This window comes from Mustelus asterias, chromosome 6 (assembly GCF_964213995.1).
Source record: "Mustelus asterias chromosome 6, sMusAst1.hap1.1, whole genome shotgun sequence".
NCBI lineage: Eukaryota > Metazoa > Chordata > Chondrichthyes > Carcharhiniformes > Triakidae > Mustelus > Mustelus asterias.
The window spans coordinates 80,964,153-81,108,331 of record NC_135806.1 but is presented as its reverse complement, the minus strand read 5'-3'; the positions used below and the strand labels follow the sequence as shown (position 1 = coordinate 81,108,331).

General features: G+C 42.2%; 1 protein-coding gene across 1 annotated transcript; it reads right to left on the bottom strand.

The window, feature by feature from the left end:
* Positions 1-28,577: 28,577 nt before the first annotated feature.
* On the bottom strand, positions 28,578-142,604 carry dtwd2 (DTW motif tRNA-uridine aminocarboxypropyltransferase 2). The gene is made up of 6 exons (XM_078214620.1): positions 142,409-142,604; positions 101,731-101,821; positions 87,506-87,600; positions 59,742-59,934; positions 40,654-40,782; positions 28,578-31,487 (listed from the first exon to the last, which is right to left on the bottom strand). The coding sequence occupies exons 1-6, from the start codon at positions 142,564-142,566 to the stop codon at positions 31,317-31,319; spliced, it is 837 nt and encodes a 278-aa protein (XP_078070746.1). The 5' UTR covers positions 142,567-142,604; the 3' UTR covers positions 28,578-31,316.
* Positions 142,605-144,179: the final 1,575 nt, after the last annotated feature.

Here is a 144,179-nt window from a genome sequence, read left to right as displayed (position 1 = left end):
AGGCATTCTGGTTGCCTGGCAACACAAGCAAAATGATGTCAGCTGGTGTGGATGTTAACAATTAAGTGGTGTTGTCCATCACCACATTATTATCAGTGATTTATAGATACCCTGTTGTGTCTTTAGTGTAAATGATAAACTGATTGTTTTCCTTAACTACACCTTTGAGTGAATTTTATCAGATGCATACCTGTGTGAAATTGCCCAGTGTAAATTGGACACACCTCCATCTCTCTTCAGTTCCATGTACAGGTTAATTACTCCAGGTGCCAATGTACAGTTGGCAATGTTAAATTGTTTGTTTGCTTTGTCCATTCACTAATTCTTCATGATGTAGGATAACCAAGTATTTTCAGACTGAAGTAATCTTATTTTCACTTCCTCCCACCCCCCCCCCCCCCCCCCCGCCCCCCCAGCCCCCCAACTTTCTCTGATCACTGCCTGAAAGTCCTGGTTGAGTAGGTCAGTGCCAGGCAGCAAATCTTCATGCCAAGGAATGGGAAGAAAAGGCCGCTCCACCTGACCAATAAAGCCTAGGCAGAGGTCACCGCCCAGGTCAGTGGGCACGATGTGGTACAACACACATGGCTGCAAAAGGTTCAGTGATTTTCTGCAGTGGGCAAAGGTAAATGCCGAGATGCCATGGACTTGTGGAAAGAAGTATAGTCAGGTGCCCGTTCCTCAGGATGATCAGGGCTGTAAGGAGTGTGTGTTAATTGGTACTGAAACTTGCCTGCTGAGGCTGGGATGACAGCACGTTTGGCCTCAGTACATTTCAGGATGAGGTGTGCCACTGTGACATGGCCCACTACTAACTGCTCGGGGTTGGGGGAGGGTGGTGGTTGTGGGTGCAAACTGAAATGGACCTTCAGGGAGATGGAGCACTAAAGATGAATTCTACGTTTTCCTGTTGGGGGAAGAGAAGCCATAATGCTGCAGAGTGTCGAAGAACAAATGGTGGTATTCCCAATCTGTATGTCCGCACCAAACATGAGAGCAATGTCCTGGAGCGAAATGCCACCAGCCAGCTTGCTCCTCAGTTCATGGTGAGGCAGGGTGTAAGATTAATGTAAGAGTACAGATCACAGATGCTTGTCCAGAGGATACTGCAAATATTACCTCTTATTTGAAATGGTAATGTTGCAGTCAGATTGCCCACTGACGCTCCAATATGGCACCATGCTGCAAGTTTCCATTGTCACTACAGCCTGCCGAGCATTCATACTGACTATGATGGTTGAAAGTACTGATATCATCACATCAGCTTCCCTCCACCTTGAAATTGCACACATGTGCGATGATGTTGTGAATCAATGTAATTTGACACAGTTTTACTTTGTCAGGTCAAGTGCACACCAATGGTTACTGGACTGAAAGGTAAGTCTGGGATTTTTGGTTAGGGGAGGAATCAGGGATCATTGCAAGGTGGAGGGGAAGGTGTGGAGCGTCAGGTTCAACTGACCAGTGGGAGGCCAGTGAAGAAATGTCTTCAGGATGGAGGATCCCCCCACCCCCAAAGGAGGTAGCCCCTCCCTTCCTCCTCGCCTTCTACTTAAGTTAGGAAAGTAGCAGGCTGGCCATTTTCCTTCTGCCTTACCCCACCCACTGTATTATGTCAGCGGACGGAAAGAGAAGCCCTTAAATGGCCTTTAATTAGCAACCTTAATAGGCCTAGCGGGGTGAAACCATGATCATGCAGGCGATGAGGCTGGGTTGTGCTGACGCCTGCGATGGTGGTTTGCCCAGGCTCGGCTACAGTAAAGGATCAAGGCAACCAATGAGGTTAAACCAAGGGTTTACCTGATGCAATTTTTCAAAGCCATCTCAGCCATTTGGCTAAGAGGAAGCGTCAGATCAAACCTGGGATAGGGTGCAATGCCTCATCCTGTCAGCTTGGATCTTGTTTGTCCCTCACATGGGTGCCATGATTGGGTTTAATTTGAATTTGGTTTTGTGGATGGAATAAAAATTTGAAAACAAAATAGGCCTAAATGGCTGCAGGTTGGTGCTGTAACTGTCCACTGTAATAACGGGGACAGCTCGGGGATAGGTGGGAAGGCGGTATGTTAGCTACCTATTTTGTTTTACGACACCCCTCCCTCTCCCTTAGATCTATCAATTGGGCAGGCCATTCAACTTATAGGTGTGGACAATGGACAATCTGTTGGTCATGACCAATAAGCATTTTGTTTATAAAAATCAGTTTAAAATTTCACGGATCCTGAGATGATGGTGATCACCACAGGTCAAATATCCAAGCAGAATTTGATTGCTGAAATATTTCTAATATCTTCAAAGTATGAACGATATATTCTAGAGCTTTGTTTGTCCTGGCTTTTCTCCATTTTCCAGCTATCACAGTTTTACAGTGATTGGATTTTGCATTTTCTGTGCTTTCCTTGATGGTAATCAATAATTAGTCAACAGGCGGCAGAGAGGGAACAATACCGCTGCTGCTGTTAATTGAAGTTACAACACTTTCAAATCTCATGCTGTTTTCTTGTCAAATGCAGGATTCTTTGATTGGGGTGTTTCAAAGCAAAAAATAAGAACGTTGTTTGATATTTGATTACGTGCCTAATGCATGCATACATGGCAGTGAGAAAATCTACTGAATATGCATGACACAGACAAGAGTAAAATCAAAGATATTTTTTCCATCCAAGCGAAGCCAAAGCGAGGCTTCCTTCGAAATGTGCGTTTTTGTAATAAACCTTTACAAAAAGGAGATAAAGCTCAGCACCAACGATGGGCTTTCAGAAAGTAATGAAGAAACTCCAGTGATCTAATTAGTTTGTATTATCTTACTTATTGCCATTCACTTATCTCACTCACCTCTCCTGGTTTTATGGTCCTGAAGTGAAAAATAACATAAATTATAAAAGCTGTGGAGGAGATGTCAAGAAAAATCAAATTGCATGTTTCTTAAAAATGTGTCCTTTCACAGGAGTTGGGCATCACTGGCCACACCAGCATTCATTGTTCATCCCTAATTGAGAAGGTGGGGGTGAGCTGCCTTCTTGAACCTTTGCAGTCCAAGTGGTGCAGGTACACCCACACTGCTATTAGAATCATAGAATCCCTACAGTGCAGAAGGAGGCCATTCGGCCCATCAAGTCTGCACTGACCACAATCCCACCCGGGCCCTATTCCCGTAACTTCACATATTTACCTTGCTAATCCCCCCTGACACGAGGGTTAATTTACCATGGACAATCAACCTAACCCGCACATCTTTGAACTGTGGAAAGAAGTTCCAGGATTTTGACCCTGTGGCATTAAGGAACAGTGATATAGTTCCAAATCAGGATGGTGACTGGTTTGGAAGGGAACATGCAGATGGTGGTGTTCCCATGCATCTGCTGCCCTTGTCCTTCTGGATGGTAGACCTGGATGCTGACCATGTGAGATGAATGATCAAGTTTGCTACTTTATCATGATGGAAAGCAAAACTAAGAGACAAAAGAACAATTTTGATTGATCCACTGCTGGTTCAGTTGGTAAACACTGCTGAGTATATTTGCATTGTGCAGGCCAGGAAAGTTTCAGGTTCAGTACAGTGGTATATTATGTTCGCTGATCTCAACAGAATGATGCTAAAATTCATCTCATCAAGCCCAGCTAAGGAAAAAAAAATCAGCCAAAATTCCTATCCTTAATCATTACCTGTTGACCCCTACTGGAAAGTGTGACTGATAAGTAAGGACAAACTAAATGAGACGTTCTCCGAGGAGAATTAGATAATTATCTAATCTCACTCATGAAAAAATGATTACTTAAGCAAGCAATGAGGATAAAGTTTGTATCCTTCAACTGCATTCTAGTATGAAGAAATACCTTTAATAGAGGAGGGGGAAATTAGAAAACAAATGGTTTTGTAAAACACATTGTGGCCTAAACTTTTGCCGACCACATTCTGTGCCTGCCAGGAGAGCATTTGAAAATCAAATTACAGCTGCTTGCAATTTTCACCCATTCATTTTAATGGATGGAAAATCCTGGGGAGTGTTTGACTTAGTTCCCAATAAGCATTCTTAGCAGGTTGTGGTGATTGTCCCTTGAAGGGCAACATAGCAGAGTAAGAGTCACATGGCCTTTGCAACCAATTGGGACTCAGAGTGGGGAATCACCCCATGAGTGAAACCATATACGTGAGAAATGTTGGTAATAGATCCAAGTTGGATCCACAGACTTACTGTCTCTAAGACCAGACCTTTTCATACCAAGTGGATGTGGAGGGATAGATCATTTGTAAATATGTGGACCACTTGAGGAGTAGACGGACGCTCCAGTCGTCACTTTTGCCATCAAGAAATGTTTTTGAACCCATAAACACCATGTATCTGATCCATCTGTTGTCAACATAACTGATGTTCCTGTAGAAGCCAATCATGATGAATTGCCTGTGCCAGAATGGGTACCCGTTCTTACAGTTCCTATTAACGGCAATCCTGTGGAAGCATCTACATTCTACAAGAAACAGAAAACCCTCTCAAACACTCGATTTACAACTGTCCAACTCATATACAAAGTTTGGTTATTATTTAGGATTGAGTGAATTAGTTATTGAAGATTGTGTAAAGGATGTGAAAGGGTGAGGGATGTGGTGATTGTCCCTTTAAGGGCAACACAGCAGAGTAAGGGTCACATGGTCTGTGTGACCAATTGGAAATCACCCCATGGTGGAAGAGGCTCCTAGGCAAAAAGATATTTTTGGAGCTAGCTACAGCCATGAGGCTTTTTTAAAAATTCATTCACGGGACATGGGCGTCGCTGGCTAGCCAGCATTTATTGTCCATACCTAGTTGCCCTTGAGAAGGTGCTGGTGGGCTGCCTTCTTGAATCACTGCAGTCCATGTTCTGTGGCTTAATCCACAATGCCGTTAGGGAGGGAATTCCAGGATTTTGACCCAGCGACTGCAAAGAAACCGCGATATATTTCCAAGTCAGAATGGTGAGTGGCTTGGAGGGGAACTTGCAGGTGGTGATGTTCCCATTTATCTGCTGCCCTTGTCCTTCTAGATGGAAGTGGTCATGGTTTTGGAAGGTGCTGTCTCAGGATCTTTGGTGAATTGCTGCAGTGCATCTTGTAAATAGTACTGACTGTTGCTATTGGGCGTCGGTGATGGAGGGATTGAATGTTTGTAGATGTTTGTCCTGGATGGTGTCAAGCTTCTTGAGTGTTGTTGGAGTATTCCTGACTTATGCCTTGTAGATGGTGGATAGGCTTTGGGGAGTCAGGAGGTGAGTTACTCATCACAGTATTCCAAGCCTCTGACCTGCTTTTGTAGAGATGCCGGCGTTGGACTGGGGTAAACACAGTAAGAAGTTTAACAACACCAGGTTAAAGTCCAACAGGTTTATTTGGTAGCAAAAGCCACACAAGCTTTCAGAGCTCTTAGCCCCTTCTTCAGGTGAGTGGGAATTCTGTTCACAAACAGAGCTTATAAAGACACAGACTCAATTTACATGAATAATGGTTGGAATGCAAATACTTACAACTAATCATGTCTTTAAGAGACGAAACAATGTGAGTGGAGAGAGCATCAAGACAGGCTAAAAAGATGTGTATTGCCTCCAGACAAGACAGCCAGTGAAACTCTGCAGGTCCACGCAACTGTGGGAGTTACAAATAGTGTGACATGAACCCAATATCCCGGTTGAGGCCGTCCTCGTGTGTGCGGAACTTGGCTATCAGTTTCTGCTCAGCGACTCTGCGCTGTCGCTGAGCAGAAACTGATAGCCAAGTTCCGCACACACGAGGACGGCCTCAACCGGGATATTGGGTTCATGTCCCACTATTTGTAACTCCCACAGTTGCGTGGACCTGCAGAGTTTCACTGGCTGTCTTGTCTGGAGACAATACATATCTTTTTAGCCTGTCTTGATGCTCTCTCCACTCACATTGTTTCGTCTCTTAAAGACTTGATTAGTTGTAAGTATTTGCATTCCAACCATTATTCATGTAAATTGAGTCTGTGTCTTTATAAGCTCTGTTTGTGAACAGAATTCCCACTCACCTGAAGAAGGGGCTAAGAGCTCTGAAAGCTTGTGTGGCTTTTGCTACCAAATAAACCTGTTGGACTTTAACCTGGTGTTGTTAAACTTCTTACTGCTTTTGTAGCCATTGTGTTTATGTGGTGAGTCTAGTTGAGTTGCTTCTCAATGGTAACCCCAAGGATGTTGACAGTGGTGGACTCAGTGATGGTTACACCATTGAATGTCAAAGGGCGGTGGTTAGAATGTCTCTTATTGGTGATGGTCATTGCCTGGCATTTGTGTGGCGTGAATGTTACTTGCCACTTATCAGCCCGAGCCTGGATATTGTCCAAATCTTGTTGCATTCGAACATGGACTGCTTCAGTATCTGAGGAGTCGCGAATGGTGCTGAACATTGTGCAATCATAGGCGAATATCCCCACTTCTGACCTTATGATGGAGGGAAGGTCACTGATGAAGCAGCTGAAGATTGTTGGGCCTAGGACACTGCCCTGAGGGACTCCTGCAGAGATGTCGTGGAGTTGAGATGACTGACCCTCCACAACCACAACCATCTTCCTATGTACAGGTATGACTCTAACCAACGGAGAGTTTGCTTTCTGATACCCATTGATTCCAATTTCACTAGGGCTCCTTGATGCCACATTCGGTCAAATGCAGCCTTGATGTCAAGGGTTGTCACACTCACCTCACCTCTGGAATTCAGCTCTTTTGTCCATGTTTGAACTAAGGCTTTAATGAGGTCAGGAGTTGAGTGACCCTGGCGAAACCCAAACTGGGCGTCACTGAGCAGGTTATTGCTGAGCAGGTGCTGCTTGAAAGCACTGTTGATGACTGTACAATTCTTATGAATAAATACCTTTTTTGTCATTAATGGTGTTTGTGAAACTGCATTTTTACACATGTAAAGCTCTATTCTCTGAAACTGAAGGTAAGTCAGGAGATGAGGAAGAATCATCTTTTACGGCCTCAATAATGTTATCACCAATTAAATTCTAAGCTAATTCCTTAGAAAGCAAACCAATAAAGACCTTTATACCTCAATTGGATTGCAGATTATCGTGGATTAATCTGAGTAACCAGGAGGTTTTGTGGTGTAGTGGGTAGTATCCCTGCCTCTGAGCCAGAAGTTCTAGTTTTGAGTTCCACCTCAAGACTTGATGACCAAGGAAGGGCAAACATAATGCAGTCAAACAAGTTGAGTGTTGACCTACAAATTCTTTCAACGTACCAAGCCTGGAAGTAAGAATTGGAGAGATTCCTGGTCAGCCATGCTTGATACGGAGTGGCGTCCCTCAAGCTATAAGATTCTGGCAACAGACTAGCAACCAGGAATAACTAGCTCTGGAAACAGACAAAAGTCTGCCTTAGTGCACCATTAAGTGTGGGAAGAGAACTAGAATTGGAATCTACGTAACTACTGTTCTTCTTCTGGAGGACCCTCCAGCTGAATCAAAGCCATGGCTACTAACAAAGAAAATGTATTCTTAGCTTCTTTTCTTCTATTATAAGCACGGATAAGTAATAAGGAATTGTATAGTTTCTGCATTTTGCTTCTTGGATACAAACAGAAATGATTGAAGCAGACAGCTGAAGATTATCAAAACTGCCAGTGTGCCATTCTCAATTGTAAGTAGCAACCACAAATTAGCTTACTAACAAAAACAGCTCTACAGGAATAAAGTGCTTGGAACGGAATCAGATGATGTGTGTCATTTTCAAGAAAAATGTGTTTCAATGAGATTGGAAGGAGCATTTCTAAACCAAAGTCAGAAAGGTTACAAGTTCCTGATTTCTTTAGAGAATTTGAGGATAGCTAAAATCCATTTATTTTCTGTGAAAACCTTCAACCTGATTAAAATACTAAAGAGAGTTCCACTGATGAGTCAGCTCTGAGAAGTCTCCCCCCCCCCCCCCCCCCCCCCCAACCTCTCTGCCTTTCTTTGTTCCCTTAAAATTCTCTTGAAAAGCTACCTCTTTGACTAAGATTTTGGTCATCTGTTTTAATAATTGTGGCTCTGTCAAATTTTGTTTGATAATACTTCTGTGAAGCATTTTGCTACCTTAAAGGCACCATTTATATGGAAGTTGTTGTTTGACAATGCATCGCGTGACATATTGATAAAAGGTTCATAGGATCAATGTAAAATCTTCACGTCACCAATTCAATGGTGGATGTAGGAGCTCTACAGTTGATCTTACTGGCCCAAGCTTAGAAGAGGGAAAGCTATCCAGGATTCTGGCCTCATTGGCTTGAATTTTAGGTCACACTAGGATGAAGGGCTTATTTTATGTTGAACAGGCTGGGCCTATAACCATTGGAGTTTAGAAGAATGAGAGGTGATCTTGTTGAAACATATAAGATCCTGAGGGGATATGATAAGTGGATACAAAGAGGATGTTTTGACTTGTGAGGTTGACTAGAACCAGAGGACACAGTTTAAGAATAAGATGTCTGCCGTTTAAGATAGAGATGAGGAGAAATTTTTTCTCTGAGGGTCATTAGTCTGTGGAATTCTCTTCCCCAGAAAACAGTTGAGGCTGGGTCATTTAATTTATTTAAAGCTGTGTGAGATAGGTTTTTTGATGGATAAAGGGGGTCAAGGATTATTGAGGGTGAGGGATGGTGGAGATGGTTAGAGAGTGGAATTAAAACCACAGCAAGATCAGCTATGATTTTATTGAATAGAGGAACAGGCTCGAAGGGCCAAACAGCTTACCCCTGTTCCTTAGTATTATGTTCCTATGTTAGGCTTCCAGGGGTGCTAAACATGTGACGATAAGGTGAAGCTATGAGTAATTGATATGAGTTGTGTTTGACAAAGATTATTGACAGCTTGACAGCAAAGTTGAAGGCTATGGAATAAAAGGGACAATGGAAGCATACACAGGCATGATGGCACAGTGGTTGGCACTGCTGCCTCACAGCGCCAGGGACCCAGGTTCGATTCCTGGCTTGGGTCTTTGTTTGTGTGGAGTCTGCACTTTTTCCCTGTGTCTATGTGGGTTTCCTCCGGGTGCTCTGGTTTCTTCCCACAGTCTGAAAGACGTGCTGGTTAGGTGCATTGGCCATGCTAAATTCTCCCTCAGTGTACCAGAACAGGCACCGGAGTGTGGCGACTAGGGGATTTTCACAGTAACTTCATTGCAGTACTGATGTAAGCCTACTCGTGACTAATAATAAACTTTACTTTTACTTTTATAATGTTGGCTGAGTCACAGGTAACAGAGTAGTGATGAACAGTTGTTTCTTGGTCTGGAGGAAGGTAATATAATGGGGTTCCCCAAGATCTGTTTTCATTCGGATTGCTGCTTTGCTTAATTTATGTTAATGACTGAGACTGAGGTGTGCAGGATACAATTTTAAAAATTGCAGTTGGCACAAAACTTGGAAGTATTGTAAACTGTAAGGAGGATAGTGATTGACTTCAAAAGGATGTAGGTAGGTTGGTGGAATGGGCAGACACATGATAGATGGAACTTAATATGAGATATCCATATTAGTAAGAGGAACCAGGAAAGGCATAATAAAAATATAATTCAAAAGGGTTGTAGGAGCAAAGTCCTGAGAGCATATTAGCACAAATCATTGAAGATGATAGTACAAGGTTGAGAAAATGATTTATAAAGCATAAAGAATCAAAGGCTTTACAAATTGAGGCATAGGCCCTGATTTTACTGGAACGACCACCTGGGGTTCGTAAGGTCGCGCCCAAGGCCAACGGGGAATGCTGTTCTGCGAGCCTCGGGGTGGCCGTGCCGGTAAAATCAGGGCCACATGATACTAAAAAAAGGAAATTCATGCTGAACATTTAGAAAACATGGGTTTGGCCTCAACAGGAGAATTGTGTCCAGTTCTGGAAACCACACTTCAAGAAGAATGTGAAGGCTTTAGAGAGAATGTAGAAAAACTTTCTCAGTGGTTCTGGGGATGAGAGACTTCAGTTACAAAGAAAGTTTGGCAAAGCTGGGCCTGTTTTCCTGAGAGAAGAGAAGGTTGAGAGGGGTCTAAACAGATTAGATCAGGGCAACTGTTCCCATTGGTGTTAATGTTGAGAACCAGGAGACACCAATTTAAGCTGATTGTCAGAACAACCAAAAATGACACAGGGAAAGGTTTTTTTCTCTTGCGAGTAGTTAGAATCGGGAATGCACTGCCTAATAGTGTGGTGGAGGCACAAAAGGGAATTGGATAACTACCCAAAAAGCAAGGTTATGTGGGGGGGGGGGGGGGGGGGGGGAGTGGAGGCAGGGGAGTGTGACTGGCTGAATAACTCTTACAGAGAGTCAGCATTAGCATGCCAGGCCAAATAATGTCCCTCTGTGTTATAACCATTCTATAATTTAGTGATTCTATGTGATTGAAGTGGGATGATGAGTGGGGGAGGGTGTGAGGCTATTGGTTCAGTTGTGAGGATCTAACATTTATAGATGTATTCATGGATGTTAACCACTCATGTGAGGTTATATAACCCCTTCCTGCACTGCATCCAGGTCCTTGGGGTTAACGGCTTGAATTGACAGTGATGACGACTTGCACTTCAATGGCTGGGTCCTCGCTGGGAATGGTAAGTGGGTTGTAGAGAGGTCAGAGCCAGGCAGGCCCTGCTAATTGGATGAGGGTGTCACTGAGGGAAGTGGGGGTGATGGGGGCGAGGGGTGGGGGGGAGGCAAAGCAGCTATTACTACCAGGATGTCTCTTTGTTTGGCCATGGTGTGTCCAAAAAGAGATCCCACCCCCACCCACAACCCACCGGAAAACCATCAGGTTTCACAGGATGGTCTCCCCATGTGGTGTTGGGTTCCACCAGCTGCTGGCAAAATGCCTGCAGAGGTGGGAAGACGCTGTTAATTGGCCACATAAGTGGTTAAATCAAGCTCCTGTTGGCCAACTCTCCCACCGCTATCAAAATGGCATGGTAGCAGGAAGACTTGGACATGCCTCACGATGCCTTTTCACACCATTCTGTCAGCACCTGCTTCACAGCCTGCCATGACGTTGGTAAAATTCTAACTCTGAATCTGAATATGAACTAGGGAAATTAAATAGCCACATTCCTTCAATTCTTGAATGTAGCTCAAGTGCACAAAATCATTTTCTGCAGTGAAATAAAATTTTGGAATTCTAATGCTTCTTTTGCAAGTAGCAACAAGAATAATTGGGAAAATAATAGCATTTTCTAATATTCACTACTCCAAGGGACAGCCTTTAATGATTGGAGAAAGTAGTCTTGAATATCCTGAAGAGTCTGTAACATCTTTCTCAGTTCCAAACATAGATCCAAATCTCTAAACTGGTGAGATGTTAGTAAGCTTTATTCTTTGTATCTTGAAGCCAGGAAAAGGACACTAATTGCATAATCCTGCCTCTCAAGTCTTTTTACCGAACCACTGATGTTTGCTGAGATGAAAATCAATTTTGACAATAGCTACTAATTGGAATCAAGTAACACTGCTGAAACAGCAACAGTGGGGACAGGTCAATGTCTGATGTTGTGTGGGTAGATGAATGGCTGAGTACATCATCCAGCAGAGGGTCAGTGCGAATGCCATTGAGAAAAGGACAGCGATGCCGTGCTGTAAGAGGATAAACTATCTCCTCCATTCCACCAGGGTAAGTCACTCTTCTCATCATTCTGAACTCACACACCCATCACACATCCACAGAGATTTCAGTCAATGCCAGCTCAAGGGATATCACCACTAACTCTCCCAAACACACCTTCACCTCCCCCGTGTCCTCATCCCATCCATGGCCTCACTCGCCACCAACACATGGCAGGCATCCTGATCATCTTTTTCCACTTTTTCCCCCATCACGGTTTCCCCTCCCCAACCCACTAGGGCCATTTGTTACATGTCTCAGATTGTCCTTTGACGCTCTGCTTACCTTTGTTCTGCCATTTACACGTTCTGATTTCTTAATGGCTGCTATCAGCACCCTTTTTAGCCATGATCACCACCATTTATCCTCCCTTTGTCTGTTTTTCTATGACAATCCCTGATCCCTCCTCACCCTAATGGTATAAATATGTTGAGGACGCACCAAGATACGGCAGGATAAGGAAGGTTAAGAAGTTGTAGCACAGCGTGGACACAAATGTTAAGCATTTGTTGATAACATACACTTCTGTAAACAAATTCCCACTCGTTTCACCCTTTCAGTTGCTCCTTTTGCTGATGAGTTGTGTTCCTGTCATTCTGAAATGGAAACCTGACTCCTGCACAAGATAAAGGCAGGGTGCTCAGTCCAGTGATTCCCCCCTGTGCTTTGTGCAACTTTCCACCACATTGATGGCATTCCTTCACAATTACTGACCACATCAGTCATGCCTGTATCTTGATGGGAATTAGGATGAATGTTACAGTATATAGGGCTGGCATCACAGATTCCAGTCATTGTCAGTGTGTTATTCCTGCACATTTGAGGTGCAGCTGGCCCCACATCCCAGCAGCTTCTGCCGCAGTGACACTATTCCTCAAGAGGTCAGCTCACAAAGGATGCCATAGAATCAGGAGAGATTAAACTTTGCCCTTTGCATCATGAAACACGAGTGCAATGCTCACAGACTCCATGTGAAGATAGCAGGCTGTCCTCTATGAATCCAGCCACAATGAGCAAATCCCGAGCTCATCTGCCTCATTGAGATATCGCCATTGCCTCATGGCTGATATCCTCTCCCTTGAGGACAACTCAGCCTCATCCCCTTCAACATCCTTCTCATCAGAGGAAACATGCTGTTCCCCTCACCTACTCGGGCAGTTCCTCTCCCTGTTGCAGTGCCAGGGTAGTACCACCCGGCTCAAGAACAGCTTCTTCCCTGCTGCCATCAGACTTTTAAATGGACCTACTTTACATTAAACTGATCTTTCTGTACACCCTAGCATTGACTGTAACACTATATTTTGCACCCTCTCCTTTCCCTTTCCCCTATGTACTCTATGAACGGTATGCTTTGTCTATATTGCACGCAAGAAATAATACTTTTCACTGTGACAATAATAAATCAAATCAAATCAAATCAAATCAGGTTGTGTAGGGTCCAGCAGACAACCACAATGCATGAGATCCTCTGCGGATTGTAATGCAGGGCTCCACCAGACCGGTCCAGGCACCGGAAGCTCAGCTTCAGCATTCCTATGGTCTGCTCCACCAAAGTGGAGTTGTAGTATGAGCCTCATTGTATCTTGTCTCTGCTGGAAACTGTGGCCTCCGCACAGCCGCACCCTTACGGACCCAACCATGCAGCCTCTGTGGACCCTGAAATATGTCTGAGATCTGAGGGTGTCTCAGAGTGTAGGAGTCATGCACACTCCCTGGGAATTGAGCACAAGCTAGAGGATGCATTTGATGCGGTCGCAGAACAGCTGAACATTCAGCAAGTGTAAGACCTTGCAGTTCACATCGTTCAAAGCTTGATGTTACGGAGCTCTGAGTGCCACATGAGTGCAGTCAATGGCACTTTGTACCAATGGAAAACCAAAGAAATGCATATTTCTGGCTTGTCTGGATCCTGGTCAAAATGCACAAAATGTGTGCCATTTCAAAGATTATGACCATAACCTCCTGGATGCAATAGTGTGCAAAATTCCAGAGGTGGAACCCTGGAAGGATCCACTGGTGTAAAAATTGAGCACCACAGTCACTGTCGGTAGAATTGGCAGTGGATGCCCTCCAAGTCCCTTTGGCACCAAATTCTGTAGCAGCCAATAAATGTAACCAACCAGTTCAATGAACATGCATAGTGCTCGGTGACACTGGTTCTCAGACATCAGCATAATGCCGTCTGTGATTCCCATTCTTGGCCTCCCACTTAAATTTCCTGCACCACTACGCTACATGACCAGCGTAGGGGGGCTGGAAAATCACGCCCGACATTTTAAAAAATCTCAACAATTCACTACCTGAAGGAATAAGGCTCAACACTTTTAATGTTCTCTTTCTGGCTGTGAGAGGTAGATTAGCAATCATTAAAATCGATGATACTGTTAAAAAACTGCTTAACAGCTTGCCAGCAAGATTAGCCAGGCTGAGGTAGCCAGAATGAAGCAGTTACTAATGGCTTGATGTGTTGCTGTAACAAGCGGCAGCATCTTCAGATGAGGCAAGGAAATAACTTGAAAGCAAAAAGCAATTATTTTAAATTGCTGAAAATGTTTTAATATATACTCACATTCTGTTGTGAATGTAATAACACCGACCCCCAAACTAGCAGGCCCTTAATGGTGAATGACTCAATCAGGCACATTAAGTATATTCTGTACTTTGCAAAAAGTGTTTCAAATCTCCCAGAATGGATTTGGTAAGGTGTGCAGGAGTTATATGGAATAATCGTATCCCTTTATTGACTCCGGCAATTTAAAAGCACTTAGAACAAGTAACATGGTAATGAAATAGAAGTATGGTGACCCATCTGCCTCAGTTAGAGTAAATACAGTAGGGCATTCTATTTCCATTTTGATTTAGAAAACACTCGACACCATTTACATTGCAAATTGAGAGAATGGAAAATGAGAAAAGGTTAGGCAATGTCAAATAAGAATAAGGATCAGAGATTTCTCATAATAGGAATAAAATCTCTCAAGGAGAATCCTTTATTTATATTCAGTCCTGGGGTGTGAATGTCTCCAGCAAGGCCAGCATTTCCTACACATCTCAAATTGCCCATACTGAAATAGGAGAAGAATCACCAAAATATGACTGCCTGGCCACAGCAGGAATTCTCAACTATGAAGCTGTTATTTTGTCCCATTGGTTCACTTGCACCCTCCACCAGCTCAAGTGCACACACCACAGTGGATTTTTGTGTCATTTGGTTTCAGTTTATCTCTAACCAGAGTTGGCCTACTGGTTATATGGACTGTTTATTTACTGAGAACATTAGAGATAAGATCTATGCTGGGTAACTTGTGTAATCCTTTTACATCGGTGTACATGTGTGATGATATAGATGGGACGGAGGTGTAGTGTATTAAAGTTAATGTTTTCTTAGTTAATGAACATTTTATTTTTTTGTTAAAAGTTAATTGGCAGTCCTGAAACTTTGTTCATCCACATCTCTAATGTAAGTTTATAAATGAAATAATGTCAATTTGCTTATGCATGTCAACAAATCACCTCTGTACATTTTGGTTTGCCTGTCTTTCAAGACTCCTTGCCTATTCTAACCATCCTATTCAGTGTTACCCCAGTAGCTGCAGCTCAGCTGGTGAAAGATTGCTGACTTTCAATGGAGGGAACTGCAGATGGCCCTGGGTGGTCCTTGAAAAGCTCTGTGTAAAAGAGCTGGCTTCCAACTGTACCATCTGGGTGTGGACAGCAATGAAATTTACTTTTTTATTTGAAGTATAATTTGTCTATTAATTTCTGTTTAATTTACAATGGTTCTGATGCATGTTGAAGTAAAAGCTACAAAAAGTTGAATCTGGTTGGTAATTTCTTCATTTGGGGATAATTCAGTAACTTTGCACCTCCTTTCCCACCACCCCCACCCCCTCCCCCCACCAACCGGTGAGCTGGCACCTGTGCTTTTTACTTGTCTCTCCTGGCCTGGCTGCAGTGCACTTGTGCCCTCTGTCTCACAACTTGGAAAACCCCATTTCTATGCTATCCCTTAAAGTACACAAAGTGCCTGTATTTGAAATGACGGATGCAGGTGTGACATTGGGTAATAGTGTTGTGACTTAATCTTAACTGTCTCCTTGCTTTTTCACAATTACCTGGCAGGTTACAGTTTTTGGCTATCGGAAATGAAAAAGAGACAGGTTGTTGTGTGGAGTGGGAAAGGAGAAAGTTGGAGGCGCATGCTTATGTCATCTGTAACATGTATGCCAGAAGAAGGTAAAGGATGAGGGGGGGAAGTGGATTACATGAGTGAGGATTAGATATGAGCAAAACATCGTTTTCAATGGCTTCAGCCCCACTGGTGACCATTGTCTCAGCAATGATCTTCCCATAATGGTCAGGACTATTTTCTCCAAGAGGTCAAAACGTGGATGTATGCTTGTCCCCCTCCAGTTAGTTCATACTGCTTTCACTTGTACACCACCTTCTCCTGAGTGTGTCGTGCAACCTGCTCGGATGATGTGGCTGTCATGATTGAATAGCTGGCAGTGAGCACAAGCTGTGAAACATGAATGTGTATCTTTGAGCAGTGCTAAGTGTGCATATTAATACAGGTTTGAGTCATGATTGATAAAGATTGTTGGGAAGTGAGTGATGTAGGTGTGGTGAATTGAGCAGTGGCTGAGGCTAGTGGTGCAACTGATAGGATTTGGAATTTGAAAATGCATCCATTGACCTTGACCACTCGGGTGAGGTTATTAAACTTCTTCCAGCTCTCTGTCCAGGTTCTTGCGGCTACACTGTTGGCATTGACCTCAGTGGTGACTGTTCTCACTGCCTTCTCTTCATGTGGCTGAAGAGTCTCCTGCTCCCTTAAGGATACAGGACATCTGCTGTAAATGTCATGTACAATTATAATCTAATCTAATACTGAACATGACAAATGCTAAAACACATTTTTGCCGCAAATTATTCTGTAAAGTTTTAATCCAAAAAAAAGAATGTGTGAATTTGCTCATATGCAGGAGCTATATCTCCCAGTGTCAAATGTAATTCTCTTGATTCAATTTAATTCACCAACTATGCACAATAAAATAATTCAATATAAAGGCACACGACTGAAATGGATTGATTGGTCTATAAATCTGAACTTAATTTGTTTAGTTAATTATGACTAATTTCAATCTATTTTCCAATGTAAGCTGCTCATTTATAATGATGGCCTGTCCATAAAATGAAGATTCATAGGTAGTAACAAGTTAAAGGCTGTTGACGTCTTCTTCTGATGTACTGTAAATTGCCATATTTACAACAAAAACTGAAATCTGGTCACAAAACATGTCAGAGAAGTGAAATAAAAATTGAATCATAACCTGACAAGTGATGAAAGAAAGAGCTGAATTATAAGAAGTTATATTTTCTCTTCAAGTTTCTCCCTCCCAATCTCCCCTGAAGACAGGCCCCTGGCTCCACAGAGAGTAATATGTTTCTGGTACTTTGTCCAATATTCAGGTATGAGCCTTTATGTAGTGAAGACTATCTGACTGCAGGACGGTGGAGGCTTAAAGGATGGGATTTCAATTAGCAGGACAACACACAACCACACACACACACACACACACACACCATTTTGATATATAAAACATTTAATTGACCCAAGAAGGTATGCAGTCAGTCAGCAGACTGCCAAGGAGAGGGGCACCCTACGGGTACACTGAGGTCTCCTCACCATGGTAGAGCGGTCTGCTCAAGGGCATTGCTGACCCATAATCACCTTAGTGCTGCTGATCAAGAGGCTGGAGCGCAGTCTGCAATTTTGTAGATGAATGCGAAGCTGGAAGCGGAGAGGGCGGAAGATCTTGTGCCAATACCATTGTTCTTCACCTTGCAAGCCAAAAGGGAGTTGAACAATCAGGAGAACAAGAAGGCATGCTGCAAAATGGGCTGACACAGCATTCAGTACCGATATGATTCGATGCATGATATGGCCAGAATGTCAATCCTCACGGATGCTGGAAATGGAGTAGTGGGAGGAAACCACAGATAGGGTGAAGGCATTTCAACATCTCTAAGTTCAGGGAATGTGTGCCAATGCTCCCATTCAACCACCTTTACTGAGATAAGCTGTTATCTCAGTACTTAGACAACAGAAACATCTGTTGATTAGGCTCATCGCTCATCAGCATCTTTTCCAATATCTTCCACAGGGTCAGTAGTAGAGGGACAAGAGTCCACACACACGGAATAATTTCCAGTGGACTCTGAGGGAGAAGATACCTTTGGTTGCTGCACCATCATATTTTACTAGCACACCCTCCACCAACACAGACACTTATATCTCAGCACATTATTTGAGACGGTGGAACAGGGTGAAGAACACATCACTTCAGAGCTGCATGATTCAGGGGAGGTAAAATCAGCAATGGCAAGTACCAGTTGGTGGATGAAGGACAGATGCAGCCCTGCTTGGCGGGGCAGAGATACAGAGCCATAGAAATCATGAAACAAGCGTCTTTACCTGGAGAACCAGTGTGAGATATGCCCACGTCTTAGCTGAGGCAGTTCAGGGTCATAGGATGAGAAGAGATGTCCATTCATCTTCTGCACCATAATGACTCTGCTCATTCCTTGAAAGATCATTTGTTGCATTGCTCTGAATGGATGCAGGAACAGCACATTGATATGGCCTCAGCAACATTGACCAGTGTAATATATCATGTGGCAGTGGAAGAGAGAATGGATACCAAGTATGGCACTCTGTCCTCTTTATCCATTTTTTTCCAGCTTACATGCCTATGGGGATGGAGGGGAGGAGAAATTGAATGAGTGTTTAGCTGTGATGGTCTAGATATTGTGGGGTACCTTGATAGACTACCTGATCTTTTCCTACCCATCCATTTCATATACTGAATTGAGTTTGATTCTGCCCTTATCCAGTGGCAACCATTTCTAGCAAAGGTCATTGAATTCTTATGAGGAGCTGAAACCTTGGTTGATATTTCATAAATATGAATTATATCTTTATTTCTCCTCTTGGCTGATATCAGCTAACACAAAACAGATCAAGAGTCAAACTTAGGCCTTAATTGTCTCTGTGGTGCAAGGGTGATGTTTTTACTTTTGAACCAATGGAATTAATCTTTCTTGCCAAAAGAAATAAAAGCTACACATATTTGTTGACGTGAGGAAAGTGGTAGGGATTATAGGTGACGTTAGTGATGCATGGAAGAGATGTTTTCAGACATAGATCAAAGTCAAGTGATTTAAAAGAACTGAAGTCAGAAGTAGTTGCAAAAACAACTCAGAATATTCCACTGGAAAAACGTCAAGGCAAGATAAAAATTATTTTCACATAGAGGATCACTGGTACATGGAATGAGCAACGTTTTGTAAATTCGTTATTTCACAAGGGTAGGGAAAAGGTGGAGAAGTTGGATGAAAGTAGAAAACCTCAGTTGCAGAGCCACAATAACCCAGATTCCTCTTTATATACTGTAATTGATGTGAGGAAGCAAAAGACAAGGAAACAAAGCTGTGAAACCAAAAGTGGCTGTGGCAGATGGTGAAATATGTTTTTATGAGAGGAATGAGGAGAGAATGGTCATTATAAATTCTCTAACCTTTCCTAGTTCTGGCGAAAGATCACTAATCTGAAACATTAACGCTGCTCCTCTTTCACAGATACTGCCTGACCTCCGAGTATTTCAGCATTCAGAAAAAATAAATCTGACTTTCACCCCTTAGAATGGAACTGCTTTGTGGGGCTAACAGTCATGAGAGACAGCTGTGATGTTATAAGAACGTCCACCACTTATTTGTGTGCAAAATTGTCTTGGGTTAGGAAGGAATTCTTTTCAGCAGGTGCAAAGTGAAATACTTAAAATTAAATCCAGAATACATAGGGTAAGTAAATCACAATGGTGGAAGAGTTATGGAAGAACCACTGTTCAGTGAATACTGATTGTGCAATTGAAGTGACTGCTAATCCTTATCTTAAATGGGACACAGCTTTTGTCACCAGCATTGTTAGGAGCATGCACCTTCCAGTCTAGCTTACTGCACAACGTGAATTTAATTTGATTTATTATCACACGTAATGGGATACAGTGAAAAGTATTGTTTCTTGCACTATACAGACAAAACATACCATTCATAGAGTACATAAGGGAGAAGGAAAGGATAGGGTGCAGAATATAGTGTTGCAGTTACCAATACGATGAAGAGAAAGATCAGCTTAATGTATGATAGAACGATTCAAAAATCTGATGGCAGCAGGGAAGAAGCTGTTCTTAATCATAGAAACCCTACAGTGCAGAAGGAGGCCATTCGGCCCATCGAGTCTGCACCGACCACAATCCCACCCCACATATTTTACCCGCTAATCCCTCTAACCTACGCATCCCAGGACTCTAAGGGGCAATTTTTAACCTGGCCAATCAACCTAACCCGCACATCTTTGGACTGTGGGAGGAAACCGGAGCACCCGGAGGAAACCAGACACGAGGAGAATGTGCAAACTCCACACAGACAGTGACCCGAGCCGGGAATCGAACCCGGGACCCTGGAGCTGTGAAGCAGCAGTGCTAACCACTGTGCTACTGTGCCGCCTTAAGTTGATTAGTATGTGTTTTCAGACTTTTGTATATTTTTCCTGATGGAAGAAGGTGGAAGAGAGTATGCCTCGGGTGCGTGGGGTCCTTGCTTATGCTTTCCCAAGGCTGCAGGAAGTGTAGACAGCGTCAATGGATGGGAGGCTGGTTTGAGTGATGGACTGGGCTACGTTCACAATCCTTTGTAGTTTCTTGTATCCTAGGTCAGAGCAAGAGCCATACCAAGCTGTGATACAACCAGATAGGAAAAGATGAAATTGGAGGGTATGCTGGGGACAACTTGCAAGAAATTGCCTCGCTCCGGCACCATCTTTTTTCAGGAAAAGTGTTTTAATTGAGCTTTTCTTTAGTGAGCATGAGGCTGTTTATAGTCAGGTACCAGATGCTCAGAAATTATCCAGTTTTTGATAATGCAGTTTAAATCTTTAACATGTTCTAGCCTTTTGCCAACATGTTCTAGCCTTTTGAACAAAGACCTTACGAAGCTACTGTCTTCTCAGGGTGGCAGGTAGCTGTTCCTACTCAGATACTATAGTGGTCCCATTGAAGTCTCTTCTATTTATAGCAATAAATTATTTTGCTGCTCCTAGTCTTGGCATTATTGACTTCCTGTGTTGCCAGGGAAATTGTTGCCAGTAACCCACTGAGAGTTCAGTGAAATCCCCAACTAATTCTTAACATGTAGTTTGAAATTCATTCTTCCCTCAATATTAAACCAAAGCCAGCATGAAAATCCACCCAGTAATAACTGTCCTTGACCTTGGCTGAAAGTCCCAGCAGCTCTTCAGAATTGGCCTTAAGGGAAAGATATTCAGGAATGTGTTGTTTCCAGTTAGATAATGTACTAAATATTATCTTGTCTCTAAATTATAACAGTTGATATTAAATGTTTGTTTCTAAATGATGTAGTAGTATATATGGGTGTTGTCAAGATGATGCATTACGGTAATTAACAATTTACAAGTCACTGCATTCCATCTGGATGACAAAATGATGTATCTAACATGATGTCTCCAAATATATTTTTAATATTATTGGAAGCATATTACTGCCACTGACTAGCTTATCAGTTATGCTTGAGTGGAAATACAATTGCAGTCTTAAGCTGTACTGTAATTAAATGCAATTTGTGCTGCAGATGATTTCTTGAAACAGGATTAATTGAAGCATTATGGATTAATGCCTGACACATTGTTAAAATATCTCCTCCAGCGCTAAAGTTGAACACTGCAAGAGGCTGAAGTGATAAAGAGGTCATATGCCAGTACATCGCTGGTTCATACTTCACAGGATTTCTTTTCAAAACTAAGCTTTTGCCTTGGATATAAGCTGCCTTTAGAAATGGCTGGCCATAAATCAAATTCAACAAAGGTGGTAATGCTTAACATTTAAAAGGAATCAAATTTGCTGAGTTGATCAAGGCAGATTACAGATTACAAAATGCCAGTTTCGCCACCAGTTTGTGTTGAGCTAGACCTAAACTACATTAGAATCCTATAGCACAGAAGAATCCAATTGGCCCAGTGCGCCTTAACTCTCAGAAAAAGCTATCCATCTCGTCCCAACACCCCTTCCCACCCCATATCCTTTTAACTTTTTCTTAACTCTACTGTCACCACTGTCACGGTTGGGACATCATCATTCTCAGTGCCAAAAAAAAATCTCACCTAACATGTCCCTCCTTTTGGTGATGATTTTAACTTAATGTTCACTATTTGCAGACTCAGTGGTCAGCAGAAATAACTTTTACTTATTAGCAAACTACAAAATTTTGAACACTTCTTTCAGATGTCCTTTTCACACCTCCAGTAAAAAGAGCCCCAATTTTCTGAGTCTCTTATTGTAAAAATCCTTCCATCCTTTCTTCCTTGCATCATTCTGAAAATAGGGTGTCCAAAAGTGGATACTATATTTTAGCAGTAGCCAAATTAATGGTTTCTGTTATAGTTTAGAATGACCTCTTTGCTTTTGAACTCAATGGAAATTAAAATCCAAAACAGGCTTTGGCAACCTCTTCCAACAAGAAAATTGGGCTTCCAAATTAATATTGCCCATTTTGCAATCCCAGTGTTCCTATTGAGAAAGCCCATATGATTTTCTTAACCTTTATTAACATGTCCTCATATGTTTAAAAATGTGTACATGAAACCCTAATGGTGCTAAATTGGGTTTGGTAGCCATTGTTTGGGTGCCATTTTGGAAACAAAATGCCATCAGTCTCACACACACACACACACTTCTGCTGTGAATCGTACCAGAAACCATCATGGTGAGGGTAATAGAGTTCGTAAAACTACTGTCTGCTGGAAGGAAGCAGAGCAAACAGATCATGATGCCAATCAGCTGATTTGATGCCACCAATGGTAGTTTGGAGCTGAACACTCCAGCCAACACCTTCTTATAACCTGACACAGCTGAATGGTGTTAGCAGCAGGAGAGACCTCCCACCAGTGTTATTTAAAGGCATTAAATAATTATACGTTGTTGCAGTTGCTGTTGGGATCATCAATTATTTACACATTAATTGCTTTTGTTATCTTCTGGCAGTTGCTACAAATCTACATTGATGTTTCAAATTGCAAAAGTCTAGAAGGAGCATTGTACAGTGCTGAAGGACCTTATGCTGACTTTAAGGTTCCTGTAGAAATCATTTGCTTCCAGACATGGGTGTACTAATAGGCATTCCCCTTGACATACTGCATGACTGGGAGGAGCAGAGGGCATGCAGAACAGGGCAAGCTGGGCAAAGCACATGGGATTGCAGGTAATGTCTTGAGATGGATAGAAAGCTGGTTAGCAGATAGGAAGCAAAGAGTTGGCATAAATGGGTCTTTTTCTGATTGGCAGTCAGTGACGAGTGGGGTTCCGTAGGGATCTCTGCTGGGACCCAAACTGTTCACATTATATTTTAATGATTTGGAAGAGGGAACTGAATGTATTATCTCCAAATTTGCAGATGATACAAAGTTGGGTGGGAGGGTGAGCTGTGAGGAGGATGCAGAGATGCTTCAGTGTGGTTTGAACAGGCTGTGCGTGGGCATATGCAGTATAATGTGGATAAGTGTGAGGTTATCCACTTTGGTAGCAATAATAGGAAGACAGATTACTTGAATGGTGTAAATTAAGAGAGGTGGATACTCAAAGAGATCTTGGTGTCCTTGCGCATCAGTTGCTGAAAGTAAGCGCACAGGTACAGCAGGCAGTAAAGAAGGCAAATGGTATGTTGGCCTTCATAGCAAGAGGATTTGAGTATAGGGACAGGGATGTTTTGCTGCAATTGTATAGGGTGTTGATGAGGCCACATCTGGAATATTGTGTGCAGTTTAGGTGTTCTTATCTGAGGAAGAATGTCCTTGCTATAGAGGGAGTACAGCAAAGGTTTACCAGGCTGATTCCTGGAATGGCAGATCTGTCATATGAGGAGAGACTAAGTCGGTTAGGATTATATTCACTGGAGTTTAGGTGAGTGAGATGGGATCTCATAGAATTCTAACAGGGTTAGACAGGGTAGATTCAGAACGAATGTTCCCGATGGTGGGGGCGTCCAGAACTAGCGGTCATGGGTTGAGGATAAGGGATAAACCTTTTAGAACAGAGGTGAAGAGAAATTTCTTCACCCGAGGGTGATGAATGTGTGGAATTCACTACCACAGAATGTATTTGAAGCCAAAACGTTGTCTGATTTCAAGAAGAAATGAGATATAGCTCTTGGGTCTCAAGGCGGCAAGGGATATGGGAGGAAGGGGAATCAGGATATTGAATTCGATGATCAGAAAGAATGGTGGAGCAGGTTCAAAGGTCCGAATGGCTACTCCTGCTTCTAGTTTCTATTTTTAGCTGTTAGAACAGGGAGGAACAGTACATGGAGAAAACATTCAGCTGAAGGCCATATATGCCCAGGATGTTCATAGCACAATATTATTATTTGAGCCTATGTGAGAAACAATGAGGGGAATATCTGTGTATCAGTAAGGGTATCTTCATTGAAGTCTGGCACCTGCTGCAGTCTTGGCTGAAATCTCAAGTAGGGCAAAGACTGTATTACCCATTGCTGTGAAAGTGACTGTGGTCATTAGCTTATATGAAACAGGCTTTTTTCAGGTTGATGTTGGAGATATTAGCAACATCTCACAGTCTGCTGTCAACTACTGGAAGTAATTGGGGCTCCATATTCCAAGGGAACTAGCTACATTTCATTCCCTCTTGTTAGAGAGAACCAAGCAGATTGTGTTTTGATTGATTTCCCCATGATGCAGACTGCACACACGTTGTGCAATGGGTGCTGCATGTCAACTCTGTCCTATATCAAAACCAAAGAGATTCCACACGTTAAATCTGCAACCAGGATGTGACTGTAGGCGGTGAATCATGCAGGTCAATACCTGATATCCTGGCAGCAGGCACGATGGCCACACTGTGCCAGCTGAATTTAGGCCAACATAACAAACCAAAGGATAGCTAATGAATGGCAACGGCTATTCACTGATGACATGGACGTAACTCATGCACATGTACACAGCATGCACACAGTGAAAGCCAATTCTGCCACATGAGATGTGATGGAGCAGACCATATGAATGTTGAACTGATTTGAGTGATATACCAGTAACTGCAACCCAATTTCCCCACAACAGCAGTGTCAACCTTACCATCTCTCTCTCTCACTGACCATCACACCATTTACCTGGCCACAACAGAAAAATAAAAGTCACCACAAAATAATCACTCCAAACCAAATTTATAAATCAAGCCATTCCATATTGCATAGAAGCATAAACTAACCACACTTGTGCATATCCTTAATGCCTGTCTTCCATGTGTTTTTTCTGCTCCCCAATGGTGGCTACAACATGGAAAGCTGTTGATTTTCAGTGGAGCACTCTGTAAATGACCTCGTGGGATTATTTCAAGCCATCATTATCCCAAAAGGCTCAGCTTCAAACTGGCATCATCTCGGCCTTGAGGAACAGCTCCTTTGGGTGGCTAGCTGACAGGAAATGTCTGGGGCACTGGTGGTGTTGCAGGGTTGGTGGGGAAATGCTGTCATCCTGTGACAGGACAGCCAGCTTATGCTTCACAGTGCCACTACCATTCTTCTGGGTTGCCAGCTCAGCAATTCTAGTAATGACTGGGTTCACAAGTGTTCTCATGAAACTGCACCAGCTCCATGCTGGAGAGGATGTTCTCCAACCTCTGCACAGAGCTCTGTGCAAAGTTGGTGCTTTATTCCTCCTGCAGGCTTTCTGGCAGGTTTTTCAATGCACCAAGCATTCCATTGTGTACACCCATCAGCCTTCTTCTGTAGGTTGCCCCATTGAATTCCTCATCTGAGTCCTCTGCAGCAGATCACATGTGCAACCTCAACTTCTAAACGCTGGTACTTGTGCTATCCTTGCTTGCTGCCAAATTGAAGTGAACTTTTTATCAGCATCTCACCACGAGCAGATCTTGCCTGTAATTCTCCCTCTAAGACACGCACATGTCAGCATCTGCGTTGGTGGCTGCTAACATAAATTCAAATGATGATGCTGTCTCTTCATCGTCATCTCTGCTTGGTGTTCTTCCATTGCTTGGTCAGATTACACATCATGGATATTTTAAAGGAAAAAGGCAAACGGGTAAGCGTTATGATCCCTGTGGGGACATCATAAACCAAAGTTACTGAATGATCCCCAAATGTAGAAATTGCCAACAAGATTCCACTTTCTGTAGCTTTTCAACATGCATCAGAACAATTGTAAATTAAACATAAATTAATAGACAAATTGTACTTCAAATAAAAAGGTCAATTTCACTTAGAGATACATTTCTTGCAAACATAATGATTTGCATCACCTGCAGTCCAAATGTGACACTGGATAGCTACACTGTTCCACAACATACTGTTCTTTATTCATGCAGAGTAGATCAGGACTCCTGTCCGACAACAGTTGTCACCTTCAAGCTTCACAGGTATGATCATCATCTGCAAAATACACTTCCAAGAATTTCCTTTCCCTGGGACACCACTTTCCTGATGGTGTATACCTTTCCAGAATTTGTTTTTAACCAACTAACCAATCACACCTCAGTTCACAGTTTGGCCACTTCTGGGAAATCACACATTTATTTAGCATCTCTGATCTATTCACACAACTTTCCAGGTTTTAGATCTTCTTAGCCAGCTTGCACAGTACCTCAAGGGTTCCTGTCTCCTTTTGTGCCAAAGAGACAAGTTGACATCTACAGGGTTGTGGCCAGGGAACTGGAGAATTGCAAACACTCCTATTCAAGAAAAGGTACAAAACTAAACCCAGCAATTACAGCCAGTCAGTTTAACCTCGTGGTGGGAATGCCTTTAGAAACAATAATTTGGACAAGTGTGAACATATGAATATACAAACATACAGACAAAGAACAGGAATAAGCCAATGTGCCTTTTGAGTCTGCTTTGGCCGCTTTTCAATAACATAATGGCTGATCTGATTGTGGCTTCAATTTCATATTCTCACCTATCCCTGATAATCTTTGATTCCCTTGTTAGTCAAGAATCTATCTACCTCTGCCTTAAAAATATTCAATGACCCTGTCTCCAACAGTCTCTGGGGTAGAGAGTTCCAAAGACTCAGAGAAAGATTTTCTCCTCATCTCATCTTGAATGGAAAATCTAGTCTATCCCCCCCAAGGAGAAACATCCTTTCAGCACCCGGCCTATCAAGTCTTCTCATGATTTCATTTCATATGATTATTTTATATGTTTCAATAATGTAACCTCTCATTCATCTGAACTCCAATGGATATTACTAGTACTAATAAAACTGTAAAATTACTAAATTACTTGATTTTTTAAAGATAAACAAGTAAAATATTCACCAATCACTAACCTGTTTCCTTGTGCCCCACAGCCTCAATCTCTGGGCCCCAGAGCCTCTTTCTCTTTCCCCATTTCAGGCCCCAGTCTTTCTTCTCCTCCTTAAATCCTTTCTTTTCTTCCAGAACACTTACCACTGCTGGTGATTGCTATTTATCTAACCAGAGACTTTCTCTCCCACATCTGCTGCTGATAGGCTCACTGTGGTTGACGAAGCAGCCCCTTACAGAATCTTTAACTTCGCTTACTTGTCTTATTGGCATTTGAACAGCGGCATCAGGGGCCACAAAGAGGTCTGGAAAAGCCTGTCCTAGATTTTTCCATGATACACCATGTAGAATTCAGGAGGTGGTTATATTATGGCTTAGATCCTAATTTTGTTGGATAAGACTAATACATTTCACAATAACAATTAAAAGTGATCAATGCTATGGAGCCACGACGTCCACAATGAAATATTGAGATTTGAAAAATAAATCTCAACAGTGACAATAATGAAATCTGTACGAGTGTTTATTTTTAAACTTATTATATTTCAAAAATCTACTAAAATTGAAGCTCAATAAAACTTTGCACAGATATTGGGACTATTTTTGCAAGCTAGTTAGGTCATTTGAGTTGGGAAATCTCCTGTCCTTGAAGATGCACTTTGGTAGAAAGTGCCCTGTCAGACTTGATTTTTGCTGTGTCAGATGCGGATCAGAGGCGGCCAAAAAGCTGACTAAGCGCTGAAAAGGTTGGTTCCATGGGACATTGTCCCAGTTGCTTAATTAAATTTTAAGCCCTCTAGCCCTCATCCTTCAAGCAGCCAACCATCTATAATCACATAACGATAGCTCTTTGAGAAATATCAATAAACAGCTATTGTGACTATTGGAACAGAGTTTTTTGTACTCTCATTGACAGAGGCAGCCTCTTTTTTGCTAATATTTAAAGGGCGGGGGTTTTAATTAACTTTCCATCATGACAGTTCTTTATCTACTCTTCAAGAACATTTGTGTCTACTCCAAAAAATTGTGACTTCCACACGTTAGCTCTTTTCTCTCCTTACAAATGCTGCCAGACTTGCTGAGATTTTCCAGCATTTTCTCCTTTGGTTTGTACACACACACTGCGGGTTAAAGCCCTTGCTATAGTAAAACTGGGCCTGTCTGACCTCAGCATTGAATTCAAATATTCTTGCTGAGCTTGGAATTTCACGTTCTGCCCCCTTTATCCTACCAGCGAAAATGGGATTTGTTGGAAATAAGGGTGGGAATTCCACCAGGTCTCACCAGCCTCTTTTAAATGTCTGCTAAGTCTCCACAACTCCATGAAAATCCAGGCCATTGTGTATTTATTTATTTCCTCAATTTTATTTGACCAACAGTTTCTTCATGCTCTGCACCTTCCTTGATTCCAGGTAGGGACATGCAATTTGCTCTCAGTCTTCTACCAATGTTGGATCTCCAGGCAGTTTCTTGTAGAATAAAGGTTTATGATCAATAACTGATTACAGAAAAAAAAAGTAATTCTATATCATACACAAATGAATAGTCGAAAGGTCCCAAAATAGGTATTTCCTCAACTGCTCTTTATTAAAAACGGATACAAAAGTAATATATCATAGTAAATATATTGCTACTTTCATTGTTGGATGTCTTCTTGAAAGCAATTAAATCTGTAAGTGATACTTTCATTGGATTGATTGTATTCATGTAAGCCAACAGTCCATTATACAGAGCAGAAATTTTAAAAAATCTGCTCAAGTAAAGCAGATAAAAAATTCTCTTCCAGATGTGAAGCACACAGCCGCAAGGAGTTTGGAATTTACTTCTCACATTTATTTTACCCCCAAGTGTCCCCATACTCTATACCTTGCTAGATTAACAGCATAGGTTTGATGTTAACTCCCAAGCTGCAACCAAGGGCAGTTCTCTGGCAGTTGCTAACAAAGTGACCCGGGCAACTGAACATTGATTTTTTTTCCTTCCCACTCAGGACCTCTGAAGTGCTTGGCAACAAGCTTGTTATCAGCAAAAGGCTGTATAGGGAACTGTAGTTAGAAACTCTGTACAACGCCTCATCACCCATTTGTTTCATTCTTTTTAAATTGTTGTCTATGAAAGTTGATGACTCAGGAAATGCCTATTATCACTGTGCACCATTTACAAGTTGCAGCGGTTTCAATTCTGCATCTGAATTAATACTTTATTCCAGCCAGGACTGAGCTACACAGAGTTAAAATGCAAAGCAATGCAGGAGAGGCAGCGGTGTAAATGAACAGATTAATTTTAAACAATTATTTTTCTTTCCAACCCCATAACAAGCAAACTTCAAAGATTAAAGTCCAATTATGAACCGTAGAGTCCTCCAGCTAACGTTAGGTGTAGCCGAATACTTACCCCAACAACTGCAGATCAGATAAAAGAACAAAAGAATTCTCCCCCACCGCAAACAAATAAATACACCAAGCTCAACTTCAGTTTTCTCTACTACTCCATTCTAAATATTGAAGCATTGCAGTTTGAGTCTAGCATGCTATCATAGATGACACCCTGATATCTGCAGGATTTGATAAGATAACTATCGGAAACACTCATTTGAATGCACAAGCCTTTACTTTTAATTACTCTTTCCTTAATTCTTTTGACAATACAGAATTTTGAATTGCTAAGGTATTTTAAATGGCTGATGTCAACTTTACACCATAAACTGAACTATACAGGAATGAGCCATGATTTGCTTTCAATATGACTGAAAGATGCATGGTACAACAGCACCTTCATTATAATCAAAGACCCTGAAAATACATGGTACCATTCCACTGGCGTTTGTGCCATGAAGAGTGTCCATGACTTCCACACCGGACCCTATAATAATGTAAGAAGTCCCACAACATCAGGTTAAAGTCCAATAGGTTTATTTGGTAGCAAAAGCCACTAGCTTTCGGAGCGCTGCTCCTTCGTCAGGTAAGTTGGAGTTCTGTTCACAAACAGGGCATATAAAGACACAAAATCAATTTACAAAATAATGGTTGGAATGCGAGTCTTTACAGGTAATCAAGTCTTAAAGGTACAAACAATGTGAGTGGAGAGAAGGTTAAGCACTGGTTAAAGAGATGTGTATTGTCTCCAGCCAGGACAGTTTACATTGTCTGTACCTTTAAGACTTGATTACCTGTAAAGACTCGCATTCCAACCATTATTTTGTAAATTGATTTTGTGTCTTTATATGCCCTGTTTGTGAACAGAACTCCCACTTACCTGATGAAGGAGCAGTGCTCCGAAAGCTAGTGGCTTTTGCTACCAAATAAACCTGTTGGACTTTAACCTGGTGTTGTGAGACTTCTTACTGAGTTTACCCCAGTCCAACGCTGGCATCTCCACATCATGCCTATAATAATGGGCAGGTCATCTAATTATGGAGGGGACACCTGCCAAAAAAAAGGGAGGCAGGGTGAGGAAGAGGTTGAAATCCAACAGCAACTAGAAAAGTTTCCCTCCCTCCAACATTGCCACCCTTAATGTCATGAGTTCAATCACAAACAGAAGCTAGCACTGTACACTGGATCCTATAATGTGTTCAGGTCCTCCTTACATTGGGAATTTTCTTCTGAGCCACTACAGAGACTCAGTATTTCCAAGTACAAAATAGAAGTTGGGATCCAATTTATAACTGCACGTTATTGTCTTTGATAAATTGGAATTGCTTGTGGATTAACTAGCTACCCAGCTTAAAATTTTCCTGACTAAAGAAGTCCAGATAATAAAGTTCGTAAAAGCCAGCTGTGAAAATTGATTGAGATCGGCCTGAGTAAAATGTCCTGTTCTTGTCTAAAGGAGGTAAACCCAAGTGAGGCTAACAAAACCATGTTGTTTAAATATAGCCCTGCTTCATTATGCTAGTGAGAACCTTAGAATTGTAAACTAGCCCTCAAAAAACAGAATAAAGTGAAAGTTTTAAACCCCTAAACTTATTAAGGAGTGACTTATTAATAAGTTTCCTCAGGACATCTGTCACTGTACTGCTATAACACCAATAAATTTCAGGAGGAACCCCATGTAATTAAGATTCCTGCTGAACATTTGCCTAAATTATGGTGACATTGCAAGGGAAGCCCTGAAGAAACTTGTCCTCATAGAGTACGGTCAAATTGAAATAGCAACAGGAAACAAGGAATCAAACTTTAGAAAACTGATGTGCAGTCAAAGTTTCAAATGAAAATTCAAAGATAGAAAACTATGATTCATAGAAAATTTCACAAGTTCTGCTGACAAAAATAAAGCCATATTAAAATTATACTTGTCTCCTATACTTTGACATTGTTCACTAAACGTTCCATTCTATTGAGTTTACGTTTGTTCTTTGGCATTGATTTTGCATACAATCCATTCTTGATCAGATGTTCCTTGCTGTGATGGATCTGAGCTCCATGCTGAAGCTGGAATGAGCACAAAGCTTGAAGAGGGCGTAGGATAACCTGTAGATTTAAAACAGCAGAAATGACTGATAATTCAGAAGTAATTCAGAAGTAGACAGCCCGACTAGAGAGGGGGCTATACTGGACCTGGTACTGGGGAATGAGCCCGGTCAGGTCTTCAAAGTTTTGGTAGGGGAACATGTGGCAAATAGTGACCACAATTCTGTTAGCTTTAGGATAGTGATGGAAAAGGATGTGTGGTGTCCCAAGGGTAAGGTGTTGGATTGGGGGAAGGCTAACTTTAGTGGGATCAGGCAGAAATTGGCAGCTCTTGATTGGGAGAGGCTGTTTGAGGGTAAATCCACATCTGGTATGTGGCAGTCTTTTAAGGAACGGCTGTTAGGGCTACAGGACAAGCATGTGCCTGTAAAAAAGAAGGATAGGAAGGGTAGGATTAGAGAACCGTGGATAACCAGGGAAATTGAGGGACTGGTCAAAAAGAAAAGAGAGGCGTATGTTAGGTCCAAGCAGCTAAAAACAGAGGGAGCTCTGGAGGAGTACAAAAAAAGTAGGAAAGTACTCAAACGGGGAATTAGAAGAGCAAAAAGGGGTCACGAAATGTTCTTGGCAGACAGGATTAAGGAGAATCCCAAGGCATTTTATTCATACGTTAGGAACAAAAGGGTTGTTAGGGAAAAAATCGGACCTCTCAGGGACAATAGTGGGGACTTATGCTTGGAGCCCAGAGAAGTAGGGGAGATCCTAAATGAATACTTTGCGTCGGTATTCACAAAGGAGAGGGATGTGTTGACTGGGAGTGTCTCTGAGGGGAGTGTTGAACCATTGGAGAAAATCTCCATTACAAAGGAGGAAGTGTTAGGTTTGTTAGAGAATATAAAGACTGACAAATCCCCAGGGCCTGATGGAATCTATCCAAGGCTGCTCAGGGAGACGAGAGGTGAAATCGTTGGGCCTCTGACGCAAATCTTTGTCTCGTCACTGGACGCAGGTGAGGTCCCAGAGGATTGGAGGATAGCCAATGTGGTCCCATTATTTAAGAAGGGTAGGAAGGATAACCCGGGTAATTATAGGCCGGTGAGCTTGACGTCCGTGGTGGGGAAGTTGTTGGAGAAGATTCTTAGAGATAGGATGTATGCGCATTTAGAAAGGAATAAACTCATTAACGATAGTCAGCATGGTTTTGTGAGAGGGAGGTCATGCCTCACTAACCTGGTGGTGTTTTTTGAAGAAGTGACCAAAATGGTTGACGAAGGAAGGGCCGTGGATGTTGTCTATATGGACTTTAGTAAAGTGTTTGACAAAGTCCCTCATGGTAGGCTGGTGAAAAAGGTTGGATCTCATGGGATAAAGGGGGAGGTGGCTAGATGGGTGGAGAACTGGCTTGGTCATAGAAGACAGAGGGTGGTAGTGGAAGGGTCTTTTTCCGGCTGGAGGCCTGTGACTAGTGGTGTACCGCAGGGCTCTGTATTGGGACCTCTGCTTTTTGTGATTTATATAAATGATCTGGAAGAAGGAGTAACTGGGGTGATCAGTAAGTTTGCGGACGACACAAAACTGGCAGGACTTGCAGATAGTGAGGAACATTGTCAGAGGCTACAGAAGGATATAGATAGGCTGGAAATTTGGGCAAAGAAATGGCAGATGGAGTTCAATCCTGATAAATGCGAAGTGATGCATTTTGGTAGAAATAATGTAGGGAGGAGCTACACGATAAATGGAAGAACCATAAAGGGTGTAGAGACGCAGAGGGACCTGGGTGTGCAAGTCCACAGATCTTTGAAGGTGACGTCACAGGTGGAGAAGGTGGTGAAGAAGGCATATGGCATGCTTGCCTTTATAGGACGGGGCATAGAGTTTAAAAGTTGGGGTCTGATGTTGCAGATGTATAGAACGATGGTTCGGCCGCATTTGGAATACTGCGTCCAGTTCTGGTCGCCACACTACCAGAAGGACGTGGAGGCTTTGGAGAGAGTACAGAGGAAGTTTACCAGGATGTTGCCTGGTATGGAGGGGCTTGGTTATGAGGAGAGATTGGGGAAACTGGGGTTGTTCTCCTTGGAAAGACGGAGGATGAGGGGAGACTTAATAGAGGTGTATAAAATTATGAAAGGCATAGATAGGGTGAACGGTGGGAAGCTTTTCCCCGGGTCGGTGGTGACGTTCACGAGGGGTCATAGGTTCAAGGTGAAGGGGGGGAGGTTTAACACAGATATCAGAAGGACATATTTTACACAGAGGGTCGTGGGGGCCTGGAGTGGGTTGCCGGGCAAGGTGGTGGAGGCGGACACACTGGGAACGTTTAAGACTTATCTAGACAGCTAGATGAACGGAGTGGGAATGGAGGGATACAAAAGAGTGGTCTAGTTTGGACCAGGGAGCGGCGCGGGCTAATTGTTCTTTGTTTCTCGTTTCAAGGCTTCATTCTATGATCATCTTGCTGGTGCCAGTACAGAGCGAGACTGCGGATAGTTGGGAACCTGTCTCGGGGGCAGGGAATTCATATGGTGTTCGTGGAAGTGGAAATGAATAGGGTTGGGAAGCATTTTCCGATCAGGGCCAGTGTGATCTCCTGGACTCGTTTCGATCGCCTCAGGGGGTCGGAGAGGAATTTCCCAGATTTCTTTTCCCCATATTGGCCCTGGGGTTTTCACTCTGGGTTTTCGCCTCTCCCTGGAGATCACATGGTCTGGAATGGGGGGGTAGGGGTGAGTTAATAGGTTGTGATGAACAAAGCATCATAGCTGTGAGGGACAGCTAGGGGATAGCATATTAGTATGTAGATAGGCTGGAAAATTGGGCGGGGATTCAGGATTCAATCCTGGACCGGGGAGCGGCGCGGGCTTGGAGGGCCGAAGGGCCTGTTCCTGTGCAGTATTGTTCTTTGTTCTTTGTTAATATTTATTGATTCCATTAGTGTTGTAATATGCCTTCAAGGTGTGGCAGGATCACATCACTAGAAGTGTGCGACCCTGTCTTGGTTTCATTTTTGCTTTTAGGAATATAAGCACAGGAGTAGGCCATTCAGCTCATTGAGCCTGTCCCACCATTCAATTAGATCATGACTGATCATCTACCTCAATATGACTTTCCCACACTATCTCCATATCCTTTGATGTCATTAGTTGCCAGAAATCTATTGATTTCTGCCTTGAACATGTTCAATGACTGAGCATTCACAGCCATCTGGGGTAGAGAATTCCAAAAGTTCATTACCATCCGAGTGCAGATATTCATCCTCATCTCAGTTTCAAATGGCCTGCCCCTCATCTTTATTTATTTTATTTATTAGTGTCACAAGTAGACTTACATTAACACTGCAATGAAGTTACTGTGAAAATCCCCGAGTTGCCACACTCTGGTACCTGTTCAGGCACAGTGAGAGAGAAATTAGCGTGGCCAATGCACCTAACCAGCACATCTTTTGGACTGTGGGAGGAAACTGGAGCACCTGGAGGAAACCCATGCAGACAATAAGGAGAATGTGCAGACTCTGCACAGACCATGACCCAAGCCATGAATCAAACCCGGGACCCTGGCACTGTGAGGCAGCAATGCTAACCACTGTACCACCGTGCCACCCACTAAGATTATGTTCCCTGATTTTGAGGTTGCATAAACTAGGATTGTTTTCACTGGAAAGATGGAGGCTGAGCGGAGACCTGATACCGGATGGATAGAGGTGTTTTCCCAGGGTGGAAGTGTCAATTACAAGGGGGCACAGGTTCAAGGTGAGAGGGGGAACATTTAAGGGAGATGTGCAGGGGAAGTTGTTCACGCAGAGAGTGGTGGGTATCTGGAACGCACTGCCAGGTGAGGTGGTGCAAGCAGGCACATTAGCAACATTTAATAGGCATCTGGATGGGCTCATGAATAGGGAGGGAATAGAGGGATATGGACTGAAGATGGCAGAAGGTTCTTTTTTAGTTAAGTTAGGGCATCATGAATGGAGGGTTGGAGGGCCAAAGGGCCTCTTCCTGTGCTATACTTTTCTTTGTTCTTAATTGTTCTTTAGACTTACCAGCTCGGGAAAATCTTATCTATATAAGAGTCACACCCTGTAAGAAATGTGTAAGTTTCAATGAGGTCACTCTTCATTCTTTGAAACGCGAGAGAACAGTCTCTACAATCCCTCTTTATAAAATATCCTGCCATCCCAGGGATTAGTCTGGTGAACCTTTGTTGCATCTCTCTATGGCAAGTTTATCCCTCCTTAGATAAGGGGACCAAAACTATACACAATACTCTGCCAGAGCACACATCCACAGCCCTGCTGCTGACGTCTTCAAGTTTTCTGCATCTTTATAGCTGTTCTTATGTGCCGAGCCTAAATAAATGAACCCATAACGTGTCTACCTCATCCTTTATGAGTGACTGGTGCCTTAGATCATTATAACAACATGGCAGACAGTAAAGATAGTATTCCTTCTGGTATTGTTGATATCACGAGCCTCCCATGATTAAATGGCCAGATTAAAGAAAAAAAAGGTCATTATCAAGTCTCAGAAGTGTAGTCACAGTTAAGCTGCATTGCAAAAGGTTAGTATGCAGATAAGCAAATAATTAGGAAAGCGAATTGAGTGTTATTGTTTGTTGAGGGGAATTGAATACAAAAGGAGGTCATGCTTCAGTTACACAGGGCATTGGTGAGACCACTGCTGGAGTATTGTGTACAGTATTTGTCTCCTTATTTAAGGAATTTAATACATTATTTAAATACATTGGAAACAGCTCAGACAAAATTTCCTAAACTAACAACTAAAATGGAAGGGTTGTCTTGTGAGGCTAGATTTGTATCTGCTGGAGTTTAAGAGAGAAAGAGGCAAAATGATTGAAACATATAAGATCCTGAAGAGTCTTGACAGGGTGGATGTGAAAAGGATGTTTCTTCTCGTGAGAGAATCGAGAACTGAGAAACACTACTTAAAAATAAGGGGTCACCCATTTAAGACAGAGATGAGGAGAATTTTTTCTTGGAGGGTGGTGAGTCTTTGGAATTATCTTCCTCAAAAAGCGGTGGAAGCAGAATCTTTGAATATTTTTAAGGCAGAGGTAGATAGATTATTGATAAGTAAGGGGTTAAAGTAGGTGGGAATGTGGAGTTGAAGTTACAATCAGATTATCCAGGATGTTATTGAATGGTGGAGCAGGTCCAAGAGGCCAAACTGCTGCTCCGATTTTGTTTGTTTGTATGATAAACGTTGTCACCATTTTGCAAACAACAAAATTAGGTGAATAGTCAATCCATGTTGTTGATGTTGGCCAGCACTTGGTAAGCAAGACTTAGCAGAAGTTTAAAGATGACCATCCTCCAAATTGCAATCTTGGTCTCATTTAGAAATTTGAGCTGTGTATAAAAGAATAATCCAAAAACAGACTTGCTAAATGATTATTCACAGAAATAAACTATTTTTGTTTACCATTGAGATTTCTTCACTGATCCCCTTCAACTTCTACATTGGACAATCTTTTTTTCCTTGATGACTTTATGCTGCAACTGTACAGGACCTTGGTGAGACCACATTTGGAATAGTGTGTGCAGTTCTGGTCACCTCACTATAAGAAGGATGTGGAAGCGCTGGAAAGAGTGCAGAGGAGATTTACCAGGATGCTGCCTGGTTTGGAGGGTAGGTCTTATGAGGAAAGGTTGAGGGAGCTAGGGCTGTTCTCTCTGGAGCGGAGGAGGCTGAGGGGAGACTTAATAGAGGTTTATAAAATGATGAAGGGGATAGATAGAGTGAACGTTCAAAGACTATTTCCTCGGGTGGATGGAGCTATTACAAGGGGGCATAACTATAGTGTTCGTGGTGGGAGATATGGGAAGGATATCAGAGGTAGGTTCTTTACGCAGAGAGTGGTTGGGGTGTGGAATGGACTGCCTGCAGTGACAGTGGAGTCAGACACTTTAGGAACATTTAAGTGGTTATTGGATAGGCACATGGAGCACACCAGGATGATAGGGAGTGGGATAGCTTGATCTTGGTTTCAGATAAAGCTCGGCACAACATCGTGGGCCGAAGGGCCTGTTCTGTGCTGTACTGTTCTATGTTCTATGACTTCAACCACCATTTCAATTCATCCTGCTCTCCTACCTCTGTATTCAATATCCTCTTATCCTTTCTAAATCTTTCCCGCCTTGTTGACTCACCAATGCATTTTCCTGGTCACCCCCCTGAGCTTGCTATCTCATATGGTCTTGCTCATCCCAATAGGTTGATTACAGATACGATCATCTCCGATCACTTCTTTGTATCACTGTCCACCCACATCCTCTTTCCATGCTCCAACTCTACCTCCTTCTATATCCATCTCTGGAAAATTCTATTCCCCAACTCACTTACAACTGCACTTTCAAAAGCCCAACTATCTAGCCTCTGGTCCTCTGTATACCACAACATTTCTGCCACTATGATTTACTTAACCTCATCTCCATCTTTTATGTCCTTGTTCCCAATAAAGCCAAGATTCTTTCTCACTCTGGTCGTTCCCCCAGCACAGTCATTGCTGCTCCCTGAAGTCCAAAGGAAAAAAAATTGAAAGAATATGGTGGACAACTAATTTAGCCATCCATCACCAAATCTGGCTGGATCACTTAAAACATATTGGGCAGGATTTTACAGCCTCGCTGGGGCGAGACCAGAAATTCTTGCCCAAGATCAACAGAGATTTCTGTTGTCGGACCTTTGCTCGCATCAATTCTGTGGCGGGCGAGCTGGTAGAGTTCTGGCCATTGTGTCCTACTCTTGCCTGTTAAAACTGTTCAGTATCCTAGCATTATCCTTGAATGTAAAGATAACCCCCAGCTTCTTTTCTCTCCTGCAAATCTTCTTGTTAAACTCCTCTCCCCTGCACCCTGACCTTTAACAACATGCAACGAGCTCGTGGACTTTTCTGTCACTAAGATCGAGGCCATCTAATCAGCTGTCTCTGCTGTACTCCTTTCTTCAACTAGCCACCTATTCAACCTGTCTTTATAAACTCCAGCTGCCCAAGCTCTAAACTCATATCTTTCTCTACTGTCTTTCCTATTTTCTCTCAAGTCCTCTCTGAGCTTATCTTGCCCATAGGAGCCTCCACCTCTTGTTCCCTCGACCCAATTCTCACTAAACTGCTGATCACTCAACTTCCCCTCCAGGCCCCCATGTTAGCTGATATTGTAAATGGTTCTCTCTTCAGGTGCCATCCTCTCTCCTCTAACCATCATCCCCCTCCTCAAAAAAACGATCCTTGACCTCATCATCCTCACAAACTCCCGGCCCATCTCTAAGCTCCCTTTCCTCTCCAAAGTCCTTGAATGTGTTGTAGCCTCTCAAATCTGTTTTCTTTCCTGGAACTCCGTGTTTGAATCTTACCAATCAGGTTTCTGCCCCGCCACAGTAGCTAAAGAGTCTTATCAAATAACAGCCTATATGACTGTGACAAAGGCAAACTTTGCCCCCTTGTGCTTCTCAACCTGTCTGCAGCCTTTCACACAGTTGACAATATCATGCTACTCCAACAACACTCCACTGTCATCTTACAAGTTTATTATTAAAGTTTATTTATTTATTAGTCACAAGTAGGCTTACATTAACGCTGCAATGAAGTTATTGTGAAATTACTGTGAAATCTAGCTGGGTGGGACAGCTGTCACATGGTTCCAAAATTATCCAGAGAGTTATTTGCACATGCTAGCAAACCATTTCCTCTGCTGTCCCCAAAGGATTAATCCTGCCCAGTTCTATTTTTCAGCCACATGTTGCTCCTCGATTCTTGAAAAGACAGCATTAGTTTTCACACCTACATTGATGATACCCAGCTCTGCCTCACCACCAACACTCTCAACTTCTCCGCTGTTGCTAACTTGTGAATGTACAATACTGGATGAGCAGGAATTTCCTCCAATTAAACATTGGGAAAATTGAAACCATTATTCATGGTCTCCACTCCAAACTGTGTTCCCCAGCTACTGACTCAATCCTTCTCCCTGGCAACAGTCTGAGCTTAAGCCAGTCTGTTCACATTTTTGGTACTACATTTGAATCTTAGATGAACTTCTCATGTCATATTTGTGCCAACACTAAGACCACCTATCCTCACCTCCAACTTAGCCAGGGTCTCTGCTCACCTGCAACTGAAACCCTCATTTGTGCCTTCATTACTTCCAATCTCAGCTATTCCTGGTTGATCTGCCACATTCTACCCTCTATAAACTTGAGGTAACCCAAAATTCTGTCTTAACTCTCAGGTTGTCCTGTTCCCTTATCATCCCTCTACTCATTGGCCCACTTGGCTCCTGGTCAAGCAACATCTTGACTTTAAAGTTCTTATACTTGCTTTCAGATCCATCTATGGCTTCCCCCTGCCCGCTCTCTGTGGTCTTCTCCAAGCCCACAATTCTAAAACACCTGCATTCATCTAAAGATGGTCTTTTGTGCATATCCATTTTAATTGCTCCGCCATTCGTGTTTGTGCCTTCAGTTGTCTGCACCCCAAGCTCTGGAAAAGCCTCCTACAACTTTCTGTCTCTTTACTTTGCTTTCTTTCTTTAAGACATTCCTTAAAATCTACATAATTGGCTTAGCTTTTGGGCATCTAACCTAATATCTCCTTATGTGGCTTGGTGTCATACTTTGTCATATAATGCTCATGCGAAACACCGTGGGAACTTTCATTACATCAAAGGCACTATTTAGATACAAGTTTTATTATATGAGTCAGTCTGCCACGGATTTGCTCACAGTGTATAAGAGGAAAATAAAGCTATGATTTTTCAACATTTTCCCCTCAAAATAGAATCAATAAATGAAAGAAGGAAATGCTTAACTTTCCGTAATGATGAAAATATCCTATAATGGCTGGTAGATAGCAGCAATATGGGGCTGGTGGAGGGGTACGTGGGCATAGAGAAAAAAGATGAGGCTTGCTACTTATCTGATATGTTTAAAGAAATGTCCAAAATGCAGACTCTATAACTTCATAAATATTTACTTCAATGTCAGTTATAGCCCACCCCTACAAAAATACCAAGATTTTCATAAATCTGCACATAGTTTATATGCAGCTTACAGAATTATTTATTTTATTAAGCTCAAATCAATTCAATTCACTTAATAAATCTGATGCATTAAAGAATACCAGTCAATGTATTTTGTTCTTATCAGTATACCGTTACAGTTTCCAACATAACATGAATTGCCTGGAATTATGGCATCTTGTGACTTCTTACCTCATGAATGCAATGGTTCTTTTCCACTAATGACAATGCAAAGGCTGCACACTCCAGTGTAGAGAGACAAGTATTTGTTGGCTGAGTTCGGATAATGTATTGGCTTGATAAACTGGTTTTGAGTTGAACCTAAAAGCAACGAGAGGGATAGTGTTTTTGTTCTTAAAGATATTTATTTTCTCATTAAAAATTACACAAATAATCTACAGCAAAATGTAAGATCACATTCAAGGTTATGCCATGGCACAGGAGATAAAGGTACTGACTCATGTGCTTCTTAACTAAACAGGTCAGGAAGATTCCTGATTTAAACTTTATGAAGTTAGTAAACCTTAGCTATGATGAGAATAGGGGTGCACAATTAAGCTAGGAAGGGAAGGAAACAAAACAGACCATATTCCACTTCAGATGGCAATGATTGCGGATGAAAAGTGCAAAGTGAACACTAGGTTAGGACAGAAGAAGGATTCAGCTACAATGTCCCCAGCTTTTAGATGGGCTGCAGACATTGCATGTCAATGCTTACACACAAAGAACAGCTTCCAGTGGAATGTAACCTGGCATGACTTGTAGTCAATGGCAGAGTAGTGGAATAAAGATATGATTTCTGTGCAACCAAAAACAGAAAAGAGTTAGAATGGGATTTCTCAAAAAGATCCTGATGGCTCTGTCTACTTATTGTGTAAGAGTTAAATCTAGATTCGAACAGATTTTTGATTTTTTGTCATTATTCTGGGGATGTAGAACACAAGTATGAATTTAAACATAAACCTGATAGACACTATGGTTTATTTTTAAAGAAAACAAACAGAAGTGAAAATACAGATCTATATTAAAGATACCAACAATAATGAATGAAAGACAAAATGGGAGAATCCAAGTAAGTGTTGCTTAATAGCACTGTTGAAAGCACCTTCCATTACAATGCTAATGATTGTCATCAGCATGGGGCAGTGGTTGGCCAGATTGAATTTGTTCTGCCTTTTGAGAACAGGACAAATCTGGTACATGTACTGGAACAACTTGGCTAGGAATGAGACTAGTTCTGGAGCACAAGTCTTCAGTATCAGGATGTTGTTGTGCCCCATTGCCTTTACTATATCCAATTCACTGAGTTGTTACATGCAGTGAATTGGATTGGTTGGACTAGAAGACTGGAATCCTGTGATGGTGGAACTTTAGATGGAAGCCTAGATGGATAATTCACTCCAAACTTCTAACTGAAAATAGTTGCTAATGTTTCAGTCTTGACTTACGAACTGGTGCTGGGCTCCACCATTGTTTAATCCGCTGAATGAAAAATCATTTGGGAAAAATTTGACAAGTATCAGTGATACTTTACTCATATAAACATCTTTGTTTTTAGTCATGATACTTCCACAACAAAATTAAAATCCAATCCCCACAAAAGTTAATGTCTCAAATGGCCTTTTATTACACACACAACACAATAAAGGCACCTACACATTACAAACACTGTCAATAACACATAAATAAATCATATTTTTCCAGGGGGGATGTATAAAGTGGCAGTAATTCAAAGTGACAGTTTAAGAGCTGTCTGTTTATAGATTCCATAGGGATTTCCAGTCATGCAATTGTTGTAAATGGATGTCACGAAACACTTTGGCTTTCTTCAAGTCATGCTGACTACCTGTCCAAATCAAATTGGCGGCTTTAGTTAAAATTCCAATGAATTGAACCTCCAGCTCTATAGATGTGTATTGCATTTCAAATGGTAAAAATTCAGGGTAGGTACTTCCCTTGTGTGCAATCCAATTATGATGATCCAGGTAGAAATTGTACACACTTTGGGAAGTGAATTTTTGTTGAGATTTTACTCAAAATTGATTTGCATTTTGCCAAATGCAAAATTGATTGCGAACCTCACAATTGGGCAGTGTCTTAAAACAACTTTACTTTAAAAATTACTTTGAGTGCTAATTTGATGCATTTTGATTAATGCAACTAAAAGAGCTTTTATCACAAAACTAAGCATTTTCATCAGTGTCTAATACAGCACCTGTGATTAACACATTTTAAATGAAAGAAAACTACTTCATAAAAAATAATATACGCCACTTGCTGTTTTTACTGGAGGACAGCAGCAGATTAAAAAAAATACATTCAAAAGATTCTAAACCTGTCTATTAGTGTCTGTGTACCCAAAAGAAACAACAAAATTTGCAGAGTTCCCTTGCAGGACTGCCAACAAGCATAATTAATAGAAACTCCCAATGGTGATTAATTCATCCCGAGAGCCTGGCCAGTTTTGTGAATGCGGCTGGCTTGTAGTGCAACAATTTGTGGCACAAAAGATTGGAGAATCTTTGTTTGCATTGAACATAATCTGCAGTTTTGTGACTTTATACGAATTACACCGAAAAGAATAATGCATCCAAACAGAAACTCAATGGATAGAATTTTAAGAATGTTGAGGGATTGGTGCTCAGCACTCAACTCTCAAATTCTCATCGCCATTTAATACTCACTTGAGCATTGATTGACAGTGCATGAGACTTCTGTCAACCCTTGGAAGGAAGACCAGTCTGTGAGAGGTGTTGGCCAATCAGACAACCAGGTCAGGTACAGCGCTGCAGTGGCCAGAAGCAGCACTCTGCCTGGAAGAAGTCTTGGGACCTTTGAAAAGGTAAGTCCCAAGGGTGGCAGGGTGGGAAGGCAGGGGACACTGGGGCAGGATGGCATTTGACTCCCAGGGCTGTAGATGGGGTGGGGGGGGCACAATCATGGCATAGAGGGCGGAGGGGGTGGTTGGGGTGATAGGGTCCCAACTCTGAGGAAGCCTTCGAAGTGAAGCGTTCCCCAGCTCCCTTCCTACCCAAAATGGTTTAAAGTTTAAGTGTAACTTTTCTACCTACCTACACCTACTCTTGACAGCCTAAAAAGGCTGGGCAGGGTAAGCCCTTAAGTGGCCAATAAGTGGTTACTTAAGGGCCTTAATAGGTGAATGGGCAGATTTCCTCCCCATCTGAGTTTGGGTAACAGGTTCGGGGGAAAACCGCCCATTCAATGTTATGCTCCCTCTGCCCCAGAACCTGCCATGGGGGGGCTAGTGACACTTGTCTTGAGAGGCTGAGGCCAGAAAGAAAGTCACCTTTCCGGCGAGACACTCTCAAGACTACCCCTCTGACGGGAAGGGGACAACTGGTAAGGATGATCAGTGCCCACAGCTTAGCAGCCAGAAAGTGCCACAAAACGTTTAATGACCTCTCTTGGCTGGTGAGAGAGAATGCATCCAAACATCACATCTCTCACCCATTACACCAGGCACATTATTCATATACAAAGATATATAATCACCTGCTTTCTGCTCTCAACCTTTCAGGCGGAGGTTTCCCACAGCAGACGGGAAAGGCGGGTGATGCACAGATTGATCTTCTCATTACCCTTGAGCAGATGGCCTGAAGGATTATGGGTCCTAGTGGCAATGCCAAGATGGAAGATTGTAAGTTGCTGCCTCATGAATCTTTTCCACTTACTACCCATCCACACCAGAAAGGTGCCATGAATGGAAAACTAACAATGGAGTAACTGTAGACTTTATGATTTCCTCCCCACACTCTTAACTCACTCACAACCTCCCCAGTGCCTTAAGATAGATAAGAATTGCCAGCTGCTCAGCCACAGTAGCCCCAGGTGGAAGGGCGAGAAGAGGAATATCCTTAAAGATTGTCACTTGACGCAACAGTCACAGCTACCAGTGCAGACATTAGCACTGCACAAACACTAGGGGTTAGAATAAAGCAGGGATTTGCGCATGATGAATCACTAGGAATAAGTGGGTTGCAGCTAGGCCCAGGGCTGGGTCAGCTTGTATGCAAACTCCTGGACAAGTAAGGGAACAGATGTGTTCTGTTGTGGGGGACTTAGATGAAGACCTCAGTAGTATAGGAAAATTCCAATGAGGGCGCACACTGAGATATTTAGTGCATTTGCAGGCCGACAAATAGGCTCCTGTCACCGGGTAGAAGCTTTGAGAAGTCCAGTTCAACCTTGGCACAGGACATGAAGCCCATTCTTTTCACCATGTGAACTCCTCTGTGGCAGCACTGCCAAACTGACCCATAATGGGGCATCTGCTCATCACTAGCTCAGCTTTCATTACTTCACAGGCAGCGGCCTCTCAATGTATCAGTTGTGCAGTGGAAGCTCAAACAGAGGTCATGGGTTAACTGCCAGAGGCATGCAGAATCAAGCTTCTGCCATCAAGCACAGACAACTGTCTTTGTGGAGGTGAATGCCAGTGCTCGACAGTGCCTGCAGGCTTTCATACTCCAGCAGATTACTAAGATTGTTGGGGCACTGTCCCTTTGTGAGGCAGTATTGCCTCCATGCAGCATGAACTAGAGTAGTCTAAACAGCAAAATCTTGGCTTTAGGAACTTGATTTCTTCACAGTACTGTGGCCCTCTGTGATTGAAGGCCATCTGACCTAAAGTGGTGAGACGGTGGAACAGGGGAATGAACCACTTGTGGAGGTGTCACTCAACAGCCATCCTGTTGTCTATTTTAGAAGCCTAAGATGGTGGAAATTGTAGACTGTCGCAGGCTAAAAGCATTGTGAATACTGCCAGAGTAGCAGACATTCACTGAGATGAATTTTTTGACGTGGTCACACACCAACTGGACATTGACTGATTGACAGCCCAAGTGGTTGTGGTATCTCTCTCCATTGATAGGAGGGACCGACAGAACAACATGCTTGCAGTCAATGGTGTCCTGCCCCATCGGGAAGGCTGCTATCCTGGTGAACCATGTTCCATTTCATCCTGATCTTCCCTCTTCAGGGACAAGAGGATAAACTTCCTCTTATCTTGTAAAGGACTTCTGTCACAGTGTTTTGGTAAGACCACATCTGAAATACTGCAGACAGTTTTGGTATCCACGTCTATGAAAGGATATACTCACATTGCAGATGGTACGGCAAAGGTTCATTAAACTGATCCCAGGGATGAGGAGTTTGCCCTCTGATGAGGAACTGAATAAATTGGGCTTCGATTCTCTGGAATTCAGAAGAATGAGAGGTGATCTGACTCAAACAAACAAAATTCTGAAGGGGCTTGATAGGGTAGGCAGTGAAAGATTGCTTGTGTTGGTAAGGAAGTGTAAAACACAGTCTCAGGATAAGCGACCGATCATTTAGGACTGAGATATGGTGAAATGATTTCACTCAGGTGAATCTTTGTAATTCTCCACCAACTTTGAATCCTCTACCAAAAAGAGTCGTGGATGTATGAATATATTAAAATACATTTAAAGGTGGGATAGACATATGCAGGGCAATGATATTTTCTGCCATTTTGAAGTCAGAAAAAACCTCCAAACTCCTCCAGCAACTCACCTTTGTGCTTCCGCCAACTTTGCCTCAGCACAAGCAAGACAAAAGAACCTCAGCTGCAATTTGTTGATGGGTCCTTTAAACAGCGCCACAACAGGGCCCATCTTGCATCTAATGCTTGTTGTTTCAGGACTAAAAAAGGGGTTGCCGACACATTTATTGATGAACTTTGGTACTTTTGCATTGCGTCAGCCAGTTAACATCAGTGCTGTGATTGCGCACGTGCAGTGATTTCAGGCACACATAGGGGATGCACTCGTGGATCTTGGCAGTGGGGATTAAACTTAACAACTAGGAGCAGGTATATAGCCCACGCTTCACCACACTATGATGTGGAGATGCTGGCGTTGGACTGGGGTAAACATAGTAAGAAGTCTCACAACACCAGATTAAAGTACAACAGGTTTATTTGGTAGCACAAGCCACTAGCTTTCGGAGCGCTGCCCCTTCATCAGGTGAGTGGGGGTTCTATTCACAAACAGGGCATATAAAGACACAAACTCAATTTACAAAATAATGTTTGGAATGCGAGTCTTTACAGGTAATCAAGTCTTAAAGGTACAGACAATGTGAGTGGAGAGAGGGTTAAGCACAGGTTAAAGAGATGTGTATTGTCTCCAGCCAGGACAAGCTAGTGGCTTGTGCTACCAAATAAACCTGTTGGATTTTAACCTAGTGTTGTGAGACTTCTTACTGTGTTCACCACACTATCACAGAGGTAGTCTAAACTTATACCTCACTGACTTTACGCAATGATATTACAAAAACAGAAATAAGTATTATCACGTCTGGCATGTGGTCTTATTACTAACCATCAGTTACAATCAAACTTTTCGCTTCAGTTCTCTCTCAAATTGCCAATTTTCAAAGATATTCATATTTACAGCACAAATAAATCACAGAGATAGAAACTTAGACTGTCCGAGAAGCAAATCATTACCTTATATTTCTGTTCTGGGGACTGAGTAAAGGAGATAATCAGTCTGACTACTACTCTTGAATCAATTATATTAATCAAAGATCACTGAGTAACAAAAAAAGTAATGAATACTCCGAACCCCCATTGGGGAAATGTAAATCTTGACTCACAGAACTTCAGAAATTTTTGAAGGCAATTGACTGCGAGGTTCGGGCCTGATGCACATGAGAACAAATTGTGCGTTAAGAAGGTTATGTTAACTGAATTTTAAAAAAAGACATTACAAAATTATTTTAAAGTCGATCCTCTCTCTCAGAGGGCAGTATTATCAGCCCATAATTGGTCTGGGGTTGGGAATAGAGCCAGGAGGCACATATAATAAGCCCTTCCGGCTGTCATGACAATTTCCTGGCTCCATTCCATCTTTGGGTCTTTTTGTGGATACTAAATTGCGGGAGGGCGCAGTAAGGCTACCAACGTGCATGCAGCGGGAGCCAACATGGCGCACTAAGAGACGATAGAGGCCAATTAAAGGAGGCTGACTGGCTGCAGGCCCCCACAGCCAGTTTAGGTACCTTGAGGCAGCTTTGCAGGAGGAGGCCAGGGCAGGGTGACAGCGTTTCAAGTGGGCCTAAAGGCCTTCCCTAGTGTCTGGGTGCTGCAGAAACTACAGGGTGCACTATAGAGGAATTTCCTTCACCCCACAGGGTAGCCTAACAGCAAGGTCCATTGTTAAATTTAAATTTCATAAAGTTGGAGAGAAAGTGCCTCCATTTTTAAGTGTCCTGTCACTTAATTGTACTGCTGCATCCTGCTGCTCCTTTCAAGCCAGAAGACCTTTGATTGGTCCTCCAGCTTCAACTGCCTGCTCAGCGCGTCATCTCCACCGGCAAGGTGATGTCACACAAAAATCAGGGCCGGCGAGTGTCTCTCCTCTGGAGGACAGGTTGAGGACCTGCAAACAGTCCCAACTTCAGTTTCTTGCTCCACCGGGGGAAAATCCTATCAACATAGTCCTAAGGACACAATAGGAGACCATTCAGCCCATTGAGTCCATGGCAGCACTCTGTAGAGCAATCCAGTCAGACCTATTTCCTTGCTCTATCCTTGTAGCTTTGCAGTATTTTTCCCATCAAGTATCTATCCAATTTTCTTTGAAATTGCTGATCATCTCCTTTTCAAACACCCTTATACGCCGTGAATTCCAGATAACAAGAAAATTCAAGGCCCTAGATATACAATGGCTATGGGTCTGACAACAACTAGGTAATAGTACTGAAGACACGTGCTCCAGAACTAGCTACACACTTAGCCAAGTTGTTCCAGTGTTACTACAACACAGCACTCCTCTCAAAGTGAGAAAACTTGATCAGGTATGACCTGTCCACAAAAATGGACAAATCTAATCCAGCTAATCACTGCCCTATCAGGCTACTCTCAATGATTGGCTAAGTGTCATTGACAGTACTATTGGAACGCTGCTTACTCAGCAATAACCTGTTCGCCAATGCCCAGTTAGGGTTCTGGTAGCAGCACTCGATTCCAGACTTCATTATAACTTTGTCCAAAAGGGCTGAATTAAAGTTTTTTTAAAATTAATGTCACACTGCAATGAAGTTACTGTAAAAATCCCCTACTCGTCACACTCCGGCGTCTGTTCGGGTACTCAGAGAGAATGTAGCATGGCCAATGCACCTACCAGAACGTTTTTCGGACTGTGGGAGGAAACCTGAGCACCCAGAAGAAACCTACATGTACACGGGGAGAACGTGCAGACTTCACACAGACAGTGACCCAAGCCAGGAATCGAACCTGGGTCCCTGGCGCTGTGAGGCAGCAGTGCTAACCACTGTCACCGTGCCGCCCAATTCAGGAGTGAAGTGCAAGTTAACTGTGCTTGACACCAAGGCAGCACTTGACCAAGTGTAGCATCAAAGAGCCTTAGCCAAATTGATGTCAATGGCAATCAAGGGCAAAATATTTCACTGCTTGGAATCATGCCTAGGAAAATGGCTATGGTTGTTGGAGGGCAATCATTTCAGCTTCAAGTTTTGCAGGGTAGTGCCGTTGGCCCAAGTGTCTTCAGCTGATTCGTGATTCCTGAGATGCTGAAGCAGTCTGTGCTTGCATGCAGCAAGACCTAAATAATGTTGCGACTTGGCTGATGTCATAGAATTTGGAATGGTTCACATAGAGATGTGAATTGGTAACAGAGCAGCAGTGTTGACAAGATACCTGGAACTTCATGAATGCCTGATCCAGATGTCTACCTCTTTAAACAATAAAATTTAAGTAGAGAGTAAGGAACAGAGTGAGTGACAGGGAAGGAACAAGGATGAATTAAGAGTTATAAAGAAAAAGAGAGGGATAGAAATCAAGTGCTTTAAGAAAGGGAGGAAGAGGCAAATCAGGAAAAAGAAGAAAGAAAATTCTCTGGGAACAATTTACTACCTGTGGGAGTGACTTCACAGTTTCATTGGTCCTTTCAATTCCTCAAAGGTTGAATGGCATTTCAGGATCATGCATTATTTCATTAACAGGATCCTTACAACATGGATTAGGCGGTCTTGTGGCTCGGTTGGTAGCACCCCTGTCTCTGATCCTAAAGCTCTGAGTTCAAGTTCCGCTGCAGGAATTTGTGTCCATGGAAGGAGCGTTCATGACACGGTTCAAACAGGTTGATAATCAGCGTGCTAATTCATCAAACACTTCCACACTATTCTCCAAAGGGAAAAATGTGTGTGAATATACAAAACAAATAAACAACATAAATTAACAGCCCTAAAGGGTTCCAGCAAGATTTATTCATATAAACATGTAGATTCAGCACTGTCACACAGTCGAGAGTTCATGGGGAGATGGTAATTTGTTTTGATTTTTGTGAGGCTAGTGGAGCAATGGAGCAAATTATTGAGAAATTTCTCATGAACCAACTCTCATGGGGTGGGATTTTCTGGCCACACTCGCCCCAAAACCAGAAAATCCCACCTGAGGTCAACGGACCTTTCCATGGTCCGCCCCTCACCCGCTCCACTTTTCGTGGTGGGCAGAACAGGAAAATTCACCCCATGGAATATCTACACTGTCTCAAATTCAATAGCCATGAACTCAACATTTATTTTGCCGCAATGTCTGTGCCATTATCACCATCACCTTCAAACAGAGCAACTGGATGTCTAAAATAGTTGTGTAATGGGTAGGAAAGCTGGAAGATGGTGAGTGCATTATTAAGGTTATCTTCATTTTTTTGTACTCTTTGTATCTCACTTCCTTAATTTCCAGTTCATCGTTACATGTGTGCAACCACTTTGGTCATTGCAGCGAGGCAGAAGGAGTTGGAATAACTGCCACTTTGGATTTGCATAAATTCAATGTGCATTCCTGATTAGATTTAACAAACTAAGTGGGTTCCAGCAATGCCTGGACCTATGCTGTGAAACAACATGACACATTAAACTAAATTTAAAAGCTTTGCCCTACATATAGGCCACAGCAATTGTTTCAGCTTCATAGCCACATCAACACAAAGCTAATAGTATAAATCCAATGTATGACGTGCTTGACCGAGAGATCAGCCTGCTGATAGAAGGGAAAGCTCAAAGCAATCACAATAGGTGAGTAAACTGAGAAATTGTATGAGCTACCCATCGGCTATCTCGTAGGTTGCGTGGCCATGCCACTGAATTAAATCTCACAATTCCACCCATACTTGTAGCTTCTGAAGCATTTAAGGTAAGGGGAGGTAATTTCAGCATATATACATACTTAGATTTATTAGCACGACGGCTATTGTTAAACATTTTAGCATTTTATCACAAATCAAAAGAGGAACAATAAACACAAATGTAGACCTCTAACAACCAGCTAATGAATTGCATACTTGTTCATAACATCTCATTTTTAATGTTTAAACTTATTTACTTGATTCTTATGGATAAAAAAATCTGCCGACTTGGAGGCCAATTTATAAAAGTGGGCCAACGAGTGGTTGAATGGATCGATGAGGACAGCAGCACATACAACTATTAATTTGTTTCAAGTAATCACTCTTTCTCCAAGACCACACCTTCCAGACACCAAATAGCAGATCTATTTTGTTTTTTTTAAATGAGAAATAACGTTTTCGTATCTACAGATATTTGAAGAATAAAGATAAATGTGACCAATGCAGATGACTCACCATTTACAGCACAATGTCACTACATGACTTTTATTTCTTTATCTACCAAGTAGAATTGTTAAGGAAGCAAAGGACCAGCAATGTTTAACATTTCATATTTCTTCTGTCAAATAAAAAAAGACCCTGAACATAAAAACGGAGCTTTTACTAAAATATTTTGACAACCAGGTCAATGCTGAGGGAATATATTTGCTTCAGAACGCACAGCAGTATAGGTTCTTCAGAGAGCCTTAAAGTTACTCATATTCTGAAACCGCATACATTTAAAAAATGACAGAAATCTTATGAATCTTTTATGTAGCAGAATTCCTTAAATAATTAATCAGAAGAGTAAAAGCGATGCTAGAATATTTAGCCGAAGAATGGAATATTAGGTCAAGGAGGGGGGGGGAGAAAGAAATGAATTGCCTATTTTTTCTGAATTATTTAACTTTCAATAGATGTGAACATCACTAATTCTTTTACAACAATTTTTGGATCGATGTGGCACTGACAGAAGCAGCAAGAAAGGAAACAAATATTAACTGTAAAACATTTAGAAAAATGTTTCAAAATACATTCAGCTGAAGCTTAACTATCAAACACTGAAATATTTGAAGTCACAAGGTTGATTTTGAAACGCATTTATGTTTGCTAATCCCACAAAGGTTAATACATAAAGGAATTGTGCTTTTAATCACAGCCTATATTTGATACTTAGTTATTCATGGATGTTAGAAATTTTTAAATTGGAGCCCTATGGTGCTTCCAAAAATGACTACGCTGTAAATAAGTTTCTGATTTGTACCTCTGGGAAAAGGGTTAGAGATGAATCCAGCTTGATACCTGATCTTCAAAGAAAAGCTGGAATTCCCAATGGAAGTACACAGATCTATCCGCTTACTAGAATCAGAAGGCTTTACTTAAACTAATATATCAAAGAAAGGAGAAACTAAGTACATGTGAGCAATGATTTCAGCTCTGTCCTATCAACTTGTTCATTCATACTACTAAGAAAATACAAATTAAAATTGAAATGACAGTGTGCTGTAGTAAATGGTTTCAATTCAATATGGATTTATTAAATATGTCAGAACTTTTATTCTGCTACTACAAAAAGACATAGCACTGTAACATCTGAAGCTGCTATTGCTACAACAAACAATTGTCCTGTTTTTTCTTAATCCCCAACGGTGTCAATTAAAGACCAGTGTGATGATTTTCATGCCAAGCTCAGTGGCTTGGCATCAAGTATCCTTAGGATTTAGTCCTGGAAGTGCTGAGTGAGAATCCTGCTTGCAAACTTATGAAAATGTGAAGAATGTGATTCATAGATCGAAAGATGAATGCTTCAGAATGTAAATTCATTAAAAAATAGAGTTTTTTTAGTTTTAGGAGCAAGATAGATTAAAGCAGATTACATCTAACACCAAAAGTGAACAAGTCTCACTTCAGATGCAAGACACTTGAGAGAATTACTTATTTTATTTTGAACATCACATATAGAGCCCAGCAGTTTCCAGGCCTACATCACAGCCTAAAGGATTTTGCGTAGGTACTGCTGCTACTTTTCTAGTCCTTTGGAGATACCTGCTGTAGGTTGCCCAAGTTCCCGAAGGATCTAGGCGTGCAGAGATCAGTGCTGCCCAGTAAACTATGATCTGAGTCTCAAGCTTGAGATCCTCAAATACCTTTTATCTAGTCAGTTGAAAGCTGAGCTGACACACTGGAGGCAATGATGAATCAAATTGCCTATGTCTTCCTTCATCAAGTGGTGGTAGCCAAGATCCTCCAAGTCAAGTGGCAAGAAAGGTGGTCCAACAGCAGCAGCTTTTACCAAGCCACATTTCCCAGCATCAAGACACTAATCACTCAAACCAGCACGGTTGGGCTGGGCACATCATTCTTATGTCTGATACCAGACTCCTAAAGGAAACTGCTCTTTTCAGAGCTCAGTTGCAGCTGGAGACTCCCAGGCGTGGAAATTAACATTTTAGGGATGCCCTCAAAGCATGCCTGAAGAGTCAAACTGAGAAGGAATTCATGTGAAGATGTACAGCTGTGATGAGGGGTTATCAAGTAAAAAGTTATTTTCCTATTAAGAAGAGCTTAAAGAATTTAAAAGGGTTCATTATTTTTTTAGAAAGGCCAGATTCAGTTCACAATTCCTAACTCCACATTCTGGTATGTACAGACTTGTGTCATTTACAGCAATAGGAGAATCACTAATTAATGATCTGGATGTGAATGTAGGAGGTATGATAAGTAAATTCACAGATGACACAAAAATTGGTGGTGTGGTAAATAGCAAAGCCTTAGATTACAGGATGATATAGGCCGGTTAGATGGGCAGACCATGGCAAATGGAATTTAACCCTGAAAAGTGAGAGGTAATGCACTTTGGGAGGGCCACAAAGGCAAGGGAATATCCAATGAATGGTTAGACCTGAGGAAGTACAGAGGATCAGAGGGACCTTGGTGTGCCTGTCCATAGAACTCTGAAGACAGCAGGACAGGTAGATCAGGTGGTCAAGAAGACATTTAGTATACTTGCCTTTATTAACCGAGGCAGTATTTCATACTACAGGCCATTTCTGTTGTCCATTTTCACCAGGCCGGGAATTGTGGCCACACTATTTAAAGTGACATTGTGTTCACAATATTTAAATGCCTGCTCCAAATACAGTTTTCCCTTAGGTTTCTATTTTGTCAGGGTGGATGGGTTCCTGAAAGCTGTGGAAACCATGTCAGACAAGTCAGTTTGTGAACCCTTAGGAGAAGTCTGATGTGGAGCCAGGAACATTTGTCAGAAAGGTTTAAAGGCTCTTACCAATGTCAAATGGCATAATTAAATGCTGTTTGAAAGGTTAAATATGTATTAATGCAGTGAAGAATCACAGGTCTTTGTCTTTAAAAGGTAAGAGATGATTACATTGACTGGCATTGAGTAGGGGTTCAGATGCGCTAAATACTATATCCAGTGGATAGATTCTGCATTCAGTTTTATAAAGAATCAGATATTAATATTGTAGGGAAAACTGTGGGTTGATTTTCACACTGATTTAATGTCCTGATGTCTGCTGAGCCTTTGAAGTAAACTTCCAGTAGGTACTGAGCCAATGCACCATGTAATAATACTGACAAATCTTTGAATTGCTCATTTAAAAATAAAAAAAACAGCCATTTAAAGTCCCTTTGAAAAAAACTGCCCACCTTACAATCTCATAAAACCATCAATCAAACACAGCCTTTCACACACCCACTGAAAAAAAACTGTAAGCCACTTGACATTTTTAATCTTATGCAAATAAATCACGACATTGAAAAATCATTTAACAGAAACTGAATCCTAAAACAAGCTCATAAAACTGTCAATCAAACAAAGATAGCAATCCCCCTATTTCCACAGGGTTGAATTGATCAAGGGCGGCATGGTGGCACAGTGGTTAGCACTGCTGCCTCACAGTGCCAGGGATCCGGGTTCAATTCCTGGCTTGGGTCATTGTCTGTGTGGAGTTTGCACATTCTCCCCGTGTCTGCATGGGTTTCCTCCGGATGCTCCGGTTTCCTCCCACAGTCTAAAGATGTGCGGGTTAGATGGATTGATCATGCTAAATTGCCCCTTAGTGGTAGGGGGATTAGGTAGTTAAATGCATGGGGTTATGGGGATAGGGCCTGGGTGGGATTGTGGTCGGTGCAGACTCGATGGGCCAAATGGCCTTCTTCTGCACTGTAGGATTCTATGATTAGTGAATCTTGGAGCTCAGCCAGGCATTAAGCATGAGATTCCATCTCACAGCGATATCAACAAAGCAGGCTGAACAGATAAAGGCAAAATACAGTGGATGCTGGAATCTGAAACAAAAACAGAAAATGCTGGAAAATCTCGGCAGGTGTGACAGCATCTGTGGAGAGAGAATAGAGCCAACGCTGAGTCAACATTTTCTGTTTTTGTTTCAGGCTGAACAGCTGGTCTCGTTATTTTTCTCATAATTTCTGGAGCATTTCAAAGACTTGCTGGTATTATCATGTGTCTCTTTGGTTCTATACCTAGTGGAAACTGGAAGATTGGGTATGGTGGATACATAAGGGGTATGTAAAAGACATAGAGCATGTAAGTGGTATGGTGGGGTGGAGGGGTCATGAAAGGGTATGCAGGGTGGAAGGGGGATGGAGGGTGTATAAAAGAGCATGGAGTATGTTGGGTGGGGGATGGGCATAGGGATCTAACAACTATGACTGGAACTGGGCCAATGTCCCAGACAGTGGAAGAGGGCCTTATAATTTGCTTGTCTCCATATTCACCCACCTCTATGGCCGTTTCAGGACTGCTTCACGAGGTGGAAACCCTGACTTGAGCCCACTTCCACCTCATCTGGTTGAAAATATCTTCTGAATGGGTTGACTTTCTAACACAGCATCTGGAAATGACCCAACTTATGGTTCCTATTGCTGAGAGGAAAATTTGGCCCAATGTTTCAGGTCAAATGTTTCTTCATGTTTCTGTCTCCACTTCTTCTGTTTGACCTGATGTACACCATTTTCTGGTTTAATTTTTGTATTGAAATTGGCTTTAGGTAGTTTTAGCTTTTAGACCTAATTAATGCCCCTCATTGCCAAACAGTTGCAGCAAAACACCATTTTTATGCACATGATTCAGTGGCCTTGATTTTACCGACACAGCCGCACCGAAATCGGGGCGGGGGAGGCTCGCAAAACAGCATTCCCTGTTGGCCTCGGGCACGCTCTTACGAGCCTCAGGCAGCCGTGCCAGTGAAATCAGGGCCAGTGAGTTTGATTATGGAGTAATGCTAACAATGATAGTTACAGAGCTGTCACCTGCATTACAGAAGCCATGTATTACAGCAAAGCTCTTGAGGTCATATACTAAATATTTATGACGGTATAAAGTGGGCCAATGCTTTAGAATCCACTTTGGCTGAAGTGAATAGTTCAGTTCATCATGTGATGTTAAACAAGATGCTTCTTATTAAATTGATGAAGTGATAAAGCAATACAACCTGACAGCCTTATGTAAAAGCCTACACTTCTGCACAGTTACAATATTAGAAAATAAAGTTGAACCGAGCTAACAATATAAACAATGCATGTCATACACCAAGCACAAGGTATTATCGGTATTGCCTCTATCTCTTCAGGTTAAAAAGAATCGTTTTACTTTGTTTTTACACATGGTTTAGCATAAAAAATATATTTCGCTGTAATTTTCTCAAATACAGAAATGCTCCTCTGAAGGTACTCTAGACGGACCTACCAGCATCATTACTTCCACTACTGAAGAGACGTCGAGGTAATATTTTTGGCCCGTTTGTTAGTAACTCAAATAATGGATGGATTTCAATGAAACTCGGGACACAGAGGGAATGGCCGAAGGAAGATTTATTATTTTGTGGTAATGATTAGAATTTGTAATTTTTCAAGCGATCTATAAACATTGGGAGTTAGGACAAATTGACTTTTTAAAAAAAATGCTGTGAATTGTTTTATTTACAACACTGTGGATTATTTTGGAAGGTTGCGGATTGTCTCAGGTATTGTGGTGCAATTTTTCACAGCTGTCAAAACGTGAGCAGAATTTTCAGAGCAGGTTGTTACATGTGAATTGGTCTGAAGCCATTGTGAGATGGAAACTTTGAAAAAAAATTGATGTATTTTCTTACTTTTGTACTTACAGAGAGCATCAACCAGATGGAGAAAAGCTTCAAGGAAGGGTTGTGTAACTAATAATATTGAGTTGACAGCTTGGTGGAGGTATGTGTTCCACTGAGTGGCCTCTTCCCTTAATTTATCTGTTTTTCTCTGCTGAACAGTTCAGAACATAATGTCCATATATTTTCCTTCATAACATTTCAATCTATTCAATAATATCTGTGGGGAGTTTCTGTACAGTGCAATTTTATGCTTCATTACAGCAAAAGAAATGATTTTGAAATTGTGCCAAAGCAGTAGATTGCTTTTGTTTGCACTGGATATAGCTATAGTTATTCAGCCATAAACATATAAAATTAAATGTTTTTCAAGTATAATTTACAAAAAAACTCCTAAAATCATGTTACTCTTTTTTTTCTAGTTAAAAGATATTAGAATATCTGGAGGCTGCAACCAATTGAGCCAACTGGAAACAACTTACTGCCAATATGTTTCATGCAACGTTTCAGAAAGATGCACTACAGGTGGCAAAAAAAAAGATTAGTTGATGCTCACAGAAGTGTTCAGTACTGTTTCCCTGCTGAGACATTCATTTTATATTGAATTGGTGTTCTAAAGAAAGGCCAAAGTATGATTAGTTGTTATATTTTAGTACAATGTAGGTTAAATACTTTTTGCACTCCTAAACTTAAAACGTACAAGCATTGGAAATATATTTGTCACTTATTTATGCTCTGAATAGAATGCTGGCAGTAATACATATTAAATACAGTATCACTGTCAGTGATCACTACTGTTGCTGAGTTGTACATCATGGTGGGGATCTTCAACAAGCTCAATGAATGCAACTGAATAAGATAAATGATTATGATCTCATTCTTGATACAATTGGCCTGTTCTTAATTTGTGGGATTGAAAAACTGATCAGATATCATGCTAACTCAAGTCAAGAAATCATCAGTTTATCTTCCTCAGCTGCTTTTTCTTAATACACTATCTACTCCAAACCTTTTTTTGGTGTCTTGCTTCTCCTGCAGCCTGTGAAGCATCTTTGGATGGTTTAGGAGAGTAATGGCTGAATGTATTCTTCAGCATGGGTCTTGACAGAAGATCCAGAAGTGGGTGTCATCACCAGACAGAAAAAAAATGCTGCAAGTTGACCATGATCATGGATGGAAGTGCAGGGGCCCATCCAATGCTATTGTGGGGGGGCAGGCCACAAGATGCCAATCTGATGACCCGTGATCCCTGTGTGACACTCGCTGAATTCCACACTCAGCACAAATTTGCAAACAATTGCATGAAAACATGTCTAAATTGGCTTCTCAGTGAATTTGATTGCCTGCCTTTTGCATCGTAGCAGCAACATTGCCTTTGTGGTTTCCTGCCGCTGGTAGAATGCAGAATCGACAAACATGCTGTGGGGGAGAGAACCTCAAGATAGAAACTAGAAATAAAACTTAAAATCTCAAAATGAAGGGAGATGTAGCAGTGACACAGTGCATTGGTGGATCAGGACACTAACATCGCACCACAGGCCAACTGGACATCATGTTTCCTCCACATTCTGTACGACCCTGGTCAGAACTGTGCTCGCCATTCATACAGTGCCTTGTTCAGATCCCTTCAGTCCAGTTCACATTGCCAAGGCTTATCCCAAATCAAAATTATTAACAACATCCTCTTCGACAGTCCCCTGTCGTCTTACTCAATGGAACAGCCACTTCTACCTGTACAAACAATTGTAGTCCATCTCAAAAATGAATTCTCCTCCTGTCCCTCCATGATTGTGTTCAAAGTTCTCTTTTCTTTCTGAGTGACATTGTGTTCTTCAGTGACAGGTTTGGGGCAGTTTCAATGAATACACTGACAATACTAAGCTCTACCCCTCAACTCACTGGCAGACTGCCTATCTGACTATAAGTTGTAGGTGAGCCAGAACAATCACTCACCAAACATTAAGGAAACCAAACCATAATTTTCTGTCGATGCGAAAATCTCTCCTCCGCTTACTGACTCAGGCTAGGTCAGATTGTATGCAAGCTCGGTAAACCCTCTGGCCCATAGTTGAGCTTCAAACTCCATATCACAAAGACTGCTTCTTTTCACCTTTGTTACATTGCCCACCTCAACCATCAAATTGTTCCTACTACTCCTTATCTACTTTGCTAGCCATCATTAGTCTTGATTTCTTCGATGGACTCTTTGCTATTCTCATGATTTCTACCTTCTGTAAGTGAAGTCCCAGTCATGGGAACCATCACTGTCCACATCCTGTTTCACACCAAGTACTGCTTTCTCATCACCGCAGATGTAGGCCATTTGTTCCTTAACTACAAAATCCTCTAAGGTTTCATCCCAATCCTCATTCATGAACAGCATGCTTTTTTCTCCCAAAAAAGTACTTTACCTTTGTCTATATTGCATTTCATCTGTCAATATTCTGCCCGCATATATATTTTCTCTAATTCATCCTGGGCCGCACTTCATAGCGTGATATCACTTGTGAATTTGACTAGTTTGCATTGAGATTTTGAGCAATGCTTAGAGTTTATTGCTGAAAAAGAGCGGGAATTGTGGCTGATCTTTCCTTTCCCAGGAATAAAGGGGTTCCTCCAGTTTCCTCCCACACTCCAAAGATGTGGGGGTTAGGTTGATTGGCCGTGCTAAATTGTCCCTTAGTGTCAGGGGGATTAGTAGGGTAAATACATGAGGTTACGGGTGTAGAGCCTGGGTGGGATTGCTGTTGGTGCAGGCTTGATGGGCCAAATGGCCTTCTTCTGCACTGTAGGGATTCTATGATTCTATTCAATATCAATGTCCCACTACTCACACAGCCAAAACCAGTTATTTCAGCAAAAAACAAGTATCACGTCACTGCCATGAGCTCTTTGGTTCATTATTGAATGAAGCAGATGTACATTTTATGTTTAAAAGTTACTGAACAGATTTCTTGCTGCAATATTGTGATCTAATACTTACTTGTTTAGGGAAGCGGAAAAGAGAATTTCCATAAAACATCCCCTTGGCCTGGCTCCATGTCCCATCTATGATAATGATATTGTATGGGGACAGCGCTGGGTCAAGTTCAAGTTCTTCGAGGTTACTTGCTTCAGGTCCAGGATACAAGACTAATGTGCTAAGACTGTGACAAACAGCCGCAAGTTCAGGATGCCTTTAAAATAAAAGAAACAAATGTTTCAATCATCATTTTACATTTTCCTTGTCTTTTGAAAGAAATGGTTGACACACACTACATATGCTAGATACTAGCAGATCAATTGTGAAATTGTTTGCAGTAAGTTGGTTGAAGGCTGATTTTACACTTAGCCCTCTCATCAGATGATAAACCTTTGTGGCATGTTGGAGAGCAGCAGCCACAAAGTACATGATCTGCAAACCAACTGACCGAAGGACTCAGCACCTCCTTGTAGCCAGACTCCATCTTTTGGGTGTGTCTGGCTCACACTTAACAACCACTGGTCTACAGAGAATCTTGATAGTGTTCGAGTTTTAAGCTGCTCGTCTATTTATGTGCACCATGGATAAACGTAGCAACAGTACGGTGGCAGAGTTAAAAATATTACCTGCTACCCTGACCGCAGGCACAAACCAGCTCATGTTAGGAAGCTACAGAGAGCTCATGGCAGTTAGTCCAGGTAGAGAACTGACTAAATAGGTAACCTTTCCCTCTTTGTCATGCCTATGAATTGAGAGCTTTCTATGCACTGCAATCAGGAAAGCATGTAACACACAAATTATAACTGCAGATAGTAGTCAGTAGAATGTTTATATCTTAATTATCCTTCTACAATAGGCGCAAGGTGGAATCATTTAATCATGTTTGCCTTTTAGAAATGACTAAGTCAAACTGACTGGAGCAGGTATCAGCGCTTTTATCAATCTATTACTAAGTTCCTCAAGAATCATAATGAGCAGTTAATTGGAGGCAAAAAGGAGTTGTCCACTCCCACGCACCCACCCTCACTTTTAAAGCATCAGTGCATCACGGAGGCAATGGGGCACTGTCACATAATACAGAAGCAGAGTTTTCGGGCCTGATTTGACCATTTTGAGTCTAAGTGTCGAATCTGGACGTCGAATAGATCCGAGCCTGGAATCCTCTTTCCAGCGCGCCCAGACGCGTTTTGCCGGCTCCCGGTCAAATTCGCGCTGTGGGCGGGGCTTAGCACTGCCGGGACGATCGGTGCTCTGAACTGCGCATGCGCAGTTCGAAAAAAATCTGAAGCAGCGCGCCCAGCGCGAAAGAAAAAAGCATAGGAGGCGGCTCTCTGACTCTCTGGGGGGGTGGGGGGGTGACGTATCATCCTCTGGGGGGGGGGGGGGGGGGGGAAGAGGAGGGGTGTGACCGATCATCCCCTGGGAGGGGAGGGGGGGTGTGAGGGGGGATGGGAGGAGAGGGCGTGTGACGTATCATCCTCTGGGGGGGGTGGCCCTCTGCCACTCTGCGGCCGATCGGTGGGGAGGGAGGGGGCAAGGTTACGCTGAGGTGAATAATGACAGTCGTGGTGTTTGAAGTATGCGGCCACTCCGGAGAGGAGGGATTCGTTCCTCCGGTGGGGAGGAGGGATCTGGGGCAGAGTGGGAGCGGCGCCCCCCCCCCCCCCGCCCCAGAGGATGATACATCACACCCCCTCCCCTCCCACCCCCCCCCCTCCCCTGGGATGATTGGTCACACCCCCTCTCCTCCCACCACCCCTCCCTTCCGAGGGATAATCGGTCACACCCTCTCTCCTCCCACCGCTCCCCCCCCCCCCCCCCCAGGGGATGATCGGTCCTCCAAGAGGACGATACATCACACCCCCTCTCCTCCTCCCACCCCCCTCCCCTCCCTCCAGAGGAGGAACTGGGTCAGAGAGCCGTTGCAGTCTCTGACCCCGCTCTCGGAGGCTGCAGTGGCGACTTCGGATTTTTATTCGGCAGGTCGATTAGAGCGCGGATCCGCATCGGACCAGAAGACGGCAAAGTGGGATTTGACGGTAAGGTTGGGCGCACGGTTCATTAAGTTGATTTGAATGCATGCAAATGCATTTAAATCGTCGGGCCGGACCCGCACCCGAATCGGGTGTCGGTAAAGCCGCGATCTGCTTGGAATCGGGTGCAGATCGCCTGACGCCCAACTTTACCGCGATTTCACGCCCGAAAACGGGCGCCAGGTTTTGGTAAAATCGGGCCCTTCAAATCGCGCCCACTTCTATAGTCGCCGCAATGGACAACTGAAAATCGAGACCTGTGTTTTCTTTCTGGAATTAGGCAGTCACTATTGCAACATGAGGCATGTTATGTGCACAATATTGTTGTTAATAAAAGAGGCGTTAAGCACTTGTGATAATTTTTTTCACTTTTGGTAAGAACATAAGAATATATAAACTAGGAGCAGGAGTAGGCCATCTGGCCCCTCGAGTCTGCTCCACTTTCAAGATGATCATGGCTGATCTTTTCGTGGACTCAGCTCCACTTACCCACCCGCTCACCATAACCCTTAATTCCTTTACTGTTCAAAAATTTATCTATCCTTGCCTTAAAAACATTCAGAGGTAGCCTCAACTGCTTCACTGGGAAGGGAATCCACAGATTCACAACCCTTTGGGTGAAGAAGTTTCTCCTCAACTCAGTCCTAAATCTGCTCCCCCTTATTTTGAGGCCATGCCCTCTCGTTCTAGTTTCACCTGCCAGTGGAAACAACTTCCCTGCTTCTATCTTATCTATTCCCTTCATAATCTTATATGCTTCTATCAGATCTCCCCTCATTCTGCTGAATTCCAATGAATATAGTCAAAGTCTACTCAGTCTCTCCTCATAAGCCAACCCTCTCAACTCCAGAATCAACTGAGTGAATCTCCTCTGCATCCTCTCCAGTGCCAGTATATCCTTTCTCAAGAAAGACGACCAAAACTGTACACAGTACTCTCGGTGTGCCTCACCAGCACCTTATACAGCTGCAACATAATCTCGCTGTTTTTAAACTCTATCCCTCTAGCAAAGAAGGACAAAATTCTATTTGCCTTCTTAATTACCTGCTACACTTGCAAAACCAACTTTTTGTGATTCATGCACAAGGACACCCAGGTCCCTCTGCACAGCAGCATGCTGCAATTTTTTACCATTTAAATAATAGTCCATTCTGCGGTTATTCCTACCAAAATGGATGACCTCACATTTACCAACAATGTACTCTATGTGCCAGACCCTTGCCCACTCACTTAAGACTATCTATATCCTTTTGCAGACTTTCAGTGTCCTCTGCACACTTTGCTCTGCCACTCATCTTAGTGTCATCTGTGAATTTTGACACACTACACTTGGTCCCCAACTCCAAATCATCTATGTAAATTGTAAACAATTGTGGTCCTGAAGCACACCACTAGTCACTGATCACCAACCAGAAAAACACCCATTAACCCCCATTCTTTGCTTTCTGTTGGTTAACCAATCCTTTATCCATGCTAATGCATTACCCATGCACCATGCATCTTTATCTGATCTTTGTTGTGGCACCTTGTCAAATGCCTTCTGGAAATCCAGATACACCACATCCAGGGTTCTCTGTTGTCCACCGCGCATGTAATGTTCTCATAGAATTCCACCAAATTAGTCAAACATGACCTGCCCTTCATGAACCCATGCTGCGCCTTCCCAATGGGACAATTGATATCCAGATGTCTCGCTATTTCTTCCTTGGCATTTTCCCTTTTGCAGAAGTTAAGTAAACTGGCCTATAGTTATCCGCTTTTTGTTTACCTCCTTTTTTAAAAGGCGGCATCACATTTGCTGTTTCCCAATCTGTGGAAACCACTCCGGAGACCAGTGAACTTTGGTAAATTACCACTAGTGCATTTGCTATTTCTCCAGAAAATAATAAATAACAAATGGGATTACTATCTCAATGGAAACAAATTAAAACATGCTACCGTGCAAAGGGACCTGGGGGTCCTTGTGCATGAGACGCAAAAGCCCAGTCTGCAGGTACAACAGGTGATCAAGAAGGCAAATGGGATGTTGGCCTATATCGCGAGGGGGATAGAATATAAAAGCAGGGATGTCTTGATGCACCTGTACAGGGCATTGGTGAGGCCGCAGCTGGAATACTGTGTGCAGTATTGGTCCCCTTATATGAGGAAGGATATATTGGCATTGGAGGGAGTGCAGAGAAGGTTCACCAGGTTGATACCGGAGATGAGGGGTTTGGATTATGAGGAGAGGCTGAGGAGATTGGGTTTGCACTCGTTGGAGTTTAGAAGGATGAGGGGGGATCTTATGGAGACTTATAAGATAATGCGGGGGCTGGATAGGGTGGAGGCGGAGAGATTCTTTCCACTTAGTAAGGAAGTTAAAACTAGAGGACACAGCCTCAAAGTAAAGGGGGGTCGGTTTAAGACAGAGTTGAGGAGGAACTTCTTCTCCCAGAGGGTGGTGAATCTCTGGAATTCTCTGCCCACTGAGGTGGTGGAGGCTACCTCGCTGAATATGTTTAAAGCGCGGATGGATGGATTCCTGATCGGTAAGGGAATTAAGGGTTATGGGGATCAGGCGGGTAAGTGGTACTGATCCACGTCAGATCAGCCATGATCTTATTGAATGGCGGGGCAGGCTCGAGGGGCTAGATGGCCTACTCCTGCTCCTATTTCTTATGTTCTTATGATCAGGCAGGTAAGTGGTACTGATCCACGTCAGATCAGCCATGATCTTATTGAATGGCGGGGCAGGCTCGAGGGGCTAGATGGCCTACTCCTGCTCCTATTTCTTATGTTCTTATGTTCCCACCATCTCTTTCAGTACCCTGGGATGCATTCCATCAGGGACAGGAGACTTGTCTACCTTTAGCCCCATTAGCTTGCCCAACACTACCTCTTTCGTGATAATGATAGTTTCTAGGTCCTCACCTTCCATAGACTTCTTGTCATCAATCTTTGGTATGTTATTTGTGTCTTCAACTAAGACGACCAACAGAAAATACCTGTTCAATGCCTCGGCCATTTCCTCATATTCAGTTATTACATCCCTCTTGTCATCCTCGAAAGGACCAATGTTTACTTTAGCCACACTTTTTCATTTTATATATTTGTAGAAACTTTTGCTATCTGTTTTTATATTCTGAGCTAGTTTACTCTCATAATCCATCTTACTTTTCTTCGTAGCTTTTTTTCATGGCTTTCTGTTGACCTTTAAAGATTTTCCAATCCTCTAGTTTCCCACTAATCTTTGCCGCTTTGTATGCATTTTCTTTCCATTTGATACCCTCCTTTATTTCCTTAGATACCCATGGCTGATTATCTCTTTTTCTACAGTCCTTCCTTATCACTGGTATATACTGGTAAGTGAGTTAGCACTTATACAAAAAATCTATTATAAGGTATATCCAGCACAGGACATCAACCAATGTCAAATTGTAATGGACCAGAGATAGAAATATAAAATCAGGACTCCACCTGGTACAGTGAACAAAACCAGCAAGACCTTAAGGCTGAGCTTCATGAAAAATGAATTATAAATACCATGTGTAGCAGTGGTGAAGATTTGTAAAATGCACATTGATACTGACTATCAGGCCCTTTTGTTAGTTCATGACTAAACATTTACTCATTGTGTTCAATCGAGGAATAACCACAAATTAGGATAGTTAGAAATGTTATCCAAAGCTACTTTATTACAATCCTCCTTTATGCTCTTACTGAGCTCTTTTTGGCAGATTTTTCCACCTATAAATAAAAATATATATTGCAGGAAAAGAATACAGGACTGATCAAATGTTGAAAATCAAAAATTAGTATTTCTCCACAAACAGTCAATTCAATTTCTATTTTATCCTGATATTCCTGAGACAGAAAGTGTAGTTATACAGTACACCATCAGTGATGATGTTGGAATTTAGGGCAGATCTTGGATCCGGATCGGTCCCATGCATTTTTGTCATCTCAGGATTCCCAACCCTTCTGGGCAGGGTGTACTGGTGTTTATCACTTGACACTATGTCTGTATATCACTTTATTGAGGGATAGCATGTAGAAAAGAAAGAGTAGGCCAAGGGGACTATTAGAAGTGATATGTGGAGGCAGAAACAGAAGTTGTCTCTGGATGAATGAAAAATAGGAAAGGGGTATCTGACACATTTCAGCTTGTTACTACAAAGGACAATCAGACTGAATATTAAAGGTATAGAGAACAAGTGAACAAGGAGTTAAGAGGAGCAGGGTGATCGTACAAGAGTAGATTGGCATCTAATGTAAAAGGGAATCCTTTTATCAGCATATTAACAGTAAAAAGTTTATCAGAGTGGTTGGATTGTTTAGGGATCAAAATGGAAATGTATCAGTGGAGGCAGAAGGAATGGCTGAGGTACTAATTGAAGACTTTGCATTCCTGCTTATCAAAGAAAAGATTGCTGAGATAATGGATAAAATAAAAATAGATAACAAGGAGATACTAAGCAGCTGTTTAAGTAGGAAAGGAGTTCCAGGATTTTGATTCAGCAACAGTGAAGGAAAGGTGATTATTCCAAATCAGAATGGTGTGTGGTTTGCAGGGAAACTTACAGTGGTTTTCTCATGCATTTGCTGCCTTTGTCCTTCCACAAGGCAGAAGTCAAGGGTTTGGGAGGTGCCATTAAAGTAGATTTGATGAGTTGTTGCAGTGCATCATGTATACATACTGTCACTGCGTGTTGGTGGTGGAGGAAGCAAATGTTTAAGGTGGTGGGTGGGGTGCCAATTAAGCAGGCTGCTTTGTCCTGCATTGTATTGAGATTTTTGTTGCAGCTGCACTCATCCAGGCAAGTGGAACAGTATGTCATCACACTCCGATTTGTGCCTTTTGATAGTGGACTGGCTTTGGAGGGGGGTTGAATGTGGAAGTGGGGCCGAGACTGTGAGGGGCTAAGGGTGTGAGGGGCTAAGGGTGTGAGGAAAGCTGTGGGTATATTGGGCTGTTGAGAGCAAGAGGGAATGAGAGTATGAGAGGCTGAGAGGGGATAGAGTCGACAGGGGAAAGGGAGTGTGCACTCGGGCAGAATGTGTCCATAAAACTGGCTCACTCCTAGTATCAGAGTTGTTATTCACCTTCATCCACACACACCATTATGCACTCTCATAGTGGGTGAGGGTGACTGAGTAAGCACCCCGAGTATGGGAGTAGGCCGGACACACGCGCTCTCACCCTTTCACACTCTAATGCTCTGCTTTATTTAATATTCATTATGTTTTTGCTTAGCAAGTTGTTTGTTTTCAATCCTCGGTTTTAAAAAAAATTCATGTTTAATGTTGCACCAAATCTTTTTTCTATTTTTTTTTACTGCGCATGCGCAGTTGAAGGCTCCGATCGGAACTGCAGTGTTTCGGGCGTGATAAGCTCCACCCACAGGCTTGTGCAGCGCAATTCAGAATCGCTGATTTTTTTTTTCAGGCAGAATGTGTACGGGGGTGTCGGAGAACGGGTCTAAAAGTCGGATCTGAAACACTCCTAGTTTCAAGACCGCCCAGCACTTAGAATCAAAATGGTAAAATCGGGCCCTTTGTTTCAACATACTGCCTTGGAGTACATGCAACTGGTTTCATCTCTTGTACTTTAAAATCAGATATTTCAAAAGCAACAAGTAGTTGCATATGTATAAAGATCAAATAACAAGACATTGATCAAATCTGCTTCTGAAGGATGCCAATAATTTTACCCGAAAACAATGTAAAAGCTGTTAACGTTTACTAGCTTTATTGATGAGCAATGAAATTTAATAAACTTTCCAGTTTAAGGAAATTTGGCATGTCAGCTACGACTCTCACCAACTTTTACAGATGCACCATAGAAAGCATTCTTTCTGGTTGTATCACAGCTTGGTATGGCTCCTGCTCTGCCCAAGACTGCAAGGAACTACAAAAGGTCGTGAATGTAGCCCAATCCATCACTCAAACCAGCCTCCCATCCATTGACTCTGTCTACACAACCCGCTGCCTCGGCAAAGCAGCCAGCATAATTAAGGACACCACGCACCCCGGACATTCTCTCTTCCACCTTCTTCCTTCAGGAAAAAGATACAAAAGCCTGAGGTCATGTACCAACTGACTCAAGAACAGCTTCTTCCCTGCTGGCCGTCAGACTTTTGAATGGACTTACCTTGCATTAAGTTGATCTTTCTCTACACCTCTATGACTGTAACACTACATTCTGCACTCTCTCGTTTCCTTCTCTATGAGCGTATGTTTTGTCTGTAAAGCGCGCAAGAAACAATACTTTTCACTGTATGCTAATACATGTGACAATAATAAATCAAATCAAAGTTTAACAATTTTCTTATAAGACAATACTGACAATATCAATCAGTAAAATAAGCAGTGGTATTGTTTGAAGCCAGAACAACTACCAGAAGCTTTACTACAGTCTTAATTTCATGCCAATGTACGCGCATTGTCTTACATGGCAGTTGCATTTTACATTAAGTATATGTGCTTGCACTTGCTTGCTATGGCAACAGACCCAACTGAAATCACAAACAATGCAAGTAATGCTGTAGAGAGATTTGTTCAAGTTTGCTGGTACTGTAATTATACTTATTCTGATCACAAATAAAAACTTGAAATTTCAAGTTTGTTATTTCTGGGGAATGATGTGGGTCAAGTAGATCAAGGGCCAGGTTTTCGAAGGCTCATTTTTGAAATGAATATGGAAATGCAGTGGTCTGTAAATTCCTGCTGCCAGCTTGTGTGCCTGTTTGCTGGAATTTTGCGTTCACGCCATCTCTGAATAGGCAGGATGGGCAGAGTGACAGCTACCTGTTTAGGCAGCCTAAAGGGGCTAGTATGGCTCCTCTAACTGCTCTCCATTCCTGCTGAGGCTGAAATCTGGTCACAGGCTGGAGGCTGGTTTCCAGTGTGAAGCCATGTGGCCTGGACTCCTGCAAGCTAACCTCCTCCCCCCACAGCCATGAGGCTGTGCTATGGAAGGATTCCCCTTCCATGATGGTTGCCTGGCAGCTGCAGCCTCCATGCAATTTTAAGTTCTTATAAAGGCTTCAGAGGGCACCTCCATCTCGAGGCACCTTCTCTTAGACCTAACTGCATATGCAACTCCTATTGCTGATCTGCCAATCTGTCAGTGCTAGGGGGTCTTCTACTAGATCTCTAGAATTGGAAGCCCACACACCATCCTTAATTGGGGCTCTGGCCAGGCAGCCACTTAATGGCCATTCCTGACACAATTCTGGATCAAGAACCTGGAACAGAAATCCAGTGTCAAGTGTGAGTAAGGAAACATTTAGGAGACGACGATCATATCATCATAAGGTTTAGAATCACTATGAAAAGCACAAGGAGGAATCCAGAGTAAAAATTATTTATTAGGGACAGACAATTTCAAAGCAGTGAGAATAGATTTGGCCCATTGGAAATTGGAAAGAAGTATACCAGCCAAAACTGTAATTGAACAATCGGCTACCTTTAAACACGAAATGGGGTTGAGGTACATTGCCACGAGTGGTAAAGGTAGGACAAATAAATATGTAACTCCCTGGATGATAAATGGATAGAGAGTAACAGGTCACAGAAAAAGGGTGAACTTGACAGATGTCAGATTGATAATATAAGGGAGAACCAAGTTTAATATAGAACATTCAGAGTGGAAGTGAAGACAGAAACCAAGAGAGCATGAGAAGAGACTGGCAGCTAACATAAAAGTAACCCAAATGTCTTCTCTCAGGATATAAATAGTAAAAGGATGGAACGGGAGCCAATTATGGATCAAAAAAGGATTTACACATGGAGGAGAGGGCAGGGATGAGGTAATTAATATAAATATCCTCAACGAAAATTGAGAGGAGATTTGATAGGGGTGTTCAAAATCACAAGTGGTCCGGACAAAGTAGATAAGGAGAAACTGCTCCCACTGGCAGTAGGAAAGAGAACCAGAGGCCTTTGATTTAATGTGAATGTTAAAGGAACCAAAGACGACATGAGGAAAAATCTTTTCATACAATGTGCAGTTAGGATCTGGAATGGACTGCCCGACTGTGGTGGAGACAGTCAACCAGTTTTCAAAAGGGAATTGGATGATTACCTGAAAAAGAAAAAATGCAGGACTACAAGGAAAGGGAAAGAGTGTGACTAGCTTGAGTTGCTTTTCCAGAGAGCTGGCACAAATGCAACAGGTCAAATGGCTTCCTTCTGTGCTATAATAATTCTACAACTCTCTATCTGATGAGTTAAACCTTTACCTTGTTACTTTTTTTCCAAATGTCTTAAACAGATACAGTATGAACTGTTTTCCACCTGTTAAGTGGCAGCAGTTATGTCTGAGTCAGAAGGTAGGTTTAATGTCAGGACTTGACTGCCACTCCAGTAACTAACTGAGGAAGTGGTGCATTGTTGGAGGTGCTGTCTTTCAGATGAGATGTTAAGCTGGGTTCCCTCCTCAGGTGGACATTAAGATCACAGGGAAAAATTCAAAGAGGAGCAAGAATTTCTACCAAGGTCTTGGTTAACATTCTCACTCAAGCAACATCAAAATTGGATTAATTGGTCACTAAATTCAGTTACTGTTCATAGGATCTTGAATGCAAATTGACTGCTACGATTGCCTACATCATCGTGATTGCATTTCAGAAATGATTCATTCAAATCCACTTTTATTGAAAATTAGTTCACAAATTATTTCTCTTTGGCTTTTATTTATCTGAAATCAACCTAAGTGTTTCCAGCATATTCAAAATAAACAGCTACTAGTTCCTAAAATTAGATCTTTGAAATGAAGGTTTCATTTGTTTTTCTATACTAGCTGATTACCCATGGGATTGATTATGGCCTTGAGTAGAAATTCAATGATTAGGTGCTAACATGGTTTGTTCTTTTACATTCATTGCTCAAATCTGAGGAAGTGATCGAAATAGGTCTTAAGGTCAATTCAAAGCTAATTATTCTGGTTAGAAGCTTTTCTAGATTGGCAGTTGCTTCATCCCTTTCTTTTGTAACTCAACAAAATGTCCAAGTTATTTGAATTCAAGAAAAACAGTAAATAATTGGTTTTTTGTGTACTTTTAAAGAAAACAGAATGCTTAGTTATTTATTGCTGTTTTATAGGCCGCATAATGTTTATGAAGTTTATATCACAGCAGTCAGTAACAATATAAACCGCTTGCTTAGCACGGTTCATAGTACTTCCTCAGCTTATAACCTTGAAAATAATTGACTGAAAATTTAAATTGTCAAAAGGCCAAAAGGATTTTGTGATTTCTCATTTCATTTATTTCTTTCAGGTGCAGCTCACCCATCATTAACATCAACGAAACAACAGAAAATATACCATTACTGCTGACATAAAACAGCACAAATCACTGCTTCCTGAATCTACCAAGTATCTCAATATCATGGACAGCATTTTACAGCCTGGGGCCAATGGGTGGGCCTGTAAAACTCCCCGGCTAGTCTTCCCGCCTACCACTGACATGTCCACAATTTTACAGGAAGCATTCCGACTGGTTGGCAGCTCTCTAAGGCAGGGTTTCTTCCTGAATGAGGGACAAAAATCCCATATAGATGCATACCCCACAGACCTTTGACTAATAAAACTATGACTTATGAGGTCGGAAAGTTATTTATTTGTCCAAATTGTACCAACTGTGCCACTAATCCCCAGCAAAAAATATTGCTGTCAAATTGATGCCATTTTTTCAATAAATAATATTCTGTATAGTGTTTAAACACATTAGCATCAACTACAGAAAACATGGCAAATACGCTTAAAAACATGCTACATTACTATGCACTGCATTTTTATATTTTTTGCAGACTCTAGTCAGTGAATTATAAAATAAAAGGATGAAATAATGCAATATTTCATTGTTTTGTAACTCTTCTTTTACTGAAAAACTAAACTTGCTAAAGTGGTTGTACCTAAAGTATCTTGAGAATCAAGGAAACAAATGGAGGTTGAAAATGAACAGGTTTGGACACCAAGGAAAGCACCGACCTCTAAAAGAAGCCAGCCTCCTTCAGATGCATGTAGAACGAAGATGTTGTGTAGCACTGCATCACATAAACCAAAACGTTTCTACATTGGATCTTTTGTTTATGCAGAGTTAGACAGGACAGAAAGAAAAAGGCCTCAACACCTCCAGTCAGGGGAAAATTAAACTACGATTTCCTTTCTTGATTACTATCAAGCAAGCTTTATTGGAAAGAGCAAGTTTGGACAATGACTGAGACCAGGATCAGGGTCACCTGAAATCCACTTTCCCCCAACAGCTCAGTTTATAATACAATCAAGTCAATATCGTGAGGGCTCTGCCTTCACACAGGCTCCTCAGGCAAAAGGTCATGGATTCCAGGTCCACTCCAGAAACCTGAGCCCAAAAGCAAGGCTGATGTGCTTTTATAAATGACCTGGATGAGGAAGTGGAGGGATGGGTTGGTAAGTTTGCTGATGACACAAAGGTTGGAGGTGTTGTGGATAGTGTGGAGGGATGTCAGAAGTTGCAGCAAGACATTGATAGGATGCAAGACTGGGCGGAGAAGTGGCAGATGGAGTTCAACCCAGTGTGAGGTGGTTCATTTTGGCAGGTCAAATAGGATGGCGGAATATAAGATTAATGGTAGGACTCTTGGCAGAGTGAAAGATCAGAAAGATCTTGGGGTCCGAGTTCATAGGACGCTCAACGCAGCTGTGCAGGTTGAGGCTGTGGTTAAGAAGGCGTATGGTGTATTGGCCTTCATCAATCGAGGAATTGAGTTTAGGAGTCGTGAGATAATGTTTTAGCTATATAGGACCCTGGTCAGACCACACTTGGAGTACTGTGCTCAGTTCTGGTCACCTCATTACAGGAAGGATGTGGAAGCCATAGAAAGGGTGCAGAGGAGATTTACAAGGATGTTGCCTGGGTTGGGGAGCATGCCTTACTAGGATAGGTTGAGTGAGCTCGGCCTTTTCTCCTTGGAGAGACGAAGGATGAGGGATGACCTGATAGAGGTGTATAAGATGTTGAGAGGTATTGATCGAGTGGATAGTCAGAGGCTTTTTCCCAGGGCTGAAATGGTTGCCACAAGAGGACACAGGTTTAAGGTGCTGGGGAGTAGGTACAGAGGAGATGTCAGGGGTAAGGTTTTCACTCAGAGGGTGGTGGGTGCGTGGAATGGGCTGCCAGCAACGGTGGTGGAGGCAGATTCGATAGGGTCTTTTAAGAGACTTTTAGATAAGTACATGGAACTTAGTAAGGTAGAGGGTAATAGATAAGCCTAGTAATTGCTAAGGTAGGGACATGTTCGGCACAACTTTGTGGGCTGAAGGGCCTGTATTGTGCTGTAGTTTTTCTATGTTTCTATGATGTTTTGTGCAGTACTGAAGGAGTTTGCTGCATTGCCGCAAACACATCTTGGATGTGATGCTAAAATAAAACAAATATGTGCTCTCAGACAGATTTAAAAGGGCATAGCATCATAGGATTTAGGAGCGGTAGTAGGCTGAACAATTTTTCAAGTTTGCTTTTCCATTTGATAAGATCATGGCTGATCTAGTTGTAGTCTCAACTCCACTTCCTCCCCCACCGCTGATTCTCTGGTCTATCAAAAATCTGTCTTACTTTGTCTTGAATAAATTCAATCACCCAGCCTCTACTCCTTTCTGGGGAAGAGAATTCCACAGATTTGCTACCCTTTGAGAGAGAAAAATTCTCCTCACCTCCATGATAAACAATAGCCCTCATATTCTTAAACTCTGTCCCCTAGCTCTACCCTCTCCCACAAGTGGAAACTGTATCCAAGTTCCATCAGGATCTTATGTGTTTCAATAAGATCACCACTCATTCTACTAAACTCCAATGGGTACAGGCCCAATCTGTTTAACCTTTCTTCATGAGCTAAGCCCTTCATCCCATGATTGAGTCAAGTGAACCTTCTCTGCTTTAACACAATTATATCTATTTTTCAAATAAGGAGACCAAAACTGCACACAGTGCTCCAGATGTGATCTCAACAATGCCCAGTACAGCTGGGGTAAAAACTCCCTACTTCTACTTTCCATTCCTTTTGCAATCAATGCCAACATTCCATTTGCACTTCTAATCCCTTGCTGTATCTGCCTATTAACATTTTGTGATTCATGTACCAGAATACCCAGATCACATTGTACCACCAGGTTTAGCAATCTCATCTCATTTAAATTATGTACTGTGTTTCTATTCTTCCTGCCAAAGTGGACAAATTCACATTGTCCCACATTATACTCCATCTGTCAAATTTTTGCCCATTCACTTAGCCTTTGCAGACACCCTATCTCTTCTTGACAATTTACTTTCCTATCTATCTTGGTGTCATCGGCAAATTTAGTTACCATGGCATGACTCAAAGGGCAGGGGAGTTCTTCTAGTATCCTGATGAACACTAAACCTTCAATGAACATCAGGAAAAAATTGATTACTTGTGTGGAGTTTGTACTTTCTCCCCGTGTCTACGTGAGTTTCCTCCAGGTGCTCTGTTTTCTTCCCACAGTCCAAGATGTGCAAGTTAGGTAGTTTGGCCATGGTAAATGCATGGAGTTACCGGGATAGGCCGGGCTTGGACCTGGAAAAGATGCTCTTTCAGAGAGTCGGTGCAGACTCAATGGGCCAAATGGCCTCCTCTTGCACTATAGGAAGTCTATGGTTCTATTTATCTCATTGGTGTTTGCGGCCTTGCTGCGTGGAACCTGGCTGCCACATTTCCCTAAGTTACAACTGTATTTCTGCTTCAAAATTACTTGATGGGCAGTAAACTGCTGAGACTCTAGCATTTGTGAAAAATGGTATATAAATGCAAGTTCCTCCTTATGTTCATCCTTGGTTGAGTAACGGCATTGCAGTCTGTGATAGCCTGATATAGTGTCCTTTAGGGAAGGAAATCTGCTGTCCTCATCAGGTCTGGCCTATGTGTGACATCAGATCTACAGCAATGTGGTTGATTCTTAAATGCCCTCCTCAAGGGCAATTAGGGAAAGGCAATAACTGCTGCCCAGCCAGCAACCCCTCAACCTAAACAAGAATTTAAAAAATAATCTGGGGAGGCCCTCTGCCTGCCACTCCAACTCACTTGCTGAGTTGGGAGTCAATTTCTTAAGCAGGCTTCCAGCAGGATTTTGCCCTGTAAACAGAGCAGCAGTTGTCTCAAAACAAACATCACCAGTACTGCAATAGCAGCTGCAAAAGCAGCTGCAAAAGCAAGGAGCACATGAGCACAGAGAGCCATGAAAATTCATAGAAGTCTCCCAACTTCTTCAATGGTTTAGACCTAAGACTGGAATGGAGGGAGAAGAGGTCATTATATTGAATTTTGGCCTCCATCAGAAGATCTCAGAGCCTCCCCTCCGTATCCTAGGAACAATTGCCAGCAGAGGAATTAGTGGGAATAGGGACGTCACAGCAGGAAATCGAATATGAACCTGAAACCTGCTTTCCCAACAGCATATGGGAAAAATTGATATTTACGGTCTTGACCGAGATGCAGTGAATTACAGGAATAATTATGACCTAGCTACTATTTGCTGTTTATTTTAATGTTGCTGCTTCTGATCATCTTCAGTTCATTGTAATTCTTCATGATTGTCTTGTAGCTTTTTTTAAAAAACCGAACAACATAGTCTGCAAGAGTTCATAAATTGGAAAAATCCGAAGATACAGTGAGATCCTGTACTATTTCTAACATACACCATTACGGTAAAATTGTTCCACTTTCACCATGCAGCATGCTATTCCAGATTACTTTACGTGTAAAGTCACATTTTAACCCACAGAAAGCAAGTGTTTATCAATGAAAATGAGATCCTATATTTGGCACAAGGGAAATATCTGGAGAAATCTTAAATCTAACCAATTATACTCAAAAATGGCAAACCTCATCGGAAGGGAAATTAGTGTTGATAGCTACACCAATTATTAAAGCCAATATGTGAGGGACAAGCTTTCCAAAGTATTTCACTGACTGAGACAGCACAGCTGGGATTAAGAGGATGCTGCTATTTATATTACGGCTGTTTGCATTTTTTGCTAGTTTATGCGATCAGTTGTAAAGTTTTCTAGCTGTCGGTAATATTAGATGGTATAGGATGTGCTGAAGCCTGCCCTTACAACTCTTTCACCACTCATTTTTCTTCCTTTTATTGCAGTCCCTGATGCAGCATTCTTCTACAAAAAGATATATGGTGAGCAGCACTTATAAGCCTAGCCTCAATCCTGATGTTGTTGATTGCCCTGGGTCTTGGTGGTGGTAATTCTGCCCAACTATTTAATGTGCAAGACAGGTCTTAGAACATAGAACAGTACAGCACAGAACAGGCCCTTCGGCCCACGATGTTGTGCCGAGCTTTATCTGAAACCAAGATCAAGCTATCCCACTCCCTATCATCCTGGTGTGCTCCATGTGCCTATCCAATAACCGCTTAAATGTTTCTAAAGTGTCTGACTCCACTATCACTGCAGGCAGTCCATTCCACACCCCAACCACTCTCTGCGTAAAGAACCTACCTCTGATATCCGTCCTGTATCTCCCACCACGAACCCTATAGTTATGCCCCCTTGTAATAGCTCCATCCACCCGAGGAAATAGTCTTTGAACGTTCACTCTATCTATCCCCTTCATCATTTTATACACCTCTATTAAGTCTCCCCTCAGCCTCCTCCGCTCCAGAGAGAACAGCCCTAGCTCCCTCAACCTTTCCTCATATGACCTACCCTCCAAACCAGGCAGCATCCTGGTAAATCTCCTCTGCACTCTTTCCAGCGCTTCCACATCCTTCTTATAGTGAGGTGACCAGAACTGCACACAATATTCCAAATGTGGTCTCACCAAGGTCCTGTACAGTTGCAGCATAACCCCACGGCTCTTAAACTCCAACCCCCTGTTAATAAAAGCTAACACACTATAGGCCTTCTTCACAGCTCTATCCACTTGACTGGCAACCTTTAGAGATCTGTGGATATGGACCCCAAGATCTCTCTGTTCCTCCACAGTCTTCAGAACCCTACCTTTGACCCTGTAATCCACATTTAAATTTGTCCTACCAAAATGAATCACCTCACATTTATCAGGGTTAAACTCCATTTGCCATTTTTCAGCCCAGCTTTGCATCCTATCTATGTCTCTTTGCAGCCTACAACAGCCCTCCACCTCATCCACTACTCCACCAATCTTGGTGTCATCAGCAAATTTACTGATCCACCCTTCAGCCCCCTCCTCTAAGTCATTAATAAAAATCACAAAGAGCAGAGGACCAAGCACTGATCCCTGCGGCACACCGCTAGCAACCTGCCTCCAATCCGAAAATTTTCCATCCACCACCACCCTCTGTCTTCGATCAGACAGCCAGTTACCTATCCAATCGGCCAACTTTCCCTCTATCCCACACCTCCTCACTTTCATCATAAGCCGACCATGGGGGACCTTATCAAACGCCTTACTAAAGTTTTAGTTTAGGTCTTAGGTGTTCAAAATCAAATTTCTGAATGTTGTGATGGTAACATGCACAAGACCTTTATCTGCAAAGGGTGGTGAGACCAATGTTTACCTATGTTAATAACTCGGTCGTGTGCTAGATTGAAACATGCTTATCTAGCAAACATTTCTGATTTAAAAGAACACTTCACTATCTATTAATGTATGTCTGATAATATATAGTCAAAATAAATGCACTGGTTGAAACCCTTTAGAGAATTATTACAATAGCAATGGTGAGTTTTGTGTGCAGTATTTTTTTTCTTATATTTATCAAAGAGAAGAGAAACCCTACAGTACAGAAAGAGGCCATTCGGCCCATCGAGTCTGCACCGACCACAATCCCACACTGGCCCTACCCCCATATCCCTACATATTTTACCCACTAATCCCTCTAATCTACACATCCCAGGACACTAAGGGGCAATTTTAGCATGGCCAATCAACCTAACCCGCACATCTTTGGACTGTGGGAGGAAACCGGAACACCCGGAGGAAACCCACGCAGACACGAGGAGAATGTGCAAACTCCACACAGACAGTGACCCAAGCCGGGAATCGAACCCAGGCCCCTGGAGCTGTGAAGCAGCAGTGCTAACCACTGTGCTACCGTACCGTGCTACCGTACCGTGCTGATAGGTATTTGTTTATTCACTCGTGGGTGAAAACCAGCATTTATTGCCCATTCCTAAATGCAAATGAGATGGTAGTGGCAAGCCGCCTTCTTGAACGGCTGCAGTTATGTTGTAGGAACACCTATCATGATGTTAGAAAGGTAATTTGGAACTATAGTATGCCAGCCTGGGTAGAAGGTCACAGTTGATAATGGAGTGTGGGTGGCAAGGCAAGGATTTTTCAAATGTGACTCAAGTTGATGGAGGGAAGCCCAATAGTATTTGAGAGAGGGTGTGGGGACACAGCTTTCTTACCCCAGTCAATGCTGCAGTCTCCGTGCACATGGGTGTATAAAGAGAGACATCATCTGCGGTCCTCCAGGATGGGCTTCACCATGGAGAGGTGGGAAGAGGCCACAATTAGACCAATGCTTGGTACAGGGCTTCCCATTGGTTGAAATAGTCTGGGGTGAAGGACAGCTTCAAAGAATATGCTGAATAGATGGAACATTGCAATTTCCTCACAGATCACCTCAGGTGATGCTGCCTCCAGACAATACTGTACTTCTACTGGCTATGGTCAGCTGAGAAGGAAGCGCCAAAAGAGTCGCCATGCATAGCTAATGAGCTGATCAGTGCAAGATCATACGTGGTCAGCCATCCTTCCACCAAATAGAAACCACTCTTGCTTCTGCTCCCGCTTCCCAACTTATAGTCCAGACTGGAAATTTCCACCTATAGAATTTGATGTATTGTCTCTGCATTTCTCTGAGGTATAAAATGCAACATGTTCAATTTCCTTCACCTGGGTTTCTCAATTTAAAAAAAATATTTTTTATTATAACACCTTTTTCATAATTATTTACAAATACTGCAGATGACCACAGAATAATAGTTTTTATCCTGCCGATTCCTCCCTATCAGAAGAAGATGCCTAGATTATCATAGCACAAATAATAAGGCTTGGCTGAGAGCCCAGGCTTACATAAAGGCTTTACTTTGTTGAAACAGGTGCACAGAAGGGAAATCATTGCTTGATTGACAACTTGGCAATCTTTTTCTCTGTGATCTATTTTTGCACTGACTCAATGTTTATTTATACAAGATAAAGAGGTGTCAAATGCTTACAGTTTTTGTTACTGATACTTGAAAAGTCTGGTTGACACTTTTATAGCAGCATTTGTTTTCAAATTATGAATGGGTTTTTTTTAAGCTTTTCTACACTTGCCATTGTTACTAGATGGTTCATTGGTTCAGTATAGTCTATATTGGGTGAAGAGGTATAGAAGTGCTTTGCGAGTTGGCATGGAGAGCAGGAGGGGGCATTGTTGGTGGGTGTGGGTAAGGGATAACCAGATGCGTATGAGATACCATTGGGTGGGAGCACAAGTTGAAATTTGAGGTATTGTTACGATCCCAGTTGATGTTATAACTGAATGGAAATATCCCAGAATGGAACCCTGGCTCAAAAGACTGTAACTTTTACTTTTTTTAAATATAAAGCATGGAGGAAGAGAGTCACCGGACTGTTAATTAGTTTGAACAAGAAAAAAATATTTATTAAACATGAAAAGTTGGATTATATAATTTTTCTTTACTCCCCCTTATCTTAAAAATTACACACAGATTTCAAGATTAACATGGATTATAACACATTTTAACTACAATGATCTCCTTAACACACAAAGTCCCTTTGACATAAACAAGATGACTGTGGTCAAATAAACACTCTGCCCTGAACCCAAGTTAGTGTTTGTGGATTTCTCCTCAGAATTCCCCCCCAGATGATTGCCACATGAGAGATTTCACACTCCATTCCCAAAAACACACTTTAAACCCTTTTCCCATAGTAATGCTTTCACTAGCAGTTTGCATTCTAAATTCTAGTCCAGGATTTTCAAACGACATTTTTAAACAAAGTTTCTACTCCACCTTGACCAGTGAATTCAGTCCATGATTTTACAACAATCACTTTAGGATTTCTTTGTCTTGACTGCTGACCAAACTGGTCAATTCCAAGACTCTTCTTAAAATGACATCAAACGTTTGACCTATTGTATCTTGTTCCTTAGGAAGCTTGCTTCTTTGCAACTCCCTTGTCCTGTCCATCTTCTCCTGGCAGAGTTGAGAGTTGCCCACTCTGTGATCTGGCTCCAACTGCTCTGGCTTCCAGGTAAAACTAAAGAACAAAGGAAAGCCACTTCTTTGGAAGTGGGCCTCCTGATGCTAAGCAATGTCCCACTGTTATATTTATTCCTCACAACACTGCAACCCTCTCTAAGCACAAAAGAAACACAGTTGGAACATAACCAACCCCCGCACATACAAACACCTATGTCCAACATGAATCTAACTATAGCTTCCTTCCAGGCACAGAAACATTAGAAATCATAGAAACCCTACAGTGCAGAAGGAGGCTATCCGGCCCATCGAGTCTGCACTGACAACAATCCCACTCAGGCCCTATCCACGTAACCCCACATATTTACCCCATTATTTCCTCTAACCTACGTATCTGGGAACACTAAGGGGCAATTTAACACGGCCAATGCACCTAATCTGCACATCTTTGGACTGTGGGAGGAAACCGGAGCATCAGGAGGAAACGCATGCAGACACGGGGAGAATGTGTAGGCTCCGCACAGACAGTGACCCAAGCTGGAAATCGAACCCAGGTCCCTGGAGTTGTGAGGCAGCAGTGCATTAACCACTGTGCCGCCCCATTGAATTAAACCCACTTAAAACTAAACCTTATTTTTAATATTTATCTATCAAATATAAATCCCTTGAAACTACCTTTGTTTTCCTAACAGGATGGGTAAGACCTTTTGAAGTTATCTTTCAAAAGATTCCCACATCCAGACTATGGTCATGACTCCTCTGAGGGACTGTGAATCATGGGTCTCTGAGCAGCTGGTCCAGCTCAACAATAGTTGCAGGGGGCTCGGAGATACCTATCCCTGCAATGGAGTTGACCACATCAGGAAAGCAGGGCGTGGCTCACTGCCCACCTGCGGCAATTCAAAGTGCTGGGAATGGGAGCAGAAATCCTCAAATCGGGTCCCACCTACAGTTTTTAAAGGTCATAAAGCCCCTACGACCCTGCAAAAAAATCTGACTCGCCATTTACCTTGTATCAGGGTAATAACTAATACAGTCAGTTATGTTTATTGACATATTTTTGGAGGATTATAATTTACCATTTTTCCCTCCAACAGAAATGGTACAAATATCGGAAATCTATTCAGCTCTCTTTCCATTCACTGTTTTCCTCATATTGAATCAAAAAATACCTCAAATAAATAAGATGCATGTAAAACCTAAAAATTGGAAAAGAAACATTGAATTATTTACTGGCTGTTTGGTGCCATCTGCGCCGTTGTGCTACACTGAACAGCAGCATTGCTGTCAAAAAAGACAGCTTTAATTTTAGTGGTAGCGGTTCTTTGTTAAATGAGGCAACACCATTAAAAATGGGCAACTGGGATTAGCAAGCGTTGATAGTTTTACATTTGGCCTGCAGCTAGTTGTGTGAGACCTTTGCAAGGAGAACCTGACAGAACAAGTATATATTAAAATTCTTTATGGCTCTGGTGCTGTGAATTCACCCCACAGAATAAACAGGACACCCCTCCACCTTGGGTTATGCTAAAGCATCACCTCTTGAACTGATAGTGTGTGTTACTGGAGTGTTCCCATTTAAAGGTTTTTCTGCAACTGAACAAAAATTAGTTTTCGTTCAATGGGAAAATAGAACAAAGTACAGTCCATGCATTTACTAAGTGTTCCAAACATCAGTGAATAAAAACCTTAACAATCTCTAATACACATCAAGAATTAAATAACAAAAGATCATGTGTTCTTGGTTATTAATGCGAGATTCCATCGGCATTTCTGTCATTTTTAAAGAAGGAAAAGTAAGTGATGCAAGTTGTCCCTTTGTTCAGGAGTTATGGGCAGCAATTTTACCAAATTTGAACTGTGATCATTGTGGAACTTGCACAATGTGATACCTGACTAATTTACAGCACCCCTTCAAGTTTCACCTTTCTAAAATGCAGGAGCCAGTGAAAGTGAATCATCTGGAAGTGTTTTTTTTCTCCATTTGATTTTAACTGTTAATAAGGCTAGCACACATCTGTCCGTGATAGTTCATTCTAACATACCAATTAGAAACAGGTCTGAACTTGAATGCATTGCCATGTGGGCAGCTGGTGCTCTTCAACCAAAAAAAGAATTCTCAGCAGGGGGTTAGCTGTAAATGTCAGCTACCAGAGCAGTACTCTCTACCAATCAATCCATCTATCCTCCACACCTCCAGTATTTTACTACAATCTGTAGCGTCTTCAAATTTAGAAACTGTGTTTTTGATTCCAAAGTCCAAGTCATTAGTGTAAATTGCGAACAGCGGTGGTCCCAGCATTGATTCTATAATCACACTAATAGGTGTTACCTACAATGGTAGACTCTAATTACAGAGTCCCCTCTTGCTACCAGATTTCTATTCTGTCTTCACTCCCGGACTGCCTTCTGAGTCACGACAACTTGGGCTGCATCGTGGCTGTTTTCCCTGCTATATTTCTGCTTGTTCTCCTAGATAGCTAGTTCGTTATGCTTGCTGGGCAGCTTCGCGTTGTGTGAATCTTCCTTCTCAACCTCTCCTAAATCACTACAACCTGACTCCTTATCAGTAACACCCTTTCTTTCCTCTGGAGAGTGACTATATTTTAAATAAAATCATCCAGAAACTCCTCCCCTCTCTTAATAACTCAATAAGTCTAAGCCGGAGAGTTCTGAGAAAGGACATCTCCTGTGGACCTGTTTGCTCAGGGTGGTCTCATTGTTCACAAACTCCCAAATTCTGCAGTCCAGACACAAAATTTGCACTGCCACATCTTAGGCTCCAATTCCATTCCCGCATCTAGTGATGCATTAAGGCAGACTACCAGAACAGGTCGCTAGTCTATCACCAGGGACTTATAGCTTGAGGGGCACCACTCCACGTCAAGCATAGCTGACGAGGAGTCTCTCCTGCTCTTACCGCCAGCCACTGGTGTGTTGGAAGGAATTGCAGGTTGACACTGAACCTGTTTGGCCGCGTTATGAACGCACTTTCGTTGGCCATCAAGCCCGGGATGGAACTTGAATCTGGAGCTTCTGGCTCAGAAGCAGGTACACTATCCACTGCTCCACAAGACCTCCACATCTTAGGCTAATCTTATTTTATTTATTACTTAAAGTATTTAACAATTGTTTGTAATTATATCAACAGAATTCATAGAATATCTACAGAGCAGAAGGAGCCATGCAGCCCACCCAGACTGCACCAACTCTCTGAAAAGCATTCTGCACCTCGCTCTATCCCCATAACCTCGCGCATTTACTATGGTCAATCCACCTAATCTACACATCTTTTGGACATTAAGGGGCAATATAGCATGACCAAACCTACATATTTTTGGACTATGGGAGGAAACCAGAGCACCTGAAGGAAATCCATGCCAACACAGGGAGAATGTGCAAACTCCACACAGTCACCCAAGGCTGGAATTGAACCCAGGTCTCTGGTGTTGCGAGGAAGCAGTGCTAACCACTATGCCACCATGCCGACAATAGTTTAACTGGTAAAGATATGAATATAATACAGTACTTACACTTTCCAGTCCCTGGTTTAAAACACTGTCCTAGTCTATAGAAAAAAAACCTCAAAGTTCACCAATCAAACACCTGCCTGCTGACCTAACTAATATCCCTGGACTTCACTTCTGAGGTCTCACTGTCTCGTTTCCTCTTGCGGACCACTTCTTATTCTGTAAAAAGATCAGACAGTGTCTCTTCTCTCACCAAATTCCCTTAGTTAACTAAATACTCTATCTGGCAGCACTCTGTCGAACTGGACTTGGTGTCACTTAGACATTTTCACAGGTTCATGATTACATTGACCAGAGTACAGCATAATTAAATAACCTGCCTGATCCTGCTGTCTCTTACCTGACTAGCACTTGCTGCTACTGTCCAGGGTATAGAATGGTGGTTATTGCAATCAAGATTCTGCTTTCTCTTCCAGAACCACAAACACCCCAAATTCCGATTACATCAAAACTTGTGACTAACTGCCACTATAAGGATCATGTGACTCCTTCCCATTAACTTCACAGTCTTTTGCTTTACATGGACCAGAATTTTACGTGTTGCGGCGGGTGCACACTTGAATCGGGGGCACACAAAATTATGTGTCCCAACATCATTGCGCAGTCGCCGTGATATTTCAGTTGGCAGGTGCGAGCAGAAATTGGCTGCAGACCCACCAAAAATTAATCATCCCGTGAAGCTCATCAAAGGGCAATGCACTGCAATTTTACACTGCCTATGCAATTTTTAGGTCAACGCACGCCCATGCGTCCATTCCTTTTTTGTTTATTTGTCATCCAAGGCCATGATAAGAGGAAGCAGGAGCACAGGCAGGAGTTAGTGAGATTTTGGTGTAGTGCTATTGGAGAGATTTCTGACCACTTCCTGTGCATTCTTGAGACATTTGTAGAGTTTACTTTGTTCTTGGTTAGGACTTAGCTTTGAGAGATATTTTGATCATTTCAACCCATTGCCACCTACAGTTCACGAGTCAGTGCCATCTGCATTTGAGGTGTCCACAGGCCTTTCAGGAGCAGAGGTGCAGGCACAGGGTGTGGGGAGCCAGCAAGGAGGGCAAGGTGTACAGGCCCATAGAAGACCCCACTATCCAGCTACCAGGATGTACAGGCAGCGATCCAGCAACCTCAACATGACCATGGTCCAGTGCAGCAGCAGGCTCTGCCTCGCCAAGGAAATCGTCATTTCATTGTGCCGCATTAGGCCGGAGATCATCTCCAACTGTGTGGATGCCCATGGCTCTGAGATTCACTCTAGGCCTGGAGTTTTATGCATCCAGATTTTTCCAGGAGTCAGTGGATGATCTTTGTGGAGTCTCCCAATCAGCTGTGCAAAGATACAATAAGCTAGAGACTGACACTCTATTCAGGTGAGTATGCCCCTTCATCCATTTCAGGATGGAGGTTCATGTCATATGACTCCCATCTTTTCATTCAGGCTATGAAAAGTGGTGTGTATCCCTTTGTCTGGGTCCCTAAGCTTGTTAATTGTTCCCACTGTTAAGATTTGAAAGGAAGGTTGGAGTGTCCATTGTCCTAGCAGATGAATAGGTTCTGTTGGCCAGGCCTGACTTATGAAACACAGATGGCCTTGTATAGTTCCCTTTGAATTTGGTCTCTACAGCCCACAGGGGTTGTGAAGTGTCTCTTCAGAGATAACAAGGCACAGATTTCTTCGATACTGCCTCAGCAGCTCTTTTTGTTCCGGATTACTGGCACACACAGCTTCAGTCATTTTTAAACAGTCACTGTTCAGTTTTTTAAAATTTTAGAAATTAGCCAAGAGGATATATATAAAAATATCCAGTGTGAGGTCTTAATCCCTTGAAAAAAGGATGTAGGTACACCCATTGTCCTGTTAGGGAGTTTCAGAATTTTAACCCAGCAACAGTGAGGAAATGGTGATATAATTCCAAATCAGGGTGGCGTGTGGCTTAGGAAGAAATTGCAGGTGATGGGGTTCCCATGTGTCAACTGCCTTTGTCGTTCAAGATGGTAGAGGTCGGGGGTTTAAATGATATGTCGAAGGAGCCTTGACGAGTTGCTGCAATGAATTTTGTAGATGGTACCGACGGCTGCTGTGTTGCGGAGAGTGGATGGGGCTCTGGTCAAGTGAGCTGCTTTGCCCTGGATGATGTTGCGATTTGTGAGTATTGTTGGAGCTGCACTAATTCAGGCTTGAGGACAGTATTCCATTGCAATCCTGACTTGTGCCTTGCAGAAGTATTGGACAGGTTTGGAGAGTTAGAAGGCAAGTTACTCACCACTAATTCCCAGCCTTCAATCTGCTCTTGTAATCACTGTATTTATATCTGGCCCAGTTAAGTTTCTGGTTAATGATAACCCATTGGACATTGATGGGTTGGAAATTAACCAATGGTAATGCGGTTGAACATCAAGATGAGATAGTTAGTCGATTCTTTCTTGTTGATGATAGTAGTTGCTTAGCACTTCTATGATGAGAATGTTACTTGCTACTCATTAGCAGAAGCCCGAATGTTGTCCAGATCTTGCTGCATGGAGGCTTGTTCAGAGCTTTGTTTACTTGAGAAAAACAGTTGAGTGGCCCATTGTTGCCTTGTCTTATTTATAATGAGAATTCCAAAACAATAGTCTATATAAAGTTGTATTTGTTTATCACAGTGCTAGTCTCAAATCTTTCTCTGTTGTAACTCTATCGACAAGTTTCTTTTTAACAAATGATTCCAAAGGAATTTGGGAAATCTTTACGAAGTAAATTTTCAGACAAAAACTATTGTCATTTCTTTATTCTTTTACTTCAGTGATATGTTGACTTTGAGAGAAAAAAAGGGGGGGAATTTAACTTGAATATCTATGGTTTCCTTTGTTTAGATGGAGAATTTGAAAAGAACAATTTATGCACATAGAAATGTGTATTATTAGGGAAGTACTTAATCATTTATTTTCCAGAAAGCAATCAAAATATACTTGCTGTACTTTCTCGACAGAGGTCTTAGACCATTCTTTCATTGTTGATGTATAATCACCCTTTCTTTATTGCTGATGTATAATTGTTGACTACTTCCACCTCTAATTCCGATGAAACAGTACCACAAAAAAATCCGCTAGTATTAAAAATAATAATGAACCATTTCAAATTGGTCTAATTTGGAGTGCTTTTGGAAAATTAAATCAATTGCCAATAAACTTGTCAATTACACTGGGGCATTTTTTTTCTTCCAACATTATCTCCTTACAGCATTCTGATCCAGAAATACCCAAGAGGAAAACTGAATGTTTTTCAGTTTAGATCAAAAATGTCCAGGTAGAACAAATATATACCATAAACTGGCTGCATTATATTGATTTTTATGAGTAATACATGGGTAGTTCATGGAGACTTGCTTCCTTGTCTTGCCCCACACTTGGGTAATGGTGCACTTCAAGCTATAAATAACCAATTTTCTCTCTCGAGTGGAGAGAAATGCCTATGATCCTTTATGGATTATGGCTGGTTATCTAAGTTCCAGAATGATACACCGTGGTCTCTGAAGGTTAATGGAATACAAGATTCAGCATCAGTCCAGGTAGGGCCATTCGGTCTATTTTCAATTAGCAACTAAAAAAACGACAGGCTCCAATTGGTGTGAGTCAACTTTTTATTTTTATTTTATTAATCTGCACTACATCTATCTTGCTTCAATAGCCAACTGCGGCTAAGTTGAAGATAAATCCGTTTAATTGATAGCATGGGAGGCCATCAGCAGTACCAACTTTCTTAGATGACATAGGAGCCGTGTAGGCTTTCCATTTCCTGATATTTTATCATGTTTATGGGCATTTTTCAGAAAAGGAGAGGACAGAGGAGAGCAGAGGAGGAAAGGAAAGGAAAGAAAAACAAAAGGGAGGTCGGGAGGCATAAAGTAAGACAAAAAGAAAAAAAGGAAATACAACTTGCATTCACATAGCACCTTTCATGAGCTAAGGATGTCCAAAGGTTACAGCAAATGGAATACTTCTGAAGTGCAATCAATGTTGAAGTATAAGTACGAAACAGAACAAATCTTTACCTGTCCTCACTGAATCGCCGACCAATAAAGACTTTGCATTTGTCAGCTGGAAGACAGGCAGCTAGCAGAGGCACAGTTCGCAGCACACGATTCCCCTATTTTAGGAAAAAATAAAGTGGTCAGAGTTTTGAGCCATTACATCAAAAAAGACCCACCTTCAAAATTTGCAATACACAAATCTGTTTCCCAATTCTGAGATCTTAGCAACTTATGTTGTGGATTTTTGATCATGAAAAATGAGCAGTCACCAAAGATTTGAACACAAAGGGCAACATTTTCACCCTGATGCAGAAGTTGGTTTGAAGGCATGTGTGCCGACAATATTCTCGATGCTCACCAGTGCACTGGTTTACCGGCATTTTCCCGTCTCCAGTCTGTTGTCAGGAAGGTGGTTTCTGGGTGATAGCAGCTACCCGCCATACAGCCAGTGGGTAGCCAATTAGGGGTTGATCAAAGAAACAATGGGGGTACTCTTCACATGCCACCTGGATTTTCTTCATCACTGACAGGCCTGGTGCTTTTACCTGGAATGGTGAATGCCTCCCAGCAGTTGGCCAAGGAGGTCAGAGGTGCAAATGCAAAGAAGCCCAGTATGGATCGACTGATTTGCAAGGGCCCACAGTTGCAGCCATTGACCATCCAGTGCAGGGGTTCTCCCTCTGTGTTAATTCCCTGGCAGCTGTGGCTATCATATATTTTGTTCCACATACAAGTTATTATGAGTGCAAGATTTTATAAGACAGTTAGTTTTAAAGTGTGTGATGATACTGTTGCCTTTAAGAAATATACTTATAACATGTTTCTTGTAAGGGGTAAGTTTAGAGTTAAGATCTGTTTTGCAGGGTGTAGATTTGTCGAAGAAATCTTTCAAACTGGCAGTTTAAGGGAGAACAGGATAAGTACCTGTTTTAAGCTGAGCTCATCATGTGTGTTTATTTAGGTTTCCCCTCAGGTTTCAGAGTAGAATTTTGATTAGGTTTATTGACAGGGACCCAGTCATGTGCTTAAAGGGAGGAGTTAAGCTTGCACGGTAAACACGGTTTCCCTTTCATTTTAAAACAAGCAGTTAATGCCTGGTTCCGAAAGAAACATGTCTCTCTGTCTCTCTAAAAGATGTCTGATAGCTCCAGGGCTGGCAACCTAAGTACAAGCAAGTAAGCCTGTGTTTTGCTAACTGATTTTAAGGAGGGGTTTAAATCTGTAAGAGGAATATTGCTTGAATTGCAACTCATAGACTAAAAAGCAGTACAGCACAGGAACAGGCCCTTTAGCTCACCAAGTTGTGCCAAACATGATGCCAAATTAAATTAATCCTTTCTGACTGCCCTTGGTCCATATCCTTCTAGTCCTTGCATATTCATGTGTTTATCTAAAAGGCCCTTAAATGCCCCTATCATATCTGCCTCCACCACCACCCTGGCAGCGTGTTCCAGACACCTACCACTCCCTGTGTAAAAATCATGCCTCACATCTCCTTTGAACTTCCCCCTCTTACCTTAAGTGCATGCCCCCGAGTATTACACATTTCAACTCTGGGAAAAATATTCTGACTGTCAATCCTATCTATGCCTGTCATAATTTTAGAGACTTCTATCAGGTCTCCCCTCAGCCTCCACCGCTCCAGAGAAAACAACCCTAGTTTGCCAAGCCTCTTCTTATAACTTCTACCCTCTAGTCCAGATAGCATCCTGCTAAACTGCTTCTGCACTCTCTCCAGAGGATAGGTTAGCAGTTAAGAATTGTATCTTGCCATGTTTAAGTATCATTCAATTGTTAAATGTTAAGCTAATTAACTTGTTATAATTAAACTGTGTTGTTAAATAAAGGTTGTTTTGACAAAAGTTTCCCAGAATGTCAACAGAATCATGCCTGGAATGAAACACCCTATCCTCAAACTCATGCCAAAATAGCAAAGTGTTGGGATGAAGGGGTAGTCTGACTATATAATATACCTTGAGGTTTCTGATCTGATATCCAAACAAGTGTCTCTTTAATCCAATGCAAAATAGTGTAAGAAAGAGAGACATGTGATGTCCCACTAATTCTGCTCAAAAAGATTAGCTGATGTAATCTGGTTGCTACGGGGACCTGGAACACAGTTCAAGTCCTACTGAAAGCCACATACCAGTTTTCACATCTGGACACAAAGAAATGATGAATTGAACAAAGAACAAAGAACAATACAGCACAGGAACAGGCCCTTCGGCCCGCCAAGCCCGTGCTGCTCTCTGGTCCAAACTAGACCATTCTTTTGTATCCCTCCATTCCCACTCCGTTCATGTGGCTATCTAGATAAGTCTTAAACGTTCCCAGTGTGTCCGCCTCCACCACCTTGCCTGGCAGCGCATTCCAGGCCCCCACCATCCTCTGTGTAAAATATGTCCTTCCGATATCTGTGTTAAACCTCCCCCCCTTCACCTTGAACCTATGACCCCTCGTGAACGTCACCACCGACCTGGGGAAAAGCTTCCCACGTTCACCCTATCTATGCCTTTCATAATTTTATACACCTCTATTAAGTCTCCCCTCATCCTCCGTCTTTCCAGGGAGAACAACCCCAGTTTACCCAATCTCTCCTCATAACTAAGCCCCTCCATACCAGGCAACATCCTGGTAAACCTCCTCTGTACTCTCTCCAAAGCCTCCACGTCCTTCTGGTAGTGTGGCGACCAGAACTGGACGCAGTATTCCAAATGCGGCCGAACCAACGTTCTATACATCTGCAACATCAGACCCCAACTTTTATACTCTATGCCCCGTCCTATAAAGGCAAGCATGCCATATGCCTTCTTCACCACCTTCTCCACCTGTGACGTCACCTTCAAGGATCTGTGGACTTGCACACCCAGGTCCCTCTGCGTATCTACACCCTTTATGGTTCTGCCATTTATCGTATAGCTCCTCCCTACATTATTTCTACCAAAATGCATCACTTCGCATTTATCAGGATTGAACTCCATCTGCCATTTCTTTGCCCAAATTTCCAGCCTATCTATATCCTTCTGTAGCCTCTGACAATGCTCCTCACTATCTGCAAGTCCTGCCAATTTTGTGTCGTCCGCAAACTTACTGATCACCCCAGTTACACCTTCTTCCAGATCGTTTATATAAATCACAAACAGCAGAGGTCCCAATACAGAGCCCTGCGGAACACCACTAGTCACAGGCCTCCAGCCGGAAAAAGACCCTTCCACTACCACCCTCGGTCTTCTGTGACCAACAGTAAGAAGTTTAACAACACCAGGTTAAAGTCCAACAGGTTTATTTGGTAGCAAAAGCCACACAAGCTTTTGCTACCAAATAAACCTGTTGGACTTTAACCTGGTGTTGTTAAACTTCTTACTGTGTTTACCCCAGTCCAACGCCGGCATCTCCACATTCTGTGACCAAGCCAGTTCTCCACCCATCTAGCCACCTCCCCCTTTATCCCATGAGATCCAACCTTTTTCACCAGCCTACCATGAGGGACTTTGTCAAACGCTTTACTAAAGTCCATATAGACGACATCCACGGCCCTTCCCTCGTCAACCATTCTGGTCACTTCTTCAAAAACCTCCACCAGGTTAGTGAGGCATGACCTCCCTCTCACAAAACCATGCTGACTATCGTTAATGAGTTTATTCCTTTCTAAATGCGCATACATCCTATCTCTAAGAATCTTCTCCAACAACTTCCCCACCACGGACGTCAAGCTCACCGGCCTATAATTACCCGGGTTATCCTTCCTACCTGGGCGGCACGGTAGCACAGTGGTTAGCACTGCTGCTTCACAGCTCCAGGGTCCCGGGTTCGATTCCCGGCTCGGGTCACTGTCTGTGTGGAGTTTGCACATTCTCCTCGTGTCTGCGTGGGTTTCCTCCGGGTGCTCCAGTTTCCTCCCACAGTCCAAAGATGTGCGGGTTAGGTTGATTGGCCAGGTTAAAAATTGCCCCTTAGAGTCCTGGGATGCATAGGTTAGAGAGATTAGCGGGTAAATATGTGGGGTAGGGCCTGGGTGGGATTGTGGTCAGTGCAGACTCGATGGGCCGAATGACCTCCTTCTGCACTGTAGGGTTTCTATGATTCTATGATTCTACCCTTTTTAAATAACGGGACCACATTATCTATCCTCCAATCCTCTGGGACCTCACCTGTGTCCAGTGATGAGACAAAGATTTGCGTCAGAGGCCCAGCGATTTCATCTCTCGTCTCCCTGAGCAGCCTTGGATAGATTCCATCAGGCCCTGGGGATTTGTCAGTCTTTATATTCTCTAACAAACTTAACACTTCCTCCCTTGTAATGGAGATTTTCTCCAACGGTTCAACACTCCCCTCCGAGACACTCCCAGTCAACACATCCCTCTCCTTTGTGAATACCGACGCAAAGTATTCATTTAGGATCTCCCCTACTTCTCTCGGCTCCAAGCATAATTCCCCACTTTTGTCCCTGAGAGGTTGGATTTTTTCCCTGACAACCCTTTTGTTCCTAACGTATGAATAAAATGCCTTGGGATTCTCCTTAATCCTGTCTGCCAAGGACATTTCGTGACCCCTTTTTGCCCTTCTAATTCCCCGTTTGAGTTCTTTCCTACTTTCTTTGTACTCCTCCAGAACTCCCTCCGTTTTTAGCTGCCTGGACCTAACATACGCCTCTCTTTTCTTTTTGACCAGTCCCTCAATTTCCCTGGTTATCCACGGTTCTCGAATCCTACCCTTCCTATCCTTCTTTTTTTACAGGCACATGCCTGTCCTGTAGCCCTAACAACTGTTTCTTAAATGACTCCAACATGCCAGATGTGGATTTACCCTCAAACAGCCTCTCCCAATCAAGAGCAGCCAATTTCTGCCTAATCCCACTAAAGTTAGCCTTCCCCCAATCCAACACCTTACCCTTGGGACACCACTCATCCTTTTCCATCACTATCCTAAAGCTAACAGAATTGTGGTCACTATTTGCCACATGTTCCCCAACCGAAACTTTGAAGACCTGACCGGGCTCATTCCCCAGTACTAGGTCCAGTATAGCCCCCTCTCTAGTTGGGCTATCTACATATTGTTCCAAAGAACCCTCCTGTACGCATTTTACAAATTCCTCTCCATTCAGAGTCCCAGCTCTCAGCGATTTCCAGTCTATACCAGGGAAATTGAAGTCTCCCACTACAACAACCCTATTTTTCCTGCACCTATCCAGTATCTCCTGATTGGCCATAGTAATTGGCTTTACTATGGGCAGATTCTCGGGCTTATTGACTCACAACACCATGAAAAGAGAGAAAGAGAGAGACATACGCACAGGAGAACGGCAGCTACTATAAACGACATCAAAAAATGCTATTCTCCGTTAGATGTCACGCAGAATGTGGGTGGGAGTTCATTTTCTGCTGAAGAGGTGGAAGTTGTAGCGATTTAAGGACACCGGAAAATTTGCCTTGGTGAAACCAGGAGGAATCGCCAGAGTGGGTCGTATTGTAAAATATCTCAGAAGATTTTCACTGGACACTGGATGTTATGACGCAGCAAAACATGGAGAAGCAAGCCTTATGAGAGTAACTTTGGACTGCTTCCAGTAAAAGCTAAAATTGTGTAGAGAATATGGTGAAATATATAAGCGGGTTTTCAGTTGTGTTAGCAAGTTAAATGGTGCTCGGTTCCTCCAACATGGAACAGAAACCCAGAACAGAAACAGTGAATACAGAAACAGTAAAGCGTTTGACAAAGTCCCTCATGGTAGGCTGGTGAAAAAGGTTGGATCTCATGGGATAAAGGGGGAGGTGGCTAGATGGGTGGAGAACTGGCTTGGTCACAGAATGTGGAGATGCCGGCGTTGGACTGGGGTAAACACAGTAAGAAGTTTAACAACACCAGGTTAAAGTCCAACAGGTTTATTTGGTAGCAAAAGCTTGTGTGGCTTTTGCTACCAAATAAACCTGTTGGACTTTAACCTGGTGTTGTTAAACTTCTTACTGTTGGTCACAGAAGACCGAGGGTGGTAGTGGAAGGGTCTTTTTCCGGCTGGAGGCCTGTGACTAGTGGTGTTCCGCAGGGCTCTGTATTGGGACCTCTGCTGTTTGTGATTTATATAAACGATCTGGAAGAAGGTGTAACTGGGGTGATCAGTAAGTTTGCGGACGACACAAAATTGGCAGGACTTGCAGATAGTGAGGAGCATTGTCAGAGGCTACAGAAGGATATAGATAGGCTGAAAATTTTTAAACTTATTTTTAAACTGGGTCTTTCTGCTGAACAAAGACAATTAAGATGGTTGACCCTCTGTCTGGAAATTATCCTCTATGGTGTCCAGAACAAAATAATTATCTTCTCAGTTTCGAAATGTCACATTTCGCTCTGTCTCAGGAGCTTCCAACAGACCATCTGAGACTGCACAGGCCAATTTTAAAGGGAGCTACAAGAATGTAATTATATTTGACCCTCTCCTGCCCGAAACAGAGGGAATATATTTTCTGTAGTTTAGCAGAATCTGTGGGTCTGTTGAGATAATGGCTTCCCAAACACCAGACACTCAACACGAATATCACATCTTTGAACCCATAATGGCCGAGACATTATCAGCCCTGGAAACAAAGCCAAATTCAAGGTGCTGGATAAACATGCTTTGTTAAAGTCACTGAGGAGAAGGAAGGTCACATGGCCCAAGACACTGGCCTTTTGAGCAGCTTAATATTACCTTTCCAAACTGTGCAGTCAGTCTGCTGTTTAGCAACCAACTGACAGGCCACATCATCCCGGTATCTAAGAAAAACCAAGCAGTGTGTCTCAATGACTATTGTCCGGTGGCTCTGACAACCATCATTATGAAGTGTTTCGAAAGGCTAGTCATGGCATGAATAAATTCCAGGCTCCCGGACTACTGGAACCACTACAGTTTGCCTACCGCTGCAACAGGTACACAGCAGACGCCATCTCCCAGGCCCTGCACTCAACCCTGGAACACCTAGATAAAGACACCTTTGTCAGACTCCTATTTATTGACTACAGCTCAGCTTTCAACACCATTATTCCCACAAAACTCATCTCCAAACTCTGTGTTCTGGGCCTTGGCTCCTCCCTCTGCGATTGGATCCTGAACTTCCTAACTCACAGACCACAATCAGTAAGGATAGGCAACAACACCTCCTCCACAATCATCCTCAGCATGGGTGCCCCACAAAGCTGTATTCTCAGCCCCCGACAATACTCCTTAAACACCTATGACTGTGTGGCTAAATTCCCCTCCAATTCAATTTTCAAGTTTGCTGACGACACCACCATAGTGGGACAAATCGCAAACAATAACGAGACAGAGTATAGGAATGAGATAGAGAATCTGGTGAACTGATGCGGCGACAATAATCTCTCCCTCAATGTCAACAAAACAAAGGAGATTGTCATTGGCTTCAGGAAGTGTAGAGGAGAACATGCCCCTGTCTACATCAACGGGAACGAAGTAGAAAGGGTCGAGAGCTTCATGTTTTTAGGTGTCCAGATCACCAACAACATGGTCCCTCCATGCCCACCAAAACTTCTGCTTTCTCAGAAGACGAAGGAAATTTGGCATGTCAGCTACAACTCTCACCAACTTTTACAGATGCACCGTAGAAAGCATTCTTTTTGGTTGTATCACAGCTTGGTATGGTTCCTGCTGTGCCCAAGACCGCAATAAACTACAAAAGGTCGTGAATCCATCACGCAAACCAGCCTCCCATCCATTGACTCTGTCTACACTACCCGCTGCCTCGGTAAGGCAGCCAGCATAATTGAGGACCCCATGCACCCCGGGCATTCTCTCTTCCACCTTCTTCCGTCAGGAAAAAGATACAAAAGTCTGAGGTCACGTACCAACCGACTCAAGAACAGCTTCTTCCCTGCTGCCATCAGACTCCTGAATGGACCTACCTTGCATTAAGTTGATCTTTCTCTCCACCCTAGCAATGACTGTAACACTACATTCTGCACTCTCTCATTTCCTTCTCTGTGAACGGTATGCTTTGTCTGTATAGCACGCAAGAAACAATACTTTTCACTGTATGCTAATACAAGTGACAATAATAAATCAAATCAAACATAGAAGCAAGCCCTGTCCAGGTTGGACCACCAGGCCATCTAACATGACTACTGGAAGATTTTGTATCATTGCCGATAGAACTGACACAATCTCAGCATGCCAACTTAATTTTATGTCACTTGATAAAATAAATCTTATAACAACAGTCTCCTTCCAGTCGACCATTGATTGCCTACGTGAAAGACTACTTTATTGGACTCTGAATTGGAACTCTGGAAGTCAAGTGAATCAATATTAATTTTCTCTATGATTCTTGTACTATAAAAGCTCCTTTTCTTGATCTGTCGCTTCACTGCGTGAATGTGGAGAGAGATGTTAACAGTCCTTTTCATGGGTTTTGATTGTGTACAATAAACTAACCTACTGAGTTAAGCTTAACTCAAGTTTGCAGGGAGATTATTGATGAAATTGGATCATTGTGAGGCAGCAATGCTAACCACAATGCTACAGTGAATGGCATGGTGACACAGTGGTTAGCACTGATACCTCACAGCGCCAGGAAACCAGGTTCAATTCCGGCCTCGGATCACTGTCTGTGTGAAGTTTGCACATTCTGCCCGTGTGTACATGGGTTTCCTCCAGGTGCTCCGGTTTTCTCCCACAGTCCAAAGATGTGCGGATTAGGTTGATTGACTATGCTAAATTTACCCTAGTATCAGGGGATTAACAGGGTAAATATGTGGGGTTACGGAAATAGGGCCTGGGTGGGATTGTGATTGGTGCAGACTTGATGGGCTGAATGGCCTCCTTCTGCACTTGAGGGAATCTATGATACAAAAACCAAGGAGTTAGGAAAATATGCCACTGCTTATTCTAAAAACTAATTTGAAACATCTTCCGTTTATAGACAGATGGTAAGAGGGAGACAGTGCTGTTTGAACTGACCCTCCCTCCTATCTGAAATAGGGAGGGTTATATTTTCCAGTTTAGCGTTATAGTTATGGACCAAGTAACGTTTAGTTAATATTGCTTTTAGTGTGTTTGTGACAGTAAAAGTCTTAAAAGATCAAATGTTGTCATGTGATCCTTTTGAGTTGGTCACTGGGAATTCAAATCTCTTCTTTTTTGAGGAAGTGACGAAGATGATTGATGAGGGTAGGGCAGTGGATGTTGTCTACATGGACTTCAGTAAGGCCTTTGACAAGGTCCCTCATGGCAGGCTGGTGCAGAAGGTGAAGTCGCATGGGATCAGAGGTGAGCTGGCAAGGTGGGTACAAAACTGGCTCGGTCAAAGAAGACATAGGGTAGCAGTGGAAGGGTGCGTTTCTGAATGGAGGGCTGTGACAAGTGGTGTTCCTCAGGGATCAGTGCTGGGACCTTTGCTGTTTGTAATATATATATATAAATGATTTGGAGGAAAATGTAACTGGATTGATTAGTAAGTTTGCGGACAACACAAAGGTTGGTGGATTTGCGGATAGCGATGAGGACCATCAGAGAATACAGCAGGATATAGATCGGTTGGAGACTTGGGCGGAGAGGTGGCAGACGGAGTTTAATCCGGACAAATGTGAGGCAATGCACTTTGGAAGGTCTAATACAGATCGGAAATATACAGTAAATGGCAGAACCCTTAAGAGTATTGATAGGCAAAGCGATCTGGGTGTATGTACACAGGTCACTGAAAGTGGCAATGCAGGTGGAGAAGGTAGTCAAGAAGGCATACGGCATGCTTGCCTTCATCAGCTGGGGTACTGAGTTTAGAAATTAGCAAGTCATGTTGCAGCTTTATAGAACCTTAGTTAGGCTGCACTTGGAATACAGTGTTCAATTCTGGTCGTCACGCTACCAGAAGGATGTGGAGGCTTTGGAGAGTGTACAGAAAAGATTTACCGGGATGTTGCCTGGTATGGAGGGCATTAGCTATCAGGAGAGGTTGGAGAAACTTGGTTTGTTCTCACTGGAGCAACGGAGGTTGAAGGGAGACCTGATAGAAATCTACAAAATTATGAGAGGCATGGACAGAGTGGATAGTCAGAAGCTTATTCCCAGGGTGGAAGAGTCAATTACGAGGGCGCATAGGTTTAAGGTGTGAGGGGCAAGGTTTAAAGGAGACGTACGAGGCAGATGTTTTACACAGAGAGTAGTGGGTGCCTGGAACTCATTTCTAGGGGAGGTAGTGGAAGCGGATACGGTAGTGACTTTTAAGGGGCGTCTTGACATATACGTGAATAGGATGGCAATAGGGGGATATGGTCCCCGAAAGGGTCGGGGGTTTAGTTAAGTCGGACAGCATGGTCGGTGCAGGCTTGGAGGGCCGAAGGGTCTGTTCCTGTGCTGTAATTTCCTTTGTTCTTTAAAAGTTGTTGGTCTCTACAAGGAGCGTACCAAAGTCCCTAGTCTTAAAGTCTTGCTTAAAAAGCAGCACCCACATCACCCAGTGCAGCTGATGACCATCTCAGGCTGTAGGCTTTCTGTTGGTCTTTCTAGTTCAGGAATCTGCCTAAAGGAAACCTGGAGACGGTCTCTTTAATCGCTGCCACCTCAAAAGTCCCCTGCAGAGTCCTGTCCCAGTGACTTGCAAAATTAAGCCTTGCATCTGGATTTAAACACTGAACTGAAATTCAGCCATAGAAATTGGTCAACTGATCCAGGATTTCCTCCTTAATTTTCCTTTCCCAAATTCCAATAAATCCCTTGAACAAATCTGTCTCCAATAATAATCAGATTTCCTCTTCAAAGTACAGTATTGCCAAGTATTGATTTATTGGTGCTGGTGGGAGAAAGTTGATAAGAAAATAAGTAAATTGTGACAATAATCTGTAATATTTCCACAGTAACACATGATGAGAAACAGAAAGCATGAAATCAAATCCCACCATGCTGTAGGTCATAGCTTGATGGAGCACGGACATTCTTTTGCCATTGCAGCAATTTTTGGAGTTTGCATGCATCTTTTAAATTGTTAATCTGTGCAAAGGCAAATCATAAACCTATTTGCTGTGTTGGTATAAGTTTTAAAAAACTGCAGTTTAAAATAAGCAAGTCCACACCTGGTAATAGATTAACTTGGCAGTGAAGAATCTCGCTCAGACTTGTTTTGTTCATCCTATCTGATGGATTAGAATTAGAATTCATGGATTCAGTCAAATGAATAAAATTTCACTCACCTGGAGCTCATTCTTAGTTTCTCTTCATATTCTATGCACTATTCCTCCATACAAATGAGAATTGTTTTCTTCCACAAGACCTCCTGCACCTGTGCCATTTATCTAGGCAGAACACTGCAGAATACAAATGTCTTCACAATCTGCACCCGTACAGCCCTGCAATTACCTCTTAAAATATAAACTTGCAACATAACACGATCAATTTTTCCTCTCAGAGCGCAGAGTTCTCTGTTACCATAAAAGTTTCCACTGACTTAAGCGGGTGAGAATTTGTGCATTTGGCGGTAATGATATTTAACAAAATGATACTGATTAATCAACTGGAGAGTTGTTTGTATAGTGCATATCCTTAGTTACATTTCGTGCTCACAGTTTCTCGTTTAGGACAGAATTGTTTTGATGTGGAAAATATTACAAATTATTGACATAAAATTTATTTTCCTTTGAATTATTTTACACCCACACCACAGTACCCATCTACCAGTAAATTGGTAAATGGCAATTTTTTGAAGCTTTAATACTGGAGCTATCACTAGGAGTAGATCTCACAACTATTTGGAAGAAAGATAAAAGTTATGATGTAATGAACACGAATGATGAACCCACATCTGAACCATTAACTTCTTTGTTCTCTCCACGGATTCTGACCGATTGATATCATTGGGTCACGACTGCAGTTTTAACTCAATCCTCTGAGAAGGAAATCATTGAGTTTTTCACTATGCCAACATAGCGATTAAGTAGTTTGAGGCAGAAAATATCCTAAAATGTATTTTTTTTAAAAAAACAATGCTACTTTCCTCATGGAACCAGGAGAAACATCAGTGTTCCTTCAAGCCACACAAGGTAAGTTTCCAGCTCCCTTGCCAAAGACTTGCGTTTCATTTCCTGATCACAAGACCCCCATCACTGAATGGCGCTCACAGCCAATCGCACCATATCGTGAATTCCTAAGTGTAATTTTCTGCCACTTCCTACCTAATTTCCGTTCAGACCAAGTTGCCTAGTGAGATTTAACGTGGCCCAGACTTAAATCATCATAGAAATCATAGAAATCATAGAAACCCTACAGTGCAGAAGGAGGCCATTCGGCCCATCGAGTCTACGCATTTTAGGATTCTAAGGGGCAATTTTTAACCGGGCCAATCAACCTAACCCGCACATCTTTGGACTTTGGATCCTTAAATATATCCTTAAATTTATCCTTAAATATGGGAGGACAGCTGACTAAAGCTTTAAAGATGAACATATTTGATGCTAGCGCCCTGATTTTAAGTTTCCAATCGCCAAATTTCATGTTTTTTCCTTTTAAAATTTGACCATTTTGTGTTATTTCCTCTCAAATACCATAGGCCTCCACATTCATCTGCCCAATCTACTATTCTGTCCATTTTCTCTTGAAGTTGCTTGCAGTGTTCTCCAGTTAACCACAATTGCTATCATCTGTAAATTTTAATATTCTACCCCTAAACCGTGTATATATTCACATATATTTAGGGGTATAAAGGGGCGGCATGGTGGTTAGCACTGCTGCCTCCTTGCACCAGGGACCTGGGTTCGATTCCAGCCTTGGGTGAGTGTGTGTGTGGAATTTGCACGTTTTCCCTGTGTCTGCTGGTTTCCTCCCATGGTCCAAAGATGTGCTGGCTAGGTGAATTGGCCATGTTAAATTGTCCCATAGTGTCCAAAGATGTGCAGGTTAGGGGGATTAGCAGGGTAAACATATAGATTTACGTGGAGAGGGCAGGGGGGTTGAGGTGGGCCTGGGTAAGATGCTTTATCAGAGAGTCAGTGCAGACTCAAAAGACCGAATGGACTCCTTCTGCACTGTAGGGATTCTATGGTCCTAAAATTGATACTATTGCTGTTTACATTTGTGAACAGATCTGTAGTGGCAAATATTGGAGCAGCAACACGTGGCATCAAACACAACAGCACGGCAATTTCAATATCTCATTCTGCAGAGTTTCTGGCTGCATGTTGCTCAAGGAGGCGCTGCATGGGCAGGGAGCAGAATGTCTTTATCCCTATGGAAAAAGGGAAAATATCCACACAAATGTCTCTAAAGAACCATTGTTGCATGCATTACAATGGAAGGGTGTACTGAAAATTTGTTTGCGTTCCAACGTGTTATGCTAAAACGTTTTAAGGGATATTAATATCCATTGCATATTCTGTAACATAAATTATTTCTTTCTCTAGGAAGGAAAGGAGTGAAAAAAGTCAGGGGCCTCAAAGAAGTCTGACTCATCTTTCGATAATTATCATTTCGAAAATCATCACTGACAGAAGCCTACAAAGTAAGTCACCTGATTGTTCCTTCAGCTAAATTTGATCAAGCTGGAACAAGTATTGACCATTTGAAGAACAGTGTTTGAAGAGTGCATAAGGTCACTTGGCTGCCCCGTAACCCCTTCCCTTGGCCAAGCTTGATTCACCTGGAACATTCACAAGGGAAAGGGAGACAGTGGTTTCTTGATTCTTTATCATGGAGTCGCACTCCAAGCTCATTGAAGTCTTATGGAATCTTTCTTCAATGATGCATGGCCAATGTCAAACATAAATGGCTTTCTGCCAGATTTTGTGTCATATACATAACCTAAGATGATTTCATATTGATACTTATCCAACCATTTGACTGCCCTTGCTTAATATTTTTCAAATTATCCTGACAAAGAAAAACTGATTCGTTATTATTAAACATTCTTTAAAAGCTTGATAAACCAGTCACCATTAACACAGCAAAATACATTTGTTCCCTCAACATCTGCCTCAAAACATTTAAACAATGTCAAATGCCTGGAAAGGGAAATGACACTGAAGGTCACTGCAGCAATTTCACAACAGCACAGATAATGATTTTTTAATTGTGATGGGTGTGGGCAAATGGCAACGGATGGAAAACCATACTGACAAGTTTACACATTTTGTAGTAACTACACCCCATGTGCAGTTTAGGGACGCTTGTGGAAATCAAGGCTGAATCATACGATACGGCTTCCTCTTGCCCTTTCCCATAGTCCCATTCCCGTTAGATGCTGGCGGTTTATGCTCCTTCCCATAACCTTACTCACCTCTGCTGGATGCTGAACTATATACAAGCATGTGGAGACATTCAGCGGATTAACTGGTAGGAATGGGCAAAGGCAAACCTTCTGAGGGCGGCTGCAATGAGAAAGAAATTGTAGTCAATACATATAACAAAATTTAAACAGGAGAAATAATTGTCAACAGTAAGCTTCAGAAACATGACAGCTATCTATTTTTTAGGGCAGCCATCACATTCAGATGCTTCACTTAATTCAACAGTGATTGGTGTTTTATATTTCTTTTAAGAAAAAGCATACAGCACATCTAGGTTTTTCCTGCTGTTTTTCTGACCTTGAGATAACTCAGAGGGGCCATTACACTCACAAAAAGAACAAAGCAACTGTAAATCTGGTGAAACTTCCAACAGTAATTGGCCTATAATTGACCTCAGAACCTATTTAGAGAACATTCCCACTCAGAGTACGTGAGCAATGGTATTAAAGGAACAAATCAGGTTAGCAATTAGACATTGCATCTCTGTCTCACACCTCAAAATAAGTGTGAATAATGCCGCAGGAGATTAATGCCAAAGGCGATCGATTTGTATTTACAGAATAAAATTAAATAATTTGCATTTATACAGCACTTTGCATTTACTCAAGATGCCCCAGAGCCTCAGTCATTGAAATACTTTTAAAGTATAATCACTGCTGTAACATAGGAAATGTGACACACAAGACCCCAACACAGGAATGAGTTAAGTGATCAGATAATTTATTTTGTGTTGGTTGGGGGATAATCTTAATAGGGATACTTTAGAACAAAGGTCTGTCACATAAAGGGTTAATGTGGGACTGAGCAGAGTCCCACTTACACAATGATATAAGAGGACACATGACCTGCACTGAGGAGTCAGTTAATGTTGGACAGAGCTGTGTGTAGAAGAAAGCATGGAGACCGCTCCTAAAGTGGCACGTAATAATCTGTTCACTGGCACTCAGTTCCTGACCTCACTACAGCCTTGGTCCAAACATGGACACAAGAGGTGAACTCAAGAGGTGAGGTGAGACTAACTCTTCTTGACATCAAGGCAGGACTTGACTTGAGTGTGGCTTTCAAGGAGCACGATTAAAACTGGAGTCAATGGGAATCGGAGGGAAAGTCTCCACTAATTGGAATCATACCTATCAGAAAAGAAGATGGTTATAGTTGTTAGAAATCAATAATCACAGTCCCACAATATCACTTCAAGAGTTCCTCAGGATAGTGCCCTTGGCTCAACCATCTTCCGTGGCTTCATCAATGACCTTCCCCCATCATCAGAAGTGGAGATGTTCACTGATAACAGCACAATGTTCAGTGCCATTCGGGAATCCTCAGAAACTAAAGTAGGCCATGTTCATGTGCAGCAACAGCTGGACACATTCAGGTTTGGGCTGATAAGTGGGAAGTAACATTCATGCAGCACAAGTGCCGGGCAATCTCCAACAAAATAAAATCTAACCATTTCTCTTTGACATTCAATGGCATTACCATCACCGAATCTCCACAATCAACATCCTGGGGGTTACCAGTGACCAGAAACCGAACAGGATTAGCCATTTAAATACTGTGGCTGCAAGAATTAGTCAGAGGCTGAGAATTCTACAGTAACTCACCCCCCCAAAGCCTGCCTGCCATCTACTAGGCACAAGTTGGGAGTGTGCTGGAATATTCTTCACATGTCTGGATCAGTGCAGCTCCAACAACACTCAAGTAGTTCGACACGATCCAGGACAAAGCAACCCATTAGATTGGCACTTCATCCACCACCTTCAGCATCCACTCCCTCCGCCACTAACGCACAGTGGCAGCAGTGTGTACCATCTGCAAAATGTATTGCAGCAACCTACCAAGACTCCTTCAACTGCACTTTTCAAATCTTCTATCATCTAGAAGAACAAGGATAGCAGATACATAGGAACATCACCACCTGCAAGTTCCTCTCCAAACCCTCAACATTCTGACTTGGAACTAGATCGCCATTCTTTCATTATTGCTGGGTCAAAATCCTAGAATTCCCTCTCTACAGTGCTTGGGTTTACCTACACCGCACAGACTGTAGCAGTTTAGGAAGAGATGGGGGTGGCATGGGAAGGGTCAATGGCATGTGTTGGGGAAGGTAGGGAGAGAGGGGATATCATATGAGTAGTGGTTGAGATGCTGGATTGTTTAAGTGTGACAAAATTACCTCGAAATATAAATACAATTGGTATTGGTACAAATTATTCAAAAGCTATTCTTTAAAATAATTGAAAATTCACTCAATTTGAATTAAACAGTTTTAGAAAAACTGTCAGGTGAATTAAAATAATAAGTCAGCATTGATTCTTTTGACAAATAGATAACAACCCACATCCTCCAGTTTCTACACAGTCTAACTCCAATTGGCATGCCAGTGCACAAACATAGATTCAGGGAAGGAGCAAGATAATGATGCTATGAAATTTGAATCATGAACATGGGTTTTGTCGTGGTACAAGATTGGGAGTTAGGAAGCTGTTTTCTTCAATGATTGATTCTGAAATTATTACAGATAGATTTCTGAAAATAGTTTTTATTTCTCAAATAATACTGAACCCATCAGATGTATACCTGGCATTTAAACCCATGAGAAAGTAGTTCCCAATTAGATCATATTCTGTGACTATAAACATGTCTCAAGGCCAAACTCGTTAAAATTTGTATTTATATTCCAAGGTCTGTTTTTACACGTGGACAACTTTATGCAGCTTTTTCCAGAGTGCAACATTTTGATTTTGTTAAAATATTTAATGAAAGAATAACCAGCAAACCTGAATTTAAAGAAGTACTGTTGCAATAAAGATAATAAGTCGAGTCAAAATGTTAATTGGTGATGTATTGTTCTGGTATTTTGAAGAGCAAAGTCACGAATGCATCCCTGCACCCGGTCATCCATCTTTAGTTCTAAAGTTTGCTGCACTTTTGTTGCAATCTCTTCCGGCTGCAATATAGTATCTAACAGGTTTACCCTCTCTCAATTCTGATGAAAAACCAAATGGACTCAATTTTCTCTCCCTACAGATGCTGCCAGACCTGCTGAGTTTCTCCAGCATTCCAATCTTAGAATCCTACAGCACATAAAGAGGCCATTCAGCCCATCGAGTCTGCACCAACCACAATCCCACCCAGGCCCTACCCATTAATCCCTCTAACCTACGCATCCCAGAACACTAAGGGCAATTTTAGCATGGTCAATCAACCTAACCCGCACATCTTTGGACTGTGGGAGGAAACCGGAGCACCCGGAGGAAACCCACGCAGACACGAGGAGAATGTGCAAACTCCACACAGACAGTGACCCAAGCCAGGAATCGAACCCAGGTCCCTGGAGCTGTGAAGCAGCAGTGCTAACCACTGTGCTACCGTGCTCCCTGTTTCTTTAATAAGTCAGGCTGTTGGTCTTATAATCAATCATTCAAATTCAATATACAAAGATATCCAATTTCAGTAGTTTAAAAAATATATCCAGCATATTTGGAGTTTCAACTGGAATCTATTATTAAGGAAGTCTTAACAATACATTTAGAAAATCACAGTATGATCAAACAAATTCAACATGGTTTTACAAAAGGGAAATTTGTTTTTGACAAATTTATTTACTTTTTTTTGAAGATATAGCAAGTAAGGTAGATAAAGGAGATGCGATATATTTGGATTTCCAAATGACAATCAAAATAATTTTCCTTCAACAAATCTGTGCTGGCTTTCATATTTTTCCAAATGCAATTAATTTTGTCCCAGATTATTGTCCTCCAATTCCTCATCACTAACTTTAAGTGGACTGGCTGAGTTTATCCCTCTCCATTTTTTTGAACGGGGCACAACATTTACTAGTTCATAGCTTTACAAAGTAACTAGTTTGAGCAATAAAGTAAAACCATGGTACCTGTTGCAATAAAATGCCGATGACTGTTAGTAAAGATTAAACTTTCAATGAGTTGGGGCCTGATAGCAGTTGTTCACGATTATTAGTCATTCCATTTGCAAAATTAGAATATAACTAATTAACGTGTCAGCTGGGGGGGCGCAAGACAGATGTTTCCGTCAGCAGACAGATGCTGTGGCTGTTTCTGTATAGCACAATAAACTTTCTTCTCTCAAATTTTAATTTAAGTCCAACCGAATCAAATCTCTATGTACTGTGATTGCACTACATGAAATAAATTTGGGATACCCAACCTAGTTCCTAATAGGTATGTGGATATGGCACAAAATGTAACAGAATTCAGTGCAAGGTAAACTGATAACATTGCCAAAACTGGCGATGATGAAGGTTGACGCAGAAAATAGAAAAACATTCCCATTCGTTCACATCATGTGCTTCTGAGAAACTGAGATTCAGGCTAAGGCACATTGTTGAGTTAGAGAGTGTTTTACTGTTCATCTTCCGACATTAAATCTGAACCGCAACTGTGTGATGCAACTGTTTACTATACCATTTACATTTTTATAGCATCTTGGCAGATTGAAATGTCTCAAAGTGCTTTTCACAACAAATTACTTTTCAAATTGATTGACTGCTCAGGACACAAATACAACTGCCAGACTTCACCAATTAAATGTCCCATAAAACAGTAATGAGACCAACTGCCAGTTAATCTGCTTTTTTTTTGGTTGAAGTAAGAATATATGTTTTGACACTGTGAGAGAACACCAAGATACACTTTTTCAAACAGCGAAATGGGATCATTAACATCCACCCTGAACTGTTGCATCATTAAAATGAGATCTCATTTCAACCCCCTCAGGAAATTAGGAATGAAAAGAGACGGCACGAAAAAATATTGGCAAATAAAATAAAGGCAAACTAAAAAAATGTTTTATAATATGTGAAGACTAGAAGGATAACAAATGAAAGAGAAGGCTCTTCAGGGACCAAAACATAATGTGTGTGGGGTTGCAATACATGGCCAAGACTCTTAATAAATACTTTGGGATGGATTTTGGCCAGAGATGGGTAGCCAACCTCGGTAAAAGGTACTCCGAAAGCAGGGTATTCAGTCCTTGGTAGTGAGGCAGTGCCAACTCTGGAAGCAGAGGGTAGGCAACCACAATAAGGGCAGCTGAGTTTCAAGGTGGGCTGGTTAGAAGGTATGTCATGGTTCTCTGGGACTTTATTCCAGCTGTTTTAGAAGTTGTTAGGCCCAGTATCCATCATGGACAGTCCTCATGAGTTGTGGAGATAAAAAACAAACTTCTAACAATTTAGTACAAGCACCACACCAACACACTTGATACTGAAAAATCACCATTAATAAAACAACCAAAATAGGGCAATAAATTCAAACTGCCCTGCTGAGCTTGGGCTTCCATCCTCCCTCTCCCAGACTCTGAAAATCCAACCCCTTGTGTCTGTTTTCATAAAAGAGGGGATATTGTACTTAAAGCATGTGAAATATTAAATGGGATAGAATATTGAGGGAGGAACTAGTCAGGTGTTTTGCAATATTGAAAGTGGATAAACCACCAGGCCTGGATGGAATGTTTCCAGGCTGCTAAGGGAAGCAAAGGAAGGAAATAGCAAAGGCTCTGACCATCATTTCCCAATTTTCTCTGGCTAGAGGCATGATGCTGTAGATGATGCTAAAGACTTTAGGACTGCTAATATTGCACCATTTTAAAAAAAAAGAAACAGCCCAAGTAATTACAAAACAGGCAGTCAACCTCAATAGCAAGTAAGATATTGGAAACGTTATGCGAAATGATATAAATTGCATTTGAAGAAGCAGGAATTACTCAAGGACAATCCATAGAATCACTACAGTACAGTACAGGAAATCTGGCCCATAAAGGCTGCATCAACTCTCCAAAGGAGTATCAAAGCCAGGCCCACCTACTTGCCCGATCCCCATAACTCTGCACATTTACCATTGCTAATTCACCTCATTGCTAACCTCACATCTTCGGACACTAAGGGGCAATTTAGCACGGTCAATCCACCTAACCTCAACATCAATGTCCACAGATCCCAAAAGATAGCAGGACAGAAAATGAGGTTAAAAAAGTATAAGGGAGGCTCTCTTTTATTGATCAAGAACTAGAGTGTAAGAGCAGAGATATTATGCTGGGACAATATAAAACACTAGTTAGACTGCAGCAAGAGTACTGCGGGCCAAAGCCATTGCTTTTAGATTGTAAAATGATTTTCAATCTTGTCATCATATTCAGCTCTGTAACCAAATCTGCACACTTCCTAAATCTTCATTCCAATGGTAGTTCCCCCCAAGTGTGAGTTCTCTTTAACACAATCTTTAAATAGCTTCTGAACTTCACTCACCCACCACACCTGTCTCCAAAACTGGACACAGGTTTATTGATGCTCCACGCTCTTTCCACCTACCTTCAGCAACTTTAAACCACAACGGGAATTTTGTCTTTAACTCTGTGCTCATGCCTATTGCCTCCTCTTTGTATTCTCCATTCACACCTGGGGTACACCAAGTCCTCACTTAAAGTTGTAGTTCCTGAAAACTGACTACGTGGAACAACTTTAAGTGAATCACATTTTCCCAAGAAAACCAATATAAAAACTGGAGTGAAGTTCTGTTGGACCTTCCTCATCAGAAAAAAAATTAAAACATGATACCCTATAAGCTGAAATACATTACATTGCTAAATTTCTATATTGGTAAATGAAATAACATTAAAATTAAATAAACTTAAAAATATAAAAGAAATATGGCAACCTTCTACTCACCATACCTTTCACTCGCTGACAATTCTACTCATGAAATATCCTGCTCTCTGACCCCACTGGTAATTGAGGACCCTTTTTCTCATTGAGATGGTTACTGCCTGGCACTTGTATGGCATATACACTATTGTCACCTATCAGCCCAAGCCCAGGTCTTGCTGCATATGGGCACCGACTGCTTGAGTATCTGAGGAATCACGAATGGTACAATCATCGGCAAACATCTCCATTTCTGACCTAATGACGGACCGAAAGTCATTGATAAAGCAGTTGAAGGTAGTTGAGCCTAGAACATGACCCTGAGGAACTATTGCAGTGATGTCCCAGAACGGAGATGATTCATAGCCTTTGTCGCTTCATGACTCATCCTCTTGCCAATCTTTGGATATGCTGCCACTGCTGCTCTCCAATGCACCCCCTCGCTGTCAAATCCCTGGGCCCGCGGCCTCTCCCGCTCCCTTACCCACACTCTCACTGATCTTTTCTCTTGCTAACCCTCCCACTCCCACATGCTTGTTTCAGAACCCTCAGCGTGAGCACGGATTCTGGAGGTGAGCAGTGAGAGTCAGGAGGAGCAGCTTCACCTTGCAGGAAGCAAGTTCTCGTCAAGTGGGTTTGTAATCAACTCCTCCTGCTCATCTCCAGAGCTCGCATGCACAGCGAGGACAGAATTCCCAGTCTCTGTCCTGCACTTGTAGCCACAAAGTTTTACGGCTGTGCAGTTCAATTTCTGGTCAATGGTAACCCTGGGATGTTGATAGTGGGGGATTCAGCAATAGCAATGTATTGAATGTCAAGGAGAGATGGTTAGATTCTCTCTTGTTGGAGATGGTTATTGTCTGGCACGAAAGTTATTATCACCTATCAGCCCAAGCCCAGGTCTTGCTGCATATGGGTACCGGTTGCTTGAGTACCTAGGGAGTCGCGAATGGTACAGTCATCAGCAAACATCTCCATTTCTGACCTTATGATGGACTGAAAATCATTGATGAAGCAGTTGAAGGTAGTTGAGCCTAGAATATGACCCTGAGGAATTCCTGCAGTGATGTCCCAGAACTGAGATGATCCATCTCCAACAACCACAGCCATCTTCCTTTGTGCTAGGTATGGCACTAGCCAGTGGAGAGTTTTAGCCTGACTCCCACTGACTTCAGTTTTGCATGGGCCCCTTAATACCAAATTCAGTCAAATGCTGCCATGATGTAAAGGGCAGTCACTCTCACCTTGCGTCGAGTTCAGCTCATATGTCCGTTTGTAACAAGGTTGTAATGGGGTAAAGAGTTAGATAGCAGAACCCAAACTGAGCGTCAGTGATGTTATTGCCAAACATATGCTACTTGAAAGCACTATCAATGACACCTTCCATCATTTTGCTGATGATCGACAGTAGACTAATGAGGTAGTAATTGTCCAGGTTGGATTTATTCTGCTTTTTGTGGAAAGGATATATCTGGGCAATTTTTCACATTGCCATGGAAATGCTATATTGGAACAGCTGTACTGGAACAGCTTGGCTAGGGGTGCAGGTAGTTCTGGAGCACAATTCTTCAGTACTGTTGCCAGAATGTTGTCAGGGCTTATAGCCTTTGCAGTATCCAAAGCCTTCAGCCGTTTCATGATATCACGCGGAGTGAATTGAATTGGCTGGAGACTGGCATCTGTGATGCTGTGGGCCTGAGAGGAGGCCGAGATATATCATTCACCCAGCACTTCTGGCTGGAGATTATTGCAAATACTTCAGCCTTTTTTGAACTGGGCTCCCCCATCATTGAGAATGGGGTTATTTGAGGAGCCTGCTCCTCCTGTTTAACTGTCCACCACCGATGACTGGATGTGGCAGGACAGCAGAGCTCATATCTGCCCCATTGGTTGTAGCTCTGTCTCGCGGAAGCTGCTTCCACTGTGTGGGATGCAAGTAGCTCTGTGTTGTAGCTTCATCAGGTTAGCACCTCATTTTTAGGTATGCCTCGTGTTTCTCTTGGCATGCCCTTCTGCACTCTTCATTTAACCAGGCTTGGTGGTAATGGCAGAATGAGGATATGCTGGGCCATGAGGTCACAGATTGTGATGGTAGAATCTGGGACATAGTCATACTCACGGAATTATATTTTACAGACAATATCACTGTGTTGCTTAACAAGACTGTGGGACGACTCTCAATTATTTTGGCTGACGCCCCGATATTAGGAAGAAAGACTTTGCAGGGTTGCAGGGCTGGGTTTTCCATTGTTGTTTCCAGTGCCTAGGTCATTTTGGGTCATCTGTCCAGTTTGATTCCTTTCATTTGATTTTGTAGTGGTTTGATACAACAGAGTGATTTGCTGAACCACTTCAGAAGGCAGTTAAGGTTCAACCACGTTGCTATGGGTCTGGGGTCACATGTAGGCTCGACCAGATAAGGACGGCAAACATTAGTGAGCCAGATGGGGTTTCATGGCAATCAGTTATTGAGACTAGCTTTTAATTCCTGATTTATTAATTGAATTTAAATTACACTCATTGCCATGGTGAGAATTTGAATCTGTATCTTTGGATTACTTATCAAGCAACATTACCGCAATGCCACAGCCTCCCCCAGTAAAGGATAATTTTTTTCACCCGGTTTGAGGGGGGGGGGTCTGAACCTCACTGCCTGAAAGGATGGTAGAAGCAGAAACACTCTTTATATTTAAAATACACTTGGATATGCACTTGAGGTTCTGTAACCTACAGGGCTCTGGAACAAATAGGACCAATCTGTAAGGTGGCATTAGACTGAATGACTTTTTTTTGGCTGACACAGACATGATGGTCCAAATGACCTCTTGTGCCTATCTGTTAATATATTTAATCTCTCATCTGAAGGGCGTCATCTCTGCTAATTCAACAGCCTCTCAGTGCTATAGTAAAATGACAGCCATGATTACATACACAAATCAAAAAATGAAAAATGTTCCAACTGCTACTTGACAAAATATTTTAGGCAAGTAACCTAACAATTTCATCTGGTTGCATCATCATTGTGCTCCAATATAGAGCAATAGGATTCATACTCAACCCATTGATTCCTCAGGCAACAGATTCCATATAATCCTTACTGACCAAGAAGGTATCCTAGGGTAAAAGTCACAAGGTAAGATTCCCGAGAGTTCTCACCGACATATTCCAACACTAACAGGAATGAATCCATTGATGTAAACACCAGTCTTTACATTTAAAAAAAAGATGCTGTCATGAAAAAACAGTAACTTGGACCTGTCTCATCTAATTTACATTTTACCAAATGCCCCAGAAGTAAAATTCACATCGGACTAAAACCGAATCATGCGTGGCACAGTGGTTAGCACTGCTGCCTCACAGCACCAGGAATTCTAGCCTTGGATGATTGTCTCTGTAGAGTTTGAACATTCTCCTCGTGTCTGTGTGGGTTTCCTCCGGGGGCTCCGTTTCCCCTCACAGTCCAAATATGTACAGGTTAGGTGGGCTGGCCATGCTAAAATTGCCCCTTAGTATCCAAAGATGTGTAAGTTAGGTGGATTAGCCATGGTAAATGTGGAGAGTTACACATTACACAGGGTTAGGGCAGGTGGGGATGGGCCTGGGTCAGATGCTCCTTTGGAGAATGAGTGCAGACTCGATGGGCTGAATGGCTTCCTTCTGCATTGTAGGGATTCCATGAAAAGTAATAATGAAGAAAAGCAGCTCCAGTCAGGGAACAGTACATTTCATCACAATGCCGAATAAAATACAACACTGACCCCTAGTGAATGAAGAGAAACACATCAAAGCAACACAATCATTCAACTTGTCTGGAAAGTCGTGTTATTCAATGTTTTAGTAATAAGTTTCTCTGTTACCCCAACAGAAAGCACAATGGAAAGATTTTACCATGCCAACCAATTTCACTCCAACAAGTTATTTTTTGGGGAAGGAAGGAAAAGTTGAAATTTGCAGAATTAGTCTTGAATATATCAGTACATTTTTCACTGTTGGATATGTGATGTTCAAAATGATTTTATAAATTATAGTGTTAGGAAAGGAACCAAATGTTAACCTTAAAAAAAAAATCAAATATAAAGCGATCTAAAGCACTAAACCAAATATCCAGCTCAGTTATGCCTTATATTTTGAATCTTATATGCTAGTCAGAATAGCCAGGGGCACAGTAAATGCACGAGGCTTAACAGATAAGGTGGACAGGCTCAGAGCGTGGATTAGCTCTGGGGACTGGGATATTATTTTCATAACAGAAACATGGCTGAGAGAAGGGCAGGACTGGCAGTTCAATGTTCCAGGATACAGATGTGACAGAGGAACAGGTAAGCGAGGAGGGGGAGTTGGCATTTTGCTAAGGAAGGGCATAACAACAGTCTTGAGAGACAATATTCTTGGTGGTTCATCAAATGAGGCCATATGGATAGAACTTAGAAACAAGAAAGGGATGGTCACTCTGATGGCACTGTATTAAAGACCTCCCAGTAGCCAGCGGGAACAAGAGGAGCTGATGTGTAAAGGGATTGCAGATAATAATAAGGTAGTATTAGTGGGAGATTTTCATTTCCCCAGTATTGACTGGGCCACCCACAGTGCAAAGAGCCTAGATGGGATAGAATTTGTTAAATGTGTCCAAGAAAGTTTCCTGAATCAATATATAGAGGGCCCTACTCGGGAGGGTGCGACCTCCTCTTAGGAAATGAGGTAAGGCAAGTGACTGAAGAGTCAGTCAGGGAGCACTTTGGGTCCAGTGACCATAACACTATTAGTTTTAAAATAGTTATGGAAAAAGTTAGGACGGGTCCACAGGTTAAGATCCTAAACTGGAAAAGGGCCAATTTTGGGGGCATTAGGCAGGATCTAGCAGAGGTCGATTGGGTGAGTCTGTTTGAAGGGAAAGGAACGACTGACAAATGGGAGGCTTTTAAAAGTGCGTTGTCAAGAGTCCAGAGGCAGTATATTCCTGTTACAATGAAGGGAAAGACTGGCAAATTTAGGGATCCCTGGCTGAAGACTGACATTGAGGCTCTGGTCAGGAAAAATAAGAAAGCATACATTGGGTTTAGGCAATCCCTCGCTGACTATAATAAGTATAAGAGTACACTTAAGAGGGAAATCAGGAGGGCAAAAAGAGGGTGCAAGATGGATCTGGCAGGTAAGTTTAAAGAAAATCCCAAGAGGTTCGATAGCCATATTAAGAATAAAAAGGTGGCTGGAGAGAGAATAGGTCCCCTTAAAGATCAGCATGGCGATCTGTGTGTGGAGCCACAGGAGATGGGTGAGATTTTTAATGAATATTTCTCAGTGTTTACTGTGGAGAACATCATGGGTGCGAAAGAAATAAGGGAAAAAAGTGATGTCTTGGGCCACATGCTTATTACCAGGGAGGAGGTATCTGCAGCCTTAAAGCACACTAAGGTGGATAAATCCCCTGGGCCTGATCAAGTGCTTCCTCGGATCTTGTGGGAGGCTAGAGAAGAAATTGTAGAGGCCCTTGCAGAGATATTTGCTTCATCTCTTTCCACTGGCAAAGTTCCAGAAGACTGGAGGGTGGCTAATGTTATTCCATTGTTCAGGAAGGGTAGCAAAGACAAGTAAGGGGATTACAGGTAGCTGAGCCGGACATCAGTGCTGGGTAAGTTACTGGAGGGGATTCTGAGGGATAGAACCTTCCAACATTTGGATAGTCAAGGTCTGATTAAGGATAGTCAGCACGGCTTTGTGCGTGGGAAGTCATGTCTGATGAATCTTTTAGAGTCTTTCAAAGAGGTAACCAAGAGGATGGATGAGGGTAGGGCAGTAGATGTTGTTTATATGGACTTTAGCAAGGCCTTTGACAAGCTCCCACATGGCAGGCTAGTCTGGAAGGTTAGGTTGCATGGGGTCCAGGGAGAGCTAGCAAATTGGATTCAAAATTGGCTCGATGATAGGAAGCAGAGGGTGATGGTCAAAGGTTGTTTCTCGGACTGGAGGCCTGTGACTAGTGGTGTGCCTCAGTGATCAGTGTTGGGACCTTGTTAGTCGTTATTTATTTGAATTTGAATGTACCAGGCAGATGATACTAAATTAGGCTATTGTTGTTGATAGTGAAGGTGTTTATCAAAAATTACAGGAGGATTTTGATCAGTTAGGGAAGTGGGCTGAGGATTGGCAAATGGATTTCAATACAGCCAAGTGTGAAGTGTTGCATTTTGGAAAGTCAAACCAGGGTAAGATTTATACAGTGAATGGTAGGGCCCTGAGGAGTGTTGAGGAACAGAGGGACCTCGGCGTACAAGTGCATAGTTTGTTGAAAGCGTTGTCACAGATAGACAGATTGGTGAAGAAGGCACTTAGCACAATGGTCTTCATCAGCCAAGGCATTGAGTATTAGAGTTGGGACATTATGTTACAGTTGTATATGTCCTTGGTGAGGCTGCACTTGGAGTATTGTGTACAGTTTTGTCACCCTGTTATAGGAAAGACAATGATAAACTGGAAAGAGTGCAAAGAAGATTTACGAGGATGTTGCCAGGACGAGTGGGCCTGAGTTATATGAAGAAGTTGGCCAGGCTAGGGCTTTATTCCTGGGAACATAGGAGAATGAGTGGTGATCTATTGAGGTGTGTAAAATCATGAAGGGCATAGATAGGATGAACACACATAGCCTTTTTCCCAGGTTGGGGAATTGAAAACTAAAGGCATAGGTTTAAGGTGAGAGGGGAAAGATTTAAAAGGGACCTGAAGGGAAACTTCTTCATGCAGAGGGTGGTGTGTATATGGAATGAGCTGCCAGAGAAAGTGGTTGAGGTAGGTTCAATAACAACATTTTAAAAGTATTTGTATAAGTACACGGATGGGAAAGGATTAGAGGATCATGGGCCAAATGCGGACAATTGTGACTAGCTGAGAGGCTCGTCGACATGGACTGATTGGGCCGAAGGGCCTGTTTCTGTGCTGTATTGCTCTATAACTCTTGAGTGGGATTTTACGGCCTTGCTCGACCCGAGATCAGAAAATCCTGCCCGAGCTTGACGGACATTTCCATTGTCTGTCCCTCGCCTGCTCTGATTCTGTGGCAGGTGGGGCGGTAGAATTCTAGCGCATGACGCTATGATTGTAATGTTGTACCACGAAGTTTCTAATGTGAGCTGATTGGACCTTGAAGTTTATTTATTTTGTGTCACAAGTAGGCTTTCATTGACACTGCAGTGAAGTTAACAGTGAAAATAGTCTTGTCCCAGCATTCTGGCACCTGTTCGGGTACACTGAGGGAGAATTTAGCATGGGGCCAATGCACCTAACCAGCACATCTTTTGGACTGTGGGAGGAAACCCACACAGACACGGGGAGAACATACAGATTCCACACAGATAGTGACCCAAGCGGAATTGAACCCGGGTCTCTGGCGCTGTCAGGCAGCAATGTCAACCACTGTGCCACCCGAAGTGACATGGATAAATCAGATTCTAACATCAGGTCCATGATAACTACTTCATACAACAAACCAATCAAATCGTCAGTGGAAATACATTTCAACTTGTTATGATAATCAAAATAGTTCCGCATTTAGTCCCCCACCATCCATCACCCACCACCCCCCGACCCTATCCATCCACCACCCCAAACCTTATGAATTCTTAACTCTGGACATCTTACTCACCCTGCCTCGTTTCAGGTTCTCCAAGGTCATGACTCCGAAACCATCCTGGGCTCCATCACAAATATGTCAGGCCTACTATCTTCTTCCTACTGACACCTCGTCTGAGTGCTCCAGCTCCAGTCTCTCTCTATTCACAGTTCCAGTTGCGTCACTTCCCAGTTCTGTACTCCATTCCCCTTCTCTATGCTGCATTTTTCAACATTTTGCTCCTCCCCAATACAATACTGCTTCATCTCAACCCATTCTGGCAATACAAATTTCCTAACCAGCTGTCCCTGCTGATGCACTAGTATTTCCACAAGACCCTACCATGACTGACCTATTTCCACTTGGTCCCGACAACTCTCCACATAGCCCCACTCCTTTCTGGAAGAAGCTCAGGACCTTCTCTTTCCCCAGTCCCAAATGCCGATCCTGCTGCCTCCCTCCTGCCACTCTATTTCCACCTGAAACACCTTATTCACCATTCTTGTCCCAACTGTTGACAACAAGATGCTGTCTCTCATCTGCATGTTACAGCAGCTGCCCTCTTCCAGCACACCACCAATACTCATTTCCAACATGTTGACTGCCATTTTGTTGTACATGCAGGGTTGGGAAAAAGTAAAAGATACAAATGAATGGAATATCCACAAGCAGCGTACAAATGAAGAGCCATAGACACAGATTACAGAAAAGGGTAAGCTTACATAATAAAAACTGTCAGAGAGACAAAGAGTTGGAGTCTAACAAAAATATGATGAAAATGACATAAAGTTAGTGATGTGAAAAAATTGAGAAAAGATTTGGGGATGCATCTAAAAGTCAGTTACAAAAAGAGAAAAATACATTTTAAGTTGTTTGTGACAGTTCAACAGCAGATCAAGTTTACTCATAAATTATAAGTCACACCAGAAAGAATGAGTGAACATATACACAAAGTATTTATTCCTCTTCATTTCTAACTATTACAAAATGTTCTCTCCCAGTTAATTTCTTAACATATCTTTGAAGTTCTGGTAAAACATGCAAATTGTAAGGTAGCAAATAGCACAGCAAGTTGTAGCTCTGATACATGGTGCCACAGATAGATAGAATGTAACTTTGCTCCTGCATCAGTATAATGGAGGTCTAAAGGCACGTTGGTTTATTTTTAAATAGGAAGGGACGTCATATCCAGGCCATTCTAAGCCAGAGTTTCATGATAACTCTGTACAAGTCTTGGAGCATCACTCTCTCAATTGGTACGTACAGCAGGGGTGTGCAGTAATTAGAAAAAAAATCACATATTAAATTTTTAAACATATACTTATAATTAAAATTTAATTACATGTAAAAATCAATGTAACTCCCCAAACTACATTCGTGTCACACCCTTGAGCTTGCCAGCTCACATTACTCCCTTTATGCCAAACACAGATAAAGCTATATTTGATCAACTTCTTGTTTCACGCTTCACCCCACATTCCCCTTCAAATTCTATATCCTTCTTTATCTATGACCCCAGACAAAACCCTTCCCCCTTCCCCTAGCCTTTGGTCCGCCGTTTACTCCAACATTTTGACAGTTCCTGATTTGCTCAACTGTACTCTCACCTCCATCTTTGACGCCACATCCCCTTTAAAACCATCACTCCTCTCACTCTAGCTTTGTGGGACATTCAGCTCCACTCCCTTCAGATATGGCTGACAATGGGTTTAGTCCTTCAGTATCTGAATTAACCAAAATAATGTGTTATTGGGTCCTACTTTCATCTGCCAAAACTGTGCAGTTTTCCAGGATCATCCAGAAATGCAAAAGTAATCCCCATCTTCTTTTTTTTGCTGGAAATCATATTTTAAGACACCTTCCCCATCTCCTCCAACAACCAGTGCTCATAGACTTGTCCCCATGATTGTGACCATCCAATGGGCTGCCTCATTGGGGTCATTGTCTGGCCCCCTTCCTTCTCCTCGTCCACTTGGCCGAATGTCTTCTGAGCGCAAGTCCTGAATTACATCTTTTATAATTTCTCTCCTATCTATTCTTATGCCTTCACCACATTCATCCTGCCCATGAGACCCACCTTCTCCTACCTTATTCTCACTAAACTGCTGATCACACAACTTCTTTTCCCAGCTTCTTTGTTAGCTGATATTATTAATGGTTCTCTCTCCTCAGATACTGTCTCCTACTCCTTCAAATCTGTCAGCATCACTGCAGTCCTCAAAAATCAACTACCATCATCTCCAACCTCCCATTGCTCTCCAAGGTCCTGGAATGTGTTGTCACTTCCTAAATCTATGGCTCACTTTCCTGGAACTTCATGTTTCAATCTTTCCAATCAGGTTTTACAGTATCAAAACAGATCTCAGTCACACACGAGACTCGATGTAACTAGGACAATGTAAACCATCCCTCTTCAAACTTCTCAACCTGCATGCAGCCTTTGATAGGGTTGATCTCTCCATCCTCATTGGACCACTCCTTCTGCATGCTGCCATTCAGCAACATCATCCAAAATCACAGTCTCAGATTCCACGGGTGGAATTTTCCCAAAGAGTTTCTAAGTGTTATGACAGCATGAAAATGAGAGTCCACCACACCGGTCTTTTGGTGAGCTCAGCACTGCAATCTTCCAACACTCTGTCAATTTATTTGACAGCTAGGAGCTTTGCATCAGTATGGGCGAGTGGGGTGCAGAGCCGAGATATAATGATGAAGCCAGCTTCAGAGAGCTCAGGCACCATTGCACAGGGTGCCCCATCTGCTAGTGAACTGGGAGATCTTCTCCCACCCCCCCACAACTCCATCTCTCCACCCCTCCCCGCCATTCACTGGCAGCATTGTTACCCCTCCATACCAACATGGGTTGCCAATAGCAGGGCATCAGGACGCCCCCTGGATATGCTGCCCCCATTACAACCCCCTCTGCGACCCATCCCAACACAGCCCCCCCCCGTTGCATGACCACTGCCCTTGCATAGACCCAGTTTTAACAACACCAGGTTAAAGTCCAACAGGTTTATTTGGTAGCAAATGCCAATAGCTTTCAGAGCGCTGCTCCTTCATCAGATGGAATGGATATCTGCTCGTAAACAAGGCATACAGAGACACAAACTCAAGTTACAGAATACTGATTAGAATGCGAATCTTTACAACTAATCAAGTCTTAAAGATCCAGACAATGTGAGTGGAGAGAGCTTTAAGACTTGATTAGTTGTAAAGATTCGCATTCTAATCAGTATTCTGTAACTTGAGTTTGTGTCTCTGTATGCCTTGTTTATGAGCAGATATCCATTCCATCTAACGAAGGAGCAGCGCTCCGAAAGCTAATGGCATTTGCTACCAAATAACCTGTTGGACTTTAACCTGGTATTGTTAAAATTCTTACTGTGTTCACCCCAGTCCAACACCGACATCTCCACATCTTGCATAGACCCACCAGTGCACGACTACACCCCTTGGATAGCATACCCCCAGTGTGGCCACGGAGCTTGGTTCCCACTACTGCAGAACAGTAGTTATTCTCACTGGCATGACATCACACCAATGAGGTGAAAAAAATCAGAGAGAGTGGAAGCAGCTATGCCGAACTCAGTAAGCACATTTAAATGTAGACAATCTGATGCAAATAGGCTTTGCACTAAGGGCCGGGAAGGTAGCGTGAGAGGCCAAAATTCTGATTCACGCCTTATTAAAGATAGAAAGTCACATTGTTTTGGATTCTCTTTATTGGTGACAATGTGATAATCCAATTTTCATGAAGCATTTTCTATATCTATACAGTTGGGGGTGGCATGGTAGCACAGTGGTTAGCACTGCTGCCTCACCAACGCCGGGGACCTGGGTTCGATTCCCAGCTTGGGTCACTGTCTGTGTGGAGTTTGCACGTTCTCCCCGTGTCTGCGTGGGTTTCCTCCGAGTGCTCCGGTTTCCTCCCACATTCTGAAAGACGTGCTGGTTAGGTGCATTGACCCGAACAGGTGCTGCACTGTGGCAACTAGGGGACGTTCACAGTAACTTCACTGCAGTGTTAATGTAAGCCTTACTTGTGACTAATAAATAAACTTTAACTTTATAGCACTTTGACATTCGGAATTTTGCACAAACTTCAGAAGAAAAAATTACAAATTGTGAAAAATCACTGATAATCTGGATTGATGCACAATTCTTTCCCTTTTGGATTTTGACTGAACACAAAACCAACTCAAGATCACATGCATTTTCTAGTTCAATGCATGTTGTCACCTTAAGTTCAGTGGGTTTGTGTGTCAGAGAATTAGTTTTCAGTTGCGAAAGCATTCATTATTCTTGAGATTCCTTAAACTGACTACCTTTGGGCGGCACGGTAGCACAGTGGTTAGCACTGCTGCTTCACAGCTCCAGGGTCCCGGGTTCGATTCCCGGCTCGGGTCACTGTCTGTGTGGAGTTTGCACATTCTCCTCGTGTCTGCGTGGGTTTCCTCCAGGTGCTCCGGTTTCCTCCCACAGTCCAAAGATGTGCGGGTTAGGTTGATTGGCTAGGTTAAAAAAAATTGCCCCTTAGAGTCCTGGGATGCGTAGGTTAGAGGGATTAGCGGGTAAAATATGTGGGGGTAGGGCCTGGGTGGGATTGTGGTTGGTGCAGACTCGATGGGCCGAATGGCCTCCTTCTGCACTGTAGGGTTTCTATGGACAGCTGAAAAATACAACTATCAAAACAGAGGCACGGAAGCCAACAAAAATGTTAACAACTTTGTACGTGGAAAATGAAAGCAAGCAAATGTTCTATTAATGCAGCATTAATAGAAAACCTACAGCACATGACTGCAGTGAATCAAGGCAGCAGCTCACCACCACCTTCTCAAGTGCAACTAGGGATGGGGAATAAATGCTGGCCAGCCAGCGATGCCCCATGTCCCACTCCTGAATGAAGAATTTAAAATTAATTCTCCCCTCTATTCTCCTGTTAGAATTTTTGCAAATTTTCTTACTTGCCCTCTTGAGGACATTAATTTTACCAGTGCTACAACAGATTGCCAAACTCACATAAAACCCTGACTAGTGCACCTTATCAAGTTAGCACTGGAAGAGTGGATTCTTTGTATGATTTTACATACTTTAAGCAACAATGTTTTTCTTGTGTTATTTGTGCATGGGAAAACATTAAATGATCCCAATCCTTTACACACCAAAATCCACATAAGCTTTGTGTGTGTGTGTGTGTGTGGTTGAGGGGGGGGGGGGGGGGGTGCTGTTACTGGATAGCAACTCCTCCCTAATCCATGCTGAAATAAATAAATACAGAACAGAGTGGGGAACAAACCTGTGGCCTGCTAGTTTGAATGGCTCAATTAGTCACTGGATAAGTTTGAGTAATTAGGGGAGATAAACAAAAAAGGAATAACACTAGTTCACCCAAAATGACAGTTTCTCTAGATTTGTTCATGAGACTGGTCGAAATAAATGGAAACCTGTGAGAAGCTGCATCCTATAAGCTACTAAGACATATCTGCAATTTTTTAGGTAAACAATGCTGAAGTGGTTAGGCATGCCACAGAGATTGATAAAATCAATCAGGTAAATTGGATTTCCAAGAATAATACACGTTTTGTTGCTCCCAGACTCGCCTTCATTTAATCCACGTGACTATTGTTCTTTTGACTACAGCAGCTTTTGGAGTCAAACTCAATGTTCATGCAAATGACATAAACATTCTCAACATTTAATGAAGATGGATTGCATTACTTGCAAAATATAGCGGAACAAGTTTAAACACTCTAAACTAGCTTAGTCCAATTTAGATGGCACAGTGGTTAGCACTACTGCCTCACAGTGTCAGGGACTTAGGTTTGATTCCAGCCTTTGGGTGACTGTGGAGTTTGCACGTTCTTGTTCTGTCTGCGTGGGCTTTCTCTAGGTGCTTCAGTTTCCTCCCACAGTCCAAAGATGTGCAGGTTAGATGGGATTAGCCATGGTAAATATGCGGGGTTACAGGGATAGGACAGGGGTTGGGCCTGGGTAAGTTACTCTTTCAAAGAGTTGGTGCAGACTTAATGGGCTGAATGACCTCCTTCTGCACTGTAGGGATCCTATGGTTCTATGGATTCTATTAAATAATTGTCTTCGCCCACTATGGAGGTAAACTACATTTGTTATAGAATCCAGCATCACCTAACCAGTTCAGGTAAATTATTTTGATTCGATCACTTTTAGCAAATACTAATGCTGATTAAATTATTCTTCATTGAGAGCTATAATTCTCCTTCTGCTTTTCTCCCCATCTTCTACTTTCTTGAAGTTGGCAATGTATGCCAGGATACAGATTCACAGGTGCTAGCAGTCATCTGGTACCTTGGGTTTACATGAGAATCTAAACAGTGAGCAGGCTATTTCACTGTTGAGGGCTCAATGGAACAACAAAATGCTATCCTGCATTGTCCAGCAGGTCTCAGAAATGGCAATCAGTAACAAAAACGTTGGTTTATCTTTTTTCCTTTCTGTAGCCAACGATATTGAGGCCAACCATTGCGCGCCTACTTTGGTTGCTATTCAGATCTTCCAACTGAGCAAAGGCAAGAGACCGAATCCGAGATCTAGGAGTTTCCAGTCAATGTGGTCCACTTCCATATTATGTGGTGCATTAGTGTCTATCATTCTTCTGGCCCTCCCTGGCTTATACCATATAGTCCCTTAGAAGAGAGCTTTTTTCCCCTGTTTTCCTTCCTCCACTCTGGGAATGCACCTTGGTTATGCTCAATATATAGGTATCAAAAATTCACTCTGTGAGGAATCATGGATGCAACCCAGTATCCAAAGAGCATTTCAATCTTTGCTGGACAAGCTTCACGATATTGCCACAGTACGACACCATGGCATTAACTCAACACTTCAAAATTACCCTGTTAAATATCAGAATCCAAGGGGTTGCTCTATAGTGTAAATTGAGTGTGTCAACATTAGGGCTTTGGGGGTAATTAGATTGTTGTGCTGCAGATAGAAGGATTGATATTTAAGTATTTAATTGATATGAGGAAAACATATTTTACTCATTGCATGTAACAAAGGAATGCCAACAATACAAGTGAAGGTGGTGAAGAAACCCAGGGTAAAAAACTGTGGCCGCAACAATAATTTTAAAATGCGCTTTTTATCTTAAAGAAGTTTACGTTATAACCAGCTGTGATTAAAAAGGAAACATACTAGCAGAACAGCACTTTATAATTTCAACCATTACAGCCCTGTGGGGATTTTTATTGCTTCTTCCCTGAAGCCCAATTTATTCATGTTTTCTGCCACACGATGAAATGATAAAAAATGCGAATCTGCATCAAAAATGAGAAGCTGTATAGGACACAATGGAAAGTGTGTGAGCATCTGGTCAGAATTCTTCATTAGAAATATCATCTATAATCTGGAGTGCTCCTCTTGTGTGAATATGAAGAGATTGACGCAATACTGTTTTTCTGGCAATATTAATGAAGCTGCGCTGGTTTATTTTCCATATGGAAAGAGCTGATTCTTAAGAATCGGGAGGAATGAGCTTGCATGCATTTTTGGGTGAAAAAGATCCACATTGTAAGGAAACATTACAGTTTAGTGCAGCAGTTGTAACTTACTTTCTGCTTGAATTAGTTCATCTTACCAATTACTGTAATATCAGAGCATTTTTTACTCTTTTGCTGTTTCGTGTTATTTTATCATCTGGCCTCAAAATGTTATTATTTACAGATTTTCTTTAAAAAAAGATGAGTGCAAAACTATCCATGTAAGAATAACCAAATTATACCTTTACTCCTTATAGCATAGCATATTTGTGCATCCTCAAGACATTCGGTAAATATCAAAGCGAAGGTACTATACTACACAGAAAGCCAGAAAAGGTTTTTGTAAATTCTTCACTTTCTCTCCTAATCTAATTTGACTACGATGTTTAAGGTGTTACTTGCTGTTAAACTAACCTCTTATATCAAGCGCAACTTAATTACCAGTAAGAGCTGGCATCAATCTTCAGTCACACGGATATTTACAACTTAATTAATTTGCATGTTAAAATTCCAGGCATCTAATTTCTCTACAAATAGATGAGCATAATAGAGGCAGACAGTCGTGTCTTTTGAAGGTTTCTGTCACATCCAGGCTGTGTGATGTTGTTGCTTTCCTGAAGTCCAAAATAAATCTGATCTACGATCCCACTAAAAGTGATCAGGTGTGAAAATATTGCCACAGGGCTCAGTAGTTAAATAAGCTACGTGATGTATTACTGAACCATTTGGATCAGGAAGCGCTGAGGTCTGACCCTTGGTATTAAAGCTCAGTTGTGATGCTTCACTCTGTGGTCAAATAGCCTTGCAACCCCTTGCTTCCTGGGGTCACAAATGAATAACTACTGGGGAGACTATCTGAGACCTAGCAGCATATACAGAACTCTTTCCCAGCATGAGTCAATGTCGCAGGAGCTGAGGAAAATACTTTTTTTTCTAAAAGTCAAAGCAAAATCAGCAACAACCTGAGACAATCAAACAGCAACCAGAATTTTTACAAAGAAAGTTTAAATCTAAAAAGTCACAAGGGGAAAATTCAGCATTCTCAAAATTTTAGCTCTGATAAACTATATCAGATGTTTAATAATAAACATATCTTCAATACCTTCATAAAAGTACTGTAATACCAAGTGTTTGGAATGAGATTCTAAAAGCATATTCATTAAATGGTAACTAAATCTCTGTAACAAAATACATTTTAAAAACAAGTATTTGATTTTATTAAAACAGTGATTTCATTTGAAGCTGAAGAATAGAACCACTGTAGCACAAATCTTTGATTATTTTCCTTTTGAGGTACAAAGTCATGACCCTGAATCTACTCTCAACACACAGCAGCATTACACCACCCCAATCCCCTACTTTCATCCTTTACTCTTTTGAAATCTCACTAAAATGTCCATAAACACTACATGACTGTATTTACTGTTCTCACTGAAATAGATGAATTTGCGGCACTTGAATACAGAGCACTGTAAGACCAAACTATTTCAATTTGCAGCAATTTGGAAATATCTGCTCCGAATTAGATAGGTGTCACCATGTTGAAATCAGTTCCGAATGCTGCTGTAATGGTAATGTCATGTAGTCACATAGTAAAATGCGAAATGTTACATTCCTTTGCTGATCCAGAATATAAAAATGAACCATCGTAGCCTAACATTTGGACAAATACCAAAGCTAGAAAGCTGCTGCTTTTATTTATCCATGATTTGGAAATCAGGACTGACTAAATATCAATGTAAGTAGTGTTTTTTAAAAATTATAAAATGAACAAATATAGACTTGTCAGCTACTATGTTATCTCATCAATGGTACAAATTAAGGCGACAGTGAATGCTTTTCAGCAATTCATTCCAGTTAGCTGGTCCAGAATAATCCAGGCTTTTAAAACAGCCAGACTGGGAACTGACTGGTGGTAGAGGTTCTGGAACTCCCTGAGAGAAGCACTAGCTGAAAATGAAGAGTGCACAAAGAAGCCCCACTGTGATTTCTCTAACATAGCTGCAGCTGATTGACAGCCATAAGACCTTTGCTGCTTTTGTAGGAAGCACTTATGATGTGGCTATGGCTATAAAACACAACTAATAGAAAGTAAATATGAGTTGTATTTATTTTAGTCAGCTATGAAAATCATTGAACTGTTTTGTGCAGAGATTATTTGACAATTTCATGATTTACTGCCAGGGTATTTCTTTGAATATGACGGCAAATACTAATTATCGCAAAAGTTATTGATCAAAACAAACCTGACATTTGTTTAATTAAAAAGATTGGTTGTGGCATTGCCTGGTCTGCACCAGCTGTGATTGCTGTCATGTCATGCATGCTGCATGCAGTCATAGGTAAGCAGATGTTATCAATGACTGAGCTGCTTGCAATTAGCGTTTTCTCAGAATATCCAAAAAAAAAGATTTAAATCATTCAGCTTCATTATGGCCAACAGTTAGGATATGGCTGCAAAAGTCATCTTGTAAATTAAACCTGACCAATAAGTCACTTTTCAAACACAACCTTCTTAAATGCAGCCATTAATTAAAAAAAGAACAATAAGAACCAACAGACTAGAGAATTCAGATTATGCAGCACAATTAACCTCACAGCTTCACTAAATCTCTTGAGTACACTTGACTAATATTTCAATCCCATAGGCAATGTTTCAATTTTGCCAAAGTGTGGTAAGGACAAACTTAGCTGCAGATTTAATGAATAAACATTGGCCCGAATTTTGTATTACAATGAGACTATTAGCGAAGGATAAATCTGACACCAACTTCTGACATCCACACATGCACAGCCTTTAGTGGAAATCTGGAAATTGATCAGGATATTAGTGATGCCCTACTCCTCCAGAGAAGGACTGTTGCTGTCCTCGTCAATAGTCTCTGTATTGAAATGACTGCAACATGAGCGCTTGGCTACTTACCCCTTAACTTTGCAGTAAAAACGGTTGGAAAGGTTAAGGCCCATGCATTTAGAAGTGAGTGAGCTTCTAATAATGTGATAAAGTGATAATTACTGAACATCCTCTTTAGTTCTGAAAAAAATAACTGTACAAGTGTGGAGTTTCATCTGCTGAGAATAAAATTAATGTTAGAGATTTTAAAAAAATAAACTTTGTTCATACTTTTTATGTATGTCTCTTAACTCTTGCCCTTAATCCCATCTATATTTCTGAATCTTTATTTTGCAATCATATAAATCTAATTTAGATCTCCTGCTCTATGCTTCCTAATTTAGACCCTTTATGTCTCAGTTAAATACTTTACTTGATTGGCTGAAGGCCTTGTTGCCTGCCTTGCTCATAGATACCATTGATACCCTGTAGAGGGTGCCACATTGGAAAAGGCTGGACAGTCAAGATACCCACATGATTTAGACAGCAGTCCCATTCATCCATGCAATTCAGGATCCATGATGGAAGCTTGACTTCACCCTGAATGATCTACTCAGCAAAACCTGGCAGAAACTAGAATATGCCCCAAAAAGTTAAGTTTTAAAATTATTTTTGTGGGGCCAGGAGAAGCAGGTAGACTCCCCCGGTCTTCCTCCCATCACTTCTCTGCCACTCCAAGATCCAGTTTTTTTATAGCCTCCGGGCAGCCTGATTTTGCAGCAGGTTGCAGTGGAGAGCTGCAACAGAATACCAATGATGCCCACAGTTGGTCACTCGTCTGTCAATGAGTACCAGCCTCAAATTGGATAGGGCCTCCTGCCAGTATTATCAGACAACTGGTCAGCTATCTTGTCCCACTGGCATGTCACCCGAAAGTTCATGAGGTTCATTTTCAATTTATTGCTACAGCGTAGAACTGTAATTCAGTGCAAAGGAAACTCAAAGCGTCTCAAAAAGAATCGCACTATCTCCCATCCCAGTATTACGTTCAAGAAGTAGTTTTAAAATTAAACCCAATGTGCCCACACTTAATAATGATCCTTTATTGCAATATTGGCCACTGGAAATCACAAAGCAAGCCAATCACATTCTTCTGTCTTCTCCAAAAAATATACAGTATCACAACTTTCACAATTTCAGAATCTGTTCAATTATGCATGTTTCTGTGAGCAACATAAAACAAGTGATTTTTTGTCACATTTCTCAGAGAAGGTTGCTGCTACTACTGATTCGCTGAATCAGTAAAAACTTGAAAAGTTAAAAAATTATCTAGAAGGGATGAAACAATAAAAGAAAACAAAATCGACAAATAAGGCTATCAGCAAAAGTAACGGTATGTTGAAAATTCTAAAATTTGTACACCATTTTAGTTTTCATTCGTGGGACATGGGCATCGCTGGCTGGCCAGCATTTATTGCCCATTCCTAGCTGCCCTTGAGAAGGAGGTGGTGAGTTGCCTTCCTGAATCGCTGCAGTCCATGTGCCGTGGGTTGACCGACAATGCTGTTTGGGAAGGAATTCAAGGATTTTGATCCAGAGACTGCGAAAGAATGGCGGTATATTTCCAAGTCAGGACGGTGAGTGGCTTGGAGGGGAACTTGCAAGTGGTGGTGTTCCCAGGTATCTGCTGCTCTTGTCCTTCTAGATGAAAGTAGTCATGGGTTTGGAAGGTGCTGTCTAAGGATCTTTGGTGAATTGCTGCAGTGCATCTTGTAGATAGTACACACTGCTGCTACTGAACGTCAGTGGTGGAGGGAGTGGATGTTTGTAGATGTGGTGCCAATCAAGCTGGCTGCTTTGTCCTGGATAGTGTCAAGCTTCTTGAGTGTTGTTGGAGCTGCACCCATCTAGGCAAGTAGGGAGTATCCCATCACACTCCTGACTTGTGCCTTTTAGATAGTGGATAGGCTTTGGGAAGTCAGGAGGTGAGTTACTCGCTGCTGTATTCCTAGCCTCTGACCTACTCTTGTAGCCACTGTGTTCATGTGGCAAGTCCAGTTGAGTTTCTGGTCAATGATAATCCCAATGTTGACAGTGGGTGATTCAGCGATGGTAACACCATTGAATGTCAAGGGACAGTGGTTAGGGTGTCTCTTACTGGTGATGGTCATTGCCTGGCATTTGTGTGGCACGAATGTTGCTTGCACTTGTCAGCTGAAGCCTAGATATTGTCCAGATCTTGTTGCATTTGAACATAGACTGCTTCAGTATCTGATGAGTTGCGAATGGTGAACATTGTGCAATCATTGGCGAATATCCCCACTTCTGACATTATGACAGAGGGAAGGTCATTGATGAAGCAGCTGAAGGTGGTTGGGCCTAGGACACTACACTGAGGGACTCCTGCAGAGATGTCCTGGAGCTGAGATGACTGACCCTCCACAACCATCTTCCTATGTACCAGGTGTGACTCCAATGCCCCCTGATATCCAGTGATTCCAGTTTTGCTGGGGGTCCTTGTGTGTGCGTTTGTTCCCCAAGGACTCAGTTACTAAGTGCACTGGTGCTGAACACACAAACCAAGAAGATGTCATTTCTGTGCTGAATAAGTTCAGAACTTAGTTGGACAGTAATGAGGCACATTAGTTGCAGAAGGGTGGTGGAAGAGGAGGAGGGTTTTGAATTCAATGTTTTGGAACATGGTGAACCAGTGGAAGTCAGTAAGCAAAAGGATGGCCAGTAAGTCAGATGTTCAGAGGGACAGAATGCAGGCAGTGGAGTTTTGGATGAATTGAGCGGAAGGCTGGCAAGGAAAGTATTAGAAAAAACAAGCTTGTCTGAAGTTTCACATGTGCAGTTTACCTGAATGTACTTTACTAAAGTAAACATTCTTGTGCCTAAGCCCAGGCAGCTGATGGACATCAGTGTCAAGCTCAGTGGAATCAATTAAGATTGAAGCCACGCAATAGTGTGGAGGTAGAAATTCAGCACCTGACACGGAATACATGGTTTGAAGTTAATTTCAAAGTTGAATAGGTCATTTGGGGCATAGATTACGATCTGAAATGGTTAAACTCAACATTCAGTTAGAAAGGCTCTAAAGTTCCTAATTAAAAGAGGAGATGCAATACCTCGATCTTATATTGAGCTTCATTGGAGCACTGCAGGAGTCAGAGGATAGAAGGATCAGCATGATCAGCAACATGGAGAATTTAAAAACTAGCCGACCAGAAGCTCGAGGTCATGTTTGCAAACTGAACGGAGGTGTTCCACAAAATAGTCATCCAATCCACGTTTGGTCTACCCACTGTTTTTTATTATTTTGTGGGATTTGACCATTGCTCACAAGACCAGCGGTTATTGCCCATCCCTAATTGCCTTTGAGAAGGTGGTGATGAGCCACCTCTCAGGCCGTTATAGTCCATCTGGTGTAATGCTATTCAGAAGGGAGTAGCAGGATTCTGACGTAAAGGAATAGCGATATAGTTTCAACTCAGTACAGTGATGGCTTGGAGGGTGTTCTCATGCATCTGATTTTTGATTTGATTTAATTTATTATTGTCACATATATTAACATACAGTGTAAAGTATTGTTTCTTGCGCGCTACACAGACAAAACGTACCATTCATAGAGAAGGGCTTGGGTCACTGCCTGTGTGGAGTTTGCACATTCTCCTCGTGTCTGCATGGGTTTCCTCCGGGTGCTCCGGTTTCCTCCCACAGTCCAAAGATGTGTGGGTTAGGTTGATTGGCCATGCTAAAATTGCCCCTTAGTGTCCTGGGATTCGTAAATTAGAGGGATTAGTGGGTAAAATATGTAGGATAATGGGGGTAGGGCCTGGGTGGGATTGTGGTCGGTGCAGACTCAATGGGCCGAATGGCCTCTTTCTGTACTGTAGGGTTTCTATGATTTCTATGAAACGAGAGAGTGCAGAATGTAGTGTTACAGTCATAGCTAGGGTATAGAGAACGATCAACTTAATGCAACGTAAGTCCATTCAAAAGTCTGACAGCAGCAGGGAAGAAGCTGTTCTTGAGTCGGTTGGTACGTGACCTCAGACTTTTGTGTATTTTTCCCAAAGGAAGAAGGTAGAAGAGAGAATGTCCGGGGTACGTGGGTCCTTAATTATGCTGGCTGCTTTGCCGAGGCAGTAGGAAGAGTAGACAGAGTCAATAGATGGGAGGCTGGTTTGCATGATGGATGGGCTACATTCATGATCTTTTGTAGCTCCTTGCGCTCTTCGGCTGAGCAGGAGCCATACCAAGCTGTGATACAACAAGAAATAATGATTTCTATGGTGCATCTGTAAAAGTTGGTGAGAGTCGTAGTGGACATGCCAAATTTCCTTCGTCTTCTGAGAAAGTAGAGGCGTTAATGGGCTTTCTTAACTATAGTGTCACCATGGGGAGGGGGGGATCAGGACAGGTTGGTGATCCAGGCACCTAAAAACTTGAAGCTCTTGACATCAAGACTTGAAGTTGTTGACATCAATATAAAAAATAGGAGCCGTAGGTGATTTTGCCCTTCAATGCTACTCTATTGTTTAATAAGATTATGGCTGATCTGTGTGATTGAAATATGATCACATACATAATAATAACTTCAAGTTTTCTTATCTTGACAGTAATCATTCATGTCTTTTATCTCCCACAAGCTTTCATTTATCCAGTTGGAGGTGGTCAAGGTCACCGCTATCTCCACCTCCTCAGAGGAGCGCAACCTCTCCGAGGGTGCACTATCACAGGACTTAGCAAACCATCTGGGAGCTGGGAGATGGCTAGGCATGCCCAGCATTCTTGCAACTATTCATTGAGAGACAAACAGAGAACCAACTCTGGTTCCCTGCCCCTCCATGTGTTCTATGCTCATTTCTCCTGTAAGGATATCGAAAGAGAAAAGACCTAAGAGTGAGAGCAATGGTACCAAATGGGTGGAGAGCATTTGTTGAGGGTGACAATGAGGGAGAGGCATACACTATGTAAGGATGAGAAATGAGTATCATTTGTGGATGCATAGATAGAAGTGTGAGGTGTAAAGATGGGAGTGTGAGGAGCTGCAGAGGGAATGGGTATACCTGTAAGATAGGTTGGTGAGAGAAGAGTAGGCTTATGAAGGAAGAGTGAGAGATTAGAGGTGATACTTACATCAAGATATAGGTTAAAGGCCTTTCTCACCTTTCTTGAGCTTCTGAGGTAATTGAACTGTTTCCTGCATTGAATCCAGGTGTGTAAAACTACGCTCCTACTGCTGACCTTTCAATCATGCTTTCTTCATTTTCCCAGCTGGTTTCTTCCTCTCATGTTCAAAGAAAAGTGCATCTCTCTGGATCCTCACAGAAGTCGGCACACTCAGGAAGGCGCAGTGAAGTGGAACACAGACTTCGACTGCTACTTTCCATGGCAAAACTTCCACTTTGACAAAGGGTCATCTGTACTCGAAGCGCTAGCTCTTTTCTTTCCTTACAGATGCTGCCAGACCTGCTGGGATTTTCCAGCATTTTCTCTTTTGGCTTCTTTCTCTCTCCTTCCCACCTTCAACTTTCCCAACTTGTATTTTCAAAGTGTTTGGTTTAATATACCGGAACTGAAATTGAGCCATCCATCCCAACTTCATCCCCTGACTCCCCAAGCCTGTCCATCATCAAGAAGGCACAAGACAGGAGTGTGATGGAATACTCTCCACTTGACTGGAAGAGTGCAACTCCAACAATACTCCAGAAGCTTGACACCATCCAGGAAAAAGCAGCCCACTTCACTGGTTTCCCATCCACCACCTTAAGCATTAATTCCCTCCACCACTGGCACATAATGGCAGCATTTACAAGATGCACTGCAACAACTTGCCGAGGCTCCCTCAACAGCACTTTCCAAACCCATGGCTTCTACACCGAGAGGGCAGCAAACACATAGGAATGGCACCATTTGCACATTCTCCTCCAAGTCACACACCAATCTGACCGAGAAATATTCCCTCCCTAACACCACTGTGGATGTATCTACAGCGCAAGGACAGCAATGGTTCAAGAAGACAGTTCATTAGCACCTTCTCACAGGCAATGAATTATGGGCAATAAATGCTGGCCTTGCCAGCAATGCCCACATGCCATGAATGAAAAAGAAAATAGGTCGCCATCACACGAACTGGCACTAATTTGATGTGAATCCTGGATATCAAATGTTAATGAGGTGCTGCATTAAAAAGCTTCTGAAGATATGTTTTTCATACTTCTTGGTTTCCCCAGCACCATTGGCCGCTTCACTGCCTATGCAGTAAAATCCAGTTCTAGGGATTGGCAATACATACTTGGCCTTGCTAAGAACACGACATCTCACAAGTGAATTTAAAAACTCTCACTTATATTATATCAGCAACTTGTTATGCCGCGATAGGATCAAAAATCACTGATGTCTTCCCTTACTAAAACATGGAAATTGAGTATACCTTGAAATATACACTGTAATATCAAGATATGGAGAGTGGAAATCCTTCAAAATCCTTAATTTGATTTTCAAAACATCACAACTGTTAAGCAGAGTTGTATAATCTCTAAAAATATTTCAGAAAGCCAATAGAACTGACATGGTTTGTCAGAACCCATCCGAATATAATGAAATAATCATGTATAGTAGTGTTACAAGTTCCCTGATGACATTTTGGCAAAAGATGCTCTTGATACCAAGCCATATTACTCAAGAAAGTTCCAGGTTTGATCATCAGCCTGCTTAATTTACTGATGTAAACCAGGTTGGTAAGTGGGACATGATAGTGGCTTCCAGGGATAGGAGACAAAAATCTGCCGGGCTTCCCACTCTTAATCATTACACATTGATCTTTGCCAAAAGAATGCATGTATGGATAATGAGCAAGGATTAGGATAGGATCAATTGTCCGCATTCATGGAACCATGTCCCTGTATCAATCCTCAATTTCAAGAGAGCATTAAGAAAATACGTGGCTTATTTTTTGCTTTCTGAGGATAAATACAACCGTTTACAGCACAGAAAGAGATCATTTGATCCAACTGGTACACATCTGCCTTTTTCATCCATGTGAGCAAATAGATTGTATTGTATTTCCTATATCCCTTCCTTCATCAACATATCCAATCGAACCTTAAATTCTGCCTCAAGAATAAATCTTCAGCTATCAATATTGAATCGAAGGCCCTCATTGCTAACCCTTTAATTACTGGAAGCATTCGGTTACAGCTACTCTCCTTCATCCCTATAGAATTCTGATAACGATATAGTCCAGTAACCTGGATTGTTCAAAGAAATCTGTTCAGTCTATTATGAAGGATATGTTCTTGTAAGGTGACAAACACTCTTTCAGAAGAGGTCTATCAAGTATATAAAGTATCTTCGTAATTATGAATAGCAGTGACACATTCAACCACAATACTAGACTATGTCACTTAAACAGCCGAAAAATTCCAGTATTGGAAAGCTTGGACAGAAAAATGAATCTCAAAATTGAGAGACGTGCTGTTTCTGTAGTGCCACTGTCCTTTGACTGGGTGGTAAAAGGTTTCAATGCTGAACAAACTTTGCTGTATATCTGTTCCTCATAGCACCATCAAGTGGTTGCAATAGAACAAAACAACAGAAGGACTTCAATATTGATGTTTTCTACAGTTATATTCAGCAGGAAGAATTCATCCTGTGCTTATTAAATTTTATTTTAGCGTTTTTTTGTGGACATTGAGCACAATTTTCCTTCCTTTTCCATTTTTAATTTTGCTTTTGCAGATGGAACACTTTCTCATGTTGGCACCCAGTTTCAGCATCAAGAATTCTCAAGGCAGGCACTCATGTGGCATGAATGTTACTTGGTGAAGTGGAAGGTGAGACAAGGAGAGCCCTGTTATGGTTTTAGGAGGAAGTGCTGAAAGGTGAGAGCAGTAAGATTGAAAATGAAAATAACATGGTGGAGGGTTCTGTCAACCATCATAAGGGTGCGAGTTGGTGAATGAACTTGGGGGTGGAATCCTCAGTTCAAGAAAACAGAAGATATATCAGAAACATTGTTGTGGAAGATTGCAGCATCATAAAAGGATTTGGGATGCAGAAACTCGAGATGATCATGATTGGGGATTGAGTTGTAAAGAGATTAGATGTCCATGGTGAAAAGGCAGCAACGTCACGTATGAAATAAAGGAAGGTTAAGATTTGGAAATATTGTATTACTGTTTCTTCATTGTCATTGGATCAAAAACTGGAACTTCCTTCCTAGCAGCACTGTTGGCGTACCTAGACTAGATGGACCTCAGCAGTTCAAGTTGATTGTTCACCACCATCTTCCCAAGAGCAATAAGGGATTGACAATAAATGCTGGCCTAGCCAATGATACTCACACCTCATGAAGAATTTTAGAAAGTAAGGACATTGGAAAATTAAGAAACTCAGTTTGTATTTTCAGGAATAAAAACAGAAAATGTTGGAAAAACTCAGCAGGTCTGGCAGCATGCGTGGGGAGAGAACAGAGTTAATGTTTCGAGTCTGAACGAGGGGGAGAATGTGATGGATTATACACTGTATTGGAGTCATAGAGGACTACAGCACAAAAAAGGCCCTTTGGCTCATCGCATCTACACCAGTCAAAGACAAACCACCCAACTATTCTAATTCCATTTTCCAGCACTTGGCCCACAGCCTTGGATGCCTTGGCATCATAACATCATAAATGTTATGAGGGTCTCTGCCTCCACCACTCTTTCAGGCAGTGAGATCCAGACTCCCGCCACTCTTTGGGTGAAAAAGCTTTCCTCACATCTCCCCAAAACCTCCTGCCTCACTCCTTAAATCTATGCCCCCTAGTCATTGATCCCTCCACGAAAGGAAAAGTTTCTTCTTGTCTACTCTATCTAAGCCCCTCATAATTTTATACATGTCACTCATGTCCCCCCTCAGTCTCCTCTGCTTTAAGGAAAACAACCCTAGTCTACCCAATCTCTCTTCGTAGCTAAAACCATTCAGCCCAGGCAACATCCTGGTAAATCTCCTCGCACCCTTTCCAGTGTTATCACACCAGAAGGGGTGGCATGTTGGTTCTCAGCATGAGCATGGAAGTCCGAAGGGCCTGTTCCTGTGCTGTATTTTTCTTTGTTGTTCTTTATCCCTCCTATAATGTGGATTCCAGAACTGCACACAATACTCTGGCTGTGGCCGAACCAATGTTTTATATATTTCTAGCACGCCTCCCTGCTCTTAAACTCTATGCCTCAGCTAATATGCAAGCAAGTATACTTGCTTGGTATACTTTAGCAAGTATACCATATAGGGCTTAACCACTTTAACCACCTGTCCTGCTACCTTAAGAGGGAGAGGAGCAGGTGGAGCAAAGTAGGTCAGTGACTGGTGGGAGTTAGGCGAGATTGCAACAAAGATGTATCGAACACAAGTTAAAGAAAATGTTAATGGCATTGTGAAGAACTATAGAAGGTGTTGGTAGTTGTATATAGATAAGACATCAGAATGTGTTAATAGGAGAACAAAGGTCAGTGCTCAGTGAAAACAAAACTTTAGAACAAGTGACAGATGGCCAGGTGGGGGAAGGAGGTGTTGTTGCACTGGGACTAAAAGATTTTGGGATGATAAGAAAAGGGGGTCAAGATGGAGGAGAAATCTCACAGTCTAAAGTTGTTAAACTCAATATTGAGTCTGCAGGGCTATAACGTGCCTAATCCAAAGATGAGGTGCTGCTCCTCCAACTTGAATTGGGCTTCACTGGAACATTGAAGCAGGTCAAGGGCAGACACTTATTTTTCAGGGTTAGTTCCCATTTTTGCTACTTTTTTCAATTACAAATACCAGCTACATCCACCAAGCACCCCCACCAATTGTGAAAGAAGTGTGGCTCGGACTTTGAGAGCAGCGGCAAACAAACAGCACTCACTTTTTATTAGACTTTGAAGTGCCCAGAGACTTCACTTGGGTTTTAGCATGGAAACTTGTGGTTGGCAGGAGTGCAAAACAGCACCCTCTACAGGGTATCCCGAGGCCTGAATGAACAGGACAAGCCACATCATGTCTCTTCAACTGATTAGAACAAGGAGCAGGAGTAGGCAATTTAGCCCTTCGAGCCTACTCCACCATTTAATACAATCATGGCTGATCTCATCTTGGCCTCAACTCCACTTTCTTACTCATTCACCATAGCCCTTCAAACCCTTACTAATTAAAAATATGTCCACCTCTTCTTTAAATTTACTCAATGTCCCGGCATCCACCACACTCTGGAGTAATGAATTCCACAGACTCACCACCCTTTGAGAGAAGTAATTTCTCATCTCTGTTTTAAACCTGCCGCCCCTTATCCTAAACTGTGATCTCTTGTTCAAGATTGCCCTACAAGAGGAAACATCCTCTCTACTTTGTCAATCCCCCTTATCATATTGTACACCTCAATTATATCTCCTCTCATTCTTATAAATACCAGGGAGTATAGGCCCAAACTGCCCAATCTTTCTTCGTAAGTCAAACCCCTCAACTCTGGAATGAATCTAGTGAACCTGAATCGCTTCCAATACAATTATATCCCTAATTAGATATTAGATTAGACTGAAGTGCCACAAATCACACCCTTCGTATGTTTTAACGCTGAATCTCAGTGATGCACTGTTGCAGTGTAGCCTGTGGAGCAGTGAGGCAAACCAAATAGCAATCTCTTGATTTCAAAGTTTAACTGTGCATGTTCAGAAGCCAAAGGTTGCTGAACAATGTATTTTTTAACAATACTGAATGCTGATCGCCTCACCAGTATTCCTACTGCAAACTCCAGGTTCAGGCCATAGAAGAGGGGGTAGCTAGAAAACCAGGGACGAGTAAAAATGCAGATTGATAAGCACAACAAATTGTAGTCACAGAAGACTCTGCTCTAGAGACTGGATGGTCATTGTGTTTCTTAAGGACATTATTTGTAAAACAGTATATTTAGTTCTAAACAACAAAGGAACGAGAATCAAACTAAAATCCAGATATGGTTGTTCAAAATAAAAAAAAGGTGCAGCAAAGGAAGGACCTAAACAGGTCGAGAAAATACCAATCAAAAGCAAGTACATAAACCTGAAATGAAATTTGGGAACAAACGATCAGCATTTAACAAAAGGTTAACCAGTTAAGATGCACCAATAAAATCACACTCAATTTTTTTTGGAAATCCTTTAAGCCATTATACTTCCTCCAACAAACTTTAATTGGGAACAAAATTTACAGGAAAGTTATTAAAGAGAATCCATGCATTAGCACCAGTTGAGATAATGACAATCCATTAAGATGTTGAGAACTCCAGTCCATTTTGGCTTCTGGAAATTTATCACCAAAAGAGACTTAACAAGATGGCAATCAGGTCCATTGCTCCCACACCACTTCATGATTCACAGTAAGACTAACCAATACCTGAGCCTGCCAAGGTTTGCTGTTTTGCTTCTGTACACTGATGGAGATGTACTAAGGCCAAACCTACCCCCCCCCCCCTCAAAAGTCAGGAACAGGGGAAGTAACCAGGCTATGTTTTGTTTTTGTCTAAAACATCAAAACAAGGTGAGGCATGAACTCTTCAACTTTTTCTGAGATACCTCTGCTGAAAAAAACAATTGAAGTTACTATATTCCAGGGACTATTTGTTTTGTAAACACAGTATGTTATCACTGTGGCAAAAGTAACTCTGCACTTTGAAGTATTTCTCTTGTAAAATTATTCATTTTTTTATTTTCTAAGGATGTAGTAGCTGCAATTTTTAAATTTATGTATATTTCGTGGAGAGTTCAATGCAATTATAAAAAAACTAATACAGGTGGAAATTTGTGAAGTCCTCGACTCTCATTAACGCTTACAGATAAGGTCTGAATCAAAGTCCTGAAGACAATGTAGAATTACAGAAGTACTTGATGAAGCAGAGAAAATATAAATTACTTCAATCTGTTCTTCGATTTTATACTTCTCACTAAGAAAAATGAAACATTTGGTAAATCTTCATATTCACCCTTGCAGATGGATACCCATTCCCAGGTGAATGCATCCCTCCTGAGGATCAGTGCCCAGAACTGAATGCAATGTCCAGGTGAAGTCTAAACCAAGGTCTCTGCCACTGAAGCACAACTTCCTCAAGAAAGAATGTTGGACATTAAGGCATGAATTTACAGGGGGATGGAGAAGGTCTCCGGCTTACCCAAAGTGGCACTGGAGCCCTGATCCCGGGAGTCCCGCCTCTGTTGTTCATACAGGCAGTTGCATGTACAGACATGCAGCTGCCTTCAAACTGATCCGATTTTCGTTATGGAATGTTCAAAAGAAAATCAGTGCTTGCTATTTCAATCTGCTGACAGAAGCCCAAAGGCTATAATTAAGGATCCATTCTGCATGACCGATTTCATAACCTATTATCATAGTGGGATAAAAGCCAATTACAGGAGATGCTGGAATCTGAAAAACAAACAGAAAATGCTGGAAATGTCAGCAAGTCTGACAGCATCTGTGGAGAGAGAACAGAATTAATGTGTCAAGTCTAGGGCCATCCAGATTCGAAACATTAGCTCTGTTCTCTCTCCACAGATGCTGACTGACCTGCTGAGAGTTTCCAACATTTTCTGTTATTATCCTGTCAGTTCACCATTTGATTGACAGCTCCAAGTAATTACAAACTCTGTTTTAGTCTTTGAAGTGGGGCAATGAATACAAATAATTGTTTTTATAGGGGATTAGGTACTTGAGAAATTGTTTATTTCAATTGAGGGATAAAGTAGCTGAAGGAATTTAAATGTAGTGAATGGGTTATCAATTTGGGTGCTTTTTAAATAGAGAAGTAATGAATAGACACTTAGAACTTCATTTCATCTTAACATTGGGTCCCAAGGTCTGCCCATGGTGGATATTGGACGGGTTGATAGGGAGGGCATAAAGGTAAAGGTTTTGAATTGGGCATGGGTTGGGTCTAAATTGGTAATGGGACATAGAGGCTGGATGGAGAAGTTTAAGTTTTAAAGTTTATTTATTAGGTCACAAGTAGGCTTACATTAACACTGCAATGAAGTTACTGTGAAAGTCCCCTAGTCACCACAACACCAGTGCCTGTTCGGATACAGAGGGAGAATTTAGCATGGCCAATGCACCTAATCAACGCGTCTTTCAGTCCGTGGGCGGAAACCAGGGCACTCGGAGGAAACCGACACAGATACGGGGTTTATGTGCAGACTCCGCACAGACAGTGACCCTAGCCAGGAATCAACCCGGGTCCCTGACGCTGTGAGGCAGCAGTGCTAACCACTGTGCCACCCATACCAAGAACTTCTGGTTAGTCAGGGGTGTCCCCTGGGTGATCGGGGTGGGAAAGAGTCCCATGGGTGGTCTGGTCTGGGTGTTTTCAATCGTTATCCAAAGGTTTTTCTGTATAATCTTTGATGTAATCCTGTTGGAGCCATTTAAAATCGCATTTTCCGGTGGTTCCCAGTGCAGGTGCAAACCTAACCTGTGAAATTCCAAGGGGTGCCCCCAATCCAGCACTGTGGAGCTCAGACTTTACCGCTCTGTATCTGTCAAGTCTGGCCGCACAGGCAAATTTCAGTGTTACACTTGCTCCAGTTTTACGTTCACAGAAAACTAACAAACTACAACTGAGCATGCAGCTTCCAGGTGAAAAGTAAAAATTGAAAATTACCAAGGAACAACTATCAGGAAGATATGAAACCTACAAATTATGCAGCAGCAATGAGCAAACATCCACCAATAAACAAGTTTCTTCTCTGTCCAATACCATAACTGACAATTAAGGTCACATTTACAAATAGGGGTAATGAACAGCCACTTTTTTGACAATTATAAAGAAACTCCTGGTGCATTATGATATATCCAAGTTTCGACTCAACAACAAAAAAAAATTGTATTTGACATAGCCAGAATATTCTGATTAAAAATCAGATCAAGAGGAAATATATTTTGGAAGAGCTACCGTCATCTCTTGCCATTCAACATGCACGGATTAACAGGATACGCATTACTTTTCTTTTCATCCGAAGGTTTTACCGTTAGAATTCTGAACCACATTCTTATGTACTCCATGCTTTGGTCTCTGCCACTTTTATCCTGTCTCTTCTTAATTTCACTGTGTTGTTTTCTCTAGTTCCATCCTCTCTGCTGCATTGATCCTTTCCCAGATAAAACCATGCCAAAATCATAACCTTAGTTCAGACCCCAGGCTTTTCATCACAAGTGATTATGACATCTATATTTTAGTATGTATCCATCATATTTCAGGCATTATGCTTACACACTTCGATATGGCATGGTGGCTAGCACTGCTGCCTCACAGCGCCAGGGACTCGGGTTCAATTCCGGCCTTGGGTCATTGTCTGTGTGGAGTTTGCACGTTCTCCCATATCTGTATGGGTTTCCTCCCACAGTCCAAAGATGTGCGGGTTAGGTTGATTGGCCATGCTAAATTGACCCTAGAGTCAGGGGATTAGCAAGGTAAATATGTGGGATTACGGGAATAGGGCCTGTGTGGGATTGTGGTCGGTGCAGACTCGATGAGCCGAAAGGCCTCCTTCTGCACGGTAGGGATTCTATGATTCTTCTATGATCACATTCCAAAATGTCAATTTCTATTAACGAGAGAAACTTCCTAAGAACTGAAAATTTCCTTTCATTGATCTTATTTACAGCAGTAAATAAGTAAATTTACAGTATTTTGATGTTAAAAGTACAGAATGAGTTATACACAGATCTTCCTCAGAAGCAAAAGACCAGTTATATGTTGTACATTTTCTGAAACAATGTTTGTGAAAGCAATTTTAAAATGACAATGTATAAATTACAATGCTCTCTCTCGTGGTTTGGGCAACTTTTTTTTAACCCATCTCAAGCTTCCATTAATGATTTTCTTTGCATCTCAGCAAATGTTTCAGTTGCAGATTTGCACAGTCTTCACTTTAAATAATGTGCGTATCTTTCAGCACACCTATTCACACATACCTGCATACTGCATCAATATATCAACAGGAAACATAATATAAAGGGTACAATTCTAAAGAGGGTGTAAGACCAGAGGGACCTGAAGTTAAATGTCCACAAATTGTTGAAGGTGACAAAGCAGGTTGTGAAAGTGGTTAACAAGGCATATGGGATCCTGGGCTTTATAAATATAGACAAACTGTACAAAAGCAAGTAAGTCATGCTGAACCTTTATAAAACACTGGTTCAACCTCAACTGGAGAGTGCAATTCAGTACAGGCACTGGAGAGAATGCAAAAAAGATTCACAAGAATGGTTCTAGGGATAAGAGGCTTCAGTTATATAGATAAAATGGCAAAGCTGGGCCTGTTCTCCTGAGAGAAGGTTGAGAGGAGATTTGATAGAGGTGTTCAAATTCACGAGGGGACTGGAAATGGTAGACAGAAAGAACTGTTTCCATCAATAGAAGAGTCAAGGACCAGAGGACATTGATATAAGTGAAGGCAACATGATGAGAAACTCTTCTTTTTATGCACAAGTAGTTAGGATCTGGAATGCACTTCCTCAGAGTGTGGTGGAGGCAGATTCGATTGTGGCCTTCAGAAGATAAGTGGATAATTATCTGAAGAAAAAATAATGATAGGGAAAAGGGAGTGGAGTGGATCTAGCTGAGTAACTCTTACAGAGAGCCCATATGGACTGTGACACTTTTATGATTTACATTACGAGCAGAGAGTCCAGATTGTTGGATCTTTGCAAATGTCAAGATTGCAACAGAACTTCCCCCCAAGCCCACCAGCGTCTCCCAGTTTCCATGGTGACCACTGATTTAGGGACAGGGTCAATAGGCTGGTGTCCCCGTCAATCAAATTCAGAAAATCCCCCCTCCCCCTCCCCCCCCCCCCAGAGTCAGACAGCCAGGGATGGTTTAAAACGTTAAATGGAATTACAATGCTGGGGATTTCAGACGGAGAAAGGTTTCAGTGCAGAGCCGGCAGTGTAGCTGTGAGAGTTATCCCATTGTGGGACACTGAGCTCTGGCTCACCGCGGGCCATCCTCAGGCCCGGCTCCGGCTTCCAGTACCTGCATCGTGAGCACGTCGGCCTCTTGCCCGCCGCCGCCTCCACCGGCAACTCGGACAACTCCTGCAACACGTTCTGCTCTTCCTCCGCACCCACGACCCCGGGCCCCCCGCCGTCTGAGTTTACAGCCGCCCCTGCCCCCGCCCTTTCGGGCTCCATGTTGCAGCCGAGCGCGGCTGAAAGGGAGCGTCCCCCGGACCATCAGAGCGATACACCGGGGCACCGGCAGGGGGAGCACCAGATGCAGGGTTTCCCCTTACCACCAGAGGGAGCACAAGCACTGGTTCATAGAAGGAGTATCCCACTCACCTGATGAAGGAGCAGCGCTCCGAAAGCTAGTGGCTTGTGCTACCAAATAAACCTGTTGGACTTTAACCTGGTGTTGTGAGACTTCTTACTGTGTTTACCCGAGCCGGCATTTCCCCATCATCACAGAAGGAGGCCATTCAGCACCTGCTAGCTCTCTGAAGGGGCAATTCACCAAGTGACATCCCTCGGCTTCCTCCCTCAGCCCTGCACATTCTTCCTCCTCAAAGAATAATCTAATTATCTTTTTTGATGGCCTAGCTTTAACGTGCCTTCACCTTCCAGGTCCTAATTACCTAGAAGGTTTTTTGTCATGTTGCCATTGCTTCCTTTGCTAATTACTGTAAATCTATGCCCGCTGGTGTTGTAATTTGGGTTCCTTAGATATTGCAATGATGAGATATTGAGAAACTGTGTAGAGTTTGCATGTTCTCACCATGTCTGCGTGGATTTTCTCCCACACTCCAAAGATGTGCAGGTTAGGCTGATTGGCTATGCTAAATTGCCCTTTAGTGTTGGGAGGGCTCGCAGGGTAAAATACGTGGGGTTCCAAGGATAGGGCCTAGGTGGGATTGTTGTTGGTCCAGGCACAATGGGCCAAATGGCCTCCTTCCACACTATAGAGGTTCTATGATTTGTATATTTCAACAGGAATTGTTCATTGTTCGTCTTTAAATATTTGCAGATCCCATGTTACAACCTTGCATGGTGCTCCTTCCATGCAGGTAAGCTACCTCCAGAGTGTTCCCTACAAACTGTTTTCGCTCGAGTCGATTACTATGTGATTCTATACATCATAACATTAGCAGTAATAAAAGCAAATTACTGCAGATGCTGGAATCTGAAACCAAAAGAGAAAATGCTAGAAAATCTCAGCAGATCTGGCAGCATCTGTAAGGAGAGACAAAGAGCTGACGTTTCAAGTCCACACCACCCTTTGTCAAAGCTAAAAGGCATAGAAAATGGGAGATATTTATACTGCAGGGTGAGGGAATGAAAGATGAGTCATAGCCACAGAAACCAGGGAAACCAGTTAATAACTGTCCACAGAGAGAATAAAGGGTGTGAATGGCCAAACGGCAGAGAAGCTAGGATGAGGATGAGGATGTGGTGATGGTGGTGGTTGTTGAATTTGATGTTGAGACCGGAAAGCTGTAAAGTGCCGAGCCGGAAGATGAGATGCTGTTCCTCCAGTTTGCGTTGAGCTTCACTGGAACATTGCAGCAGGCCAAGGACAGACATGTGGGCAGGGAGCAGGATCGTGTGTTAAAATGGCAAGCAACCGGAAGGTTAGGGTCCTGATTACGCACAGACCGAAGGTGCTCAGCAAAGCCATCACCCAGTCTATGCTTGGTTTCTCCGATATAGAGGAGACCACATTGGGAGCAGTGAATGCAATAGACCAAATTGAAAGAGGTGCAAGTGAAACGCTGCTTAACCTGGAATGAGCGTTTTGGACCTTGGAT

Excerpts from the sequence above, each read along its gene's own strand:
- dtwd2 (XM_078214620.1), bottom strand. The coding sequence starts at position 142,566 with ATGGAGCCCGAAAGGGCGGGGGCAGGGGCGGCTGTAAACTCAGACGGC. Across the intron at positions 59,935-87,505 it reads CGGCGATTCAGTGAGGACAG|GCATCCTGAACTTGCGGCTG; the intron begins GTAAAGATTTGT and ends TTTATTTTAAAG. Across the intron at positions 31,488-40,653 it reads AGAACCATTGCATTCATGAG|GTTATCCTACGCCCTCTTCA; the intron begins GTAAGAAGTCAC and ends TTAAATCTACAG.